Raw genomic sequence first — 144,179 nt, 5'->3', positions numbered from 1 at the left:
TCAGGAGCCCCATGGCTATGGGGGTAGTGGATGAGGGAGCAGGGGGGAAACACCTGGTCTAAAAGCCTTTAATAGCTCAAAGTCAGTCCCTGAAGGGTGCTGTAGGAAAAGAGAGCTGCTCCACTTGGAGACAGTTTACTAGTCTAGTGAGAAAATATTTAAGGCTGAAGGAAAACTAAGTAGAAATTTTATTTTATTATTTTATTTTATTTTATTTTATTTTATTTTATTTTATTTTATTTTATTTTATTTTATTTTATTTTATTTTATTTTATTTTATTTTATTTTTGTCAAATATTTGCATCTGATTCTGCAAAGTTGCCACAATATGCCTAGCAATATCATCTTCAAAACTGCCCTAGAAAAAACTCCACTAAGTCCATTAAGACAGCTACTATTGTCTTTTGAAGATATGCTGTGTTATCAGCATGAACTCAGAGCATGGTTATGGCTAGGTGTATTTTCTAAGGATGACTGAGCAAGTGAAAGAGATCTAATTTTTTTGTTGCTTTTGTTCACATCAGTAAATGCCTCAACAAATGTCACTCCAGTCTTCAAAAAGGTCAAGAAGGAGGACTCGAGCAACTATAGACCAGTCAGCCTCACCTCCATCCCTGATAGTCTGATGGAACATCTTATCCTTGGCATTGTCGCTAGGTATATCAAGGATAAAAGGCTCATTAGGGGCAGTCAACATGGCTTCACCAAGGACAGGGAACTTCTTGAGAGAGTTCAGTGCAGAGCCACGAGGATGATTAAGGAAGTGGAGCATCTCCCTTACAAGAAAAGGCTGAAGGAGCTGGGTCTCTTTCACTTGGAGAAGGGGAGACTGAGGGGTGACCTTATTAATGTTTATAAAAATGTAAAGGGTGAGTGTCAGGAGGATGGAGCCAGGCTCTTCGCAGTGTACCTCCCCTGTAGGCATCACTGGAATATTATTAAATCTGTATTTGGACATGCATATTTCTTGAATATTTGCATAGAGAACTCAAACACTTTATAACGTATCTGACAACGACACAAAATGTTTTCACAGCAAGAGAGGGAACCTAAATTATCTTTCAAGAATAACTTCTGTAAGACATATAAGGATGTGACCTGTAAATAAAGCTTTAGTAGTACCTACAGGATTATCCCCAGAGCCAAGGAAATTAATTATCTTTTATCTTTACTGGAAATTAATGAATTACTTTTTTATCATTCTAATTCCTACCTCCAAGTAAAGTTAAGCCTCTTGCAAAACTAGTACCATTTACTCTGGGCCTTTCTTTTCAAGTTAGTTGTACTTTAATAATAATAGTAATTATAAGAACATTAGAGATTAAAATCTTTCTTCAGAGCAGTTAGGAGCACTTGAAAGGTCTTGAGAATTTGGATCTGAATATACAGTTATTTTTTTGTTTGAAATTTCTATTGCATATATAAGATACATCTACAAAATAACAGGATGTAAGCAAAAATCAGAAAGTAGTTGGAGTCCATCAGGGGTTAAGCACCTGAAGGTGAAGCCTCAAAGTTTCTCAGCTGCCAGAAGAATCCCTAATTATCTAAATCAGGTGGCAGTTTGTGTCAACAAAGGTTTGAGGAACATTACATTCATCTTCTAAGTAACCTTTAAAGTTGGTTGCTCTTGATGGGCATAAACATTACTCAGGGCTGAGGCCTGCAGGAATCCACAAAATGGGCTGTTGGGTGTGAGGAGCTCAGTGGAAAATCACAAGCGTTTTCCATATGTTTGTTATTGCAGCAGGCTCTCAGCCAAGATGCTGTTGGTCTTGTTTTCAAACACTGATCTGAAGAAATTGGTATTGCTGCCCTCTCTATCTGGTAGATCAGTGCATGTGTCCAGGATGTGGAATCTGAGGAGTTGGTACTGACAGAACAGGGGTTCAAATCTGTCTTGCACATAGTTATTGGAACCAACAGTTCACTGAAATGGAGGGACTTTTTGCCCTTGCCACTGTGTTCTCCTGTGCACAAAAGCTTTGAGGCTTTCTGTGTTCCTACTCAGATCACTGAAAGATCCAAGGCTTAATGAACTCTTTCACTCAAAGATTGATTCCTGTAAGGAAACTAGCTTCTGGGCAAAGGAATTGAAGTGTACGTATCTCCCTCCAAGCAAGGCAGTTGTGCTTTCTCTGGCACTGTGTCTCTCCACACTAATGAACCTTGAACTGCTCTGTGGGGCATCTTCATCAGCACAGAAGCCACATGTGGCTGCCAGCAGTGGGAAGTGTGGTTGCTTTCCCTCTGTGGACAGGAAATGATACCTGGGTTTTCCCCTGAAAGAGGAAAGCAATCTTACTCCACTTTGGTTTTAAGGTACACTCCATCTAAGAGAGCAGGACTCAGGCAATGGTACCCAAGTGGAAAGAGACACACTAAGGGAATCCCTGAAGAGGCAAGGTGGAGTGCAAAGGAGTTGTTCCTAGCAGTGTGAGGAGAGCTGAAGGTGTAGGATAACTGGCATAGCTAGTGCGCAATTGGACAGTGGGCAACTACACAGAGCCACAGTGTCCCAAGTGATACCTTTTCGATCTGTGTTGTAAGCAGCTGAGAGGATGTGAATGGGTGGTAACGTATCAATTTCAGAGGAACAGAAGTATGTGAGCCCTGTCCAGATATTTCATGTTCAACATGAAGCTTGGTTGGATGCATTTGGAAATCGCAATCTAAATTTGTACTTTCTGTATGGATTACAATAAAGAAAAAAAAGGTATTCATTAAAGACTGAAATTGAAACAACTTAGCTGGAACTGAATTCAATCCCTCAACTTGTTTTATTAGTATATGTTGTGCACTTCATCTGCATACAGTATGAATGTAATTATGATATCTTTGTTAGTCTAACTCCCGAGAACAAAAAAGCGCTTAGACATTAGCTGGCTATCTTCCTGATTTTTAAAGCCAAATGTCTAATTAGAGCACTTCTGTTTCTTACATTTATTTTAAGTTCTAGAGAGTGAAAGACATGAAATCTCAGCACAGCTGTGGTGGCTCTTCTATAAACCTCAGTTTATTAGAGCTTTTGGGTCAAACTCTTGGGTGGTGTAGCTACATGGACTTATATTTTTGCTGGTATAACTTCAGATATTTATATAATTCTCTGTACATCTGTCCACATGTGTGTTCCTATATATATACCAAACCCTTAGCTGATATAAATCACTGTAGCTCTTTTGGCTTCTGTGGAGCTATACTGATTTCTTACCAGCTGGGTATCCGGTCCACAGCATCTGGTTTTCCTTTTCCCTGTCTTAATAGCACTGATGAATCAGAATTCCTTAAGGAGGATAATACTAAACATAATTAGACAGGATATGCTCAAGAAGAAAATTTAATTTGAAGAGGTTTGAACAGAATTTTTATTGGCCTCAGGTGGGATGCTGGGACTTTATCTTAATGAATCCTTTCTACAGATTCATTTCAAAAACTGCATTATGTTATTATGTGATGGAGTATGCTCTAACAGTGCACTACACATATGTTTATTCATTTGGATTTTAAAGTTCTTCTACAGATTGGTATAATTATTCTGGGCTGCAAAAATGAAACATAAAGACATAAGCTGAAATTTAAAAAATCTACATGCAGAAGTTTATTTAATCTTTGGCATGTATATGTGTTTAGGGAAGTCCTGTTAGTAAATCAAATATGCAACTGTGGATTGGAGCTATTCTCAGAATTGACTTGCTCGTTAAGCCATAAACCTTTTTGTTTGTTTGTTTTTGATTGTGTCCCTCAGTTACTTACAATTAAAATACTAATATTTTATTAAAATACAGCATTTTGTACTTTAAAATTCATATTTCGGTGTTGCCTTTCTATTGTGATTCTGTAAACACAACATATTCTGGAATTATTTAGATAAATCCCATAAGATTTTGAAAAAGTGTTCCAACTACTGAACAGCACTGGGGGTGAATTTTCATCTACTCTTACTGACTTCACATCCATTTGTCTTCTATTGTCAGAAAAGCTTGCTCTTGTTTATTGTTAATAATAATAGGCCACATCTAGCTGTCATTTACCACGGTGTAATTGTATTCTAATTAGGATGCAATGTTTGGGTGTCTCTTTTCAGCAAAAATTCACTTGATGTGTGGTGTGAGCTCTCTGCAAAAGACATTAAGAAGAGCAAAAGGACAGAGGTGGAGAGAGGCAAACTGATAAATGATTCAGACCTCTGTCTGGTGGACTGTTGGTGAGAAATAGGGATGGAGCATTTCTGCTCCCTGCTCTGTCCCTGATCTTGCTTGATGTGGCACAGAGGGAATTGTGCAAAGGGTTTTCAGGGGTTTGTCTTCAATGCCAGCATCAAGGCAGAAAAGGCAAATTACTTCTGAGCACCCAGAAGGGGGAGAAGAATTAGTGGTGCTGCTGGATCTGTTTCTCTTCTACTATAATTGTATTCAAAATGATGGAGCCTTAACAAGGAAGCATTGGAGCTGTCATACAGAAGCGAGCCACAAGCTTCCTCTGTCCTGGCACTACAAAATGAGATTTACAAAGTGATAAAGTCATATGGGAATGTAATGTCTTCAATGACCCTGGTATTTGCTTGCTGACTAATTACTTCTAGTTTAGGGGTTGTCCTTGCTCTTTATTAATATATTATTATTATTATTATAGTATCTATGTTAACAATTCTTGAATAAAATTGCAAATCCACATTCTCTGCTTCATGTGCAGAACACATCCAATCTGGCTGATGATTGAAATCTTGACAAATCTAGCATTACAGTGAAAAATTATTTTGCATCCATTATGTATTCAGAATATGCAATCATACATCAAAGTATAACAATACAAAAAAATTAATGAAGCTTGCAGAGCCCCACTGGACACTGCAAGCTAGCAAAGCACATATCTATACTGCTGTTCCTGGATTTACAGTTTGTAAAATAAATAAGAAATATGTTGTATTTGAGAAATTATTTTTAGTAGGTCTTCTGAGGAAGATTCACAAAAGGATGTGAAGTTCCAGCAGGTGATTGCTGCTAGCCCATCATCAGGCATCAAAGTTCTGACATGGGAATTAGTCACCTTTCTGCAACATGTTTTATAACAGCTTGGAACACATTTTTCCATGCATCAGGTGATGAATGAGCACATCACATACTCTGACTCTGTGTGTTCTCTTTAATATAATTACCAACTCTCTTTCTAGCTCAGGTCCAACTGCAGTGCAATCTGATCATGACAATGGGAGAGGTTCTGTGCCTGTATGGATGGATCTAGTGTTATTAGACAGCAAAATAAATAAATAAATAAATAAATCACCCAGTTGCTTTGTGTTGCAAGGTAAAAATTCTAATGCTGATTTGCATCCTCTTCTAAGTGCTTCTCACCTTTGGTGATATGGAAATGTTCACTTTTTAAAATAAAGGGAGGAATGAAAATCTAAACTTGGTCTCCATTTGAGTGGAAAGAGGAGGAAGAGCATTGCACCTGGAATTAGTGATTAGCTCTTTCTCTCAAGGCCTTTTCCCATCATTATGAGCACTTCCTAAAGTGAGCATATGTCTGGCTTTGGTGAGGGAAAGTCACTGCTAGCCTGGATATCCTACTTTCCTTCTGCTTTTATTATTATTTATTATCCAGGACAGTAATGGAAGGATTTTTATTTTTTTTTTCAGTTAAAAACAAAACTCTTACATGTGCTGCGGCAATAAGAGTAATCCATACTCTTACCATTAGATAACATACTTGCCACACACAGATGACAAAGATACTGACCCTGAAACCAGTTTCAGAGTCCTTAATATGTCAAGCAACAGAAATATCTTGTGTCTGCATTGCATGTCTTACTGAAAAGCATCTACCTAGAAGCTGGAAAGCTTAATGAGTTGTACAAAGGTGTAAGTAAATTCTAGTCAGGAAATTGACTTCTCATGAGGATGAAAAACTTCTGTACATCACTCTCTCTCTCTCTCTCTCTCTCTTTTTTTTTTTTTTTTCCTCTCCTATTAATATACCAAATGGTTATGGTGTTTACTGTTTAGCATGGAGAGCAGGATCTATTGTTTTGGCTGTGACTCCAGACACTATGCTGTGGATATTTGCAGCCTTGAACTGCAGGTATATAATATGAGTTTAAGTGACTGTGTCTTGGGAAAAGTGGTTTCTGGAATAAACAATTTAGGACTGTGACTTTCATGTGATTATATAGGGGAAAGGAGCTAGGATCTTGGGAACAATTTATGTCCCTAAATTCAGTTGTACTCATTTTTATTTATGCTTTTATCTGTCTTGTTCTTTCTGTAAGAAAACAGAAAGTTTAATGTAAATGGCACCTTCTTTTCTTTCTTTTCATCCCCCAATCTATGTTCCTTTTTAATGAACAGATATTTCCCAGTAAAGGAAATCTGTCTTAATTTGCAACCATCTCCAGCAGCAGCTTTTGATGCCAAACTGAGGAAACATACTGTGTTAATCCCTAAGGCTAACTGACCCAGCATTAAAGGAGTTAAACACCATATTTAGGAAATAGATTTGAATCAGAAGTCATGGATTAAAATAGGCTCTATTGTCTGTACAGCTTCTGTCTAAAGTACTCCAGACTTTCTTGGTTTCAGTAAGTCATACTGGCAAGGGGACTGTAAACAAATGTTAGAAACATGAATAAGGTAGCATCGTTCAGAAAGTAGATATGTCTGTAAATTGTTCCTAATTGGAACAGAACTCTTCTGCAAAGGTTTGTTCCCTCCCCACTTTCTAATTAGAGAGTTATATTTGGTTAATGGCACACATTTCACCTCAGTACCATGAGTTGTGTTTAGAAAGCAGATACAAACTCTGCAAAGTCTAGTTAGTCCTAACAGAGGACCAGCGTACTTAACCACACGGCAGGACTAAGATGATTTTGTCTTACTGTATTTGTCATGGCTGCTTAAGATGCATTATTTGTATTTCCCTTTCTTTCAAATTCTTTTTTTTTGTTGTTACAGAATCACAGAATCACAGAATTTCTAGGTTGGAAGAGACCTCAAGATCATCGAGTCCAACCTCTGACCTAACACTAACAGTCCCCACTAAACCATATCCCTAAGCTCTACATCTAAACGTCTTTTAAAGACCTCTAGGGGTGGTGACTCCACCACTTCCCTGGCCAGCCCGTTCCAATGTCTAACAACCCTTTCGGTAAAGAAGTTCTTCCTAACATCCAACCTAAAACACCCCTGGCACAACTTAAGCCCATTCCCCCTTTTCCTGTCACCAGGCACGTGGGAGAACTGGCCAACCCCCACCTTGCTACAGCCTCCTTTAAGGTACCTGTAGAAAGCAATAAGGTCACCCCTGAGCCTCCTCTTCTCCAGGCTGAACAAGCCCAGCTCCCTCAACTGCTCCTCATAAGACTTGTTCTCCAGGCCCCTCACCAACTTCGTCACCCTTCTCTGGACCCGCTCAAGCACCTGCATGTCCTTCTTGTAGCGAGGGGCCCAAAACTGAACACAGTACTCGAGGTGCGGCCTCACCAGAGCTGAGTACAGGGGGACGATCACCTTCCTAGCCCTGCTGGTCACACTGTTTTCTTATGAAAGCCAGGATGCCGTTGGCCTTCTTGGCCACCTGAGCACACTGCTGGCTCATATTCAGCCGACTGTCCACCATCACTCCCAGGTCCTTCTCTGCCTGGCAGCTCTCCAACCACTCATCTCCCAGCCTGTAGCTCTGCTTGGGCTTATTGCGCCCCAGGTGCAGGACCCGGCACTTGGCCTTGTTGAACTTCATGCAGTTGACCTCAGCCCATCGGTGCAGCCTATCCAGATCCTCCTGCAGAGCCTTCCTACCCTTGAGCATATCGACACACGCACCTAGCTTGGTGTCATCTGCAAACTTACTGAGGGTGCACTTGATCCCCTCATCCAGATCATTGATGAAGATATTAAAGAGGACTGGCCCCAGCACCGAGCCCTAGGGAACGCCACTAGTGACTGGCCTCCAACTGGACTTGACAAAGCATAAAGGATTTCTCAGTATGATTCCATTTACTACCCTGAACTACTAAAAACAAACAAACAACACCAAAACACTTTTCCATGCCTCTTAGAAGACACTGGTCTGGTTAGATTATTAAAACAGAAATTGCTTAAAAGAGCTTTTACTAATGTTATTTGTTGTAATTATGTCCTGAAATAGAATTCTAAATGGGACTCATGCATGCTTTGTTTTGTTTTGCTTGCTTGTGTTTTTGATTTCTTGCTTAGGAAGAACATGTCATCTCTCCTAATGCTGTTATTTATAGACACCAGTATGATTTACTTGCATTGGAAAAATATATATATATCTAATAATATACTGTAAACTTAGTTTCATAGGAGATAACTTACTTTTTTGTTTAAGTAATAGGAGACACAAAACTGCAAATGGAATAGGTGGTTATAATGACATTTTCCTTAGAAAATGGCTGTCCACTGTTGAAAAAATCATTGCAATCCACTGGTTTTGGTTAAAATTTTTAAGGCTATATTTTTTTTTAGTTTCTATATCAGAGTAACTTACTACAATAGTGTCCTGAGCTTTCAGCTCAGGTAGCTAAGACTAAAAGAGATGTATTATTTTCAGGCTATGTCTGTCAGACTTGAATTCTTCACAGGGAAAAGCCTTGATCACCAGGGTGACTAGCCATATCTCTGGTGTATGTGATAGAAATATTGAAAAACTTTGATTATACATTTAAACAGAAAAGGCATATTTTTTATGATCAAGTTGCAGGAGGGAGACATTTTCTCTCAAAAGACAATATTTACTGGCCAATCTGAAAAATGATGAAATCTACTCAAATATAGAAAGAACAAAAGGCAGCTTTCATAAGAATAATTATTTGGAATTGATTTGTTGGGTTGCAATGACTCTTTAAAAATCTTGTTTTGCATGGAATCAAGATACGAACATGAAGGAAATATCGCACCAGGAAACTTCTGCACTTAATTAGATGTATTCAGTTTAAAGATGGATCCAGGTAATTCTCCCTTTCATGTGTGATTTTGCAGGGTGTATTGGGGGGCAATTGAGTTATTTCATTTATCTTCCCAAAGTTTGAATTAGCTACTACAGATTGTCAGCTACCAGCAAATGAGCAGATTGTTTAAAATGTTGTTGAGAAGTTGTGTTCAATCCTGTTGCATCTGGTATGCAGATGGGATGCTACTTATTCAAATACATGGAAGAAGCAATTAAGTCCCTTTTTGGAGTAAGATATCTGAAACAATAAGACACACCATCTAAAACACAAGCTCAGTTGGATGCTGAGTAACGTTCATAACAGAGTTTCATAAAAGGTTTAATGCAAACAAAGAGTTTTTTCTTGGTTTTGGAATTACCTGTGTAAGAACGCAGATGTGACTGGAAACAGATGGTGGCAGAGAGGACAGCAAAAAAAATTTTTGCTCACTGTGGAGAGAAAGTAAGAGAACATAAGCTACATTTAAAAGAATCTTGAATAACGTTTTTAAACTGATTCATGTTTCAATCAGAAGAAGGTAGAATTTGGTACATTTTCTTTACAAAAATGGGCCCTATGCCACACGATTTAAAAACACAACAGCAAGAAATGCACTAAAGGATATTATACCCATCTTCTTACTTATCACCTCCAAAATCAATATGGTGTTTATAGCATTTCTCCTCTTAATAGAAGCCACCAGTAAAAGTACAAGCACTTTGTGTGAATGATCAAATGAAACATTTCTCCCTCATATTTACGTGCCATGGGAGTTGAGCACACAAGATGAAGCAAAGGTCCTGAGGGAAGGAGCTCAGAGGGAGCCTTTGCTCAGAAAAGAATAAAGATGTGAGAGCAGGCTTTGCCTTCCTGCCTGGCAGGGTAGTAGCCCCATGGACTGTCATTAGTGCAGAATAATTGTACTAGTGATGTCTTCTGTCTATGAAGAACTAGCTGGCATCCAAAGGTCTGATCTGTGTTTTAATTTGAAGCACCCATTCTCCTCAGACATGCAGAACATGGTATGTTTGTGTCTCCAGTAGTGATTACTACTACTTGTACACTTGCAATTAGTTTCATGGTAGTTCCATGGTAGTTTTTGTTTGTTTGTTTGTTTGTTTGTTTTTAAGTTTCCTAACTGCTGCTGACTATGCTGACTACCTTTGGAAATAGGATGTTAGTCCTAGTAGAATAGACATGTGATGACAGTGCAAGAGGATATGAAATATTTTTTGAAAACAGTTGTTATTAAATGATAAAATGGTTCTCCTCAAGAATGTGTTACTGGCATACAAGGTAACAAACATACTCTTGGAGTTTATGTAATGTGACTTTTTTTTTTTATTATTATTATTTTAAAATAACCTTTTGCATGAGGCCCAGAACTTCTTCCTCAGTAATACAGATGTAATAGTTTTAATCTTTCCTTTTCTTTCTTTTCTCTCCAGAGGCTTCAGATGCCACCACCCATTCTCACCGCCTTCTGCCAATGGAGAAACTCTTGCAAACATGACCTGCCTCCTTTTTTTTTTTTCCTCCTTTCTTTTATTTTTTTTTTTCTAACATGGAAGTAAAGTAAGATTTCTCCCCAAAGGCTCCACCCTCCAGTCTTGAAACAATAGCTCCATCATAGCAAGCCTAGAAGGTTTGGTGGCTGAGATATTAATACCCATCCTCCAAATCTTGAGCACTTGACAATGTCAGTGGAACTAATTAAAGGTCAGGTAGATACAAACAGTGCACCTTGTAATAAAATATTATTATTTTATAATTCTTAGTAGTATTTTTTTAAGAGTGATAAACCATCCTTTTGAAGATGGCAATATTGCAGATTTTCACAAAGTTTCTGCAAAATGTATTAAAATATTTAACACCTACAAATGTTATATACAAATGCAAAGGAATTGGAACAACTAAATCAGCTTCAGCCTACAAATAGTTTGGGGGGAACTTAAGACTGTGTGATGAAAGCAGAAAGTTCTCTCAGCTCTGTTTGGTTTCTTACACTGCCACAGATGTGTCCCTTACCCCAGATCATGAGATATCTTTGGACCTCAGTTTCCCATCTGTAAAATGGAATTAATATTGCTTCTTTAACAAGTAAAAAAATATTATGAGAATAACCACAAGAATAATAACCCCAACCCACAAGAGCTATGGGCAGAAATGATAAATCCCTGGGATCCTAAAGTCTCCAGACATAAAGAAAAAAAAAAGGGGGGGGGAGGAGAGATTTAATAGATTTTTGATCTATTAATGCAGCTTCCCAGGGTATCAGTGCAAAGGGGGATAAGTATATAGAGGGCAAAACAAATATAAATGCAAATTGTTAGAAAAAAGATACCTCAGAACTCTAGTTCTCAAACCCCAAGTCATCTAGTTTTCTGAAGCCTTATCATGTATGACAATTTGTGGTAGTGATCTTATTGCAGTTGGGATTATTAAAAGATATAAAATAAAATATTAGATAAATGATAAAAGTTTTTTATTTATTAGACCAGACGATATAGGTGAAAAGTCCATCAGTCGAATAGGCATATAGTATGCAGTTAAAATACATAAATCTAAATCCTTACTTACACAGGTGGATAAGTAATAGTTGCAGAAAAAAAAAATGGTTTACATCAAACAAAAAAGGAATTTTTGAATGGCTTTGAGTGAAATGAAAAATATAACTTTAGGTCAATTTAAATGCTTCTTGGGTTGAAACAAAATGTTTCCTTCATGTTTTAGTAGCCTTTTGCTTAATCATATTTCTTAAAATGAATTATCATTTTAAAATGAAAAATCAAGGTTTCTACAAATATGTCATGTTGTTGGCATAAAATATTTTGCTTAAAATGTCAAAGATAAATGTAACAGCTTAATAGATCTTACTTTTCTCTTTTTATCCCAGAATTTACACATTTTTAAGTAAGATTTGCTGTCTTCATCAAAACTCCATTTAACAAATTTTCTATTCAACCCACCTCCTCTCAAAGCCACATTCACAGGAGAGTTGAAACTGCTTAGCACTCCAGACTGTTAAAAAACGCATTAAAAAACAAACAAACAAACAAACAAACAAACAAACAAAACACAGAGATAACTGCCATGTCTTTGGGTTTCTCTATTTGCATGTATTGAGTTTGCATCATACTTTTGTATATATGTTGGTGTTCTTCTGTTATTGTTGATCTTATGTTATACTGCTAATATTTTCCTACTTTTGGAAACTGTGCTGAAAATTCCTTTAGGAAAAGTATTTATCATTAACAAACTTAATGAAGTCCATGTTTTGTTCTGATATTTTCCATCCTAAAACCTTGCTGTCATAGGTTTCAAGATGAATAAGAGGAAAAGAGATAAATGGACCAAAGGAAAAAAAAAAAATCATGTTCAGAGTTCAGAGTCAATTCCACTGGTTAATTTTCCACAGCAAAAATGAAGAGGGAATAAGCTGAAGGCAGAGGAAACCTTGAACTTCTTTAATCCAAAAGTTGATGTTTACTTGTGGAAACATCACCTGTTTTAAATATAAACCATAACAAGATGCTATAGCAAGTACTCCCAGTGTCTTATATCTTGTGATAGATTTACTGGGGCCAGTCAAATGCAATATGCTTCTAAATGACTCCCTTTCTTTCTTTTTCTTTTTTTTTTTTTTTTTCAGCAGCAAGTCTGAGATTTGTTTAAAATGGTACTGAAATTCAGAGAACAGAGCAAACTTAGGCTTTAGAGTCAAGTATGAACTTGGTATACTGTACTTTCCATGAACCTGTACACCAACAACTGTTAAATCTTTTGTAAATACCAATAAATAAAGCCTGGGGCTATGAAGACAGACTTCACCCAGCTGCTGGGTGAAGCAGCTCTGACATGTGCTGCTTTCCAGGCTGTTTTGAGGTAAGCCATCTCCTTGGCAACGTGCTTTCACAATATCTTCTGCTCTCTTTTTCTCACCTTGCATATAACATAGCAGCTGAGCATCGCTGTCCTGTTTAACTGTGTTTTTTGGAATGCTTTAACATGCAAGTTTATGAGTAAGAAATTAAAAGAAAATTAATGCCAAATTAAAAGAAAAAAAAAATGAAGTCAATAACTGTACTCAGCTCTTAACACTTTCAATTACCCTATCAAAGGGAATAGAGGAGTATGAAATGAGTATTTCAGAGGAGCATGAGATACTCATATCAGTCATTGATTTTTGTTACTTCTAATGGTGGTTCCCTTTGCCAACACCAGTCACATTCTTATATGCCACATTCCATTGATTTGCATAACAGACCACTAAATTATTCTTGTGTGACATTCATGTCAGAGAAGCATTACCAAAAACCAGTTTGATTATACCATGCTATGACTGCTGTAGGTCTAGCTACAATAGGCCATAAATCCTTGGGATCTCTCTTTCTCTCTCTCTCAGAGTTCCAGATTCTAGAAACAGAAAAACATGTAAATGTTGTCATTTGTAGGCTGGGGAAGTTTGTGCCCCATGTAGGGATGGAAAATGGATTTAGCAGTGTCTGTAAGCTTTTATAACTTTTTTCCCCTGCACTTTATGAAAAAAAAAAAAAATCTAGCAGAAATGTTTGATAAAACCACTAGCTGTGAAATAGTATTTCAGAATACTTGTAGGTTGAGAGCTACATGGCAAGAATCCTTAACTATGGTGGGTCAGTCATACCTTATGACCTTTATGACCTGTCAGAAGAGTCTAAATCTCAGCAACAATTTAAAAGGAAAGTGTAGATGAATGACTTTGAATAACAACTAAATTATTCATAAATGGATTGCAAATAAACATACGTAGGAAATATTCTACGTGATAGTTGCCCTGACTGCTTTTATTCCCCTTTATTTTCGGAGGTAGACTTTCTCCCCTTTCTTTAGCTTGTGGTTTTATTTTGTATTTGTGGCTCTTACACTATAAACTATCACTTAAGTTGTGACAGACCTTAAGTAGTTTTAGAACAAAACTTCAGAATACAGAGGAAATGTAATAAAGGAGGTGCAAAATAACCTGATCTGCTGGGAATATACTGTAAGACTTTAAAAGACAATTTATCTATTGTCAAAGAAAACAACAAGTAAGTTGTCTTGTCTATTCATTGCACTTAAACTATCCCTTGCTATTAGAAGTGAGGGGCACATTCCTAGGAAACCAGTCGTGTTAGGCAGAAAAACTAAACTAGCTGTAGAGAAGGAAAAATTCCCATCCCTCTTGATTTTCTCCATCAGATAGTATGTTACAAAGTAGCTTGACTGTGTCAGCAAACTAACCATTCAACAAAATGTGTGTTGGGTTCCTTAAATTAATACTTTCCATCCAGCAAATGTTTTCTTTTGTTTTAACTCTTATGGAGTCCTAAGTTGTGCTGACTTTATAATTACCTGAAGAGAATTCATGAAAAAGGCAAGCCTTTATCATTGCTTTGTACTTTTTAGCTGTCATCCACTCAAAAACATCATTTAGAACTACTAGGAAGAGGACCAGAGGTTTGGTGCTCTCAGAGGTTTAATGCCTCATCCAAAGCAAGATTAGCTTTGCACTCTCTTTGAATGATATACACTGCTATCAAGTGGGCACACCACAGTGTTACATGAGTGCTGGCTGGATGACACTCTGGTTAAAGATAAGTTTCATTAAGAATTCTAGATCACTCTGTTTTAGTAGCCTTTATTACTTATGAAAAATCCTGGTAGCCACTTACATTATCCCACTTGATGTTATACACAAGAGGTACCTTTTGGGTTAAATAAATAAAAACAAATTAAGAATGCGTGCAAGGAAAAACAGTAACAAACCTGAAAGTAATGAAAAGAGAAAATAAGTAATTGTTCTGTAATACTGTCATAACATAATTCTAGATTATTGGATATCTAGGTTTTCTAGTTCTCAGTTTTGATCTCAGCATTGTTCATCTCTAACTTAAATAAAGACTGATTGTCTAAATTATATCTTATTAGAGAAAGAGGAGACATAAGTTAGAGATGTTTCTGTGGAATGATAAGAGCCATTATGACAAAGATAATGTAGTCATCAAATAAGTGTCTCATGTCAAAATAGAGAAATAGCTCAGCTTTGGAGAACACTTCTTGCCCACTCCCACACTCACATTCCCACACTCCCACACTCACATTCATGCTGTGAAATGAAATGCTTGGACATACTGGTCTTAATACAGAGAAGCAGAAAGAGGTATGATACAAAAAAACTGAACAACCACTGAAGCAAAAAGGGAAGAGATTTGTCCCACTGTGGAAGTACAATGCAGAGGCTGGTTTTCCTCTGCAATGTCTGGAAAAATGGCAGTTTCTTTCCTTCCTTCCTTCCTTCCTTCCTTCCTTCCTTCCTTCCTTCCTTCCTTCCTTCCTTCCTTCCTTCCTTCCTTCCTTCCTTCCTTCCTTCCTTCCTTCCTTCCTTCCTTCCTTCCTTCCTTCCTTCTTTCTTTCTTTCTTTCTTTCTTTCTTTCTTTCTTTCTTTCTTTCTTTCTTTCTTTCTTTCTTTCTTTCTTTCTTTCTTTCTTTCTTTCTTTCTTTCTTTCTTTCTTTCTTTCTTTCTTTCTTTCTTTCTTTCTTTCTTTCTTTCTTTCTTTCTTTCTTTCTTTCTTTCTTTCTTTCTTTCTTTCTTTCTTTCTTTCTTTCTTTCTTTCTTTCTTTCTTTCTTTCTTTCTTTCTTTCTTTCTTTCTTTCTTTCTTTCTTTCTTTCTTTCTTTCTTTCTTTCTTTCTTTCTTTCTTTCTTTCTTTCTTTCTTTCTTTCTTTCTTTCTTTCTTTCTTTCTTTCTTTCTTTCTTTTCTCTTTTAATGTAAAACTAGTAATATGACAAGCAGCCAACTTTTAGTCTAGTCTAGGCTTGTGTTCAGGATAGCATTTTAGTGAATAGGCAATTATCAGTACATATAAAATAAGCTGCTCTTTGCAGTAAGGGCAGATAAACATCTTGATTGAAAAGACTCATAAGTGTATCTTTGTCTTGAACTATTTGTTTAATTCCACTGATATGACCATATACATAAGGTTTCGGTGAGATTGATCCAATTTAAGTATGCCTTGCTGAGTAAGGACAGATTTTCAGGTGAGATTATCATTAATTTCCTTTTAAGGAGTGTACCCTCAAATACTGAATTACAAAAAGAATTCTGGTTGTCTGTTTTTTGAATATGGATTTTTTCCCCTCTTAGCAAAGTAGTAAAACGTTTCCCACAATCACATGTATGCTTCTTTGCAGTACCTTCTAGATGCCATACTTCAGAAAGCAAAGTCATCTTACAGTTCAATATTGAACAAAGTGGCTTTGTTCTGTCCAGGGATAACTCTTAACCTTGACATATATGTGCTGTGTACACTTTAATAATGGGATTCTGTCTAAGAATAAAAGCTTTAAAAAGGTTGTGGTTTTTTTTGTTGTTGTTTTTTTGTGTTTGTTTCTTTGTTGTTGTTGTTGTTTTTCTTTTTTTTTATATGCGTGTTGTTTTTTGTTTGTTTGTTTGGTGTTTTGTTGTTGTTGTTTGCTTGTTTGTTCATTTTGTTTTCCTTTAAATTATTGATCTGAGGTCAACTTGAAATTATCAAATTACCTTATGTGAAATTTGTGGACTTGCAGATAACTACTTGTCAACAAAAATTTATACCTCATTTGGTTTATTTTTGTCACATTGCAATGCTCCCCCTCCTCCCCACATACACTAATTATATGACCAAAGGGCTGAAGAATCATACAATCTGTAACTTCATTCTGCTAACTACAACAGCTGGAAGAGGATACTCCAGTTTTTAAAAGCTCCTATAGATTTATATAGACAAGAATGGAAGAGCCATTGACTGTCTGTTCTGACAGCTGTCAAAACTTATCTAATAGCAGCAGCTTTACAGAAATCATATTTGCATCCAAAATGAAGCAAACATTTAATTTGTTTCAGTGTTTTCACCCAAAGTAAAACTCTTGATATGTAATATATCTATGTAAATGTAGAGATGTTTAAACTGCATGTAGCATAGAAGAGCTGCTTTCTTTCTCAGAAGCTCAAACCAATTAGGAAGCATAAGAGAGGTTTGGGAAGGGTAGGATGGTTTCATGTTTCTAACAGCTTCTCTGTAACTTAAGCACCAGCTATAAGTGACACTGCTGCTCTTTCGACCTTTGCCTCACTCCAAGTGGGCAGATTTGCTAAATGTTGCTGTCTGTTTACTTTTGTCCTCCTTCTAGACAAGGCTGAGGAGCAGCTCCTTACTCTCCAGAATTGCTAAGATGTTGCATTGGATCACAGCAAAGGGGTTTGAATGGAAGTACGCAGCCAATTGTTTCAAAACTCAGGATAACTAATTCTGGCTTTATGAGTTTTCTTCCCATTCAGAAGCAAACCAAAGCATAATGATTTAACCCTCTTCTCTAAACAGTTCTTACAGTAACACAGGAAACTTCTATTGTACTAAGGATCCAGCCCCCAGACTGGCTGCATGGAGGCTTCTACTGTAAGTCACCACTTCCATGAGCTCAACTCTAGGAAATTACTTGGATGTTGGACCAAAACTATGGTGTTTCAAGAGTATTGGTCAGGAGGCACAGCTGAGATCAGCATACAACCACAAGTGTTTAATATCAGCTCCTAAGGCCATTATTTTTGGATCCAGTCAAAGCTGAGTAGTTGATTCAGTATAAGGAAATTCAGAGTGTGTATGCAGATGTGCATTCATGGACAGGGGACATAGTCATGTTCTCTCAGTGAACATGGCTGACACCTTACAGGGCGGGTGATCTGATCACACTGCTAGGCAAATAGAGACCTGTCACTGACCTCTGCGCTTTTTTTACCAGAAACTCTTGGGGTTTCATAGGATGTCAAGAATGTAGACAAAAATCAGCACTGTGGAAAATGGATCATTACTTTCTTTTAAACTGATGCATCTGTGCACTTCATTCCACTTTACACCATTATAAATAAAGACGAAATGTAACTCAAATAATTAGTGCATGTTAGGGCACTTTGGTTCCTCTTCTACTGGCATTTCTTTGAAATAGAGTAATCCAGATAGTGTTCAATCATTGCTTTCTGTTTATGTAAAGGACTTATTCTCCCAAGCAATATCAGCAATTGGGATAGCTAGATTGCTGTCTAGAGCCTTTTCCTTCTTGAAGAGTGACTACAATTTCAAACCACTGTCAAGGAACTGTAAAGCTAGCACCCAACAGCTGACAAAAGTCTTTGAGTAACTAGATCTCAAACACAAACAAAGCAGGATGTTTTTCTTCATGGATACACCACTACTTTGACATTTTCTCCTCAGTTAAAGTGGATAAAAGTTTACATTTCAGCTATCCAAGTGAAAAATAAAAATCAGTCCAAACTAAACTGTTAGGATTAGTCTAAAGTTTAAAACCACAGCCATGCTTTCACTTCAGAAAGGACTCTGCAGATGCTCTGATGCCTGAGTCAAGTGGCAGACCAGAAAGTTGACAGTGGCTAGAGCTGCCCTGGGGACTCAGTCTGCAAGCATGTAGCAGGCCAATGCAGAGAGCAGAGGAGTGAGAAATCTCTTGCAAACCACCCCTGGCTTCTTATGTCTTCACATTCAAAATTCAACTTCAGAAATAGATGCTATGATTTCAGGAAAATTAAGGGTTTCAACACGGTAAGTGGCTCAGCAAGGTGATGATGGAACCAGATGTGATGGTGGAATCAGAAAACCTTTGTTGTTTGGGGTGTAAGCAGGAGAAGATAGTAAAGCAGGGAAGCAGCTTCGGTGAGGAGCTTGAGATGTATATGGGGGGACGCTTTGCTCTTTAACTTAAATGGTTTTAAAAGAGGAAGAGAAACCACAGACCAGATAACATCACGTGGAAATTTTTATTCTACTTGAATAAGGTTTTACAATATTTATTAGATGCTGGAATAAAGGGTTTTATAATGGGAGATGTGGAGAAATATTATTAATGATCAGGGATCCCAGTTTTTTGTTTTGACCAAATTGGTGCCTACTCTCAGATGTTCTCAATCTATGTGTAACATGAAGGCTTTTTTTCACTTCCTGTCCTATTGTCTTTGCCAGACAGATTGATGAGAATTTCAGTTAATTCCTCCCACAGCTCACATCCTAGGAAAGCTGAGTGTATGCCAGGTGTCTTCAAACAGCAGCATGAGGACGACACGCAGTTGTGCAACTGAAAGACACACTCAGGATCTGCAGCCTGGGAAAACTGCTCACTGTGCTGGGCAATGGTCATGCTGTGGACCAAATTGCTCCCAAATCACCAGTATAACCCAGCACTTGCAGCTCTGGAAGTTTTCCTCTCAACAGCATCACCCCCCTGTGCTCTGCACATTTCTAGATTCTTCAGGACATAAACTAGTGAAAAGTTCCTAGATATACTAAGGTCCTTTTCTGAACAACACATCTGGTTGAAAACAGCTATAAGAGAAGAAAAGAATTTTCTTCTTCTTCAGCAAATGAATATCAGAGTGTACTCTGTGAATATATTTATTTACACACTCTATCTCCCACTCCCAATTTCCTCAGGCCAAGTGAGATGATGACTCAGGCTAACGAGTCAGCAGAATCTATTTGCTGTTCCTGCCTGGATTGATTTTGGCTAACCTAGCTGAACGCTTTGGATGAGTGCATGCAATTCCTACATTGCATTACACTGCCTACACTGAGAATGTCTCTGACATCGCTTTTTTCTTCTTCCCTTTCTCTCTCTCTTCTTCTACTTTCTCTCTCCTTCTTCCCCAGACCAGTCTTTAAAAGGGGCAAAGAGCTCCCAGAGCTGTTTCCCCTGGTCCTGAAGAGGGTCATGATTAAAGGTGGCCTTCCTGGACTGTGAAAAGAGAAGTAGGAAACAGATTAAGAGGAAAGGGTGAGCTTAGTGAGTCTTCGGCGAAGGAGACAGGAAAATTCACAGTGTCTGCAGGCTGCTTTGAAAGAAAGAAAAAAAATAATGTATTTTTTTAAAAAGTAGATAATTCTTTACAATGTCAATAGTTTGAGGAAAAAAATAGTTTGCTGGAGTGCCTAGAAAGGTCAAATGAATCAATCCTAAGTTTTCTTACCTGTAAAATACAATGTTGTGGGGTAATAGTACTGTAGTTGTTTTATATTCTGAAGTTTCACAAAGTTTTCATCAAATAGAGTGCATACAGTTCCAGGATTTTTCTGTTTTGGTGTATGTGTGTGTATGTGTGTTCTTTTTATTTGTTTACAAGAAGAAATTTTGTGCCTGAGAAGAATTGTCCATTTTCTACACTGAAAGCAGTCTTGAGTGAGTAAAAAATCATGTTAATTACAGGAGATTTTATAAATTAGCATGTGGTGTTTTGTTGTTGCTTGTTTGTTTTTAAGGTTGTTTTTTTCTTGTGTAGCAACTACACCTAGAAGGAATATCAATAAAACAGGAATATTGTGTAACATAGTAATACTAGCAGGAATTGTTCTGATTTATTTTCTATACACACTTCTGAAAAGTGTCTCTCTTCTCCCCATCTCTCTCTGTCTCTCTCTTTCTCTCTCCAGTCTAATTATGATCTGGATCTTGAATTATTCAATCAATGATCCAAACAACAACAACAACAGTAGTCAGTATAGCCAATATTGATACTATGCCATGTCTGGCAAAAGCCAAAAGTAAACAGCAAGTCATTTATTCCATGGTGGCATGAGGATATAAGGTTCAGATAGATTTAATTTATCAATAGGGTCAGGCTGCAATGAATATAAAATCAAATTATACTGAAACAGATGTTGAAGTCCAAGAAAAGAAGGTGTAGATTGATTGGAGAAAGGCAGACCATCAAAGGGGCCTTTGTCCGGGTTTGACTGGGTGAAGCAGCTGACAAGTGGCCATCAGATGCCGCAGCCAGGCAGCTGCATGATGGGACTTTGACAGCTGACTTCATTAGAGCCCCTAGGACATGCATGGGATGAATTTGTCCTTTAATTGAGCTGGGTGAGGAAATGGCTCCAAGAGGACAGGAGAGAGTGAAAAGGGCTGAAATGAACCTAGATGCCCCACAGGTGAATTTCACTCTTATGTTAATGTATATGTTCTATTTGTATTTATAATATGAGAGCATTTATCACCAATCTTAAAAGCTTTCAAATGTAAACAGCATACATACAAAATAGACAAGTCATCAGGAACAATGTTACCTGAGTATGGCAGAAGGTAAAAATGTGCATCAATCTGGAAGTCCTACAGCCAATGACTCTATGAATTCCCTTCCCCACCATTTTGGGAAGAACTCTTGCTTTTCTGTTTGCATCAACATAATTTCTGGTTAAGTTAACAGATAAAATACAGTCTATAACACAAATTCTGAGGTCTGTGTGCAGTTTTGCTGTTTACAGCCTCATTGATATTTTCTCTTGGTGTAGCACAGCAGAAACCTTTCTCAGAGCATTCACTATAGAATCATAGAATGGCTCAGGTTGGAAGGGACCTTAAAGATCATCTAGTTCCAACCCACCTACTAAATCAGATTGCCCAGGGCCCCATCCAACCTGGCCTTGAACACCTCCAGGGACGGGGCATCCACAGCCTCTCTGGGTAACTTGTGCCAGTGCCTCACCACTCTCTGCATGAAGAATTTCCTCCTAACCTCTAATCTGCATCTTCCCTCTTGTAGTTTAAAAACATTCCCCTTTTTTCTGTCATTATCTGTCTGAGCAAAAAATTGCTCTCCATCTTTTTTTATAAGCCCCCTTTAAGTACTGAAAATCTGTAATATTATATTTTTGTAGATTATCAAGTCAAAGTGCTAATATGAACTCTTAATCTCCCTCACCTGGCTTTACATCTCACATTGCCAAGAGCCTGTAAGGGGCATGGGAAAATCCTTCAGTCCATCCTCAGGTAAAATGCTGACAGAAGGCTGGGCTTCCATGGAAGGAGACAGGAGCTGGTTTGGAATACAGACTGCATATTTGAAGTGTTCATATCAAAGTAACCTTTTGCAATTCTCAAGCTAATTAATATGAAATACAAAAAGGACTATGGTGCAAACCTGTGACTAGTTATCTGAGTCTTCTAGTATCAGTGCCACTTAGATATGCATATCAAATGGAGAATAGACTCCTTTTTTTTCTTTCAAAGCATAAGTATGTGATCAAAGAAATAACATGCAATGACCTTAACCTCATGCTTCTCTCCACCATCACCAGTATTTCCAAAGCACTAAACAAATGTCAAATATAGTTAAAGTGGAACTCATACATGCATTTCATTTGGAGACAGGGTAATTACTGGGAAAAAATGCCAATTTTTAAATGTGCTTGTTCAAAAGTTATCTTGATTTACACATATTTGAGCAATATAATAATGAGTTTTACAAATGATTAGCACTGAACAATGGTTGCCATATTTTAGGTTGTGAGACATTAGTGACCAGTTTTAGTAATACAATGCATAGAAGCATTGACTGTGAGATATCTCAGTCCAGGAAGTCTGTCGAAGTACTGTCTAAACAGCTCTTAACTTGGTTACCAACCCTACAATCTATTACTGTTCATATAATGTATAATAATAGCAAAATGGTTCAAAACCTGCTTTAAGATCAGGTGTTGTTAAAAAGTACATATCTGCTTTGTATAGCACATTTACAGTGTAAAAAATCAATTCATCCACTAATGCTTTTGAGATTGGTCTTGTCACTTCCTGGAGGTTTCTGTCTTCCAGTCAAGCAATTTACTCCTGCTGCCTTGGGTAAGTAAAGTAGTTCCCAAATTCATTACCTTCCCAGCATGCTTCGGCAGTCTTTTCTGCAGGGCTCTACAAGGCTTTCATTCAAAGGAATGAGCCCCCCAAATTAGACCAAGAGATTTTCTTTCCCTTAAGACACAAAAAGGTAGGCATCCAGTGTCCATGGAAACTCTGCAGGAGCTGGATGACTCTAAAGTCTCCCTTTTTATTTTATAAGCTGCTCAAAAAGGAACTGGGGAGGGGAGGAGGAGGCATAGAGAATGCCATAACTTTATGCTTACAGATGTTGTTTTTCTCCCCATGGTGGGGTCTTGACTCCCAGAGAGCTGTTCATGGGTTGAGAGCGTATTTGACAGAGAAAGTGGATGTGATCCTGTATTACTTTTATAGTGTCATTTCTAGCTTTATGCTACAAGAGAAGGCACATAAATATTCTCCATGCCGAAACTCATTGTTATCTGAAGAGCTCTCCCTGGTACGCTGACCATGCATTATACAAATTATTGACTAAATTTTAGCCAGAGACCAGGAGTAACCTTCAGAAACCACAGGCCAGGAAAATTTGTTTCAGTTCTTGTTTCTGTGATGATTAAGTAGAGTTTCCTCCATGAGACTACTGAAGTCCAAACTTTATATAAATTGTTTCATGATCTGGTGCCAGCCATGCTTCCCCATGTGAAGCATGTTTATAGCTCGAATAAAGACCTGGAGGATGAGGAATGAGGAGGGTATACCTACAATCTGTTTTGATGCCTGGAAAACAGGTATATTATGTATAAAGAAAAGTATATCTACTGAGATTTCTCCCATGTTTTTTACTTTCTTTTTCGTCTTATCTACAGACTCATTGAGTCTCAACACAGACCCATCTGAGAAAGATTTGGGGAATATGTCTTCTCTTTGGTTTCTTAAGGCAGGAGACCTCCCTGCCTTGCCTTGTGTATAAAAGAATTGTGAATAAAACTGAAAGGAAACTTCACAGGACAGCTAAAACAGACAACACCTAGGTTTGCCAAGAGTTTTTTAAGCAGGGATAAACATTTCTCCTTAACATACCCATGAGCATTTCCTTAATCTATATCATGGGGGAATTTCAATCAGCCAGTACATCTGTGCCTTTCAGAGCTGCTGTTTTTTGGTATGTGAAGAGGGAGCCCTTGTGGCTATGCCAACATAGTCCCTCTCTTGGTGGGGTCTACTCTTCTGCAGACACAGAACGCTTCATGCACAGCCATCTCCCTCTCACAGGAAATTTTCTGCTATAGGTAGCATGTTAGTGACTTGGATATAATACCAGCAGACACGCAGAAGAGAAGTGGCAATAATCTTTCCCTCTGTTTTCCCAGAGAGAGACACATCTGGTGCAAGCTATATTTGATGGATTATTCTCTCTGTAGTAATTGTTGATATTTCCTTTTTCTTCTATTTTTTTCCCATTCCTTCATGAAGTCTTTTCCTCCTAATCTGTAAATCATGTACCATTAATAATAATAATTATTATTATTATTATAATTTAGCAATATTTGCACTTTTGATTGCTACAGTCTTATGCATGAAACCCAGAGGCAATGAGATAAGGAACACTTTTTTGAAGAAAATAGTTTTATTATGTTTCATATTTTCACTTCTGGCAAACAAATACAAGAACTGACATGAGGTAATGAGCAAAATCCCAGTTCCATCTCCTTCTAGCATTAATGCATTAAATTCATAATACATTAAGAAGAAGTATTTTGCTATGATTCAGCATAGGTTCCACCAAGAAAGCAGTCAGAGCTGATGACTGCTACAACAGGTGGAAAATTATTTGTCTTTATGGACCTACTCAATAATTACTGTCAGAACCCTTTTTGTCCTCCTTTTTGCAAGTAATTTAATAAGATTTTATTATTATTATTATACTTTTTTAGATAGAAATATGATGCACCTTAAAAGAGCTTATATTTAGCTAACCTGTACCCAGGTCTGGTGTGAGTGTCGAGACTGCCAATTCATTGATTAGTAGAGTCACTGTTAAAACCTAATATAATAAATGTTTGCTCAATTTTTTCTGATTTAATAATCCTTTGTAATGGCATACAGAAAGTCAATATTCTCTGAGAAATTACATAAATATACAACAGATTCATAATGTAGATACATGCGGTAAATTTACAGCAAAATCATTTAGTTTGTTGCATTTTGTCTGGTGGAATGTACCAAAAACTACATAAAGAAAATCAAAGATGGTAAACTAATATTACAGATCTCCTGGTCTGAGTTTACACTGCAATGCTAACAAGCAGGTGGTTGTCATTTAAACAACGCAAAACCCCTGAGCCTGAGTCTGCTCTCCCTTTGGCTAGTGTGCCAATGACAGGAAATAGTTACTTTTTTGTTAGCCCAGTATCTTTAAGAAGAAACTCAAGCTGCCTATCTCCAAAATAAAAGATTGAGGAAATTGGATTCTAATTGCATTTTGAAAGTAGATATAGGATCCAGCAAATGATATCAGTGAGGCAAATTAATTCCTAGTGTAATTACATTGACGTCAGTGGAGTTAATCCAGGGATAAATTTGGCCCAATGTCTTCAAGCATTGTTTGCACAGGAGAATTTGGAAAAAAACAACAAAGCCCCTGCACTGAATCAAAAACCACTGTGTGCGCTGGAGTTCCTTCTGTTCTAATGGACAAAAATAATAGAGGAGATGGGCCAGATTATCATGATTTTTGTATTTGAGAGTGAAAGTATGGACTTAACACATTCTTTTGTTTACTGAACTGTTACATTCAAACATATTTATCTTCTTTCTTTCTTTCTTCATTCCTTTCTTCTTTCTTTCTTTCTTTCTTTCTTTCTTTCTTTCTTTCTTTCTTTCTTTCTTTCTTTCTTTCTTTCTTTCTTTCTTTCTTTCTTTCTTTTCTTTCTTCCTTTCTTCCTTTCTTCCTTTCTTCCTTTCTTCCTTTCTTCCTTTCTTCCTTTCTTTTCTTTCTTTCTTTTTCTCTTTCTCTCTCTTTCTCTCTCTCTTTCTCTCTTTCTCTTTCTCTCCTTCTCTCCCTCTCTCTCTCCTTCTTTCTCTCTCTCCTTCTCCCTTCCTTCCTTCCTTCCTTCCTTCCTTCCTTCCTTCCTTCCTTCCTTCCTTCCTTCCTTCCTTCCTTCCTTCCTTCCTTCCTTCATTTCCTTCCTTCCTTCCTTCTCTCCTTCTTTCCTTCCCTCCTTCCTTCCTTCCTTCCTTCCTTCCTTCCTTCCTTCCTTCCTTCCTTCCTTCCTTCCTTCCTTCCTTCCTTCCTTCCTTCCTTCCTTCCTTCCTTCCTTCCTTCCTCTCATGCTCTCTTGCTTGCTCTCTTGCTCTGTTGCTCTCTTTCTTTCTTGCTCTTTTCTTGCTCTCGCTCTCTCTTTCCTCTCTTTCTTTCTCTCTTTCCTTTTTTAATACATAGCTCATAAAAGCCTGTGATAAAGGTCAATTTTGTTGTTTTGGGGGAAATCCTGTAAGTTTTACTCAATAAAACCAGTGACAGAGTTGGATGCAGAAGGCAGAAATTGCCATGCCCTTAGTCCAGATTTCTACTTTCCTCTCGTGGAATAATTGATGGAGTAGACTTATTGAGACTAAAGTTATGTCCACATCTTAAGAGAAGGTTCAGCATTCGGGAAACTTCCTGGGTGAGATGTGGCAGATATGAGAGGAATCTGTTCCATGATAGTCCTCTTGGCAACATAACTTGCAACCTTAGATATTGGCAACACCAGGGGAGCTTGGTGTGATGACTCTAAGAGAAATAGCATGGACAGTGGAGCAGAGTGAAGACACTGTGGTCAGGCTCTGTGCGATCTATCTCTGCAGGGATGGGGAACTTGATGGTACTATGGAGCTGATAGAATACATGGCCAGCCCTGAGACAAGCTGGTAACAAAATCATGTCACTCTGCTCATTATAATCTCATTATAATGCCAAAACACACCTCTGTCCCAAAGGCTACCTGCCTCCAAGGTGTGACCATGCCTTGCTGAGCATGCACTCTGAATTTCTTTAAGCCTATACCTTTAAAGCAAAAGTGAGAAAATTTTATACTAACGATAACAAAGGAACATTTGATTAGAGTTACTCAAACTCCACCTAAAAATAAGAAAATAGTATAAAAATGGCTCAAGAGAGGAAGCATGTAATGGAAGACACCACTGAGGACAAGTCAGGCTGACTTCTGGGATCAGTTGAAAGGCTGAACCTCTCTTCCCCCCCATACAGACACCTACTGGATGAGATTCACACTCGGTTATACCGACTGCTTTCCCGGGAAAGAAACCTAACATTCTCTATAGAGTTGTTTAATAAGTTAGCACATGTGTAGTTGGTTGTGTTTGTCATAATCCTGGTATCTGCACGTGCTTTGCAGACAGTGTATTTATCACCAGCAATCCAAAAGAACCAGTACTTCTGTTGCTCCAATAAACTACACCAGTCATTAATCTACTAGACTGAAGGTGTATTGTGCTATTTGTACATCCATGATTGTGGTAATTCAATATATTGAATGTGACCAGACTTATAGTGCTGAACTGGGCAGCACTCAGAACCTAAGGCAGGATGCCCCCAGCCCCTCTGATATCTGAGGACAAACTGGAACACAAGGGAGTTTAGGTCCTGCCAAATTTCTTTACCCTTTAACGTAACACCTCTCTGCATTAACTATTTGAATAATATACTGCCTAAAAAGACTAATCAGAGAGTTTCAAAAAGTGGCTGACAGGTCTCAGTGGTTACACTTGTGTTATATATCAAGCATGAGCTTGGACCATATTGAACCAATATCACCAACCACACTGATATGAAGGCAATTTTTGGAGCAAGCCAGTGGTGAAAAACTGCCCCTACCCTTCACTTTAGAGAAGTCCCAGTTGCCTTCATCTGTTTGTCCAGCTGCTTCCATGTTTTCCCACTGCCTTTTCAGTAAAGCCCTGTGGCTTTTGTTGAGTGGACCATGTGTCATGAAGGCTTTCCTTGTTCCTGTTTGCAAAGGCAGTATGAGTTTGCGAGGCCGTGCAGATATATTAGAGGCAATTTAGAAGCTCAAGGACTGTACCAAGCTTTAAACTTCTCAGCCTGGCCAGTTCAGGTACACAGAGAAATGATTTACATTTGAAAGTTTAACTTTGTCAAGACTGTGTGCTTTAGTACAGTTTACAAAGGTACTGCATATTCTAGCTGGCTCTTAGGTAGTAATTTCAGGAAAAAAAAAAAAAAAGAGCTTCCTTGAATGGAGCAAATCTTTAGTTACTCACTACAGTTTTATTACCCATATATAATTACTGTGATAATATAAGCCTGCTGTGTAAACAGCATGCCACCTCTACGTGTAGCCAGTGATTTATATGTCTCATCATCCACTGAAGATAAAGCAGGGAATAGTTCAGCCAAAAAGATAGCCAGCTGACCTATTAGCTAGTAAAACACATCTTTTATTTGGTTGATGTGCTGTTTGGCTCAAAAAGAAGAATAGATATACTGATAAAAAAGTCTATCACATAAATTTCTTCAAGTTGCTATAAGTGAATGCAATACCAGAGCTGGCAATTCCTAAATTAAGTTCACCTTTCAATGATAGAGTCAGTAGATTAGTGGCTAGACTTTCAACTTCTGAATTCTAAATTAAGCAATTGTAGTCATACAAAAAGAGGTTTGGAAGGCTTGCTTTTCACTTGATAATTTATCCTTGTGAAGTATAAGGAGTTTCTTTTTTTTTTTTTTTTTTTTTTTTTTCCATTGAGGTATGTGTCCTAATGTGCTAAACATTTATTAGGGAGTATAATTTTTATATCAAATTTGGAAGGCAGATGGTTAAAGTAAAAACCTTGCAGGCTTTCCATGCTAATATATCAACAATGGGATCTTTATGTTTTGCCTGTTAAAAATTTCTTAAAAGTTTTCTTCAGCAAAGTGCAGCACCTGCAGTAACCAGAGGCAGCTCTCTTGCTCACTTTCCTCTTCTATAGCCAAGGTTCTTAAGGTGCTGAATGCCCTGTTGCCATCGCCTTCACTTGGTTTCTAGGCTCTCTGCTCTCAAATAAATTAACAGGTGTTTGTCAGGCACACTGACATAACAGAATATATGTCCTGTGTGTAAAATCAGGATAATGAAAACAAGTGTGTGCTTTAGCCTTACTGAAATATAAATGTCAGCTGAGCTTTGGAGGGCAAAGGGCTTTTTGGTGCCGAACTCTTTTTGAGATACAGTGTGTTGCAATCTCTCAATAGATTTATAATTTATAAACCAATTTTATAATATATGGGAAGAATATATTACTATGTAATAAACTCACAGGCATAGGACAATGTAAGCGGGTAAAATGTTGTGCATAGATCACAGACTGAGCATGTTAACACATAGTTAACAGTCACCCATGTCTATTTAACTTGAATGGCAAAATGATGCAAGTGAGGCAGTAAAGTATGGAGTATCCATGTAAGTACAGAGTCACAGGGACTGCCTCTTTTAGCCGACTCCTGCTTGAGTATATGAAAAGCAATTAGCTTGTTAAGATGCTGCTCCTACTGCTACCATAGAACACACAAAATATTTCTATTCATGTAAACTTGCTAATCAGCTTTTTGTTATGGGAAGGGAAGGGAAGGGAAGGGAAGGGAAGGGAAGGGAAGGGAAGGGAAGGGAAGGGAAGGGAAGGGAAGGGAAGGGAAGGGAAGGGAAGGGAAGGGAAGGGAAGGGAAGGGAAGGGAAGGGAAGGGAAGGGAAGGGAAGGGAAGGGAAGGGAAGGGAAGGGAAGGGAAGGGAAGGGAAGGGAAGGGAAGGGAAGGGAAGGGAAGGGAAGGGAAGGGAAAAAGGCAGCTAAGTCTTGCCATAGGTATCTACAGGGGAGGGGAGGTCTCAGTAAAAGACTCATCAGTTTCAGCTTCATTCGGTAGACATCTGTGCAGCAGAGGACCTCGTGATGATCTTGGCAGCAGCTCTTTTCATTTGGGTTTGGCTTTTTATGATGAATGCTTTTTATACTGAGACCCTGTACAAGCCTGTCTCAGCACTTTCTGAGCCAGAGCTTTTTCTTTTTGTAAGCTCAAGAAGCTCAAGTGTGTTTTTTTGTTTGTTTGTTTTTTGTTTGTTTGTTTGTTTTGGTTTGGTTTTGTTTGTTTGTTTGTTTGTTTGTTTTACAGGCCACTGGGTCTGACTGGAGCTGTACTCAGAACTACAGAAACCAGCAACCACCTGTCACCAAGACATTGTGTATGGAAGGGGGGGAGGGAGGGTTGGCTGAGGGATTGGAGCATGGGGAGATGGAGGGAGCCAGTTGATTTTAGGGGGATTTCTGAGAAGCAGGACTCTTGTCTTTTCCATTTGTAAACATGGAAAATGATAACAGTGGTTGGAAGCTTTGGAGCGATGGGGAGAAAGGAAATAGAGAAACTGTAAAGGATAGAATTAGGAAAGAGGGATCCTTTATTTGCATAAATATCTGAAAATACATCTTTTCAGATTTCTGTACCACTGGAGGATTTTTTCTGCATGTGATCCTCTTTTAGCTCAGATAGAATCTACGTGCAATAGAGTGTTTCTTGTATTAGTATAATTTGGCAACAAATGAAGAACTGTCTCTTCTCATTCAGTCAAGACTGTATTGCCTACTCTAGTACTAAGATGAGTATTAGGGAAAATATATATATATCTATCATGTAGCCACATACATCTCCTTATTCAGTCACATCAATTGCACTTTGGGCTTTATGGTGATACATATTCAGATGTCTCCTCATACAGAGGACTTAGGGTTACTTTCTGACTTGTGGCAGCCCCTCCGTTCTCACTTTGTTCCCTCAGACAGTATTTACAACAGCTGCTCAGTCTATCTGAAATACTACGTTGAATGGTGCAAGCTATCTTAACGAACCAGAGCTTACCAAAAAATTCAAAACATTTCTTTGGAGACTAACTGTTTCCCAGTTATTGATGCCTCATCCCTGTGAGTGTTTAAGGCCAGGCTGGATGGGGCTTTGAGCAACCCGGTCTAGTGGTAGGTGTCCTTGCCCATGGCAGGGGGTTTGGAGCTAGATCATCTTTAAAGTCCTTTTCAACCCAAGCCATTCTATGATTCCATGAAATGTATTTCTTCTGAGGAAAAAAAAATAAAAATGTATCAAGGATAAAAATTGTATCATCCCCAAGGTCTTATTGGGTAGAATAATGTTCTTTCTATAAAGTAAAAAGAGGGCAAATTGCCCTCTGGAGAAGATGATTGTTTCTTTCAGGTGTGCTGAGTTCTCTAAAAATGAGATCAAGATAGGTGTTTGACTTTGATTATTGAAGCTAAGGTGAATCCCAACCCCAAACCACTGCTTTTGCCCCAGTGATATTAAAAGAAAGGTGTGTCAGAATATTGGACTGACATTTACTGTGTAATATCATTTAACCTTATTCTCTGTATCATGTAAAACTTGATGTACTTTTCACACAGTGCTATAATGCTGAGGCTTTCTCAGAAGTTATTTCAAAGGGGCCACTGCCAGACTCAATGAGTAGAGCAGAAGGTAGGAGGCTTAGCCAGAGCAACTCCGTTACTTGCCAAAGGTATGTGTTCTAACAGTTGTCATCTTGGTCTCACTCCGGATAAATTCAGTGAGAAAGCTGAGACTTTTTGACCTTAAAATGGAGGCATTAGCAAGAATATAAAATGTAATGTGATTAATTTGCTTCTCTGAAACTCAATAATCGTGGAAGGGATAAAAATGAAAGGGTATTCTCTGCTTAGCAAAAAGTTCTCTTGCTCTCTGGGTTTTCCTCCTTCAGCTTTCTTTGTTTCAGTCTCCATCTCAATACAAGACCTTAAGAGTGTGAGGCAATATGTTACAGAAATGAATTCAGACTATGAAGTATGAGTGTGGTGGAGAGTGCTCCTAAATCAAGATAGTAGCAAATCTTTCAGCTACTTACAAGGATACAGACTGATACTAATGAAGAATTGGACTAGTCCACACTTATTTCTTGTGAAAACATGTATGGTATATATAATTAATGTACACCCTTATTACTCTTTCATGAAAGTATAAAAAGTATAATCCATTTTTAATATAGAGGGTTACATGTGTCTTCACTGGTGACTTTCAGATGCAAATGACTAGTTCTTTCTTTCACCAATTAGATGCAACTGCTGTAGTTATTTTAAGGCTGAAATATTATTTTAGTTTTTCTTCTAGCTGTATCTCCAGTAACAATATGCTCTGGTCTTGTCAGTGACCTGTCTCTGCTTTTAAATTACAGTTTTTAATTTACTACAGGTGTAACTGTGCCATAAACTACAGATACATACATGTGCTACCCAGTTCTGTTGAACTACATTTTTCTGATGGTTTTGGAAACTTGATTGACAACCCAGGAGGGATCAGGAATTTAGTTCATTCCCTGCAGAAACAAGAAGTTAACTTTGCAAGATGTAACATAACAAAAGGAGCACATTATTAACATTTTGGAAAAATGAATACACCACTTAAAACTTACTTAATTTAGAACAACTTTGTTTTTGAGAGGTGATCTTATCCATACCCCCAGTCTTCTTCCAATAGATTCTTAATGCCAGTGAAAGGCATTAATATGGGCTGTACTAGGCTACACGCTTACTATTGGTTACCTTTGGTTTCCATTAAAATACAGGGGAAGCATTATTCAAGGTGCAAGAAAGAATTTTACTAAATTCATCTGAAATGCCCCACCGATTTTACTTAACCATTGAAGTGTATCTTCCTGGCCATTAAATTCTTAACAGATAATGAAATCCTTCAAACTATCCCTAAAACAAGGAGGTGTTCACTTACTCAGAAATCTTAGTCACTGATGAGTTAGAACAAGGGGAAAGGGGAGATGTAAATAGCTGATACTGGAAGCTCCTATTCATTGCTGGCATGTGGCAGTGACTAACTTATAGAGACACTGGAGGAAAGAGACTTCACCTTTCTTAAGATATTCTTTAAAGTATTTGTTTCTGTTTAAAAAACAACTGGAATGATTGGAATACCTAAAGTTCCATAAATAAATTCACTGAATGATAGCAATTTCATTTGGATTATTTGCGGGTAATTACTTTTTAAAATTGTCCTCAAACTGTATGAAGAAGTGATATGACAGTCATGTAAAAATTACCTCCTGAATGACCTTGATAGTATGAAGGTTTCAAACTATATTTTGAGGCTCTACTCACTTCTCAGATATTCTGAAAAACCTTTTTCATGTTCCCCCTTCCCCTTTATACTTGTGTTACACCTGCCCATTTTTCAAGAATAGCTAAAAATTATTTCAGCATCTTAGGGAAATATAAAATATTTGATGTGAAGAGTAACTATTAAAATTTAAAAAGATTATCTTCCCGCCATTAAAGATCTAGCTAGGGTAACCTATCAAATGAAGATCTTTGAACCTCTCTGAGATTCTCTTGGTCATTCTTTACTGTTAAGACTGTTAGCGTGATGTAACTTTGTGAGATATGCCTCTTCTCTGACATACTGTTAGGCTCCTATGTGCCATGGTTTCCTTACAGGGCAGTATTCCAATTTTTAATTTTTTTGAGTTTCTCCCTGCAGTAGGAGAAGGTTTGGATAGTCCTTCAAAGACAGGTTAAAAAGTAGAATACAATCAGAAGACCATAGAGATGTGTCAAAAGACCTTAAAACACATGTGAACCAGGCTTCATGCCACTGCATTTTTGGTACAGAGTGTAACAGTTCTATGAGTAGTCTGGCTCAGGGGAATTTATGAGCAGGGCACGGTATTTTAGCTGCACGCTATTGCAGGACTCTTCTTGCAGCAGCATTTGTTTGCCTGTTTCTACTTCTGTGAACAGTAACCAAGTGCACAATGCATGTGCATAACATAAAACTTGGTATGGGAAACTGTGCTCTCTTTATTTTATTTTATTTTATTTTATTTTATTTTATTTTATTTTATTTTATTTTATTTTATTTTATTTTATTTTATTTTATTTTATTTTATTATTTTTTCTCTATTGATTTGGTAAATGTACGCCTAGAGAATTCCTCTGTAGCTGAAGACATGGTTCTAGTCAAGTCAATGCAGGCTTTGAAGTAGCTGAGGTTATGGACTGTAGAAATAGAGGTCTTGGCTGACATACTGAATTGTCAACATTTCTTCAAAGCTGTTCCCATTTCACGCATGAAGACTTTGCATCCTTAGAGCTCTTGTAAAGTAATGTTTATGGACACATAGTTAAATGCATAATCAAATGGCTCTTAAGAAACCTAGGAAAGAATTATTCTCACTGCTTCTTTCTGCTTCCTATTCCCATCAACTTAGATTCATCTCCCTCCCACTTTCACCCTCCCTGGGGAAGCAAGCTGTAAGGTGGCTGTGCAATGTTCTCTGCATTTCAGCTGCAGCAGCACAGCGTGCTGGTTAGCCCTCAGGCCACTGAGGTTACTTGCTCCTGGCCCCCTGGTAGCTCCAGACCTTGTTGTCCACCCAGCTAGGCATTTACTGATCTTCTGCAGTGCCACATTGGTCCTGCTCCTGTGGCACATGCGGAGACTCCTTCATGCTCTTGTTTCATCTTCTGCTGTTGAATGTAAATTCTACCCGGGGGGAGGTGGGGAGGGCATTATCCAAGACTTCATAACAAAAACACAAGAGAAAAAAAAGAGTCTCCATTGAAGTTAATAGTCAGCAGGGTCCAAATTACCTCTTATTAGCATCTATTTTACAAAAGAGGCAGGGTGTAATTTCATGATAGATTCAGATTTGGAGGGGGACTATAATCAGCCTCCTGAAGAGCTCCGCCTGAAGTACAGGGCTGCTTATTTCTTTTCCAAATTGCACCGCTCTCCCCCCTCCCTTCTCCCTCCGCCCCCCTCAGCCTCTTTCTTGATCTCTCTGAATAATGCAATCGCTTTGAATGGCCCAGACAGGCCTGCAGATTAGGGAGCCTGTTTGTGGTGCGGGGGGCCAGCTGAATAGGCACAGGAGGCCCGCTCCCCAGGAGAACAAGGCTCCGGGAACTAGGCCAACTGTGAAGAGCATGTGCTGGGAGGGACTGAATAGGCGAGCAGCCGGCCAGCCCATATGTCAGGCTGTGCCACAAAGACTCCTCTGCACATCTACCATGACAAACAGGATTACTGAAGACAATTAATCTGGCACGCTTTATCAAAATCAAGCACTGACCCCCAACCTTTCCCCCCAGCGTGCAGCAGATGCCACGCTCCAATTCAATGGAGCTCAAGTGTTCCCTTTTTCACTGCTGAAAGGCATCCAAAGCCTGAATAAGGCCCAGCGTGGACTAATTGCAAACACTGTCTGATGGTGACAGTCCTAATCAAATGAGATGAGCTCACCTTTTCTGTAACTTCTAATAGGAAGGCTGGCAGCAGCCCACTGTCAGCTGCTTGAAAGAAAGAGAAGCGCATGGGTTTGGGTGGCCACCACCCCTTGCTCCCCCTGCTCGATGGATGAAGGAAGGGTCAGCCACACGCAGACATAACTGGAGTCCCTGGGGGATGGAGGAGGGACAGCATCTGTGTATAGCTGAGCTTGCAGCCCCCTCTATGAAGGTGCAGGTTGCTGCTTGGCAGCTGCAAAAGAGGCGACGAAAGCTGAGTGCTGACGCTTGTTGCCATGCTGGGGAGCCACGCTGAATAAATACCTGGGGCTGAGTCCCCAGCTGATGTCTGTGGAGGTGCAAACACCCCCTTGGCATCTGACCCAGCCTATGGGAAGGGCCTGTCAGCTCTGCAGTGAAGGTCAGAAACTTACACTCATTAGGACCAGTCATTTCTTCTTGTCTCCCTCCTGCTTGCTTGATTTTCTTTACATTTCAACATGCAGGAGTTTCAAAAAACCTACCCAGTTGACATTGATAGAAAATGAAAAGTACAGTTCAATAAGAGATTGAGGGAAAGCAGGGGAAAGCTAACAGTATTTTATCTTATTGCTTTTGTATTTACCTTGCTGCTGTTCAAACAAGTACTCAGGTACTTGCTGCTCAACCCAGTAGGCATGGGCCTTCAAGTTACAGCTTGCAGCAACATGCATGAGTTTCTGTATTTGCATCCTCTTGTCATTTAGAACGGATGGAGTGAAGCATTGCAAGGCATAGATGAATGCTTGAGTAGATGTAGTTTATTTGTTTGTTTTGAGTTTTCAAGCAAAAGTTTTATTCAGTTGAGTACCAATTTTGGAAGAATCTCCTCCATTTTATTAAATTGAGAAGTATAATAAAAGTATATTAAAATTGAGACATATAATAAAAATACATTATAAAATATAATAAAATTAATAATAAAAATAGTGAGCTTTATACCATAGACCACATCCTGTAGGATATTATCTTATTTTGTAAAATTTGCACAAATTAAATTATTAAAAGATTTTATTTGGGAAATACTGAAAGAGCTTCTCATAATGTTTTAATATGATTAAATTTTGCAATCAGAGAAAGAAAAAAAAAAAACAAAAACAAACAAACAAAAAAACTCTTTATTCCTACCATAGACATATAAAACAAAAAATGAAGTTTAAAATATTCTGTATAATTTCATTTTCCTTAACTTCTTTTCTGTCCAAATGGACAGCATTTTGTGCTGAGTAGCATTTGCTGTTCATTGTCTTGTTTCCTCATAGAAAATTCATGTCTATCTATTATCTCTCTACCTACATCCATGGTTTTCAACTGTATAACAATTTGAATAACTATATCTTTCTTCTTAATGTAAGGGAAGCAAGGGACTGATACACCGTCTGTAGAAAAGGCACTGAAAGACAAGGGGTTAATAACTATGCTGATGTCTGAAAACAACTTGTTAGGGCTAGGAGTTGCCTGGGTCACAATCTGATGCTCTGCCCACAAAATCTCTGTCCCTCTGCACGTGCAATGTGCAAAGGGACCTCCAGGAAAGGTTCACACATGCGTACTCATAGCTCAGCTCAATGTTAAGCCATTGCAACTACTTGTTGTGAAGCCACAGTGACTTAGATTTACATTTTCCCTGAGAAGCAATTCTCATCACAGTGTGTGCTAATTAAAAAAGACCAGACTTGAAATTATAACTTTGTGGGCTGACACCTACAAAAGCCATCAGTGTAAGAAGGGAACTTTCAATGAGGGAGCACTCTCCTGCCTCTAGCTGGAATGGGCAAGAGGTTCTTATTAGCAGAGTATTGCTAATGATGCCCCTCAAATCTGTTAATGTTTCTTCTTCCTGTGTATCAAGAATGGGATGTTTAAATGCTAGTTACAGATGGAGGAGCAGCTGATTTTGATATTACAACATTTACTCTCCAGCAACATGTTCCAGCATCTGAGAAATGCACTACTAAAAGTGGATCCAAGTGGGAAATCATAAAACAGAGCTAATATTGCTCAAGATACCCTGCAAAACCAGCTGCAGATCATGTAGCAGCTCATTGCTGTGATTCTTTGACATCCCATAGTCCAACACCTTCCAGAAATCAAAGGCCAGGTTGTGTTTTTATTCAGAGCACTAAGGTTGATATCTAAGAAGTCTCTTGTAATGAAGTGATATACAGAGTTAGGAGAGCTAAACTGTAGCTAATGGCTGCTGTGTCAGCAAGAAAAACCTCATGCAAGAAAGGTGACGGAATGAGCTACAAATCCTACTTTAAGAAAAAAAAAAAAAAAAAGAGAGACAGAGAGAGAGAAGCAGCACAACAAATAACAGAGAAAACACAATTCACTGCAGGATAAAGCAGCAGCAGCAGAATGAAGTGACAAGATATCGATCCGAACTACCTGGGAAACAGGGAAGGTGTTTGCATCTCCACGCTGTGAGGGAGGAGCTGCCCACCAAAGGTTTTGATGCTGCCATCCAAATGTGAGCCCCTCTGCACACGCTTTTGGTGTGGCAGGGGGGAGGCATCTCCACAGCAGCCAGGGGCTGGGATCTGCACTCAGAGTGAATGAAAAGCCTTGGTGACACCTCTTGCTACAACTTAACCTGATCACCGGTAAGGCAAAGAGTGATTTATACCATGATTAGATTAGGAAAGAGAAAGGTTGTGATTCTTTTGACTGCAGCTAATTAAAATGTTTCTCTAAAAGCCAGGGGATCTTCTTACATGATTTTTGCACTGTTTTTTTTTTTTGGAGCAGTGCAGTATGGCTCAATAACATACCCCATTGCTAGAAGTACCAAGACAGAAAAAGTTTAGAAAGTGGAGCTGATACAATAACTCTGACTGGCAAACCTCATTCTTAGTGACATTGGTCTGAATTTCTTCCGCTCATTAGCAGAAGAAGGAACGTGCTCTTAACAGAAAGATTTGCGTCAAACAACATGTTTAAAATTTCATCTGGTTGGAGGTTGAGTATCTATTGGTCCCTCTAAAACGCACTATATGTGTAATTAAAGTGTAACGCAAAAATGACTGAGTCAGATTTCTAGCCTGTGCTTATAGGTATTGACAAAAGAAAGGGTGTCCTCTTCTTCACTGGCCCCCAAGTCAGTGTATCATTGGATCAGAGTAACAGAAGCCCCTACCTTTCCCACTCCTCATACCAGGACCTTTTTGAAGGTTAAGTAAATATGCCTCACTTCTTTTTTGAGTTCTCTGGAGCTGCTGTCATGTCTCCTGCCTGGTTCATACTGAATGTTTTCTTCTAGGCCTGAATATGGAGTCTAATTCAGATGCCTCATATACAGGAATATCATTCTGTGATGTAGTGCCATAAAACCTTGTGTTTCAGTCGCTGCAGTATGCTTCCAGTGTGGCTCACAGCAGTACCACCAATACACCAATACCAAAACAACATGAAATCTTTTTATATCTCACTTTTGATGTTGTTAATACCTTGCTATATAGGAAAATAAAACCAAAGTGAACTGAACAAAGTATAAGCTTTGCAAAAGCATAAGCGGTGCAAAAGTGAAAATAATTACAACGTCACAGAATAATGTTTATGGTAGAGAAAAGAAAGTATTCAGTTGCTGGAGGAATTAAATGTGCATGTATGAATGTGTAAAGAAACTCTGGTAGAGTTCAGAGCAATGGGCTTTGTTTCACTCACACAAAATATTTTTCTTCCACAAGAAGCACTTTTCAACATGAAATGAGGCTGGACTTTTGGCTTAAATATCAAAGTGACTGGCATCTACCTAAACAAAACAGATAGCTCAGGCCAGCAATCTCCAACTTCTTTTGATTTAATGACTCATAAATATAGAGGTGTAGATCCTGTCTGAGTAATTTAAGCCAACTGACATGAGGTTTGCTTTCTTATTTGGATTTTACAAACCCCTCAGAAGTGGTTTATAGAACACTACACGTCCACAGACCAGTTTTTGGTTTAGACCATTGTCCCCAGCACATGGCTTTCAGGCAGCGTGCTGTTTGTGGCACCTCTTAACGTTATTCTTGGCTGTGGCATACCAACCAGAGAGAACACAGCTCAGTATTGCTAGTATCATATTACTTGCTCAAGTGTTCTTTTTTTTTTTTTTTTTTCCCCTCTAAGCTACTAATCACTAGTATCCCCTGATTAAGGTACTTTTCAGTGCTCAGTAGGGAACAACAGAGTGTTTTTGGTTCAGCTGGAGTTTCAGAAAATAGAAATAGCATCGGGGTTTAATGCTGAGTTCAGTTTAACATAAAAGGCAACATTTTTTTTCTGAGGTTCTAACAATATTTTATAACCAAGGTTGCAGCAAATAATTGTGGAGCTGCAAATCAAAACACTAGGTTTAGAATATGTCAAAAATACACTGATGATTTACTGGTTGTTTTAATTCCTTTTTGTGCAGCCAAAATGATTTGCTGAAATTTACAGGAGTTTGCAAAATGTCTTAGTTGACTCAAGTCCTTATCTCTTTAATGAATACATTTCAGCCAGAAAAGTTTACTTAACTGCAAACACTTGATTACACAACTAAGAAGAAGGATCTTCCTGTCAGCAAGGCTTAAGACTCATACTGGAGAATGATCTCAGGAGGGTCTTGGTGTTGCACCCAGAGATGACTTTTGGCCTACAGGAGTAGAGTGGTGAAAATTGTATTGTGCACCACTGAGCATTAGACTGCAACAACGAGAATGATCCTTTTTTGAGAGGTAGCCGCATGAGCCCTATTACTGCAGCAGTCACAAAGCTATTGATTTCGTATATCTTCTGAAGTGACTCAGTGAGCAGGACACAGGTCTTCCAGAGACGAGCATGGGATTTTCAGTACAGCTTTTACTCAGTGGCATGGTTCTGAAGTGCCTGCCTCGAAGAGGGTATACAAAACATTTCTGACAATAATGCAGCCCATAACTGTATTTCTGAAGCCCTAAGATCTCAACAATAATTGATGAAAACAGAATGCAATCTACACCTATGTTAATTATCTGCCTGTCAGTGTACTCTGAAATGCCTTTGGGAGTAAATACAGAACCATTTTAAAATTCACAATAAAACTCATTCTGCAGTTTGAACTTTCTGCAGTTTGAACAATAGGAGCTTTTTTTTTTTTTTTTTTTTTTTTTTTTTTTTTTTTTTCCCCTACCTTTTGAATCCTTAAATTGCTACAACACCAAGTGAACATTGAGATAAACTGCTGTTCAGATAATTCACTGTCAAAAATATTGAGCATACTTTAGTCGGATGGCAGTAGTAATGGTCTTTTCAAGTGCCACTGCACGAAAGCTGAGCCTATCAAGATTTTTTGGCAGGCACTGCGTTTAACTTGTCATGTTATATATTGCAGCAATGCAGTTGAGGATCAGTATAAATCAACTTACAAGTCTGAAGGAAATGGGGGAATGTGCTTCTGCAGTCCATTAGCAGCACAAGTGTCTAACAGAAGGTGGCACCATTTAAACATCTTTCAGTCTGCCTAAAAGGAAATGAACTGAATCTGCATGTCCAGAAAGCTTCAGGCTGGAATTCATTGCAGCCTTGAATTTATAGGTTTGATGAATATATGTGGTTATGGAGAGGTAGAAAGGTGAAGTTTTGATAATTCTTCTGTTTTGAAAAAGAGAATGTGGGAAACAGGAGGAGTAGGTACTAGAGGGAAGGAAAGTAAAAAAATAAATTTGAAAATTTTTCAGTCCAAAGGATCAGAAACAGCCCTCCCCCAGCTAGACAGGAGTTTTATGGCAGCTTCATTATAAATAGCGAGGAAGAAAATATTCAATCCCTAGTGAATGATTGGGATTTGATTTCATACCAATTTCACAGGGATAACTCTCTTGCTTCCAGGCCCATCACACCTTTTATTGCCAGCTCTCATGATCTCATCACAAGCTTTTTGGCATTTATTGCTTTTTCTTAAAATCCCCAGCTTTTGAAACTGAGAAACTGCCTAAGAACCCCACTTCGCCTCTACCACCACCAAAAAATAGTAAGTTTTAAATCCTTGTTTTTACTGGGAAAAATCAAAAAACAGGACCAATATGCTCTCACAATGTTCAAAAACCTAAAGGCAGAGTGGGGAGAATAACAGAATTTATTTGTAAAAACAAACAAACAAAAAAACAACAACAACAGCAAAATCTCATAAGGTTAAACTGAAGTCATATATTGGAGTGGCCTGATTGATAAAATGGTATATTGCTGATAGGAAGCCTGAATGCAATACTGAGACACTGAGAACCAAGGCAAGTCACGCTGTAGTCTGACAGGGGTGTAATTAAGTACCTGGCTTAGTGCATAACCATGAGCACAAAACAGTGTTGTTCACTTCGGTGAGGTTACTTGCTGATTTACAGCTTGAGTTGTTTGCCAGACTGAGCTCCTAATTTGTTTAAGAAATAATCCAATGCCTATTGCAGTTTGATAGTAAGATTCCCAAAATCAGGACAACTGTGTTCTTGAACAGTATTTTTTTATTATTATTATTAAAAGAAAACCAATGCTGTTTCAACTACCACTTGATTCACCTTTTAAGGTAGATATGGGCAGCATTAAAGAATGCAATACTAACAGCCACCACAGGGATTCCACATCCTGACAGTAATTAACACCATAATGTACCCAAAAAAAAGATTTTATTTTTTTTTTCCCAATCTTTCCATTCCAATAGATTTGTCTCTGACATCATTTAAAAATTGGTATATGTCTCTGTGTGCTTTCAAAATGGAGTAGATCTAATTTCCACATTTGTGTATGGAAAAGTAATGCTAATTTTTTGAGACTTCCCACTGTATTCACCTTAGAAGCTTGACTGCAGTGCAATTGAAGAAGTAGGAAGATTACTAGATGGTAAGCAACCATGGACAGAGTTGATCTAGAAGAGATATGAAACCTCACAGCAACTGAGATTTTGAGGGTTTAGCATAGCTAACTCTGGGCACAGACAGACAGTCACACAGTCAAAAATGGCATTCAGTAAGCTGATCCCCAGAAAGATTAAATGTCTATTTGGGAGTTCTGGCAAGCTGACAAAAGAAGTGAGAATATAGGATCACGACACCTTTTGTTCTTGGATACAGCAAGAATACTGTCAGACCACAATTTTAAATTTCATGCTGAACATTGAGTTACTGTGTTTAGTAGACAGCCAAGTACACACTAGGCAGGAATATAGCTGATTTAATTTTGTTTGGCTTCTCAATGTATCTTCCTGGAGTTCCTATATGATGCATTGTGGGTTAAACAGGAAATCATCTCAGAGAGCCAGCTGACCACTTCAACCTTGTGGAAGCATTTGTCCTTGCCTACTTCCCAGAACAATTCAAAGAATGCCTTGTTTCTGGCACACAAAACAGAAGTGAAAATATGTGGAGGATAATTTGTGGATAGAATGATTTGGTAGGGTGACATCAATTGCTTGAATGAAAGACCTTTGAGTAAGAATCAATACAGATATTGGCACAACTGAAGACAGAAAGTTCTGATTAATTTGTACATTCTCCTGTAGACAGCCCTCTGACTGACTGCCTGAATTTGTTACATGAATCTATTAGCTAATCATCTGTTAGAATGATTCTCTCAAAATTAATGTAGCCTAAGTTTGACATAAGTGATCTAGAATGACAACAATTATAGAAATCACTTCAAAAAGAATGACCTTTAACAGAAAAAAAAAAAGGCAAATTTAAGCTAAATTGATTCCAATGACACACAGACAATCAAGAAGGGATTTCTTTCTTTCTTTCTTCTTGTTATTGTAATAAAATGTCTGCAATGCCATAGTTCTGTCAGGCTTACAAATGCCACATTTCATATTTTTGTCAAGGTTTTTTTATTACTTTTGCTGTTACTCCATGCATAAGGAATAAAACTTCATGCATGACTTCTAATATCATCATTAAGATCTTTATTAAAGTTCATTCTATCATAGCAGATGCATTTTAATTGCCACTTCTTTTAGCTCAGCTCTGCAGCAGTTTATATTGCTTTAGATTCAACTACCTCTTACTAATGGCAAGCTCTGTCAGTCCACTAAAACATAGCATATGAAAAGTATCATTAAGGTCTGTGAATTAGATGGAAACAAAAATGGAACTCAATGGAAGCAAATATATTTCATCAGGCTTTGGAAAGATGGTGGATTTTATGCCATCTGTGTGAGGCAAGGCTAATCACCCTGAGGTTAAGATATCTAGTGATCTCAGGATAAACATTTTCCCGAAGAAACACTGCATTAACACCTTCAGGATTTTGTCCAACATGAAAAGTAGTTACCTCAATATATGACTGACATTTCTCTCCAAATGTAGATATTTGGGACCTGGCCTGTGTTGGGATCAATTCTCACTTCAGTTGGTTGTGGGCAGCAATTGCTCTAGCTATCAACACGTACTAGTTCATGGAGCAGGAAGACAAGCTGCAATTTGCATTGAATGTGACAACTCTGGTTTCAAGCAGAAGTTATGTCCATGGTTAGCATGGTCTTCTCTGCTTTCTGATGGGTTTGCACAATTTTTGCCAGGTATCTATAAAGCCAAGGAAAATTCCTGTAGGATAAAATGCTTCAGATAATGCCCACTCAGGTGTCTAGAGTGAGTCTTTATTTTTATTTTAATTTTCCAAATACTTTGAACTTTCCTTGGGATCGCTGAGAACTTCACTTATTTTCCTAACTTTACCACTTCTCTTGGGCAGGTTATTTGATTTTCATGGTCCAGCTCATTTTAAATGAGGTGTGACTTGGGTAGGCCTTCCTGACAGAATACACAGACAACCATTTCTCAGTCACTAAAGGAAGAGCAATAAGAATTCATCCTTATCTTTGAGCATAGGTGTTTTAGCTCCCACATACTCTGTTGACATAAAATAGGAAGACTGTTGCATGCTACTTGCATTATAATATGATTTATTTAGCTTCAGTTCAAAAAAAAAAAAATTTAAACATTATAGGTTCATGTCAAAAAATGGAGCTCCTAAGACTTGCATAGTAAGTTAAATCTTGTTTTTTATAACCTGGAGGAGGCAAAAGCAAAGGCAGCACCTTAGTGTGAACACAGCCATCCATGTGCTAATCAAATTCATGCTCAGTGTATGAATAATGTTGCAGCAAGGACAAATACTTGGGAGAAATTTAGTATATGTCTGAAAAAATACAGAGAAAATATAGTTCTGTATCAGGAGGTACAGAATAGAAAATACCCCTAGGTATTTTCTAGCACTCCCCTAGGAGTGCTTCTCAAACGTGCATGATTTCTGTTTGTTTCTCTTTTAATGTATGCATGTAATGCCTACAGATTTATAAGAGGATGAATGGTCTTGGATTTAAATATATAGTGGTTGTTAGAGGACCTGTGCAAAAGTGGCAGCACACGGTCTACTTAATGAGCACAGTAATATACCAGATAGGTATATTTAGTTTAGGTATAATATATATATATAGGTATATAATATATATATAGGTATATAAGTTTCGCCCTGAAGTCAAAACTTGTCATTCCGAAGGCAGTATCAAAACAGTTTGGAGAATGTGGAAAGCAGCACTTGAAAGCAAACACTAAACTGCTGCTTTGTCTTTTATCTTTCATGGTGTATTAAGGTGAAATGAATTGGTTTTGGCTTCCAGCGTTCCTAGGTTTGGCCTATCACATGAGAAGAGATCTCGAGAGGGGCAAAAGGGTTGTAGAGCTGTTCCTTCTCAAGCTGTGCCACAGAACTTCAGAAGAGATTGTTTAAAAGCTCTTTTTGAATATCATTATAGGTGGTAACTTTAAAAAAGCCCATTCAAAGCAATGTGTTTGACAGAGACTTTCATTGCCCTTCATCTGCGGATAGAAATGTGACTGATGTCCACCAGGACAGCTTATCACCTAAACCCTCTTCTTTCCAATAAATACTCTCCAAGTATTTATTGGAAAATCTAATTTTGAAGATATTTTTTGCATGCCTAATCTTGTAAGTCTATTAATATTCAGCCTAATGTGTTCTGTAAGCAAACAAATCCATTTTTCAAAAGGGCATGAGTAAATCTGTAAACTTAAGATGACTTTCTAATGTGGGCAGTAAGACTATTTAAGTTTTCCCAAAAGTTTCTCTGCTACTTTGCCTGGTTTTCACACAAATTAAACTATTTTGGGAGAGCTATGATAGTAATTAGTGAGGATAAGTGAAGTACAGTCAACACATGCCATATTCCTCTATGGAATCAACAAGCAGTGGGAAAAGGTTTAGAGGGAAAGTAGAAAGTTTAACTTTCTTAGATTACATGGCTTAGTATATAAAGTACAAGTACCTTCATTGTACATTCAACTTCGTCATGTCATGTCATGTCTACATGTTGGTCCTTGCCTGGTCATGTCAAATATTTGTGCCTTAGTTCTACCTCTGTAGGTAATATAAGAATAAGCCTCTTGATTTCCATAGCAAAGTACTGCTAAATTATAAAGTTAATTTAAACAAGATGAGTTTCCCACATTGTAGCCCCATCTGCATTGCAAATGTGAAATAAGACATCAGGCAGGTTTCAGGTACAAGTATGTTTTTGGTAGCTTGGGGTGTTATCTGAGTGAAAATTACTAGATATGGCTGTTGGCAAATTTGCAAAGCTGTTTGCCCACTGTGCCAATAGAACTCAAGGGACATGGCCATTCTCAGCCAAACAGCAGCCCCCTGTGAAGAGCACTGTAAGCTTGAGTACATTGTTTCGTTTGAATACATTGAGACAACTGGCAGCTGTGCTATGGTATAGGAGGCATCAGTGCAAGCTGGGAGAAAGATGATGAAATATGGAGGACTAAGAAGCCAGCAGTTTCTTTACAGAAGTTGGAGTCTGTCTGTAATAATACTGGTGGGATTTGCTCAATTTTATTTTTAGAAGCTCATGCTCAATTATTTCAGTATTTTCCACAAGGATAATATAGAACTGCATAAATCTGATTTTTTTTCCTGTCTTTTGACAATGCATCCATACACTCATTATGATTTTGTAGGCGTAGCTTTTATTTCCCACATAGATGAGTGGGCTACTCACTGTTCTTTTCCCAATTCTGTTTGCTATGTGTTTTTTTTTTGTTTGTTTTGTTTTTGTTTTTTATTTTTTTCCATTATGTACTGAGAGATTATTAGCAATAACTGGGTGAAGTGGGCAGCATACTTGTGGTTAAATACACAGATATTTCCCTTTCTTACCACCAAAAAAAAAAAAAAAAAAAGAGCCAAGAAAAAGAGCCAAAGAGCCAAGTGTCTGTTACAAGTAAATTGTAAGGAAACACGATATATGCACATAGTATGAATATACACTCTCTATATATACACTCTAGTACTCTATGCTATCTATCTATATACATATACATATGTCTATATTAATTCAGGCAGCTGAGCAGAGCAAGGACCCTAGAGCAGTTTCTGGCTTGGAAGCTGCCAGCTGAAATGAAAAATAAATGCAAAGCACAGTGCGTCACAAAAATACCCAGGTGGGATCAAGCAGACCTCATCTAAACTCTTTTCTATATATACTTTGTGAATGATCCTGTGAAACTCTAAGCAGCTGTACAAAAGTACCTGGTGAGACACTTGGTTAGCTGGTAAGAGACAGTGAGGCTCTTAATTCTGCCTTAGCAAAGGCACATGCAGAATGGTTCAGGATCATGTTCCAAGTTTGTCTGGATGTTATTTGAGAAGGGACATGGTGGGGATGAATGCAACTGGTAGTATAGAGACTAGAGCCTCCTGAAAAGGGAGAAAAAGGAGATTTAGTGTTGTTTAAGTAGCAGTGTTTGGGGGATGCCTGGGGACTCCTGGAGGATAGGCTTTGTGCCAAGCTTGAAAGAACCTTACAGAGGTAAATTGAGAATCCATAGATCCTGAAAACAGTGACTGAAGATAGTCTTGAAAACAGAAAGCAGTGGGTAAATTGCTATTACCAAATTATAACTGGAAAAACAACTGGGGCCAATATTCAGGTTAGGCACTTTGGTCAAGAAGCGTGATATGTCAGTTATTTCCTGCTTGAAAGAAGTCAGAAAAGCTGGAAAAGTGGGATAAATATTGGGAAGTTGTGGTCTTTTTGAGACAGAGATGCAAAGTACAATCTGCCACTGCTGCTTCTGGGCTCTGGTTCTGTCTCATCTGAGTCACTTGCAGGGCTGTATATATTTCTTCTAAGTTGTCTTTGTCCTTAATTTCTCAGAAGTATATTTTTATAATCTGGAAAGACTCAGTGCAAGATTTCTGGATGACAGCTCCCTCACAAAAATTATGCTTTATTTACAAACAGACTGGAAATGTTTTTAAACAGACCACCTATCCCACAGCAGTTGTGTTGCTCAGTACTTTTTAATAGCAGCAAATCAAAATCTCAAGAATGGACATTCAAGGGGTTCTTTGTGGACAAAATTAGCAGCTGTCAGAAAGCAGTTTATCCTTCTGAAAGATATGATGCAGTTTAAAATTCTGTTGCAGATATTCAGAAGAGATTTGCTGAGGAAAGACCCAAATCATCACATGAAATATCTTACTAAACAAGAGCCTGGACTTTTAAGGACTTTGCAAGCTTTTCTTTTTCTTTGAGATCTTTTTCTTTTTATCAACTTTGAGAACACCTTCAGTTCCTTTCACACATGTAGACTAGTCTGAGGGAAAGGGCTGCAGGCACACCGGCCAACATCTTTCATTATGTCCTCCAGCTGAGAAAGAAAGAGTGCAACTTTAATACTATGTGTTAAGGTTTTCATTTGCATGTTCCTTCTTCATTTTGTTAACATAACGTGAAGTGCTGTAACACCAGGGTGTCTAAAGCACAGTACACATAAATGGATTAGATGTTAAGGTGCTTCATATCAACAACATTCATAGAATGAAAACCTGCGTCTACAAGTATGAAAGCTGTTAATATTGAGGTTTTCCTATCTGGACTTAGGAAATAAGTTCTTATTAGTGTTTTGTATCTGAATGGGCTAGATTTTAGGAGCTAGAAATACTAACAAAAATATTAGAAATAGTGTTTCATTTTACTGGTTTCTCCAGAAGTGATGCCTTAGGGCTCCCTTAGTGCCCCTATGTCTTCCTGTACCTTCACAGTACTTTCCTGTACTTTTCAAAGACATGTACCACTTGTTGTGCCTTTGCATACTGAGCAGTGATGCTGATCTGATGGCATGACTAGCTTTGTGGTTCTGCTGTGTTCATTCCTATCCATGTGGTCTTTCTGTGCCAGACGGTATTCTTCATGGTAGTATCCAACCCACCAAGTCAGCTGATATTGCGCAGCTCTGATTTCAGCAGAACAGGCTAAATGAGATTTTTTTCTTCTTCTTCTGCTGTCTCCTTCTTCATCAACAGCAACAGTAGGCAATTCTTCTCTGTGTTTTGTTGTTGCATACCTGACAGTTTCTCTCCCCTTTATTAATTGGAGCAAAAGTCTCAAGTTACTATGGAATAAACAGTTACCATTTGTCAGCTGAGCTCTTGTAATAGGCTCTATACATACTTTACAATGACTTGAGCTAATGTATTTTACCTTGCAACATGGCAGATGAACAGCATGGGCTGGACAATTTTGTCAGGTCTGTTGACAGGCCAAAGCTTGTTAAGCTGTTATAACTGAGTTATAACTCAGTCATGTGGCAGAGTGCTAAATTCCAGCGTGAGTGTCCAGAGATATGCGGTTAGCAGTGAGTAACTGCTCAAAGAAAGGCTCTCTTTGCCTGTGTTTGGTGATGCTATAGTTCTGGCAGAGGCCTCAGAGTCTCTGATGGACACCTTGAAGCAGCAGTTCCATTTTTTTTTTCAGCCCAACCTATGTGCTGCATTAGCTGCTAAAGTAAAGCCGTGATGTTCCAATTATTCCCATAAAGTTAGCAAAATAAGGGTCTTGAATTATTTTATTGTTGTTATTTTTAACCAGGTTGGGGAGGGGATGAAGGCTGACAGTAAGGAAGGAAGGTAACAAAAGTAGAAGCAGTAATCAAAGATCTGCTCAGAATTAAATAGGTGCTAGTCATGTACATACATCTGAGTTCTATTTAATGACTTGAAATACTACATAATTATACACCTGCCAATTCTTTTCTTTCTTGTTAAAGACTTACACACTTTTTTTGTCTGCGAAAAGTTCATTTAAAGCTGTCTCTCCTGTGCAATAGGAAAAATAACAGTTCATTCAACAGTATAATAAAAATCCTAGAATGTTTTCAAATTTCCCTCTTTTGTGTGCTTTGAGATTGACAACTATATAATTAAGGATAACAAAGAGAGAAAGGATTTAACAAGATTTAGCACAACTTGCACAACTTGGAGTAGCGGGGGGAAAGAAAGTCAAGGGCAGATGCTAAATGAATCCATGGAATTACTCATCAGAGGTGTGGAGACTTGGTTTGAAGCAGTATTTTAATAATGGAAACAATCACACAGCTGCCTGCATGAAGTATGCTAAGGCCTGCAGACCTGTGTTGCTTGCTGAGGTCAAAAAAGTGACAGAAGAATCACTCAGAATTCTGAACCCTCATTTGTAGAGCAGATATGAACAGAAATACCTCTCAGAATTCCAGCAGAAAGCTCCAAAGCATTTCCACTTCCAGGGGTATTTCAACAGTATCTTCTCTGGCTCTGCTTTTCCCTATCCACAGCATGTGGATAGAACATGCATGACAGAACCTTACTCTACCATATTCAAGTATAGTGTGTTGTACACCATGCTTGACATCCTTTCAAAGTTAAAGTTATAGATAAACCCAGTGGAAACCTTATCCTGTGAACTTTGCTTTAGAGAAGTAAGGTAAAATAAAGACAAGTTCTGCTTTTTCAAATAAGTTGTTAGTCTTCCCGAGACTATCCATTCTCCTCCAAATCTATTCTTCAATTTGTATAATTTTCTCCCTCTCTCTGTGCTTTATATAAAGTTTCTCAGATTTTTTCATGTACACAAATCTAATTTTTCTTCATAATTTTATCAAAACTTTTAGATGTATGCAACTCTTCCAATCACACTGTGCATATTTCATATAAATACATCTATCGTTATCATTGTTAAAGAGAGCTTGAAAAGCCCTCCTGAGAAAGATATTAAACCTTTCACATTGGTGAAGAACAAGATAGGAAGTTTTCTGTGACCTAGAACAAGATTCTCACATATTACAAGCTTAGCTTGGATACTTTGAAAAGCTATACAGTATCCAAGCAGTCAATCAAACAATTCAGAGCTGTTTTCAAAAGTTCATCCAATTGTCTGAAAATAGTTTTTTTTTATTATTATTTTTTTTTTTGTTTGTTTCTGGCAAAGAATATAAATATGTAGACATAAGTAAAAATTTAAATTCCATATCAAAATTTCCTTCACAAGGAGGGAGGAAAAAACAAAACAAAAAAAAAACAAAACATGTTTTCTGACCAACCTTAGTATTCACTTGCAAAGATATTCTGACTATTGTGTGCTTATTGAAATGAAAAATGGTGAAGTTCAACAAAAATACCCTTTCTGCTTCTTTGTGGGAGCTCGGAAAGTGCTGCTTCACTATCTGAAAGTCCCATTGAGTAAATCCATTTAGTCAAGCCCTGTCTAGACATATTTCCATTGCTTTAAATACCACTTGAGCATAACTCAGTTTCTAATGAAGTCGAAATACAATAGAAAAACACAGATGAAAACACATGGTATATCAACATCACTGTTGAAATGTCTGAAGATCTAAAAGAAAGTGGAAATGCTGAGTCTCTAGTTGCATATCCATGAATATCACACAGAATAAGCAATTTTTATTTCTTATTTCATTTTCATTGTCAGACACTGACTCCTAAAATAATTTCTTTTAAACTTAGGGGCAAAGAAGACCTACAGAGCTGCATGGTATTTTCCTTATTTCTTTCCATCCCTTAGCACTGCTGCCCTGCTAACTTTATACTATTATACCTTGCAAAGTCCTTTCTATGTACATCAGAGTTGAACACCTATTTAATCCTATTTACAACTGCTGCTTTAAAAATTCCTCCACATATAACAGACACGTGTGCTGCCAGGAAGAAAGGGCTATAGACACAGAATTGTTATCCCACCTCGTCTATGAGAGTCCCGATGTGGTATGACAGCATAGCTTCTTGCCAATGCCTAGCCAATGTTATAAAGTGTGTTGCTCTCTCTCTTATCTATAGGATATTTTACTCTTGCCACTTTTGCCATCCTTCCCAGGACTTACACAATTATGGGACAGATCTGCTCCCTGGTGATTCCCCCAGCTCTGAAGCCACAGCTGTTTTGGTCTCATCAAAGCAGATGTACCCATGGTACAGCTCTATTCCTCACCTATCAAAGACACTGTACTGAGGTGGTTGGAGGAGTAGCTGGCTCCATTGGCTTTGCACCAGAAACGTTTAATCCAAGCAGCAGTAAATGGATTTGGGTTTTGCTTTTTCCACAATGATCCTGTTGCTGTGCTTGTTACATATGACTAATGTAGGCAGACATCTCCCAGGAGGAGCTGGCTTTATCATTTAAACAATTTGGCTTCTTGACGATGACCTTCTAAAATTAGCAGTATTCAACCATGCTTTGTTATTTCATTATCCTGTAGCATCCCAGAAGAAAAATAAAAATAACTTTAAAAGTGAACTAATGAATTCCTTAGCATAATTAATTTTTCAGTTGAGCCTAGCCAAAAAATATTTCTAATGCCTAAAATTTCCATGTATCAAAAAATATAAAATAAAATACAAAGGCAAACCAATCCATGCAGCCATAGCTGCCAAGCATAGAGCAAATCAATTCTGCCTATAAGGACAGCTTCACGACATTCTTTGGCCTTGGTTTATGAAGAAATAGATATGTGAAAAATATAAGGAATTGCCTGCAGGAAGTTCTCACGTGTGGTGAATAAGTATCAGCCCCACTGCTTTTTCACCAAGACTTGGGCTGCAAAGTCTCTTAGGAACATTTGATAAAGTTGTTATGACGGACTCTTCAACACCCTGGAAATGCTTCCTTTAGGAGAAAAAGAATTGGTGCTAGAACAAGATGTCTGCTACTTCTCTAAAGTTAAGGTGTTTGTGTACTTTGAAATGCCAAATTTCCTCTAAATTAAACGCATATTACTTTATTCAGTTCCGGCTTTGAATTGTAGTCCTGCTTCTTGTGCAATCCAAAATATCATTACTTTATGCACAGTTATATTGTTGCAAAGGAATGTGTGGTTGCTGCCAGGTCTGACTGCTAGTGGTTATAACCGAGATGGCAGACCTGAGCCTCAGTTGTAACTGATCATTGATCTCATATTGGGTTCCTTAATCAAACAGCATGTCTAGACAAAATTCTCATTGACTCTTCCCATCAAAAATCTGCAGGATTCACTTCAGATCTGAACAGTTCTCTGTATCAGTCATTATAATTACAGCTTTATTATCTTTGTGGAGAAGTGGGTAACTAGCGTTTCTTGGCAGAGCAAAGGAAATATAATCTGTAGCTTTACAGGCTATGAGTGCACGTATTCTCCAAGGAAAGCTCTAGATACCAAGAGGGACTCATGAAGAATACCAGGACAAACCTAATTATCACAGAAAAAACAAACAAACAAAAAAAAAAAAGAGAGAGAGAGAGACCTCAGTCTCAGTACCTCAGAGCATGTTCCTGAATGTCAGTGAAACTGTCTGTTTCCTGCTGTATTTGAGCCCCTGAACAAAAATTGTGGCCCCATAAGGAAGCAGTGGCATATTCTTAGTGATTCTGCAGGGGCCAGGACAGCGTCCCATAGGCTGAATTACAGTGAGCTTTGCAACAAGATTGAATTCTGAAGACCTTTTAATCACACTACTGTCATGCCAATAGTACTGTGATATGTAACAATAAGGAGCATGAGGTAAAACAAGTCGAGCAAAGTGTGAAAAAGGACTGCAAAAAAAAAAACTCACCATACTCACAAACACACAATAATCATTGTCAAAGCTGGTAAACCAAACACTCTACATGGCAAAACAGTCATTTTTTTTGTAACTAACTTTGTCAAATTTACACTTTGTGGGCTGAAATTGTCTATGTTCAGTGTCTCCAAAAGGTTATTATTATCACTTCTTGTTATTATTATTGTTCTAAAAACAATAAGTTCACGCATTTCCCAGAACAGGCTAGGGTAAAATCTATTGTGTTGCCTGTTTTGCCCATGAGACTATTAGCAACTGTTCCCTTAACAATTATTATAGTATGGAGCAGGGTTTTGAGCTCATCTGCCTTTTCATGCCTCCATGTAAAGCCATCCTACATCTCCCAATGTCTTTAGAAATTATATAAATTGGAAATTGGATAAATTTTGTCAGTGTATAAAATCAAAACAACCTTTTCTGAATACTTACTGCAAAATAAATCTTCAGAATTTTCCAACCACACTAATTATAGTCCAAGGGCAGTTGAGGGTGGCTGGGATTATTCTTGTGACTGTAATGCTGGATACTGGAGTAGACAGAAGCTGGGAAGCAGAAGTGGGTGAAGGAAAGGTCCAGCAAGGAAGAACATCTAGGATTTGGATCTGTGGGATGTACGTCTTCTGGGACAAGAGATGGGAACTGAAGCCATTGGCTAAGGAACAAGTAACTGACAGAAGATGCAGAAGATCTGAGAGAGTCTTGGACTATGAAGTAGGAAAAGTACACAAAGAGACAAAGGAGAGTGTAGAAAACACCATAAAGTTTTGGAGGGAGAAGAGTAGAGCTAGGAATGAAAATTATATAGTCTGAAAGGCGTTGGGAAATAGTGCTGGAAATGAGAGGGGAAAGGAAGGAAAATCAACCTGATGAGCAAGGACCATGGGACTGAGATGCAGACGGGGGTCCTGGCCAAGTGTCAGAGGACTAGAGCAGGGATGAGAAGGCAGGGATTGGGAAAACCATTACTAAGACAAAGACAGAGAAGGAGAGAGAGTGTGTGGGAGGGACAGACTCTACCAGCTGTGTGGGAATGGGTGGGAGCCAGAAGAGGGAAGGGCTGGTTGGAAGGGTCAGTGATTCTATTCTGTAACATGCTTCCCTCCACAGCCCTTGGGAGAAGCAAATGCAGCATTTTTCATTCAAGATGTAACTTTTTTTTTTTTTTAATAAAAATAATACGTATATATACACATATATTTGCCTCCCAGAGAACAGAATTTCTGAAGTGTTATCATCATCTGGTGCTTCACTTGCCCACCTGGCAGGAAAGCTTACATCTGGCATTTTCAAAATTCACTTGAACCTGTCATTTACCAAATTTTGCAACCTGATATTTTTTAAATATTGCTTTTATACATGTATATATGTGTGTGTGCATGCTCTCAGTTATTAACACATATACATGTCAGAGCACATATCAGTTCCATAGTGTTGTGCATCAGCAAAAACATACTGCTTTGTATCTATATCTTATTTGCACATAGATTTAATTTAGAACAAAGTAAGATCCAGAAAATTTTCTGTTGGAGATAATTTACAGGACATGGGATTTTTCTGTAAGGAGTAGTAAGTGTATTAATTATGATACAGACAGAGAATTTAGTTGCTTATATTGTCATTTGTTAATCACTAGTCTCCAAATACATTGAGCTATCTTGACTTGGCAATCATCAGATCTGTTATTAGACTGTGAAAATATTCTTGCAGCTTGGGAAGTTAATGTAGTTATTATTTTGTAAACTTGGAGATGGATTTCTATATTTATACACTTTTGAGAAATCAATATTTTAGCAGAAACTGGTGGTCTTTTAAAATATATGCTTATGCTACAGATAGTTCTTAAAAAAAAAAAAAAAAAAAAAGCTTTCTTTAGCCATTGTGGTAAACAGATTGAAAGTGATTGTGGGAAGGGTTAGTTTTATTACTGTTTGCACATCCAAAATCCTGATTGGAATTATCATCTAGGTTATTGCTTTCTGGATATTCCCATAGTTCTTTTACCAGGATCTTGGCCAACATAGTAGATCAGACATTAGTCGTTCATTTTCCAGTACCATTGGCTTCAGCAAGATTTATTTTAACAGGGGCTTTGCTACCATTTTCTTTCCAGCCATGGAAATATCCCTCTCCTAGTGACAACTTATCCACACTGAGCAGTGAAAAGCTGAGATTCCAAAAGGAAATTAGTTGGGCAAGAATCCATGAGACAGGTGGTGGGATGAAGCTGGGTAATGAATTTGGACATTGCTAAACCTAAAACTGAATTGGATGATCCCGCCTCAGGAAGAGGGATGTATTTATGACATCACAACCTGGCAGTAGCCTCTATGAACAACATGCGTATTTGAAGGAGGTGTATTGCCAGTATGTGAGAACACTGTTACCAATGTTCCTTTCCTTCCCAAGCCATACTAAACACTCATGATTTTTCAGCAGGGTGTTATTTTACAGTTGACTGAAATGGGGGAGTAAATGTTTAAGTAAGATTTGTTGCCTCTATGTGGCTTCTGGCTATATTTCCAGGAATTTCAGATTGTGTTTGCAGTGGTGTTTTTTTTTGTTTGTTTGTTTTGTTTGTTTGTTTGTTTGTTTTTAGACTATGTCTGTAGGAGCTGAGCTGAACTCTTTCCACATACACTAATAAATAGCCATTAGGCACTACATATTAGAATCACAGAATTGTAGTGGTTAGAAGGGACCTCTAGAAATCTTTGGGTGTGACATCCCTGCCAAAGCAGGTTTCCTAGAGCAGGTGGGTGTCCAGATAGACCTTAAATGTCTCCAGAGAAGGAGACTCCACAACCTTCCTGGGCAACCTGTTCCAGTGCTTCATCACCCACACCATGAGGAAGTTATTTTGCATGTTGGTGCAGAACTTCCTGTGATCCATTTCATTGGCCCTCGTCCTGTCCCACAAACCACTGAAAAGAGGTTGGCCAAATCCCTCTGTCTCCCACACTTCAGGTATTTATAAATATTAAATATTATCCCTCTTAGTCTTCTTTTCTCAAGGCTGAACAGACACAGGTCTCTCAGCTTTTCCCCATATGGAAGATGCTCCAGGCCCCGTATCATCTTTGTGGCCCTCCACTGAACTCTTTCCAGGAGATCCCTGTCTTTTTGTACCTGGGAGCCCAGAACTGGACACAGTACTCCAGGTGAGGCCTGACCCAGGGCAGAGTAGAGGGGAAGGAAATAATTAGGAATGATCTTTGAATAAAGCATATTAAAAGAAATAACTTAAAATATAATATAATGTGTGGATAGAAGTAGTGCCTCAGCTGTGTTTTGCATCTTTTTCTTATTACTAATAGTTTGTGAAAATATCAGTGTTCTTACATTTATCTGAAATTATTTACAATTGAAACAGATATCTGTGAATTGAATCATATTCTTTTTCTGAATATCTGAGCTTAAAATTCTAATTCCCTAGCTTAGTGATGACTTGATGTACAAGCTAGTTCCTGGACAGAATAAATGCCATTCCTAGATTCAAAGCATATGGTACAAATTCTCATGTGAACAAATACAGAACTGGATTTCTTTGACCAGTTGCCAATATTTGTTTAAAAAGAATAATCTTCATGGAGTTTCTTGCCACAAAGCACATTCACTTCAACAGGGGTGTATGGACTGGGACCGATCCATCCTTCCCCTTTATGGCATCAGACTTTCTATAATATGAAAATATGAAGCAGACTGGGAGTCACTGTACTACAATATTGGTGGAAAATAAACACAAGCTAAGTGAATTCATTAGAAACATTAAACAAACATTTGCACAAAATCTTCTGCAGTATTTGCCTACCTCTTATTCAAACCACTGACATAGAAGGAAATGCTCCAAGCCAAATTGGTTTTGAATCCATTTACACCATTGTTCTTGTACTAATAACATTGTGGATTTATTACTTTCTGAGCATTTTATTGTTGTTTGTTCACTACCTGGGGCTTTTTGAATTCATTATGGTTGGCATTCTATATTCCTATCTGAGAAATGCTCATCTTCTTTTCTGGTAATCTTGCCATGTTTCCCATAATATTTCCCTGTATCCTGTATTCCATACTTTGTATCAGAAATGAGTGATATAATAATAAACGGTAAACCTTATTGTCATTCGTGTGAATAACGACTATTCTGCATTTGGAAGTGCACAAAAGATGCTAATAACCACTTGTAAAAATCAGACATTGGGTGCAGTTAGTCTTCTTTGTCAAAGAAGATATCCTCATTTGCATTTGTATCTTCCTTCTTTGCTGCCTGCACAAAGGCAAGTGCAGATGCTTTGAATACTGCAACTTGCAGCCCTAAGGGAGGGTTGAAGGGTTTTGGCAGTGCAGATTTCATTGCACAGTGGGAACATTTCTTCTGTCAGACTCCAATGTAAGTAATGGTTTCTAAAGCAAGGAGGGCACCCTGAGCTTATCAAGAGTGGACGGTTGTTGATTAGGACAGCATTCTTCAGCTTTGTGTGGTTTTCTAGACCATGGTGCCACCCCTTGGCCTTACTTGAGCCTGATGCCAGTAGCTTGCAGAGCAACACGGCTGAAGGAGAGGCATTGCTCTAGAAAATGCTGGAATAAGCTGAAGCCAACCTGAAAGCATTATGGGGCCAGGTACAGGCTCCCCTGTTGATGCAGTCTGGCTGACAGACCCCCAGTAGGATGCTTTGGGCCAGATCATCCATCTGTGGGACCAGAGAAGGAATAAAGAGATGTGTTTCCCTGATTCCTTTATCTAAGTGTCCAGGCACCCATAACTAAAATATTAATAAGACACCACTTTTGAGGAACAGGGATTTTACTGAGAATATTCATTTCTCTGTCCCAGTTCACCCATCTTCTTTGCCAAATCACAAAACATAAATAAAATAAAATAAAATAAAATTAAAATAAAATAAAATATAAAATAAAATAAAAAAAAATAAAAAAATAAATAAAATAAAATAAAATAAAATAAAATAAAATAATAAAATAAAATAAAATAAAATAATAAAATAAAATAAAATAAAATAAAATAAAATAAAATAAAATAAAATAAAATAAAATAAAATAAAATAAAATAAAATAAAATGTAGCAGCAATTTCTCTGGAGAAATAACCTGCGGCACTGTGCTGAGAGCAGAACTGAAGGCATAGGAAAGGAACAAAGAGAGAGAACATCCTTTGTTTTATCAGGGTCTTATGCAGAGTTTCAGCTGAGATGATATAGACATGGATTTTTATTTTATTTTATTTTATTTTATTTTATTTTATTTTATTTTATTTTATTTTATTTTATTTTATTCCCTCCAAAGAAAGTATTGAGGCATTTCTGAGACCTAGCATTTATTTTGTTTCTAGAGAACACCAGTTCAGGAGCCACTTATTTTCTACACGCTTGCATAAAGCTTTCCATAATGGGTAGAAGTGGATATGTACCTTGGGACACATTAGACACTCGTTCATTTGGACTCATTTTGTGAATAAGAAAGGAATGGTATTTGCAGGAGGGAGAATTAGAAAGAGAATGTCTTTTACATCAGAAGGAAATTACTCTTCAGACAGGTTTAGTCTTGGACATCCTGCCTCTGGCCTGCAACTGGAAAAGTCTGAAACTGTGTCTTTTTACTTAGTACAGGTTCAGTAACATCAATGGATGTAAAATATGCATTGAAGGACAGTTTGTAATGATAGCCTAGGTATTATGTATCTCTGTAACATCCAAGTACAAGACACTTTCTTTGACTACCACTTCAAGTGCTTATATGGAAAGGTTATAAAAGAAAAAAAAGAAAAAAAAAAGTGCACTTATGAAGTTTTATCTGTAGTCTAAGTGTCTAGTGCACAGACAAGTCAGCTTAGCATAGCTGTCCTTGACACATTACAGAATGGCTGAGAAAGGAAGAGAGCTCTGGAGATCACTTGGTCTGACCCTGATGCACACAGGTTGCTCAGGACTGTGTCCAGCTGAGCTTTGAATCTCCAAGGACTGAGACTCCACATGTCTGAGAGACCTCTTCCAGTGTTCGACCATCTTCACAATAAAAAAAAAAAAAAGCCTTTTTCATATATTTAATTTTAACATTTAATGCAATTGTGGTTAGTGGAATATTGCCTCTTGTCCTGTCACTGGAAACACCATCTTCTTTAGTCTACCTTTTCCCTTAGGTATTTATACATTTTAATAAAATTCCCTTTTGAACCTTCTCTTCTACAGGCTGAACAGTTTCGGCTCCCTCAGCCTATCATCTATGTCAGATGTCTGATGCTCCAGTTCCTTCATTATCTTCAGTTTGTTGTTGTTGTTGGATCTACTCCAGTATGTCCATGTCTCTCTTGTACTGAGAGACATGGGCTCATGTCTCTTGTACTTGAGCCCAGAACAAGACCTAGTACTTCAGGTGTGTCTCACCAGGGCTGAGCAGAGGTAAAGGATGACCTCCCTCAACCTGCTGGTGATGCGATACCTAATGCAGGCTAGGATGCTTTTGATGGTGTGCATCTAAAAGCTGAAGGGAGTAATATGTAAACTCCTTATATTAATGCTATCTGATAGCATTTGGGGCACATCTCTGGACTATGCTAAATTGCTTCTACACAGGGCACTTCTGTTATCTAGTGCAGTTCCCATGAGAATTGTTGCTACTTTGGGCCTTAGAATCAGAAAAGATTAAGTTTCTGTTCCAGGGGAATATGTGTATAAGAACCTTATAGGCAGGACTGTTTGTTTTTATCAGGAAAAGCTCTGCAGAATGTGGTTTTGGGGAATGCCAGAGCAACTAGGGAGCTAAGGTGTTCATGAGGTACTCTGTGGTGGACACTATAGAATATGTTACAGCAGCAGGTACCTGGTGGCATCATTCACAGCAAGAGAAATCTCTGCTCATGAGTCTGCACATGGGAGTAGGATGGGTAAGGCACTACTCCAGAGGGGAATTCTCCAGAAGGTTATTTTTCCAGTCACCTCTAATGAGTTTTCATCAGTGTGTGTACTAAATGATGTTGTCTGGCAAAACCTAAGCTCTCATCAGCTGTCTCCATGATTTCAGGCCTGCATGTAGCCTGCGTGACCTCCTTAGCAAGGCACCCTGCTGCTTGTCAGGGCAAAACCCTCTGCCAAAATTCCTTCCACCAAGTCTCATACCCTATATCTGCCTCTTTTTTTTTTTTTTTTCCTTGTGCTCCCTATCCCAAAATCTGACTTGCATTAACAGCTGGAAGAGTTCATCTTCCAGAGTAGGATCTATGTCTTTCTGTCTTTCTACCAGAAGTTTAATTTACTATGCTGGCAAGCTGAGAGCACGTGCACACAAGGGCTTAGGAAGAGCAAGCAAATTCTCCCACAGTCTGCCACAAATTAATTGATAGAGCAGTCCATAGAGTAATGCAGCATGATGAACCAGCAGTCAACCTGCTGAAACCCATTCTATTATAAGACTAATCCAGCAGTAGGACTTTGTACTAGGCCTTCTTTACATGGCCCAGATAAATCCTCAGTGAAAGTCTACTTACAGGTAATGCTCTTCATTTGATTTTGGTGACTGATGTCTGGTCTGAGCACCTGGGTTGCCTGTAGCCAAATATGAGCCTTTCCTCAGCATAATTCAACCTGTTCCTGCATGCTCCCTATTCTATTTTGCCTTTGTGCGTCAGGGAGGACGTTCAGGGAGGATGTCATGAGTCTGTTCTGGGTTGTTCTGCCATCATTTCCAGCAGAGCAGTCCCTTCATTGATGGGGACAGTGATGGTCAGTCATCAACTAAGTATTTCTGCCAGCCTCCTCATTACCAGATGGACAGCTTTCAACCTGAGCTAGTGTACAAGGTTAGCCTTTGACATATGCTGCTATTCTTGCAAGCAAGTAAAGAATTATGCCTGTGCTTGCAGTGTTGCAATAAAATTTTGATAAAGGGAATGGTCTGGCTTGCTCAGTGCATCTTGCTCCAAATAGTTTCTGTGTATTGATTAGCCGGGGTTGACTCAGACAACCTGGATGGATTTTAAAAGCCTCTTGACAGCATATGGTCCATAAAGGAAGGGCAAAGAAATAGTGAAAGACCAACGAACTGCCTCTTTAAGCAGCTTGGAGCTAGCAAGTCTTGACAATCTTCTTAAATCCATTTTTTATTTTTTTTTTTATTTTTTATTTTTTCCCTAGAAGGACAACCCTGGAGTCTGGGTTCATTGAAAGGTAGAAGCCACTCTAACCACAAACCTCTGAGCTGCTCTAGCCTGTGCTAGACTGACAGACCCCACCTGCCCTCCCTACTTTGTCCCCTTCCTACCCATCTGGGTGGTGGGGAACAGGTGAGATAGAATAAAATTCCATTCAGGGGGGATTTTCAACTGTGACTTTAAGCACACCAGCACTATCAAGGATGAGGTGCTGTCCCAGCATGTTTTACCTCCTGGGTCAGCTGAGTAGAACGCAGTTTACAGGATGTGGCTTGTTTAGTGATTTAAAATTGGACATCCTGTTTTCTTTGCATGGATTTCAGCCTGTGGTAACACTTAAAAGACAAAATTTCTCAAGGGTCCTTGGCCAAACTGTCTTCTTTCCCCTGTGCCCATGCACTTCATTGCTTTTGGTGGGACTGTGCCAAGTTACATCGGTTGAGAATCAGGCACAGTCTTTCCAGAGAGGAAAAGAGAACTGAAAATGGCAGTCCTATTCAAATTAAGTTAAATTCAGTCTCTCTCTCTCTCTCTCTTTCTCTCTCTTTCTCACTTTCTCTCTCACCCCCTGAAATTGCATACAAGAAGTTCCTTTCATGCCATCTGGTAGGGAATAAAAAACGCCCAAACCCATTCATTGACTCTGCTGTGAGATTTCCCTCCTCAGGTAAGTACAACATGCATGTTCGCCCTTCTGCCACCTATGTGATGACTGTGCCTGGCAAACAAAACGTCTGTGGTAGTCATCTTCTGTCACTGTTTTGTACCAGTGTCTTCATATTGTTCTTTGTTTTTGCGTGTCAGATGCTGCAGGTGGTTATCAGGTAACTTCTGAATGGCAGAAATGCTGAAAAAGCCTGGGAACACTTGGTTTACATTATCTGCCAATAACAACCTTACCACATAAGGACAAAGATCTTCAAAAAGCCAGTAAGGCTGTCAAAAAAAAAAAAAAAAAAAAAAACAACAAAACAAAACAAAACAAAAAAAAAAAAAAAACACAAACAAAACAAAACAAACAAACAAAAAAAAAAAAAAAAAAACAAGAAGCCATTTGGGAGAGAGTCTTATATCCTGAAAATCTGCATTTGAGAAAGCATGGAGAGACTATCTTTGTCTAGAAAACTGTTGAGCAGAATGAAAACCTCATTTGTATGCTTGAGAGGTATGGTATCATTGGATGGTATTCTGTGTGAACAAGCTGGTAGCTCATACCACCACTGACTGTTCATACTAGTTTGTCAATGTGATCTATGTCTCATACAATAAAAGATAATTTAATGGGCTTGATAAAAATCCATTGCTAAATGAAGTATTTAACATACTAGAAGTCACATTATGTCTGCTTTCAGTCCTGGATAAAGGTACTCACAAACTGTAATGTAACTTTGCAGGGCTAACTCCCAGTAATATAATATATAAAATACATGCCATCTATTTAATTCTTACAGAAAAGTTTTGAAAACCCAGGTCACAGAACTAGTGGTTGTTTCTTTCTTTTCAGCTCCCACTCACCCCTTTCCCTTCTTTTTCCCTTTTACCCTTCCCCTTCCCCTTCCCCTTCCCCTTCCCCTTTTCTTTTCTTCCCCTTTTCTTTCCCTTTCTATTTATTTTTCTTTTCTTATTTTCTTCCTTTATATTTTTTCTTACTGCTTTTGCTTTCCCACTCTAACCACATCTTCATGTTTTACTGTCTTGTGCAGAGAAGTTTCTCTTTAGCCTCTGCACAGAGCTGGCAGTGGGACGGCCTAATGCAACGAGCTGTCTGGGGTAGAAAATGTCCAACTGCAAGGATCAAAGTTCTTCTTCAAAGAGACAGAAAGTCAATGTTGTGTAATGTCTGAGTTCCTCATGACCTCCACAGCAGAGAAATGGCAAGAAAGATGAGCTCGTGACTAGTCTGTGGATCTGGTGACTGGTTTCAAATCTCTGCTGCAAACTACCTCTGTGAGAGTCAGCAAGTCCCTTAAAGCTTGCTGGATTTTTAGACATCTATGCAGATGTGGGACTTTTCACATGGGTTTTAAGAATTCTGAAAACCTGACAAGGAATTATCTGCCTTCTATAGAACCAAAATACTCTTCAAGAGTTGGATGTTTTCTTCTCCCACTGCCTCCATGTCTAATGGTAAAATAGGATTGATAGTGGTTTCTTGCCTTGTAGATGAGACAAAGACTCTGTTGGTGGTGGAGCTGTACAGACAGCGCTGCACTATATGGGTGCCATAAGGAGAGAAAATGTGCTATATTTGGACGTAGGGCATGGAGACACTCATGAGCAGCTTATTTAAAGCCCATTCTCATGAGCCCCCTCTGAAATAAATGAATGGCCCTTGTATATGAAAATTAGTGTTATGTATATTTGTTTTAAATGAGCAAATTCATTTTTGGTGATGAGAAAAGAATGTATATTAAAATACCCAGGCACAAACACATTTTAATATTTTTCTTGGCACCAGTGGGCTCTTTTTCAGTTGATTTTGTCAGCCACATTTCCTTTCTGAACAGAGGTTACACACAACAATTGGATGAACAATTGTAGAAAACTCTCAGGGGGGCATTCTTGAAGCCAAGCCTGCATGAGATCATGTTATAAGTGTGGCTTGGCTATGCTTTTATTCAGTAGGTGATCTCATTCATTTAAAGTACTAATCATTTTAACAGTGAGTAACTGCAGCTATCCAAAAGTATAGCAAAAAGTGATCTTGCAAGATTTCCTGTGAGTTTTGCACAGAAACATCCATTTCTGTGCTAGCTGTTTGGACACAAACTGTGTACTGCTGGTGAGACAAAGGAATAAAGTAAGCTTAATACAATCAAAGCAGATTATTGATTACAGCAATCGTTTTACCAAGTTCAGTGTTTTTTTATTTAAATGTGTATTTATAGGCTGTTTATAGATTGTTTGCTTTTGGGAAATAGGCCATGTAAACATCTTCATTTCTACAGTTTCTGTCTCACTGGCGTTCTTGCTGGGGCCCCTCAATACTATCATGATATAAATAATAAATACAATTTATCAGATTAAATATCCTGGGACAGGTTAGCCCATGATTACCCCTGAAATGCCTACAGAGCACTTCCTCCAGTATTCCTCAATTATGAAAAAATCCCTGGCTGGACCAATTATTTGCAAGTTCAAGAGGCAGTACAGGCTCCTGGCTAGAAACTTACTTGGGCACAATCAGCTGAAAACTTTGATCTGTCTCTCAGAACAAAAAAAAAACAAAAATGTTTACAGCCAGAAATAACAAGGCTGGGAAGTTAAATTAGAAGCAGGGACCAAAAAAGGCTTTGCCTAATTCTGTTTTCAATCAGTGACTGCAGCAGTCATCAGGAGCAGGCACTGCTGTGGGTTTGAGAATAATGCCTTTATTTTTAGTAGACAGAAGTTGTTGGCTTGACCCAATTGCTGACAACCAGTCTCCCCTAAACACCCCACATAGAGCCAGATCCTGAAGTCCTTCTGTGGTTTTTATCCAAGACCATACTCTCTGCAATCAAAACTTGAGCAGACACAGCCTCACTTCTTGGCCTACACCTATTGCAGACTCTTTTGGTCTCATAAAACGACCATAGAAAAATAAATCTCTGTGCCCAGGTTTCATTTTCAAGTGTCAAACTCCTCTGCACTGTTGGCCTGATTTTTCTGTGGTGTGTTGGGAGTGGGATATAAATTAGAAGCCTCTCCACTGTTAGCTTCTTGCATCTCTTGGGCTCAAGTTTCAATGAAGTAAGAGACTGCCAGCCTTGAACTTGTACAGCAGAGACAACATATTGTATATGAGCTTGATCCTGCCAGAGGTTGAGCAGCTTGGGAATATACAAGGTTCCTTTTAGTGAAACTAGATGTTACTCAGGTCCTTGGAAGAAGAGACCATGTTACCTTCCTTTGGGCAGCCTTGCCAGTCTGGCTTTTCTGGTTCTCAGGACCAAGGTCTCCAGAAAACCACTGCAATGTAAATGTTTAAATATACAATTTTAAAAAACAACAGGCAAGTTAACAACTGAAAGGCAAAGCAGCCTCAGAGGAGAGAGGCTACCAACTGCATGCACACTTCAATTTTAGTACAGTAGACAGAAAACTAGCAGAAGAAGAGTTGAAATTGCTGCTCTCCATCAAGCAGAGAGAATCAAGAAAAATGGTAATGGCTTTTAGGGTCATTCAGAAAACACATTATTTACATAGGGCTGAAACACCAGGAAAAGTAGAGGGTCATTTAAATTTAGTCCAACAAAAGTGACAAACCTAACAATTGGGGGGGGGGGGGGGGGAATATTGCCTATATTTTTTAATTTTTTTTTACAGGTGATGTTTTTAACATACAAAATTTGTAAATACCACGTGTTTTCATTACATTCTTTTCCAGCAAGCTGTTTATTCCAGGAAAACCATTTTTTTTTAATTATTATTATTATTTTTTTTTTTTATCTGAAGAGGATGCATAAGATGTCACTGCTATTCTTTTCTTGCAGAACCATCACTCATGCTCAGCCCAAGGTCCTGAAGGAAGATTTGATAGTTTAATATCTGTCCCTAGTAGGATAAAGACTTCATTAAGAGAGAAAGACCAACAAACAAAGGCTGAACTTGTCTGGAACAGAAACTAAATTACTGATAACTGAAAGTACAGTCCTCTCCCTACAATGGAAGGCAGATATCTGAACAAGAAAGCATAGTTAGGAAGAAACATACTATAGTGACAAAACAATGTAAGTAGTTTCTACTGCCTTCATACTCCCTGAGTGGGATACTGATAAGCAATTCAGAACATAATTATCTGTTTTCCATTGTGTACTTGTCCAGAAGGTAGAGGGGGAAGAAGAGTTTGAATGAAGCCGGACACATACAGCTCAGCGAGTATTTCAGCTGATACTCTTTAAGAGGGAAGGGGTTGTCCTTAATTCAAAGCCTTCCTCCTCTGTGGCTAGCAGAGAACCAGTGTTATAGTCCAGTAATATATGGGTATTCCTAACATATATCTAACATGTCCTGTGCTGTCATAGGCAGAAATGTCAGCTCAAAGAAGAGAATGGACAATTCAACTTGTGAGTCACAGAAGCGTAGACTCTCTTCATCAGCTGTATATTTGATGCTGTTTTTGTCTGTGAGTCTTGCCTCCCCACCCCATGGGCTGGGAGACTACATCAAATGCTGATTCTACTGGGGGATCTCTGTCCAAATAGAAGTGTCAGGATTCAGCCCCTGAGTATAGCCACAGCATTGAGAACAGGTGATCTTGTGATTTAGGGCACCAGACTGGAATTTGGAAAGCTTCTGTTTCCCAACCTTTTGTTTTTGGTGGTGGTGGTGGTTTGTTTTTTGTTTGTTTTCCTATGTTATGTCATGTCATCTTGGTGTGCCTCAGGTTCCCCTTTGCTTAGATGTATCCATACTGAGGCTATTTCTTAGTAGGGAGACTGGCACTCTCTGGTGTCAGTGAATAATGTGTGTCATGTGAATAATCTCTGCCATGCGGTGCTTAATGTCTCCAAGTAATTTAGTGGAAATATTTTGGTTTTGTGTTTTTGTTTTTGTTTTTTGGTTGTTTTTCTTAAATTGTGACTTTTTATCAAACACAGAATGAATCAGAATTTCAAATTTTTGCTAATTGCTGTATATTCTTTCAATAATTTTCATCTAAGCTTCATTAAGTGACTCAGTGATATCTATCCTGAACAACAGTCAGGAAAACCTGAGGTTTGTAAAAAAAAGTAGAATTTTCAGGCCAACTTTAACCTGAAACAATTTAGTTACTCTTTCTATTGGATTGAATTAATTGATTTCAAGAGTGTTATGCTCATCTTTATCTTAGTGATATCCTTCCTTGCTGATCTGAGTGATCTTCTGCAATAACTATATATCTGTTTCTCTAGATACAACGAAAGACTTTGTGCATTCTCAGAAACAGATTTCAATATCTAACATGCTTTTCCCGAGTACCCCACAGGTTACGTTCATGATATTTTGAATCACATCTGTATTTCTCTGACATACTTCAATGGATTTAGGAGCCTGAGTGTAATGGAACTATACTGGGCTGTAGCTAAAGGAGTTTAATAGTTGGAATAAGTATTAGGGAACCTTTTAAAGGGACAGGTATTGCTGCTGGCATTATTGCAACCAATTCCAGCATGAGTTTCTATGCATGTGTCTTTTCAAATAAAAGACTAATCATCAAACACTGGTTTTGTTTTTCTGAACTCCCCATTAATTTCTCGTGCTAATTGCAAATATCAAACAGCAACTTTATCTGCTTGCCAGAGTAGTAGCCAGAAGAGCTTTTATTTCACTGCCACCCTCAGTAGGAATCTGACTTGCACCTATGTCTGGTGGAAGGATTTTGGCCCCATTCAACTTTTAAAATCCTAGGCAGCACATGAATATGCCATTAAATGCAGGCTCCACTGAGACAACCTCCCCCTGGATCCCAGAACTGCTGTCTGCTTTGGAGTCCAGAACTGGCACCTTTGCTTCCTTCTTCAACCCCGGACCAGAAGTCCTCTGAAGAAAGAGCTAACATTTGAGGTCAGGGCTGCACTCACAGGCAAAGGGCTCCTGTTTGGCAGCTGCTTTGGGCAGACATGCTGCTGCTCCAGTAATGTGCACATTGCATGTGCTGTGCCTCAAAAAACTTCCCAAATAGAAGTGTGCACCATTGGACCAGGGGAGATGGAGAGGTAATGGAGATCTGCCACGTTGAAGTTTTGCTTTGGAAACGTGACCCTGACTAAGTTCTGTCACTGCCAGCTCCAGAGGATAATGCACAATCTTTACATCTTCTATAGTGCAAAATGAATGACATTGTTAGCATTTGGAAATTGCATTTAGAATGAGTCGGTGAATCAAGGGAAATAGACAGATACAACAGAGGTATGCATGCTCTGAGTACTGCACAGTATGCTCACATAATTCCTCTAAATGCCTTCTAAAATATTAGCACTAAGGAAAGAAGAATAATTAAGTAAGTTATTAATAACTCAGGGAGACTCCTTGTCTCAAATGTATTTTTATCTTATAAATGTAAGGTCAAAGCTTAAGAGAGAAAAGACTTATTAAAAATGAATGCTACAGAGAACCCCTGTCCCTTGCCACTATTCTAGTTGTGTTTGAAAAGTACTACTTATTTGCTTTAATAACAGACATTAAAAAGGAACATAATTAAATAAAAAGCTATGGAAATACATAGAATATTAGGGCTTAACTTGAACAATTGCCATCACTTTCAGTGAGCTTTCCATCATGAAAAAGGTGATTCTCATAAAACACAAACATTTGCTTATTTATTTATTTATTTATTTATTTTTAAGATAAAATTCTGATTCTATTACTAGTAGCTTCAATTATCCAACCAATACAGAAAAAAAAAATATTTTTTTAATAACCATGTGTCCTCTGAAGGATGTCACACAAAGCAGGGAAGCAAGGAAACAAGAACTGAATTCCTCAGACACCCTTATTTTAAATGTTTTAGCTTAAATGAATGCTATTGACGATTTTTTCAGCCTTTTAAATTTTGAATTTTATTTATTGCTCTCTGTGGCTTTGAACTGACCTTTAGTGTCTAGAAAGTAAAAATTGATTTGTTTTCTTTTACTTTGCATTCACTAGTCCCTTTTTAATCTCCCTGCTAAGACAAAACACACCTAACTCCAGGCACTTAGTTAAGGTACCAAGTTCAGAATATAGTCAGTCTACTTGCCTTCTACTGCCCTATTTGACCCATATAGGCACTTTCTGAGGATGAATTCAAACCACTTCATACTTCAGTGCCCTCTGAAAGTGTCCTGTGTCTCTGTCTTGACAACACAGGCTACCTAGGGTGAAATTGTGCCTAGGCTGCACGCCTCATTTATATGCCTAAAATTAGAAAGAATTAGTCTAGACCTAAGAGTCTTTATAGTTTAATTTGCTATTCCACCGTGTATTGGTTGTTGGCAAGGAAATATTTTTTTTTTTTAATTTTTTTTTTAGAGAAGGGAATGTATGAAATGTGCATTTCTGTTTAATCTGTTTATATATAATATAACCAAAGGAGATTTCTGTGCAGAAATAGAATAGAAATAGAAAGGGCAAATGTCCCCCTGAGCCTGCCACAGCATAGCAGAATGACTAGAGGGTCTGCTGAGATCCCCCTTGATAGGCCAGCATACTGTCTACTTCCTTCAATAACATCTTTTTGCCCTATAGCATCCTCTCACCTTCATTCGTTTCTTCTTTGTAAAGGGTAAAGCACTTGCCAGTTACCCAAGGTAATAAAAAGCATTATTTTTTATTATATATATATATACATATATTTATTTCTCTAATAACAAAATTACCAAAAATCCTGTGAAAATCAAAGATTGGAGAAACATTTTTACTTATTTATTTATTTATTTTAAGTAGCTTAAATTCCTGAAAGCGTTCGTCTGCCGAACTTCATGCTGTGGTCTGAAATCACTTATTTAGAAAAAGTAAATTTATTTACTAATCTGTGTTCACTTAAAATATGGATCATCTAAACAATTCTGCCTCTGCACTTTTAGTGATATTGACAGAGTTTCTTAGCAGATATTGCTATTAAGGAATCTTAGCTCTAGAAAGATTGCATCCCCTGTGGCCCTTGCTTCAGGAGAATATGACGGAAAAATTATATCCCATTGCCTTCCACTTCCAAAGAGGAAGGTTTAATCTAGGCTGAGAGGTTAGTGTACTGTGAATGCTTGAGGTCCTGCCCCTTGGTTGTCAACACAGGGGATCTGGTAGGGAACCCATGAACCCTCCTCACAGATTACCTCCTGCAGTAGCCTAGTCATGGGGTGCTGATGCAAACCCTGGATTCATTTTGATATCAGAACAGGCTATGGTTGCACTGAATGTCTAAACACAGAAGCTACTGAGTCTACTAGATGTAATCAGAGAGAAGGTGAATTATGATAATATTAGTTATTATAGCAAAACTGCACACTTAAACAGCAATAAGAACGGGCTTGTAAACTAAGCAGCCCATTTATCCTGAAATTTGCAGAGAAACAGCAAGTTTCTCTGTAGTTTCCCTGTAGTTTCTAGTCCTTCTGTATGGAAATTCTTGGAGAACATCACAATAGTTTAACAGTCAGAACTCTCTTGGCACCTGGATTACGGTTTTAAGACATCTTAGATATGTTGTACTTCTGTATAGCAAATACAAAACTTCTGAATATAGATCCAATTTTCTTGGCTACTGTCAGAACCCTGTGAGGTAGACACTCCAAAGAAAATCTATTTGCGTATGTACATTGAAAGATAAATTCTTTGAACGTTTACTTAACTCTTAACCCTTTCAATGTGTTCTAATATATTATTAGAATGATGAGAACAGACTAGAAATACAGATAGATTAAATTAGATAGCTAAGCACTTGTTCAAAATAACTATTTGTTTTATTTGTTAATGAGTAGTTAATAATTACTTCATACTGAACATAATTTCAAATGTGATTATATAGCAGAGATTTCTAAATCACTTATTTAGAGATGACTTGGCAATTAGCAACCTAAATATAGTTTAAATGTGATAGCACTTGTTTCCTTCATGTCTGTTCACTTTGCAAGCTGAATGCTCTGTATGCTTATTCCAGCTTGGATTATTGTACTCTATTTAAATCAGAGTGGGCCAACATTAAAATTTCAGATCCCAAAGATCTCAAAGGCTGGAAATTTTCATGCTCTGAAATGCAATCAACTATGCAGTTGAGATTCCTTTTTCGCTATGATATGTGTACTCCAGGGTGGGGTTTTTGTATATGCTTAAGTGTTGGCCTTGCTCTGTTCCTGCCGGAGCACTCTAATTTCTTTGAGATTTTTTCAGAAATCTCAACCTCAATTTACCTTAAAGTCCATCCAATGTGTAGGGGAAGTCTTCTTCTGAAATTATATAAACATTGTTCAGATTCTGTATGGGTTGAAAAATGTGGAGGTGTTCTCAAAAAACATATATTACATTCTGTCTGGTACTTTTGTGAAGGGGAACTCTGATATAATATGTAACAGTTAATAGCAGGGTATATTCACATCTAGACAATTTTAACAGCAATAGTTGTTAAGGTTTAAGTTGTTTGGACTATGTTCTTTTATGCTTATTATTCTCTTCTTGAGAGCAGCTCACAACATATTAGCCTCCTATATTTACGGAAAAGTTAAACCACCAGCTTGACTAGAGTACATCTGATGGGCTGGATTAGTGGGCTAAGAAAATCCCCAGTGTATTTTTTCTGCTTTCTTTGGAGCAACATAAAATGGAATTTAACCCACTGAGACATTTTTCCTGCATTTGCAGTAGCAATATTATCCTTTTAGTGAATCAATAATGAAAATATATGCTACTCATGCATGAGTTACTTCCATAGAGGCATTTGCTACATAAATCTTTACATTAAGATGTCTTCGAAATGTAGTCTGTATCAATAATTTATTCTTCCCTATATGAACCAGACCATCAAGTCATTTTATTTCAACACACTATCACATTATCAACATATTCCACAAAAGTTGTCTTTGTTGACAAGTGAGACTGTTCCCTGGCCTCCTTGTTGTATCATTACTTATCATTGTGGCATTGATGAGAGGTGTTGTTTGATCCTAGAGCAAAACAACCTTTAATTTCAGACAGAAGTACTCAGAAGGAACACTTAACGTGATGTTTCACGACATTCACTACTTTTTTCTTTATATTAAGAATACCAGCTAAAAAAAATTACCTTTTGCATGTGTGTGTGTGATTCTGTTACAATAAGAGATAACATCTCAGCATCTTGTTGTAATTTATTTCTGTGTTTTTAGTTTTTTTCATCTGAAATAGTGAAGGGGTGTGAGGGTGGGGAGCATTCAACATGCCATAACCCATGTGTTCTTCAAAAGTTGTGTGAACCATTAGCATTACCATGCCCTTGTGGTTTAAGTTAATGGCTCAAAATGGTCAACTGAATAGAAATGCACCCATGTTTGCAATGTTACTAGGTCTGATTCTCAGAGATCTCTTGATACTTTCCCATGTTATGTGGCAGCATCTAAAAAATGCTATTTCCACTTCTCTCATGGTCCCCAGGCAAAAATTCTTTATTCAATTTCTAAGCATCAGGACTTAAATTCTCTGCAGTTTTCCAAGGAGTTGCATTGCATGACCTACATGATGATGTCTATTACTAAGCCTTGAGGTGTTAGGAACCACTGTCACTACATCTGCTTTAACACTGAAAATGGGATGTTTTACAATGCTATGAACAAGTCCACTGCCATTAAAGAACGTCTTTTAGCAGATATGCATGTCTTGTGGTATTGATAGATATAAAAATTGATACGGTATTGATATTGACAGGTGATGCCAATAGATACAGAACTCAGTATTGAAACCCATACGTATAGATACCTAAAAATGCCTATTGATATGGATAGGTAACAATACCTATTGATACCATTACCAACTGAAGTGAAAATCTATAGGAAGTGTTAACTATTGATGGCTATCAACATAAAAAAGTATCAATATCAGACATTGATCCTTATTTTTATCAAAAATGATATCAAAACTGATAGGTATTAGACACCTACTGATGCTTATAGATATAGATAGCTATCAATATCAATAAGTATTGCTCCCTTTTGATATTGATAAATATCAGTGTATGCTGATAGGTATTGATGAAAATAGGTGTCAGTGAAAGATGTATATGCCTATTAATGCATATTGATATTCAAAGTATTGGTATCAGAATTCATACTGATATCAATATGTTTGTTTGCACACTGATAACAATAGGTCTTGATATAAATAGATGTCAATATCCCTATCAATAGTTGTCAATAAGTATACATACTGATTGATAGCAATGTCTGTCAATAATGATAGATAAAAAGCCCGTTGATGCCTATTGGTAATGACAAGGTATCCCTGCATATTGATATTGATATTAATTGATATTGAAAAGCTTTGATGCATAACGATAATTTTTGAAATGAATTGGTTAATTGATAATTTTTGAAATGGATGCCTATCCAAATCAAATGATATTGATTATGGTCATGGCAGTATTGATTATAAGCTAGTATAAATTCCTATTGATATTAATTGGTATCAGGATTAACAAGTATTGATGCCTTCATTATCAAAAAGTATTGAAACCAGTAAGTATTGTAAGGCCTATTCATATCAATCAATATACATACCTGTCAAGAGGTCTGTTAAACATCACAGAATCATAGAACATTTTGGGCTGGAATGGACCTTAAAGATCATCCAGTTCCAATACCCCTGCCATGTGCAAGGATGCCACCTACTAGATCAGGTTGCTCAGGGCATCATCCAACCTGGTCTTGAACACGCCCAGGGATGGGGCATCCACAACCTCTCTGGGCAACCTGTGCCAGTGCCTCACCACTCTCTGAGTGAAGAATTTCCTCCTAACCTAATCTAAACCTTCCCTCTTTTCGTTTAAAACCATTCCCGCTTCTCCTATCATTATCTGCCAAAGCAAAAAGTTTTTCTCCATCTTTTTTTATGAGTCCTCTGTAAGTATTGAAAATCTGCAATGAGGTCTCTCTGGAGCCTTCTCTTCTGCAGGCTGAACAGCCCCAGTTCTCTCAGCCTTTCTTTATAGGAAAAGTGCTCTAGCCCTCTGACCATCTCTGGGGCCCTCATCTGGACCCACTCTAACAACTCCACTTTTTCCTTGTGCTGGGAGCTCCAGATCTGGATATAGTACTCCAAGTGGAGCCTCACAAGGGCAGAGCAGAGAGGGACAATCACCTCCCTCAGCCTCCTGCCTTCTCCTCTGCCCATGCAGCCCAGGATGAAGTTGGCCTTCTGGGCTGCAAGTGTGCACTGCTGGCTCATGTTGAGCTTTTCATCCACCAGAACCCCCAAGTCCTTCTCTCCTACTCTCACTGAGTTCTTCTCTCAGTCTGTTCTCGTGTCTGGAATTGCCCCAACCCAAGTGCAGCATCTTGCACTTTGACTTGTTGAACATCATGATTCATGTGGGCCCACTTCTCAAGCTTATCCAGGTCCCTTTGGATGACATGCCTTCCTCATTGTCAAAAGTTTTTAACAGATGTTGACACCAGCTCTTGTCAGTAACATCAATACCTATCAATAGGTACCAATATTCATAGGTAATACTAGATATCAAGTCAGTAGGTGTTGATGCCAGTTGATATTGATATGCAGATCAATAAGATCAATGCTTATCAATATCTATATAAATAAATCTGCATCTTTTCAATAAATATCTGTATCAATAAATACTGATGTCTATCAATACTGACTGATACTGATACCAATTTCAAGATAAGACTATACAGATATCAACATATCTACACATCTATATTGATATGAACATATGTCTAAGTATCTTTAAATGTTACTTTGATCTCACTCTAGATATAAATACTGATATAGTTACATATCAGTGCATATCAATGTTGATATGGATATCTATATTGATATATAGATATATATAAGCCAGCACATATAGTACTTCCTTTCAACTCTTTTAGTTAGAGTTGACACAGGGGACAGAATGAAGCAATTCTTCTTTCCAATTACCAACATATGAGTTGCATAAAAAGCAGTGTGTGACCTCCAAGCAAGTATAAAAGATATTACTTTGCATCAGCCTTTGTGGTATTTGAATTCATGATGGTATGTCTTGTCCTTTATGAGTGTGGGAAAAATCATAAACATTTATGTTTCTGAAAGCCATCTTGGTTGTGGGAAGGAAAGATAAAATCAATCACAAAAAAGACCAAGCTTTCTTTTTTTTTTTTTTTTTCCTGTCTTCAAGAGTCCTCAATACAAGGGAGACTCCATTGCCAAGTCATGTATTGCTCTATATGAATGCACATGGACTTAGACAAGATCTTTTATAATATCTTGTTTGTTGCAAGTGGTTTATTTTCATAGTTTCAGGACAGAACAGGTTGTTCAAATATTTAAAAGTGAGTGATTTCTAATTTTACAAAATGGCCCCAATATCTTATGGAAATCAAATAGATCTGTAAGCATATAAGCACGTGACACTGTCCCAAATATGAACTTGAAAGTAGACTTAAGGGACTTGCTGTTTTGACCTGAGTCTGGGAAAAAAAAGAAAAAAAAAAAAAGAAGAAAAAAAAAAAAAAGAAAAAAAAAGAGGGAGAATAAGGAAAAGAGTCATTTAGATTATTGTGTACATACAAAAGGCTTAATCCTTAGAATCCTTAGGCCATGAACCAGGCACACACCCAATGATGCCAATGTGTTTGTCTTACAGGGGAAACAAAGCAACATTTTATTACATGCTAAGTGAGATTTTTTGCTTGCCCAGAATGAAGGAAAAGTGCAAACAGGTGCTGGCTCAGCAGGAATGGAAACTCAAGAATAGTAGCAGCTTTTTCTTAGGTTCATACACATCGTGGAAGACTAACTTTCTGCCACTACCTTAATAAAGAATTATCTACTACTCACTCCACCTATGGCTGAATTAGAAGCTATCTTCAAAAGTTTTTTGACTGTGAAGCTGCCTAACATCATCACTCCATTTCTGCTTTTCTGCTGTGCACAAGAAGTCAAGAAGGCAACCCCCTTGGTCAAGGAAGCAAGGCCCCACTCTCCTCTGGCTCATGGGGGAAGAAAAGAGTCATTATTGACACATGCAAGTGATTTGAGAAGAGACCGTCTACACTGATAGAATAAGACTTAGTTGTCTTGTGAACCAGGAAATGTCAGATTTTCTGAAAGGTTAATGGGAGGCTTTAGAAACACATTAAATCTAATCTTACAGTGTGAATGCTGATGACTTTATGTCAAGATCCTAGAAATAAGAAAGGGCAAGAAAGAATACTTAGGGGAAAGTAAGTTTTGACTTTGGAGACAGGAGAGTGTTTCACTGTAACATATTGCTGAATTTCTCCTTCCATATAAAGCTGGCGATCTGCCTGGTACCATATGCTAAAATAAGACATTTGACATTTGAACTGAAAGCAACGCTCAGGTTTTTTATACTTACTGAAGTTTAATTAAGTGAATGACCTGGTCCACTCTGGAAGTGAACAAAACTAATTTATTTCAGGGTTATCTACTCTAAATGGGCTGCATAAAACTCCAGTCACTGCAGGGACTGGCAGGGAACTGTATAATGTTGTTAATATAACCTTTCCACTTCAGTCAGAATCATCCATGCCTCTTCTGCTTTAGCTGGAGAATCATTAAAAAGGGAATTCATAAATAAACACACTTTACATGCAGCCTTTCCCCCTGCTATTTTATAATCTTATAAGCATTAAGAGATGCAGAAGAATAGGACATATGGGAACAAGCTATACGAGTTTTGTTAATCAGGTTTAGGTGAATAATTTACACAGTTTTCTGCCATAGCTTTTTAAGCAGTATCTTCTGATGTATATTCAGGTTTGGATTTTCCTTTTAAGTCATTAGTCTTTCATTTGTGACTTTCTTTCATTGCCTTGTTGCTTTGAGGAGATTTGCCTTTGCTAGTTAGCAGGTTTTTACAATTTGGGCAAAATTGGTTAATCCTATAATAGAAACCTGCTGTGTGGAGAGTGCTATTTTTACTGTACATACTGTATCTCGTAGCATAAGCCAGTTTTAGAATGAGATACAGCTGCCATTAAATCTATACCTCTCAAGGAGGCCTGTGAATAGCTGCTCCTTAGGTATGGACGTGTCCTGCAGTTCTATTATCCTGGCACAGGCTCTAAGTAATTCCAATCTTTAGCAAATCGATATCCTTAGCTCTTCTTTTTCCTTCTTTTTCTTCACTCACTTGATTTGCTCTTCCTGAAAAGAAACAGAGTCTGCGTCTATATTGACCTATGGGTGTGGATTAGCATCACAGAATCATATTCTAAGAATATTCTAAATTTTAAGGGACCCACAAGGATCATCAAGTCCAAATCCAGGCTCCACAAAGGACCGCCCCAAAAAATCAGACCATGCGTCTTGAGGGTATCATCCAAATGTTTCTTGAACTCCATCAGGCTCGGTGCTGTGACCACTGACCTGGGCAGCCTGTCCCAGTGCCTGACCACCCTCTCAGTGAAGAACCTTTTCCTAACTCCTAGCCTGACCCTCCCCTGTCCCAGATCCATGCAGTTCCATCAGGTCCTATCATGTCCCCAGAGAGCAGATCTCAGCACCTGCCCCTCTTCTCCCCCTTGTGAGGAAGCTGCAAGCTGCCATGAGGCCTCCCCTCAGCCTCCTCTCCAGCCTGAACAAATCAAGTGACCCTCAGCTGTTCCTCATATGTCTTGCCCTTTAGACCATTCACCATCTTTGTAGCTCTCCTTTGGACACCCTCCAAGAGTTTCATGTCCTTCCTGTACTGTGGCACCCAAGCCTATAAGCAGTATTTGAGGTGAGGCCACATCCCTGCTGTGTAGAGCGGGACAATCCCTTCCCTCTACCAGCTAGAAATACTATGCCTGGTGCAGCCCAGGATATGGTCGGCCATTTTGGCTGCCAGGGCACACTGCAGGCTAATATTCAGCTTGCTGTTGACCAGAACACACAGATCCCTTTCTATGGGGCTACTCTCCAGCCTCTCCAAGATGTGCCAAACCAAGATGTTGTCTGGGACAGACCTTAACCTGCACATCCTTCCAGGGAAACTAGAATGCAAAGGGAGAGATAAGGTGCAGGACAGAGTGGCCCATCCTGCTACTCTCCAGAGGAGTTTGGGTTAAAATTAGACAATGTGACTGAAAACAATGTATTAGGGTTTTTACCGATGCCTGTGCCACAGTCTACCCCTACACAACCCTTAGATGTGTCCTGATTCTCGCATGTTCCTTTTCAGCAGCTCCTGGCCTGAGGGATACACTAGGAACATGCTGTGTGCATGCAAGGACATGAAAAAAGTGGGTGGGGATGAGGGAGCAAGTGCTAATCAGGGGTGCTTGTTTGGAGTAAAATGCACCAGCAGAGCTTTGCCAAATGAGAAGGCTTCTACTTTGCATTTTCAGAGCCTCTCAGATCTTAGCCCTTCCTCCCAGGTGGTAAGGAATCATTCCTACTATTCTTCTCCCAAAACAATATAATTGCAATCAGATTAAACCAAACATAAGAAAATGTGCTTATGTACTAGATTTATAAATGTCTGGTCTGTTCCCACATCGCTTAAGGAACGTTAGGCTTTAGTCCATATGTTACTTTTAAGATTAAAGAGGGGAAAAAAATACAACAGTGGTCTTGAGCAAGAGCTACATTTGTTAATATATCCTGAAAAATGCACATTTTTTACAGACTGGACATTTATATCAAAGCATAATCTCTCAGCAGCAAGAATCCAAGTAGCATTCATCTAAAAAAAAAAAAAACAAAAAAAAACTAAACTAGCACATCTGTGCATTTGTCAAGTCATAAAGAGATCCTTAAGGGGGCTGTCAAAATTTCCATGAATCATCCCAACCTGCATGCACCTCAACCTGAACCCTCTGGGAGAAGGCTAAGGTGACTGCCGCTGATTTACTGAGGCAAGCAGCTCAGAGTCTCTGACAGGTCATAAGTAAATCATGGTGTCTGTGTGAGAAAAAGTATAAAGCACAGTTGTTTTCAAATGCTTGTTCATGCACCCCTTCTAAGAGGTCTGCAAAAAGTAATGAATAGGGATGTAGTCATTCCTATTGGAAACATCTTCCAGTGTTTTCAAGTGTAGAAAGATTGAAAACCCATTCAGCTGTGGCAGACACAGGGGGATGTACTCAGACCATCTGTCATCAGTTCCCCAAAAGGTTCCTACACATACTCACAAAGAGGTCACATTTTATTTGAATTAAAAACTAAAAACCTGGGCAATTCAAATGGAGCAAACCAGCAAACCCAAAGCAAGTGTCAAGGGCTGAAACCTGACTACATCTTCTAAGACTTGTCCCTGATGTTCTCCTAAAGTACTGTTCTGCATCTTTTTATTGCTGCCTCCAGGCTTATTTGGAGGTAAGCCACCCTGCTAGCTGTGGCAAAAGTTGGCCAGCCCCTGCCCCAAGGCTGATTCAATTTGCTCGATTTGATTGCCTCAATATAGGCCCACATGTTGTTGTAGATCATGTTTTGGTGTGCATTAACATAAGGGATGTGCATTGCTGAGCCCATGGTCATCTTGCAATGCTTTGCCTGGCTGTGAGTAAAATGGGTTTTGTTGCTGCTTGCTTTTGCCAAAATGAGCATGGCATTACACTGAAAGGTACACAAGGGTTTGGAGGCCTGAGCTTGTTCCTCAGTTTTGCAATGTCTTCATTAACACAACAGGTATGGGGGGAGCAAGAGCTTAAACAGGCAAGCACAAGAGCTGTAAGCAAAAGCAAAAAAGCCCAGCCAAGTAGACTGTAGGAAAACAAGGATACTAATCACTCATACTTAGAGCTGTGCTTAAGCCATGAAGCTCACATATCCAGCCTTCCTATAATTCAAAAGCTATTTGGAACTATGTATGTATCTTGATTTCAAGAACAATGTGCATATCTATGTCTCATAGATACATAAAAACATATGTGTTTAATATAAAAATAAACAAAATTATCATCCAGCAGTAGACACTGAAACCTCTAGATGCTCTGTGCTTCATTTCTTACTTATTCAGTACTTCATAGTTGCATGGTATATCTCGATGCATTTTGTACTATAGTACATTCTCTGCATTAACAAAAATATTTCTTCTTTTTACTTGGGGTCATGGAGTCATATTCAAATCTGTCTATAGAAAAGACTATAATTAAATTCAGAGATGTAATTGAATCAAATACATCCAACAGTTAACAGCTACCCCCCAATGAGTATATATGTTTATGTATATTTATGTATGTCTTGTATGTCTCTCCAGATATATGTATGCATATGTTTGTGTATGTATGGCAATCACTATATATGTACCAAAAATTCTCCAACATTTGCAAGTCAGAATACAACATAACATCTATGATCTTAAAAGTGTATGCAGTAGATAAAGTAATAAAAACCTTTTAATAGTGACAGCTTTCCAAAGATATAGCAGATGTCTGAGACATTAGAAATATAGATGATAGTGAACATCAAAATTCTTAGTTATACTGAGCACTCCATAAGCCTAATTTAAAACCGATTATTTTACCATAAAATCATATTTTTGGCAAGGGGTCTTTTAAAATCTTATTCTTTAAAAACAATAATTATGCAATAAAAACTGAGGAGGCTTTCAACACTAGAATTATGTCTGCATTTTTTATTTTGATGTATGTGGGGGTTTTCCCAAAAAGAAATGTGTTTGCCAGCTGACATCTCTCAAATCTCTCCATGTGTAATCTGTGGCCATGGAATATTTTTTCAAGCAGTTGGAGGATAATGAATATAATTACTTAAAAATTTAAAAGAAGTCAGTTAGCAAGCTGACCTGGATCTGTTCTTGTAATCTGAGCTAAGCCGCTCTCACTATGCTTTCTTCTCCATTCTTTTTGTATCCTGTTTCTGAACACCTTCTATCATTTTGAGTCATTATTTCCATGTTAAAGACTGTTTTAGACAGTATCCCTACTCAGAGAATTATTAACTGCTGTAAAGGGAAATAAGGTGACACTATTTCACAGTAGCTTAAATTGGCTTTCTGATATCATTGATTTCATTGATACATTTTGGTTCAGCCCCCTTTCCACTCCCCACCTCCACCCTCCCACCCCCATTTTAACAAAGGATTTTATCTTTTGTTTTTGGAGAAGGGGTAGGGGGGGGAATGCGAAAACACTAAGGGGGAGGTGAGGGGGAGTAAACACATTCTCTCTCCCTGATTTCTTCCATTATTACTCTCTAGTATCTCCTTTCTGTACAATATTCCTTGAAAGCAAACACTTTACTCAAAGCAGCTGTCTAAGGAAGTTACTTTTACTTTTCGTTGCAGGGTGGCCTATTGAAAATGATTAACTTGACTGTGATGGAAAAGAAAAACAATCTGGAAACATCTGGCAAATTGCAAAGCATTGCCTAACATTTTCTTCCCTGTAGGATTTAGTTCAGAAACATTATACTTAATGGGTACCCATTTACTTAAAGCACTAAAGGTTTTGATGTAGGTTTTTTTTTTTTTGCTTTTTTTTTTTTTTTATTTCCCTTAAGTTGTACCTTTTTAACAGTTTAGCCTATACTCCTTTCCATCCATATGAAAAGATGCATACATTCAAGGTGGCCATGGTGCTGTGTTGAAAAGGTGTTTAATGTTCCTGGTTGGTTTGTTGTGTCTTGTCTGCATATATATGAGGCCTGAAATATGTGGAAATGTCTTCCAAGTGGCTAACATGACAGCTGAAAAGTAACTTAGGGATACAAATAGAAGTTGTCAAAATAATTTTAAAAAGGTAAAGAAACTTTAATACAATTTTTGAGAGAATTTCATTTGGTTTGTGAGCTAAGGAATTAAAACATTTTTGTGAAGTTCTGTGTGTGAAAAGCCATTCTTACTTTCTACTGTTTTAAAATAAAAGGGAAAAACATGGCATTCCCTTACAAGTGCATTTTTTATTTAGGTGTTTTGGCAAGTAATCTGTGGAGACACTACATTCTGAAAAAAAAAAAAAATACACATTTCATATTCACTATTTATTTTGTAGCATTTCTCAAGTAAGTGACATGAAACTATCATTGTGCTGAAAGAAAAAAGAGAAAAAAGAAGCAATATATTAAGAAAAAATAACTGTAAGCAAACTTACTTTCTCTTATAGTTAAATATCAGTTTTGCCTCCTTTATGGAGACTTCTGAAAATCCATACAAAACCATATAAAAAGTTTTGTATGAACAACTGTTTCTGTACATCTATAATTCTGTGAAAAAATAAAAATAAAAAATCTGCAATGAGGTCTCCACAGAGACTTCTTCAGGCTGAACATCCCCAGCTCTCTCAGCCTTTCTTCAACAGAGAGTTGCTCCAGCCCTCTGAGCATCTTTGTGGCCATCTTCTGGATCCACTCTAACAGCTCCACTTTTTTCTTGTGCTGGGGGAACCACACCTGAATGCAGTACTACAAGTGGGGCCTCACAAGGGCAGAGCAGAGAGGGACAACCACCTCCCTCACCCTGTTGGCCACTTCTCTGTTCATGTAGCCTAGGATGCAGTTTGCCTTCTGGGCTGCAAGCATGCACTGCTGGCTCGTGTTGAGCTTTTCATCCACCAGAACCCCCAAGTCCTTCTCTGCAGGGTTGCTCCCAGTGAGTTCTTCTCCCAGTTTGTTCTCGTGTCTGGAATTGCCCTAACCCAGGTGCAGAAACTTGCACTTGGGCTTACTGAACCTCATGTGGTTCATGTGGGCCCACTTGTCCAGGTCCCTTTGGATGACATCCCTTCTTTCTGTTGTATCAGCTGTACTGCTCAGGTTAGTGTCATCTGCAAACTTGCTGAGGGCGCACTTGATCCCACTGTCTACGGCATTTAGAGTAATACTGAATAGTACTGGTCCCAACACAGACCCCCGAGGGACATCACTTATCACTGGCCTCCATCTGGACATATTGCTGTTGACCACAGCTATCTGGGTGCAGCCTTCCAGCCAATTCCTGATCCACTGAATGGTCTACCCATTAAATCCCTCTCTCTCAAGCAACCTCTTTTTTGCTTTTTGACCTCATTGTGCATCTTGATTGAAATAACAAGTAGACCTTCCCAGATCAAGGATCCTAGTTGTAACATTCTTTCCCTGAGAATATCTGTAAGACCATTATTATGGTTGCATTGCATGAAGAGTTCTTTCCATCCATATGGTAACTTCTCTCTTTAACCCATTCTTATAGGCTCTTTTCTTAGTTTTAGCACTTTTGTTTGCTAATATCACAATTTCATCAGTTTTTTTTTTTTTAATCTCTGTTGTAGATCTTTTTTCCTATCTGTTTCTCTTTTCTTCTCTTCATTGTCTTTTTCTTTTCTATTTTCTTTTCTCTTCCTCTTTTATTTTTCTTTCCTTCCTCTTTTTTCTTTTCGTTATTTTTTTTCTTTTCTTTTCTTTTCTTTTCTTTTCTTTTCTTTTCTTTTCTTTTCTTTTCTTTTCTTTTCTTTTCTTTTCTTTTCTTTTCTTTTCTTTTCTTTTCTTTTCTTTTCTTTTCTTTTCTTTTCTTTTCTTTTCCTTTCCTTTCCTTTCCTTTCCTTTCCTTTCCTTTCCTTTCCTTTCCTTTCCTTTCCTTTCCTTTCCTTTCCTTTCCTTTCCTTTCCTTTCCTTTCCTTTCCTTTCCTTTCCTTTCCTTTCCTTTCCTTTCCTTTCCTTTCCTTTCCTTTCCTTTCCTTTCCTTTCCTTTCCTTTCCTTTCCTTTCCTTTCCTTTCCTTTCCTTTCCTTTCCTTTCCTCCTTTTTTTTTTTCTTTTTAGAAGCAGTCTTAAGGCATGGTGTTGACTGCTTCTTCCTACATAGGCCGGCCTTCCACTACACCCTCACCTTCCTCTCCTTCAAGATCCAGGGCCTTAAACCTATTATGGGGGGACACCTGGGGAAGCAAGGTAGGGAGGGAGGGGGTTGCCTTTGATGCCGAAGTGGGACTCACTTCCAACCCTCCTCATCTTTTTGGTCGCCTCCCTCTGCCCGACAGCGATAGGCCTGGGACTCCACCACCCTCTAGGGTGCATCATCCTGGTACCCTGGCACAACAGGGATTTATTCCACCAGGCAATCTTCTGCTCACAAGCCATGATGCTTCTCAGTCTCTCCACCTCCTTGAGCTCAGCCACCACGGCGAGCAGACCACCACCCTGAGAACAGGCGGTCTCCCCACCGCCCTCCCCCGGCAGTGGCACCTCTGGGCAGACCCTGCATCTGGGTCGCCACAGTCATTTTGGAGTGAGCTCTCTGCTAGTGGACCCCACGGTATGCGGGTGACCTCGTAGACTGCCAGCCCTTGGAGCACAGCCCCATGCCCTCTCACACCAGCTGCACACTGGTTGGCGCCCGTAGCTGACCCTCCCTGCCCTCCCGGGGGCTGTTTCTAGGCAGAGGGCAGGGGCGCAGCCGCAAGAGCCAGCGGGTGTGGCCTGGTCGGGCCGCACATGGCGAGGCCAGGGCCCGAGGTCCCCGTGTAACTTGTGGTCGGGCGCCGCGGCTGTGGCTGCACTGGCTTGTTGTGTTTATATAAACATCACCAAGTTGAAGAAATACGCGTTTTACTGAACTTTGCCCTTCAGGTCTCTGTATTTTACTTGTTATTCAAACTGTAACCTGCTTTTCACCCTCTTATGGGTCATAGCATGGTCCTTCCTATGTTTATCTTATTTGTGCCCAGCCTCATGGTTACAGGTAACTAGGCAAAAAAAGCACGGAATACGTGAATCACGGAATATGTGAATTAAAATAGACCCTATGAAGAATTTATGACAGGATATATTAGAGAGCAGTCCATTTCAAAGTATTCAGGTCAAGTGACTGATGAGTACTAGGGATGTAGCTGGAAGGAAAGCATTTTAAGCCATCATTTCTCCTTTATTTAAGTGCTGACATCTTGCTTGGTGCTGCAATGAAGGTCCTTGCTTCAAGCAACTGATATCCTTGGATTATCCCAACAGGTTCCTCATACTTCATATCAAATTACTAAAACTCTCTCAAAGTATAGTTCATAAAGTACTTTTTTTATACAGATAGCTGTTTTTATGTTTACGTAACATGAGAAAATAGAGACCCCAGCTAGAAGCCAACAGTGGCCATTCGAATACAGATATGGTAAAGATGCATGTGAACTAGTACATCTGAACTGGCTAAATTTCATTCCCCATTTACGGATGGGTCCAATACCCATGTCAATATGGCACGAGGAGTGTAGATCATGTTGTGTGGCATCATTGCTACAGAATCAGATTTTAGTAGCATTTTTTAGATTTCTGGAAGCATGACCCAACCACAGGACTAGTCCTTTGCCTTTGTGTTCTTGGAATGTAACAACATCAGATTTCAGTTTTTCTTTCATGAACTGGATATGTAGTATGAGGTATACTCAATTTTAATCTAGAAATACATAAACCAATATAAAAGAATTTTTCTTTGGGTAAACCACAGCTGTTTTAAGAACAAAATGAAACCTTCACAGCACTGACTTGATAGTCTTTTTAAACCCTGTGCTTATTTGTAATCTATACTGGTGTGCAAAGGGTAAGCAACATTTCTTTTCCAATGTTTTCCCTGTCTCAAATGGCACTGCAATTTAGACAATAACATGCAGAGCACATGATTAATGAAGCTGTGCACTGAGGACAGGACAGCTGTGGGATCACAAAGAGCTGCTTTGTGTGCATGTTACTGCATGTTCAAGAAAGTCCACAAATTGATAATTTGTTAAATTAATTGACTTTCTCTGTGTAATGTTAATGTAACCTTCAGTTAGAAAAGTGCACAGATTTTTACCAAAGCAAAAAGGCAAGTAGTCAATTCCCCAGAGGGTAACTTAGGTCTGCAGCTTACCACTTTGTCCTCTACTAAAGATATTAATATTAAAACATAACTCATCTTGAGAAAAAAAAAAAAGAGAGAAAGAGAGAAAGAGAGAAAGAGAGAAAGAGAGAAAGAGAGAAAGAGAGAAAGAGAGAGAAAGAGAGAGAGAGAGAGAGAGAGAGAGAGAGAGAGAGAGAGAGAGAGAAAGAGAGAAAGAGAGAAAGAGAGAAAGAGAGAAAGAGAGAAAGAGAGAAAGAGAGAAAGAGAGAAAGAGAGAAAGGAAGGAAGGAAGGAAGGAAGGAAGGAAGGAAGGAAGGAAGGAAGGAAGGAAGGAAGGAAGGAAGGAAGGAAGGAAGGAAGGAAGGAAGGAAGGAAGGAAGGAAGGAAGGAAAGGAAGGAAGGAAGGAAAGGAAGGAAGGAAGGAAGGAAGAAAAAGTGTCCTTTCAATTCTTAGGCCATTTACAATACAGTAGAATACAGTAAAAATGTGCAACGTAAGGGTAACAGCAATAGTGATATCTGTTTTGTAGGGACATACACATAAATCACAAATTATCCAGACAAGACTGTTTTCTCTAATTCAGTCCATTGGGAGGCAAGCCCCATTCCTTGCACCTTCTTAAAAAAATAAAAATAATTAAAAAATAGAATCAATGTTAATTCTGTGAATTATTGTAGAAAATTTGAATTGGGCCTTTAACTTTGGTAGTATCTCTATGCCACTGAACTAAGAATAGATAACCCATCATAGGCTTGAGCATAACTGACTAGATTTTAACCCTTAGCACTAACCACATACAAGTGGAGAACCTGTCCTTCAATAAAGGCAGAGAACTTTCCCCACAAAAGATATGGGCAAGTAATGTAAAGTTGATAAAATGCCACAGCTGCAGGGATGCCAACTTTTTCATGCCAGCAGGAAAGACATTAACTTTAGACTGAGAAGAGAAAGAAATGAATCTCTCTAATGGGGCAAAACAGAGAAAATATTCCAAAGTGAGCCAGGAGATAAGGTAGTGCAACCTGTTTTAGTCTTTCATGTTCCTCTCTTCCTAAACACTCCACGGTCAGAGCTCTTATCTTGTTGGCACAATGGGAGCTTGAAGTGAATGCATATACACTGACCTAAAGCCACATGAAATGGGCAAATATGCTTTTGTATTTGAACGAGAGAATGAAACTATGTCTTTCAGCTCTTCTAGTGACTGCTCATCTTTGGTAACTGAGACCCTTGTGACATATATATGTTGTTAAATTCAACCAGAAGTGCATTTTTAATAAAGTAATGAAAAGAATAAAGTAACAAAGAGTAGTGGTTTAATGCATACTGCACTAGCTTTCAGAATTTCTTTGCTTGAGGATTGTGGATGGAGTCAGAAATATTGCACTTGGTCTCATAAATAGAGTCATTAGTCTCTGAGCACCTTAGAGCACTTCTGTTATCACAGACTGACAGTTACCTAACTCTCTTTTTTGCACATTTGCTCAGGGAGTTACACATCTGCACTTTAATGTTTTATTTATCATAGTTAATTAATGTAACAGCAGAATTTAGGAGAACAGGGATTGGTATCATTTGCTTTTAAAAGATGATACAAACATGCTTTTAAAAGATGATACATCCCCCATGCTAGTTGCTTGCTGGGGGAAGAATCAATGAAAAGTAATTTTCCTTCCAGTAGACACATTCCTTTTCTTCAATGCAGTGAATAACATGTTTTAGGAAGGAAAATATTGCAATGGTGAGTTGTAAAAACTTCAGAGATTAGCCCCTGCTCCAGTCCAGCAATGCCATGGGCACATCATTAGATCTGCCTGTATGGGTGCCATGGTATTAGGCTAGTCCTGCATAAAATGGTGAGGTGCAAATATGCTGACATGTTGCAGGCCCTGTAAATGGCACAGCTAAGAAGATAGACAGTGAGTCCTAAAATTCCCAATGGATAGAGTCTGTTAATTGTATGTCAGTCTATTAGATAGAATAAGATAAAAAGTGTAGCAGCTTGGGTTTTACAGCCTTGGCCAGGCTCCATTTGAGAGAGATTTCTTTAGCAGATAACCTAGTCTGAGTTTGATGGATGTCATCAGCACACTTGATCTTTTCAAAGGCAGTAGATGCATAAAAATGTTAGGAGTCTTGAGGAATTGATAAAAAGCATTCAGCTGACCAAGACTCATTCCATTTTAGTAAGGCATAACTTCAGGGCATATAATTAGTATCATGCCTGACTGTGACACCATGTCTTAGCAACCATTGAAGGCCCATAGTTCAAGATCCTACACACAACCATATGAGGTCATCATAAAATACATCTGGTTTCCATAAGGATCTCAATATTTAGTAAGCTCTTTACACTGTGTACTGAAGCATATGTATGATATAATAAAATCTGGAAACTGCTAAGAGTGGAAAAATCATAAGGCAAAACTGATACACTGTACATTGAAAAAAAAAAAAAAGTACATTACCTAATGAAAACATACACTTCACATTAAAAGTAGCAGAACATACTGGATTACTTATATAGGTGCCACATATTTGGTGTATTGTATTCTTCAAGCTACCGTGTACCCGATTATGAAATGTCTGTCAAATCATTCAATATACAAGTAACACAGAGGCAAATAAAAATGCAACATAGCTGGCTTGCTTTATTGTTTAACAAAGCTTGTATGTAGTGGAGTGGTAGCATTTAATGGTCAATTGTCATTCTACCTCTACCTTCTTTTTCTCTTCCAGTGAAAGATATTGCAGGCTGACAACCTTTCAGAGTCTTGCTGTTTTTCATCTCAGAGTATTGGTAATACTTTAAGAACTAAAAATTGCCATAAATAAGAACAAATTGGAGGTAATTATTTGTTACTGTTGCACAAAAAACTTACCAAGACATTTCCTTCACAACTGAAATTAATTTAAATGATTTCAGGGTGCCCAAGAAAAGACAAGGCCTTTTCGTTCATTCTATAAACAGAGCCAAGCAGATGAAACTAAAGAAATAAAAATACTGGAAAGTCAGCAGTTTTAAAAATAACTGAGATAATTAGACGACTAAACTAAGTTACAAAAAGGACTGTTGGTTAGACTGTATCCAAATTAGGTCCTACTAAATTGCCTCCTGATGAGTAGCTAGGGTCAATAACCACTTCTGGACATCTTGATCAAACATTTTGTGGGCAAATAGAAAACGCCAGGACAAAACTGTAATTGTCCATGACTCAACTAACATAATGAGAAGTAACTGAATGGAATACATTTTACTGATGTTGAAACAGGATCCTGAATTGTTTTGGAAAGAGTAAAACAATTATTTAATAACAAAAAAAAAAAAAAAAAAAAGAACTTCCTTGAAAAATAAGCACTCATTGAAAACCTATCATGGAATAAACTCATAGAGACCTAGTTCATAACAAAGAAAAAAAAAAATCAAATGAAATATGTATGTTCAGATACCATATAATAGAACTGTATGGTTCCTGCCTCATTTTTATTTATTTCTCCCATATTAAATCACCTACTTGTATAATGATTTTTAGATATGTAAGATTTATCTCTTTTCTCAATAAACAAAGACTTTATATAATGGTGTTTTCACATACAAAAGAGCTACTTCTCTTTTTATTCAATAATGACTTTTTTGCATAAATTAGAAATAGGATTATTGTTATTTAAACATAATGGGGTGGCTAAGAGGGCGAAGAGCTATTTGAACATTTTATCTTGGTTTGATATGCTTTCATTGTTGACTAATACAATATGTTTTTGGTTTGTTTGTTTGTTTGTTTGTTTTGTGTGTGTTTTGTTAACTGGATGGAAAAGAAAAGAAAAATCTTCATTGCCTGTCAGAAGACAGCAAACATTATTGTTAGAAGTAAAAGTACTTCTGGCAAGATATGTGCATGTATGTTGGGAAAAGTAGTTTTCAGAGACAGAATCAGGATGAACTGTATTTCAGAGCTTTTTGTTAGAGATCAACACATATGTTTGGGCAACTGGAGAAGGTGCAGAATACCTGGGATGGGCTGAAATCAGAATGACAGACAATGGACGGCATGAGTAAGCTGAATGAAACAACGCATTTTGGTGAGAGCTGGTAAAGCTCAAGATGTAAAGATTGTATTTAAATATGTCATATCCTGCAGAATACAATGTAGAAAGTTCAGGGAAATGTTATTAATATTTCAGTGCACATCTTTTTATATGAAATATACATTTTGTGTATGCAAAGTACATTTTCAGGAGCTGACTGAATTCTGAGGCTGAGATATAAGTATCTCAGCATTGAGCCTGAATATTTCATTACATCATAAATATCATATGTTTCAGTATATAATGGAAGACAGATAACTAAATATTTGATTTTATGCCAGCCATAATGAACCCTCATATAAAGAAGTGTTTTCATCATCATGACCCAATTACAAGTGTGCTGAAAAATTTGACAATAATTTCAGGATCCAGTAAAACATGTGGCTATATTACTGCTGGATGTTATAGCTATGTGGCAATAGTTCTATTACAATGAATGCCCAGCTATTATTATCATCTAAAATGCCCTGCTGTTTCCAAAGTAACAGACTGGTTCTCTGAAAGCTTTCCAGGTTGAAGTTTACTTAGCATGTATAGATCTCCTTCCACCTCAGATTACTGAACTGGATATTCTGAGACCTGCTAGCTTCCAAATTGATTCATTTCCTATCTTTACATACAAAAGAAATATTTTATCTTCTGCCAGCAATCAGCTTTGTAAGTCACCAAATATCTTGAGACACCATGGTGTTCATGGGCTATTGCTCATTTCTACTCAAAACATAGCTAGTTTTGTATTTATGGCACTTTAGCAAATGAAATCTTTGTAAGTCCAAGTAGTTTTGGACCATTAAGTTCACATGGCTATTCATATTTTGTTAATGTGTAGAGGTATTTATGCCCAGAGCATTAGTCTGGCTATAGTAGAAATAATGACAATGATTTAGATTTGTTTGGTTTACATGTATTTATCCTGTCTGATACAGTGATCTCATCAGTGCAGTATTAAGTGAATCTTTGGTTACAGTGCAGGGTTAGACAAGTGAAACTACTATTTCATGCATTTTATCTGTGTTATAGCTGGTTTGGTGTTTGCTACAAGGCTCAGGACAACGGTACTGTAGGAGAAGTGAGAGACAAAATACTTCTACCTAAATCACTGGGGAACACCTAATGATGCTCTGATGATGCAAAAACTTAAGAGTCACAACCATGTCCTGGAGTGCATTGGGTGCAACATTGCTAGCTGGTCAAGGGAAGGGATTGTCTCTCTCTAATTTGTGCTGAGGTAGCCTCACCTTGAGTACTGCATACAGTTGTGGGTGCAACAGTATAGGAAGGGCATAAAACTAAACTGTTGGAGGGTGTCCAAAGGAGAGCTACAAAGATGGTGAAGGGTCTAGAGAGAAAGATGTATGTAGATGTGAAAGGTCTGGAGGAGCAGCTGAAGTCCCTTTGTTCAGTCTAGAGAAAAGGAGACTGAGGAGAGATCTCATGACGGCCTCCAGATTCCTCCCAAGTTGGCGTGGAGTGGCAGGTGTGTAACTCTTCTCTCCAGTGACAGTGACAGGACCTGAGGGGGCAGCATGGAGCTGAACAGGGGAGGTTAAGGTTGGATATTAGGAAAAGCTTCTTCACTGAGAGTGTGGATGGGCACTGGAACAGGCTGCCCAGGGCAGCACTCGTGGCACCAAGCCTGCCAAAATTCAAGAGGCATTTGGACAACAATCTCAGAAGTATGGTGTGATTTTTGTGTGGTCCTGTGTGGAGCCAGGATTTGGACTCAGTGGTCCTTGTGGGTCCCTTTGAAATCAGTATGATTCTATGATTCTGTGATTCTATTGTCTTTCTTCAGTAACTTGGGCCAAAGAGATACTGTTCTTGTTATGTCCTTATGTCCCAATTGCAAACCAGCTGAGCTTCAGTATTTGCAGTATCCATGCCTGTCTCTCTGGTTCCCTTTCTCCCTTTTCTTCCCCTTTTCTGCTTCTTTATTCCTTCCTTCCTCCTTGATGGCACACATATTCCCCTGATTGCTGTATATATCTGTGATCCTAGTCTTGTTAAGCTCATTTCTTTTCTGTCCCCTTACAACTCCAAAGTGAGGAATAACACCCTGATTTGGCAAGACACTAGAGCAGCCCTAACACTTGAGAGGAGGAACTCCCATTTTGCAGACTGATACATGCTTCAGCACAGGCCTTGCTAAAGTATGTCCCATGGGAAAGTCCTATCCAGCAGTTGGAAAATCCTACACTGGAGTTTAATTTCTCAGTTGGTTGGGAAGAGTTGCAAATTCTTTCTGAAATTTGATATTAGGCAAAAATGTTGAACTGTTAGATCATACGAAATGGGTACAGCTAAGAGCAAATAGCAACAAAACCACTGAATTCCTGAATGTGTGCTTCATGCAAGTCCAGAAGATGGCTGGATAGGACAAATTCTCATCTCAATAGCACAAGGTTATTACAAACCCAGGCTCATAAATTAAGCTGCATTAATTGTCTTTTTAACTAGAAGTGCTGTATTAAAAGAGCTTCTGTGGGTCAGGATTTCCTCTTGTGCATTACTTTCCATATCTGTAAGGGTCAAAGATGTGTTTAAATCTGAGAGGAGTTTTCAGCATCCTTCCTGAATGAGAGAAGCTTTCCTGAATAGGCAGGCACAGGCAGGGAAATTAATGTCTGTATACCTACTTGTTGTGAGTCTGATTTGATGAGTGTTTATGGAGTGCAGTTACACTTCCTTCACATAAGTGCAAAGCAAAATTGTTCGTGGTATGCTTTTAGAGGCATGAAGTTTAATCCTCTCAGGAAAGTTAGTAAATTTAGTAGTTTTTCTGGAGAAAATACTACAGTATAAGTCCATGTCCGCCAAAGTTACACTACAGGCGATATCATGCTCTGTGCACGCTTCAGTAAGGGCATATTTCATCTGTGCTGCCTCACCGTCCTCCATGAATATTTTTAAATGGGTAAACTTAGAGATAAGCTTAGGTAGATCCAAATATTTTTGTCTAGCTTCATTAATTGGCACTTTAGAGCTGAAAAACATGAGCCAGTAAATAGAATGACACAAAACACAAGAAAACTTGTGCAAAAGAACTTGTGCAAAGTTCTTCTATGGAACAGCGCGCACCCTCAGCAAGTCTGCTGACGACACAAAGCTGGGAGTAGCTGATACCCCAGAGGGCTGTGCTGCCATTCAGAGGGACCTCAGCAGACTGGAGAGTTGGGCCAAGAGGAACCTGTTGAAGTTCAACACGGGCAAGTGCTGGGTCCTGCACATACGGAGGGATAACCCCAAGCACCAGTACCATCTGGGGGCTGACCTGCTGCAGAGCAGCTCTGCAGAGAGAGACCTGGGAGTTCTGGTGTACAACAGGCTGACCATGAGTCAGCAATGTGCCCTCATGGCCAAGAAGGCCAACAGTATCCTGGGGTGTATTCAGAAAAGTGTTGCCAGCAGGTTAAGGGAGGTGATCCTCCCCCTCTACTCAGCCCTGGTGAGGCCACACCTGGAGTACTGTGTCCAGGTCTGGGCTCCCCAGTACAAGAGAGATATGGAGCTACTGGAGGGAGTCCAGAGGAGGGCTACGAAGTTGATGAGAGGACTGGAGCACCTGTTGTATGAAAACAGGCTGAAATAACTGGGCCTGTTTAGACTGGAAAAGAGAAGTCTGAGGGAAGACCTCATCAATGTGTATGAATAGCTGAGGGGAGGGTGTCGAAAGGATGGAGCCAGTCTCTTTTCAGTTGTGCCCAGTGACAGGACAAGAGGCAGTGGGCACAAACTGAAGCACGGGAGGTTCTATCTGAATATGAGGGGGCACTTCTTTACTGTGAGAGTGACAGGACACTGGAACAGGTTGCCCAGAGATGTTGTGGAGTCTCCTTCTCTGGAGATATTCAAAACACACCTGGATGCCGTCCTGCACAGTGTGCTCTAGGTGACCCTGCTCATCAGGGGGGTTGGACTAGACGATCTTCAGAGGTCCCTTCCAACTTCCATTCTGTGATTCTGTGATACAGGAAGGATAAAGAATAATTGAAACATTGGTCCAAAAAGGAGAAAGAGGCCACAGTAAATACAGTCCTGACTTAAGGGGACAGAAATATATTATGAGGAGACACAAGCACTTGTGTAATCTGCTACTGTGCATGGGGATGAAAGGAAGGCAAAAGACTGTCAGCTGCGGGTAATCCCACACTTAGAGGGAGGTAATATGCAGTATTGACTGTACCTTGTGTCTTATTTAACAATAAAATAAAATAAAATAAAATAAAATAAAATAAAATAAAATAAAATAAAATAAAATAAATAAAAAAGAGGGGACACTGCAGCCAAATAACTTTTAAAAATTATTTGTGTTCTGTTCACAAAGGCTTGAAAGCAGAGCCATGTCCCTTGACTGGAATCAGCAGAACATAATTTGTTAAATGGTTATGCTTGAGCTAGACTTGCTGTTACTTTGGTCTTTCAGTGCAAAGCTACATATGCTGATTACAAAACTCACTGTAGATCCCAACAATGTGTTTTCATGTAGACAATTAAAATGCTAAGCAGAAATTTGTGGTTTTGTAATTTTCCTGTGGAAGCTGCTGTTAAAGGAAATGTAACCAGACACTAGTTCAACATCATGGCTAACCAGACTATTTAACCTTTCTCTGTGAATAGATCCACAGACCTTAGCCTGGTCTGGCCCTTCACTTCTTCACAGACAAGGAGAAAGATAGACCCTGGTACCTGGGACATAGGTACATAGGTTGAAATTGTCACACGGAAGGATGAGCATAAGCTTCTGTCTCATCTACATTTGGGCAGCTGACTATGGCCTTAAAAGATGAGGTCAGGTTAAAAATAAATACACAACTTTAAAAAAAAAAAAAAAAAAAAAAAAAAGGAAGACAGAGCCAGCAGAGGCTTAGCACAATTTCCCAAAGTACCGTATATTTATTTGTGTCTGAGTATGAATACACAAGGCTAACTTCAGTTCCTGTTTTTCGAGACATTTGCCCTAATCTACATAGACCATCATTTATTCCCCACCCTGCCCTGCCCTGCCCCCTCCACTCCCTCCTCTTTTTTAACAGATGGAAATATCATTTTCCACAGCTAATTTTTTCCAGGTGGAATGTCTCCAGACTATAAAAGTGAATTTCTCACAATCATCTGTGGACAGAATTAAAACCAGAACTTTAAATGACTTGGAATTTACTGTCAGAAAATTCCATTTAGGTGAGTAGCAGGCAATAGCAAACCTGCAATGGAGAGCCTTTGGGTTTTCATTTTTCACTTCTGTTTTTGTTAGAAAGCGCAGTGAGAAACTGTAGAAACAGTGGCCCCACTCCAGCCTTACCCCTTTTGTATATGAAATTAGGCAGTGATTATAGCACAGGGAAGAGGCTACAGTCCCCAAAGTTCAGCTATCAATTCAAAATCATTTTCAAATTTCAATCATGTTCAGTAGCAATGTTGCTTAAGCACAGCCTTGCAATTCGTTCTGCCAGCTACAGACACCTGCAGAGTCACCAGAAGATTACTGCTAATACAAATAATCCATCCCATGGCATGGAGTACATCACAGAGATTTAGTTACCACCGTTGGTGGGGAAACTAGAGATCTGCGGCCAGAAATGTCACACAGATGGGCCTGTTTGAAAATCCGCTGCATCCTGGGCTTTCAAACCTTAAAAACAGATGAAGTGATTCCAGCTTGACCCCTGCTGTGATATAATGGATCCTGTCTGTGCATGCAGTGTTTGTCATGATTTACCTCTTGCAATTCCTGGCTTGTGTAACAGACGGCAATTCTGAAAATGAATTACTATTGATTAGACATCCTGCACTATTGAGTTCAAGGCAATTTTATGAATTTATTTATTTGAATAAAAGCTTTTAATGACCCCACTAATTCTAAATGGCCCTAGCAAAACAGTAATTCTTCCTTCTTTTCCTCCTGTTTGCGGATGGCAGATACATACTTCTCAGCCCTATTGACGCCAGTTCAGGCTTGTCATCGCCCTTACATATGCAGTACTCCCCGTTCAAAAATTAAAAAACGAGTGTCGGGAGGTGCCGCAGAGGTGGGGACGGGCGGCATGGCAGCGTGCAGGGGGAGCTCTTGCTTTTCTCTGCATTCCAGCAGCGGCGGCAGGTGGAAGGGAGCCAGGGGCCTATGGAGCCAGCTCTCCCTCGGCGGAGCGCAGCAGCAGTGGGCTGCAAACACGGCGCTGCCGGCCATACAGCCGGGCAGGAACCGCAGCCTGGCCCCTGGATTACCCCGACCGCCCCGCTGCCAAAACCAACATTCTGCGGAGAGAGGAAAGCACGAAGCGCTGTTCGGCCAGAGATGGCACCATGTGGGAATGAGCAAGGGGCCTAACAGGCAGCCTGAGGTTTGGGGCGGCCTGCGTTTTAAGGTTTAAATCTCACCAGTGTCTCGCTAGGCATATCTGTTTACTGTGAAATAAACAATGAGGCAAGATGTAACCTGGCGCTGAGCCGCGCTCTGACGGAAACTCATGACAAAATGCTCGTTGGACTCAAGCTCTCCCTGCTCTCCTTAAAAGCCTAGGAGAATTCTGCGGAGGTGTTTCCAGTGCATGTATATTAATGGTATTTCAACAGGAATTTTCACTGAATACCCTAATGCGTGAGAATAGTATGCACATCTGAAAAATCAACAGCCCACTTCCCCCCTTCAGAGGAAATGGATTAAGCAGCATTTTCTGTAGTACAATGGAGCTGAATGAAGGAATAACATGGTTTTTGATATATGATAGTTGTAGGAGAGTGACACAAAAATAGGCCAAAGAAAGTCCTCAAAGGTGCCTATATAGAACATTTTCAAGGCCTGGAAATAGCTTGTATACAGAACATCCTCTTTTCATTCAGCCAAAAAAAAAAAAAAAAAAAGTGCTTACACTGCATAAGGGACAAGGGGTAGGAATTATGAGTTGCTTCCTGCTATTATTTCCAACCATAATCAATGCAGTGCTAAGGTACTAAGGTATCAGTTCTGCAAATATCCTTTGACTGTGCTAGCTATGGCATAATAAAATTTTAAAAGAAAGAGTGAGAAAGGAAAAAAAGAAGGGGCTAGGGGGAAGGGAAGAAGGAGCTCAAGAGGGACTGCTCTATTATGAGCAGAAAAACAGGTTCCTAAAAGATGGATCTGGGCTCAGGCAGGCACTTAAAGCCTTTGAACAAGCTCTGCAGGGAATTAAATTCTCTACCTTGCTGTAAAAACATGTAGCAATAAAATGGGCTGTTTATGACACAGACTATCTATGGTTTTAATTGAAATTTGTCAGAAACATGTACCTCCATGAATGGATGCTGAATTTAAGTGCTGCAAGTGAAAAAAGCAAGCAAGAGAGAACAACATTCAGTCTTCCAATAGTCTATGAAAATGTAGGCATTTTCATTTAATTATTAGGTGGGTATTCCATATCCTAGAGACAGATTGTTTCCACAAGAATTGGAGTAAGTTTTGACTCTGAGAATGGCCTTGCATATGGGCTTCTGCGATGGCATGCTTAATTCCTGAATAAGCATAAACAAGGCAAGCGACAAACCAGTGGCTGCTCTGGTACCATAACAAGCTGTTTTTCTCTTTGTGATAGTGGGTGCTGTCACCACCACAAGGTGATGGTCCAGTCCCTTCTGCTTCCTTCCCCTAATGCCCCTTCCCATTCCCTCCCTTTTTCCCAGCATTCAGTTTGGCATTCAAATCAAAGGTTTGCTTTGAAGTTATAACCTAAAATGGGAAGTTGATAACTATTTTCCTCTCAGTGCTTTAGTGATGATGAATTGCTGATCATGTGATCATAGAAAGGAAATGACTTTTTTTTCTTTTTTTTTTTTTTTTTCATTTACATGCAAGCAGTAAAAGTCAAGGCTCCACACTGCAAATATGTGCAAATTCATCCACTGTCTGTGTGCTACAGCAAATCCTATGGAGATAAGGAGCTAAAGCAGCAGGGGTGCAGCAACATAAGCTCCAAAGCTAGACATGCAATTTAATAGGCAGCAAACTTAACAAAGGGCAAGGGGATATTTAACAGGGAGGTGAAATATTCCAACTACTAAGAAACAGTAAATTGCTGTGATGGTCAGAGGTTTAGTGCTGCATTTTGAAATATGGAATAGCTCCATATTGAAATATGGAATATATATGTGGGAAGAAATAGATATTTGCCCAAGAATTGGTTTAGCTATATATATATATATGTATTTATATATATATATATGTATATGTAGCAATAATACATATATTAAAGCACAGGGATATTCTGAGAGATGGAGATTGTTGCTGTTGTTTCAAATGGAATTAAGAAAAAGAATACTGGGGGCATGTGTGTGTGTGTGTATTTGTAATTGGTGCTGAATGTGCAAGGTAATCATCCTGTTCTTCATAAATGATGGTGTTTAACCATAAGCAAATTAGACCATGTCAATCTTTTAGAAGGCAATTAAAGCAATAGATTTTCCGTGGCCTGCTTTCCCACTCATGGGGACTGATTCAACTCACTTATACCTCTCTTGGGCGCAAGCATATCTCCTGCTTTCAGCACAGCTGAAGATGACTTTTACCACTGTTGGTGGTAAGTGGGTCAAGCCCACAATACAGGGCAGAAATGTTCTTCAAAAGGAAAAAAAAAAAAATCAGTTCTAAACAGTTATCAGTCCTTATTAAACTAATAGTAGTTCCAATAAATAACTGATTGAGTAAGATTCATAACATCTAATGATGCAGAGACAGGAAGGTATTTAAGTTTGTTGAGTGTTTGCAGTAATAGCAGTTGATTGGCCTTTTTTTCCCTGGATCTTCAGTTAGACAAATTGAGACTGCACCTACATTGCAAACTGGCCATTTTCTTTCTTTTTCTGCAGTTCATTTGTATCCAATCAGGCTGCATCAGGATTCATTGCATTTAATGGGAAATGCACTCTTCTGGATCAGATACCTGTTTTCAATTTGGAGAGTATCTGATTCCAATGGCAGAGGTGACAGGAATAAAGAGGAGAGGAGAAGCTAGTGCCTATAGTATAGATTTCTGCAACGCTAACAGATCTTCCTGTTTCTGAATCATTAGGATCTTCCAGGACTCTCCAGGTTAGAATTTAGTTATATTTTTCAAATTATGATAATGAAAGAAGAAATGAAAAAATAACTATGTATTTGGGCTTATTTGAAAAAAAAAAAAAAAAAATCTATTTTCTTTCTCTAAGAATAATGGATTTTCCATATAAAAGTGCCCTTGCCATAGTGTCTCCCCAGAGTCATAGAGTCCTTCTAAGGAGCCCATTACTTCACAATGACCGTCTGCAGAAGCATTTCTGACATACAGCTTATGTCAGCATCAGGCTCAGTGCTGGTTAGAGTGGGATCAAGTTCAGGCTCATTATCACCTACTGAATCCTTCAAGCACCAGCTTGTGTTCGACTTGGGGACAAACAATGGACAAGTTTGTCGTGTGGGCTTCTTTTAATTAAAAAAGCACTGCCTCTGAAAACATTTCTTTTTTCAAAATCATGCCATTGAGACAGCACATTTTCCGTACAAGGCTTTGATGGAATTCATATTAGGAAGAACACCTGCACAGATTTATCTGTGGCAGAAGTGCTGGCATTCCATTTTCCTAGCAAGCAGAAAGAAAGTTTGATATCACAGCATTAATACTGCAGACCTCTGCTTCAGTTCAGACAAAAGCAGTCTGCCTAGATTTATTTGACCTATTTGAATTGTGGAATAAATTAGACCTATGCATGTTACCATTTTTGACTTGCTTACAGGCATTTGGAAAACATCAGCTCCTGTATAGAAATAAAACAGTAAGGAAAATTTAGGGTCACCTTTGTCTCCTGTGTATCTTGGCATTGGGCACATCTGCCATGCTTACCTTGAAGGGCTGTCAGAATTCACATTTCACAAAGAGAACCAGGAGGGCAGGAAGGAAAGTATTATCTTGGATGTGACAGAATAAGCCTAGACATCCTAGAGAGACTCCTCGTCAGCCTCTAATGAAATTTTGAATACTTTCCCAGTTTGCAGTACACCCTGAGAAAATAGCTTATCAGACTTGGATGACCCTGGCTTGTAATCAAGCTTAATGCTAGACAAACCAAAAGGACAGTTCTACTTTGCCAAAGGAGATCATGCATATTCAGGGGTCTTTCCAAATGTTGTAAACCTTCTCCTTCTCACTGACAAGGGGAGCTACCAATAAACAGCCCACCTATATTCCCTGAATCCAGTACTTTAGTTCGTCTCATCAGGAGATGTGGAAGTAACAGACACCCTCAAAGCGCTGCAACCTGAACCCTGAGAAGTGGCCTCTGCCCTTCCTCAGCCTGTGAAAGAAAATGCTCAACAGCTGGTGCCACTCCTGACTGCAGCTGCCAATGTGATATGTGAACAGAGGGCCCTCCTCTCTCTGGCCATCTGTTAGTTCAGTGATGAGGAAATCTACCTTGTAGACCTCATTTCTGTCCAGCTGGCACCCAGTCTTGTAGCTCTGAGTTTACAAAGAAGATAGGAAAAGCCAGCTTCAGGGCTGCTTAAGCTGGCTTCATAGAAGGGGTCCTGTCAAGACAATTTAAAAATAAAGTTATATTTAATTAGAAAGCACTCTTTAACTGAACATGAGATGTTCCATGAAAAGAAACAAGTTTGACCAAACTTTGCTTGAATGGTCAGTGGGCTTGTAAGAAACTACACCTGGTGGGTTGCTGAAGAGTCTGGATTCTCAGCCCTACCTAAATATGTTTTCTGGACTTTTGTCACCTAAAAACAAAGGAGCCACCTGGGGCCAGTGGATCCTGGATTTCCTGGTGAGCCTGTAAATCCTACAAGGCTATGGCTGCTGCTGAGGTTCATGCACCTGCAGACATTCTGCCATCAAGTCTTCCAAGGAGTGTTTGTCAGGAGCCCTAGGGCACACCTCCCCATCAGGCCCACCCTGTGCCCAGTGCAGTGCCAGACACCCCATGTCCTGCCTCAGTGATGGCAGTACCTCTGCTCCTGACACACGGGAAGTGACCAGTGTACTTGTCAGCTTTTCCACTGCTCTGCAGACACCCATTCCTGTCAGTAATATTTTCTTTCATCTCAGCTTGACTGGGAGAGCCTGCCATCTGGCAGGTGGTGACCTACCCTCAGTCGTTTATGTCTTCCTTGTTTCTTGGCTGGGCAGCAGCAATGTGATTCACCTTGGAAACAACAACCAGCAGCAAAAGCTACAGCGTGTCTCCTTAGCAGCACAGGTGACCTCAAGCATATCAGGCCTTCACCTCAGCTCTTTGCCCTGGCTGCTTTGGGGATTTTAAATCCTACCCAGGGACCTGGCCGGATGGTCCCTAGCACAGGCCCTCAGTAGTCTGCTGGCATCTCGGTGCTGAAGGCAGTGGGCGATGACTTCTCTTCTTTCTCCAAGGAGCTGTCTCCAGTGGCAAGGAAGCTTGCCACTGTGATACTGTGATACAGGGATACCATGAGGCCAGGCAGAGGCTGGAGCCAGTGTGGCTGGGAGGAGAGCAAACCTGGCCTTTGCCTAGGACGGCAGGTTTCTATTGGCAGCAAAGAGACTGTGGCCACACTGCTTATTCCCCCCTGTGCCAGACCCATGGGAAACTGGAGTTACTGCCAGAGGGGTGAGGCCAAAACCAGCAGTAGTAGTTCTTTCCTTGCCCTCGCCTGGCAGCGGCAGGGCAAGCCATGCCAGCCCTCTGTGGCCTGCCTTGGTCAGCTTCCCATCTCTGCTTCTCTTGCCTTCCCTTCCCGTAGCAGGAGTAGCCTGGCTCTGACACCACTTCCCCAGCAGAGCAAAATTAGATGTTACGTGTACTCTGTGAAGGCTTGAGTCAGCCCTGCCTGGAACAAACCCTCTGGGAAACCGCAGGCCTTCGCTAACCTCATGGCCACAGCAGGCAGTGCAGGATGTGCTTTCACCTTTGCCTGTCTCCTCTAATGCAAATACCTGGCAAAACGTGCATTTGCAAAGATCATACAAAAACAACAGTCCTTGTCTGGAGGGAAAGTGAAGATACAAATGGCCAGTGACAAATGTGAGCTGTGTTGCTAGGGGCTTTTCTGGATGGCACTGGCAAATGGGGGAGGATTGTCATGGTACAAAAACCTATGTAAAAGAGAAGGATTAATCACTTCACCGGAAAGTGCATAAAGAAAGTAGGAAGTAAACAGTTACAGTCTCAAAAACATCCAGTTCAGCAGCATTTGTGAGCTGACATAGCTAAGAGAAGTGAAGAAGAAGGGCTTTTTTGTTAAGACACGGGGATCAGAGACTAAGGAGATCTTGATCTGAAGCACAGCTCCAGTGGGCCTTCCTGACTCTGCCTCAAGTTTCGTACATTTCCTTAGGCAAAACATTTAATCTCTCTGTACTTGAATTCCTCATTTGTAAAATGAGGGTAATACTTCCTTCCTCTGTCTTGTGTAATTAGTCAACCAGAGCCACAGCCATAAAAGAACTTAGCTACCTAAAGTGAAATTTAAGTGACTGAATTAAAATACGGATCCTCAGCTTGTTCTCTCAGCTGCTGCTTACAACAAGAGACATCTGAATTTTGTATGTATACATTGTGTATACATTAAGAAATCCCATACACCTCTATGTTCTGAATGATCAGGAACATACTTATCCTGTTTGATAGCACCACCCCCAATGTGTCATTAAAGATATTGATGATTATATAGCTGTAACTAAAGTGTTGTGCTTAAATAGCTAACTTTGGGAAGAGACATCAGATTATTAGCACAGACTAAAGTTAAATTATCTATTTTATATCTAGTTTTGCAACCTGGACATAGGAGTAAAGGCTGGTTCCTTGCTTAAAAGAGGAGTTACTATGTCTAATAATCAAAGCACGGCTGGTCATCAAGAGCATAAAAACTTAACAGGATTTGCAAGATTATGTCACATTCAAATCAATGTTGATAATTTGGGTGGCATTTATAAAAGGCAAAGCCATTCATATTTACACAGTCTATTGCCAGATATGAGGATATGAGATGATGAACCCACCATCTAGAAAGACGTTTGCCAAAGCAGAGTTTTGTTAGAATTCATTTACTTTTGTGACTTTTTTTTTTTTCAAAAAATCAGGATAATCTGGTATTAATCACATGCTTTTTCTTGTAATGCTTACAATATCAGCACTGTCCCTGTGCATGAATGCAGGGGTGGACTTTGTTAGACTAGTACAAGAAAAAACAACAACAACAACAACAACAAAAAACAGCAACAACAAACATTTTCTATGAAGTAAGATAGGAAAAGTCTATGAAAACACAATTCTCAACAAGTCTTCAAATTCTGATGACAATATACCTCAGCAAATTAAGAAAATTACGTAATAATGCTACTACATAAAGGACAACTACTTTTGGAAGAGTATAGGATGAGAGAAGGTAAAAAAATCTTTAATGGAAAGCTAAACATAACATTTACATTTAAAAAATCAAAGATATTTCCAAATACTTTTCATCTGTTAAAATAAATAAATAAATAAATGAATGAATAAATAAATAAAAGGGGAAGGGAAGGGAAGCAGAGTGGAGGGGAGGGGAGGAAAACAGAAAAATCAGTTTTACTAGAGAAGCTTTATTTCTTTCTTTGAATAGATATGAATTTGTTTTAATGCTCTATAATGCATCTCCTGAAATATTTTTCTAAAACATAACTGAGATATTCTTAAGCAGAAAATGCAATCTATATCAGAAATTACAAAAGACAATAGGTAAAAAACAATGACAAATAATTAAGCAGTGAATTGTTAATATCCTGCACAACACTGCTGGATGTAGAGAAAGCCACTATCCATGAAAAATATTTGGTACTATTGCAATTTACAAATCTGAAGGAGAATTAAAGACAGAAAAAATAGTATACATTATGATCCTTTAGAAACCTGAAATTATAATATTAGACTGAATTATGAAATATGTTATCTGATGAACAGTAGGAAATATAATTCCAAACAGCAGTAGAAGGGCTGGGGCATGGTGCTAATGGCAGAGACTCGCTGGTGAGCATGAACGCTGAAATTACTAGTCCATTTCACATTCAAGCTGACATGTGATAAACAAAATCACCCCCAACAGTCTGTTGCAGAGGCAAGGGAAATACTGTATGCATCAAGGTTGTGTAAGAACTATCATCTGGAATATTGCATCACTGCAGCAGATATACTGTGTACAGGAAAGGTGCCCACAGGGGATCAATGTAATTCAGGAAGGGCCATGAGCTTAAAAAAAGTTACCATAAAACTCTGTCTAAATAATGACAAAGACAGGATATTGTAACATTCTACTAACATATGGGAAATAGAGATTAATTTTTAGTGTAACTAATAGTCATTTAGCATATCATAATACATATAAGTCTGGGTAAATGAAATGCAGTTAGGAATAAAATTTTAAGAGGAATTACAAGAAAAAAACTTGACAGTGAAATATATTTGACTGTGGAGTAGTCTCCCTTGGGAAATAATGAAAGCACTGTCACTTGGGACTTTTAAAATTACACTGAATAAAATAAAAGACCACAACAGAGTATCTAGAAGAGAGAGCAGTCCTGGAACTGGCCTCAGGGAGTCAAACTGAATGACTTAAATGGTCTTCTGAATCTCTAATTTCTGTAGGACAGACCATGCCCTATGTGTTTTCTACACAAGAGAAAAGTAGGCTCAGTCAGTCAGTCTGTATTTGGGATATTTAGTTTCCAGCTGTTGATGCTGAGGTGGGAAGAGGGCTGAGCTCCCCAGCCAGGCCCTAGTTGCTCCATTTTCCCGTGCACCCCCTCATCCTCTCCCTCACTTTCCCTGTCACATCATCATAGCTTGCTGAGCAGCAGCAGTGTGGCCCAGATTAATTTATTTCCACGTGTTTCAGTCTCTCATCTAGGGGCACTGTTGTCAGGAAAAAAATGTCTTTCCAAGAGCCACTTCTGCTCCATGTTCTTAAAGAATTATCCTGTATGCAAACATTTTATATGAAAAAAATAATAAGTGGCCATGAGCCTTGGGTTCTACCTTCCCATCTAATTGATCAGATGCTCCTTCTTTTTGTCTGAGCCCAACAGCTGATTTTCTTTTTGCTGTCTCTTGGTGTGACATTTCTTATTCTTTGATCATTCAGAGAAAAGTTCATCTCATCTTTCACATTTCTACATTCCTTTTTATTTTTTCTCAAACAAAACCAAACAAAACCAAAAAACAGCAAAACCAAAAAAGGAAATAAGAAAAACAGTCACTTAAGCCAATAAAGCTGTAACCGTGGAAAAGTTTTTGTAGTGTAAAACCAGTAACCTCAATTCTCTCGTATAACATGACAGATTTCTATGATGTACCAGTATGGTAAGGGAAATGTGATTAGAGACTTAATGTAGAAGAAAAGAAAGTGCAACTGGAACAAAAAATACTGTTGATACTATGTGTCTATATAAGGCTTTGTTAAATTCAGTCAATCTTAATGTAGTCATAAAATCAAGCAATCTTAAGCTGTGCTGAATTTGTACTAGGGCCATAGACAGGGAAGTGGGATGACAGCCAGATGCAACTTTTGTCTCAGTTCATTTTGTATGCAACTGTGATTCAGCAACCTAATAACAGATAGCAAATTTTAACCATGTGAACATCCCTATCAAAACCATTCTGCCTCAATAAGTGTTTAATTAGTCTTCATTTACAGGAGTGAGACCAGCAGATCAACATAATCTGTCCATGATGAAAAGTGATAGCAGTTCTTGTAAATGAGAAAGGATGTCCACTACTCAGGTGAATTTGTTTTTGTTTTGTTTTTCTTTCTGACTGGGGGCCATCAGATGAAACCAGCTATCGGATGCACAGTGACCATGGCTCTGTGCTGTCTGCCTGACCTCTCCTGTTTCACACAACAGGAGCTGACCCTTCTAACCAGTCTCTCCAACTGGAAGTCACACTCTCATCCTGTTCAGTGTTCTTCCTGCTCTTTTTGATATCTTTTTTAGGTTTCTTTTTGCTCAGCTCTTTCAGGTCTTATTTTGAGTCATCCCAGTTCCTTTTACTAAATGTACTGCTGAAGTGCTTAACACCTACCAGGAGCAAGGTACTGAGGTGCTGGAGGACCAACTGTTAAGCTCTTAGATCTAACTTGAGGATCTACTACCAATAAGGGCACGGACTTATTTGCCTCAGCCTGCCCCTGGTTTGGAAATGCTTCTGATTTTGTGCATCTCATATCAGGCATTTATCTATTATATACCAGTGACTGGTTATCTTGGTGGAACAGGCTCTACTGGTGTTGTCTAATAGTTGAAGTCAATGGGTGTCCTTTCCTCAGTTTCAATGGTGTTCTGCTGAAGTCCCATGTTATCAAACCTACTATAAATTCTGGAATTGATGCTTGCAGTCAGGAAACCTGGTTCAAAATTCTCTTTATTTACTTCAAATATGTTTTTAATGGTTTGTTTACATTCAGTTTACTTTTTTCCCTTTCTGACCCACCTCTGAAGTCCTTGAACTTACTGATGAGCTATGGATAGTAATGTTACCCAGCTTACTTATTTTATTATTATTATTATTATTATTATTATTATTATTATTATTATTATTATTATTATTATTATTATTATTATTATTATTATTGTTAGTTTATTTTAAGGTGTATAATGCTGTGAAAAGGAGGCAATTCCTGCTCACCCTATTTTAAGGGTGGGGGGGGAGGGGGGAAGTGTGGTACTTGCACCTTGGAATGACTGAGCTGGGAAGAGAGAAGAAGGCCATGGCATTTATATTGTATCACCAGTGACTTCAGGCTTATTCATGTGCTTAGAGCTACATAAAAGCTTTATCACTTCCCTTGATCAGAAACAATCTCCCTTTCTCCTTCACTCTCTCCTAAACTCCAAACCAGAAATCCTCCCCCCAGATCATTTGCTGACGCTAGGCTGAAAAAAAAAATAAGTTCATAGAGGCATAAATGAACACGTGAAAGGTTCCGTGGAGTATGAGCAGAGCCTTTATGTACTATGATAATGGCTTCTCCAGTTTGGGGTGGAGAGAGGCCCACATGCAAAGAAGAGTCTTGAGCTTCATGTTTCATTAAAGAAAGGTTTCAGCCTTTTTCCTTACAAAAAACAGCTTTGAAAATGGAAAACAACACAAACTGATCATTATGGTTGAAAGCACCATCATTAAAAAATCTTTCCTCATTCACAGGCTCCTGACAGCTGGTCGCTGGTTTCTGAATAAACACAGCCAGCACCACGTTGATTTTGGGGAAGACACGTTTCTCTAGCCTCTGGGGCCACTGTAGGCCCCCCAGGCTACCTACCAGCTGGCCACCTCTAAGAGAAGCAGCCCCTGGCCCCCACCGTCAGCATAACCTCTGCCCAGGGACAATATCCCATTGATGGGTATAGGATACTGTGAATACCCACCAGCCAGCTTTGTCCCTTTCCGCTTCTCTGCCCCACTCTCCCCTCTCTGCCCTCTCCCAACCTCTCCCTTTTCTCTAACAGAATACTTCCCAGTCTGAGAGTCTTTTGCCACAGTGGGTCCTCTTGTCCTACCATCACGCTTCACTGAGCCTGCTGTCTTGGGAGCAACCTTGCCTCATAAAGTCTGAGCAGGGAGATGCTGAACTTTATTTAGTGCAACACAAAATAATACTAGCAGCTTCCCAGACACACAGGCAATAGCAGCACCCCTACGGTTATTAGGCTTAAAACCAGAAAGGAGGCCCATCTCCTGTAACCCACCTGTTTCTGGGTTAGATTTCTGGACACCTACGTTTCCTTTCAGTGTGTCATTGGCTTGTATCCAAAGCAATTTTTAATTCTTCCATCAGCTGTGTAACCCTCTATATTCCCTGCTGAGCCAGACTATGTGTCACTGTTATTCCAAGGCTTCTGCAGATGCTCCAATTGACAACAAAGTAAATATTGCAAACACTTCACAGAGAAAAAGTGAAAGGGAAAGAGAAAGAGGAGAGAGAGTGAAACTGGAAAGAAAATCAGTGTTGGACTGATTACATATTGCTTGCTAATAAGCACAGAGGCTGGAAGTCAGGAAGGGGAGGGAGAGAGGGAGGAAAACAAGGAAAACAAGAAGCAGGAGGGAAGCCAGTCCTACAGGCAACACCAAATGGAGCTCATAAGCAAACATCTGCTTTGAGATGTCTAAAGAGAGAGCAAGGCTTTGTGTAGTTTGAAAAGAAAAGAGGCTGTCATATGTATTTAATGTTTTAGACACACTGGGTCTATGAAAAGTTACTGAGCATTTATTCCTTTATTGAAATAGAGCTCAAGACAGAAGTTCAAACTGCTGAGGTTTTACTTCCATTAACAAAAACAAAAACAAAAAACAAAAAACAAACAAAAAAAAAGTGTCAAAGGCTATAGTTTCTCCATAGTTTGTTTGTTTGTTTTTAAAAAGGATTCACAATCATTCAGGAGTAAAAGCATATCTCTAGGGTGTAAAATATATTTCCTGGAAATATCTATGTAGCAAGAGTCACTATCTTGTGGGTTTACTGCTATTGTGAAACAACTGTCAAGGTGAAATACCAATGACATTAATATCACACCATTAGCACGCAGAACAAAAAACAGAGAGGCAGGTTTATACTGTAAGGTTACAACAATTCATACCTTACATTAAAGGACTGAGGAATACTGCAAGAAATGCAGAAATCCTACACTGGGTGCTACAAGCTGCTGTGCAAATTCTGCTCTCATGCTGCTTTTGTGCCTTACAAAATTACTCTCTTAAATGATTCCTCTTTTTTTTTATTCTTCTTTTTTTTTTTTTTTTTTTTCTTCCATAATAACCGTATAGACATTGGTGATTTAGAGTTGTTCTGGTTAGTATTCATATTACAAAATTAAATCAGACTTCCTCACAGCACATTCTTCATTCTAAAAGTTCCTTCCCTTCTAGAATTTCTTTAGATATGAGATGAACTGTGATTAAAATGAAATATTGCATTATTTATCTGGCATTTTATAATGGCAGGAGCATGATAGCTGTTCTCAATGTCACCCCAAATTTCTTTCATCATAGTAGGCTATGAGCAAACTCATTGTACTTGGCAATCTTTGGCCTAGGTGGAAGGATGGAAGAAAGGAGACAGAGCCCAAAAGAAGTGGAAGACTATGCCCAAAGGCATAAGATCATACCCAGTTACCAGCCATGCTGAGATGAGAATCCGGAGATGAAGTCTTGGGTTCTTGAAACAGACAAAATTGTGCTGATGGCATCAGTGAAGCTTGTTTTGGGGCTGCTATCTCCTATGCCCAAATCAGCTAATATCTGATCCATGCAAGTGCACTCCTCTTCAGATCAAAGTGCTTCTTAAAAGAGCCTTCATTCTGAAATGGGAAAGAAGTCCTTTATTTGTTTGTTTATTTATTTATTTATATATTTATAACATTTAAATAGTGATTTATTTTCAAGCACTTACACTGTTTACTTATTATCTACATTTCTCATAGCTTGGGAAGAACACTTTCAGTCTTTATACTGGTTCTCTACGTCTTGTTATTTTTCCAGTTCTCTTTTGCCAGTAGGTTGGGAGGATAACCCTATATGGAACTGTTTGTATTTAAAAATAAATGCACACTTCTAATGGAAAAAATAAACTGCAGAGAAATATTTTGATTGTTTTTAGATTCTGCAGAAACATCCTCAAAAAATCAACTTGCAGGCTAAGTCTGACTCAATAAAACCTGTTTACAATAGTGTAAGACTCAAGTTTGAAAAATTGAACCACAATTAAATTTAAACAATCACTTCTAAAAATAAATGTTGGCTATTGGATTGAATTTTTTTGTTAAATTTATGCATGACAGTTCTGAGCAATAGGCTTAGGGATTACCCCAACATATAACTTGTGATAATGTTAAGTTGTATTTTCCTGAAAACTCAGTGTTTTTTACCTCTCAGGACTTGCTCACACTGCAGTTTCATGTAAGTAACTCTAACTGGTGGCATGTAAAGTTGTTGTGTAACTTGAATTTTCAAGTAAGTAATGTACACAAAGATGAGGCAAATCCTCTCTTTCTGTCCACAGGCAATGGGCAGTTTTCCCCTGCAAAATGAGGCCAATATGTTACTACGTATAATGAGGATGGGATTTTTAGTTACCTGTCTACAGATAACTAGAAAGATGTATGCTTTCTCTCATAACATCTTCTCTGATGAATTTCCCAGTTTTTGTGGAAATCACTAAGACACTCAAACTCTTTCCTGAGTCTGTGTTAAGTCCTCCATATCCATTGGTACTTACAAACAAGCAAGGTAGGGCACAATGTTTGAGAGGGCCTGTTGAAACCAACTACAGGCCACTGGCTGAGCTGACAGCACACAAATACCTTAAAAAAACTTAGGCTCTCCTTCTGTAGTGGAAAGCTTTTCCCTAAAAATGCAGGATTTTTAACTGTTGAAAGTTTTCACGGCTTTTAATCATTCACAGCTGTTTTTTCCCTGATCCCAAAGCATCACTCATGTGAAGCACTGCTGATTTTCACCAGTTCTTCATTGCTGACACTCATCCCACTGCCTCATGGGGAAAACAGACTTCTGCTGCAGGCATACAACTGCGACTCATCAGCTTCCATGAGCCCAGTTTCTTTCCACATTGGATTTCATCCTAGGTGCAGCACACATTGTACATCCAGTTTAAAAATTGGGGGGTGGGGGTAGGGGTGCACTCCACCACATCACTCAGGCAGAAGGAGGAAAGGGAAATGAGAACTTCTTCTGAACTGCTGGCTCCTGTATGCTGCTCTGTTGCTCCCTGCCAATAAAAGCCCTGCATTTACAGACACTTACAGCTGGGGAGGGTGTTTGGCAGGGCCCCCACAACACTGGTCTTCCAGCCGCCAGCGACTCAAAGGAAGCAGAATCATTTCTCAAAGACTGCTCCTGCAGCTTGACCTCTGATAAAGCACTTACTGCCTGGCAAGTATATCATACTACGAAAGTGTCACTACTGGAGGCTTTCTGCAAGGAAAGGAGCCCAGGGTTTTGCTTTCTTTAGCCATTGGGCAGAAGTTTGCTGATGCAACCATCTCAGCCGGGGGACAGGGACAACTGCAGCCACAGTCAGACCTATGCTCACATTGGACTCAGCTACTCCAGCTGGCACATTTCAGAGTTTAAAGGGGAGATTATCCAAGGTGCAGCGTTCACCAAGAGGAGACATGAGCCTTGAAAGACTTAAAAATAAAACAAATTTCCTGGCTGCCTTGGGAATCCAATGGCACCTCACAAATGAAAGGAAAATATTCCTGTAATCATTTCAGCTGGTCTTCAGGAAGACAAACAAACAAACAAAAGCCAACAACAAGAAGAGAAAAAAATAATGTCTCAGTGGCAAACAGCCAAATTGGGACCACAGAAAAGTTGCTAATTCTGGACTTGCTTCTCTTTGCTGCCATTGTACAACAGTTACTTATACAGGTCTGAGGCTTGTCCTAGCTTATGAGACATCTGTGTTTAATTATACCTAAGGAAGAGACTTTGGTTAATTTGGTAGACACAAAGTATTTTTTTTATTTCAGTTCTGTAGGCTTGTGAGAACATGCAAGAGTAATGGATGGCAGGGGGAGTACATAAACGCAGATTGTGGCTGTTTGGAGATGGGGCTCTGGAAGTTGTCTCTTTCTGCCAGGGTTTCCATCCTGCCTAATTCTATAACTCTGAGCAAGTGCAGCACAGGGGAAGGCTCTGCAGCAGATAAAGTAGCAAAAGCACTGCTTGCCGTACCTCAAGCATCTGCATGCCAGCCAGCCAGGTGGGAATGGTGACAGCTCTTGAACAGCAGGACTTGTATCACAGTGGAGCCATCCAGACCTGCTTAGTACATCATTCTGAAGGCAGAGTAGTGAAAAATACCAACCAGTTACTCTCACTGTGCAGCCAATACCATGTCACCCTTTGTTAGTGCCAGGACTGAAGCTGAACGGAAGAGTTTTATCTTCTGCAATTGTAAAAAGGAGGTGATGTTAGAAGTATCATGAAGTTTAATGAATGTTTGTAAAGCACTTCCTATCTTTAAGAGCAAAATCCTGTGTAAAATTCAGTTGTCAAATGTCAGGCTGCCTGTGTCAGTCAAGCATGCACCACCTTCCTTCTGCTACTCTGCAGCATTACATCCTCCTGTGTATTAGCTGACAGTGGCATGAAATTTTTCTGACTTCATGTATTGCCTGCTGTATAGGTATCTCAGGGGAAGAAGAAGCCCTGATGCTGGATGGCATATGACCTGGATGACCTGGCACACCTTGGGATGTATCCATCACAAAAAAACCTGTTTTCCCCCATTACAATTCCCTATTGTACTCCCTTGCACACTGGTTAACTGAGAGGTTGCTGAACACCAGCACAACTGCCTTGCCATCCATGTAGAAGGCACAGTAGAGCTTCAAATCCTTACAGAAGATAGTACAGAGACAGGGGGAGGTCATCTTCTACAACACTGACTCTTACTGAAACAGTGGAGGATCCACTCAACTGTCTCTGCATGGAAGTAGCCCCTGAAACAACTTCCAAATGCCAGTAGCAGGTACCAGAGGTGAAGGCATCATTGCTTCAGGCATTCCTTGCCAGTAGCATGGTCACCTGGCACAAACCTCTTTCATACAAGCCATGCATGTTTTCAACAGAAGTAATTTGGATGGTGCACTATGTGTATGGGTTGCAAGTGACCAGCGACTACATCAGTAATACTTGCTAGAGAATTTTGTAGCATCCTAGGCCATCTAGTACATCACAGTCCTAAGGAAGGGCTGAAAAATCTGTTTTATTCTTGATCAGTGTTTGTCTGATATGTCCTTAAAGTTCTCCAGTGCTGGCAACTTTGCAATTGCCCCTGAGGGCAAAATAGCCCAGTGGCTCTACAGCTAGGTAATATTTTAACTTCTTTCCTGAGTTTTCTTGCTGTAATTTAATCTTGCTTCTTGTACTCCTGCCTTTCCCACTCTGTAGCAGCCTTTTACCTGTTTAGAGGCTGATTTCATGCTATTCCTACAATTTTCACACTGCATAATTCCAACTCACTCAACTTTTTTTTCACACATCATGTTTTCTAGACTACCACTTAATTTGCGTTCTGCTCAGTTGACCCACACCTTTCCTAAAGAAGCACAGCTCTCAGCCGAGGGTGTTGCAGAGCTGAGAGTAAGAAGGACTGTTTCATGTGTTCTGTACGCAAGACTTCACTGCTTGCCTTAAGATTATTTTTTCTTTTTTTCACAACATCTCAGCACAATCTGGTTAGAGACATGACAAACCCAGATGCCTTGTTCAGAACAACTACACAGTCAGCTGCTCCTCACCCTGTATTTGAATATCTGGCTATTCCTGTCTGAGGGTGGGATCCTCAACACAGGAAATCATGGCCCAGGACACTTGCCAAAGCAAAGCTGGATGCACGCTATACTCATTTGTATATCATTTTCTAGAATGGGTTGTTTCAAAGACACATTTAATTCTGAGCTCTGGGAATGTTCCAAAGGCTTGGCTGGGTTTGGCTACTGTGTCAAAGTGATCTTTTTCATCTTATTTTCTAGCAGGAACTACCCTGGGTGGTGTTTTTGAGGGGGCTGGTTCTCTATGATGTAATATTGAAACACAGGGACTTCTTTTGTACTCGGTTCTGTTAATGAAACTGCTTAGATTTTACCAGTAGGATCAAAGAAAATAAAACTATCTGTTGAATTACAGATTGCTGCTCCTTCTGAGTAGGCACAGCTCCCTTTCTACAGCATCTTCTAGTTGCTAATATTTGTGGACTTGGTGACCAAAGGAAGAGATAAAAAAATATTTTGTGGAAGTAACATTGCAATAGTTTCATTCACCATTTGTATATTTTGCTTTTAATAAGAAAAGATTGCCTTGGGAGAATAGAAAAGATGCTGGTATAAAGGTTACTACAGCAGAAAAATGGAAATTAAAAGAATGAAATGGCTCTACTGTTTTTTCACTTTTTGTTGCCTGTAGCTGCTCTGTTTTATTAGTAGGAAGAAAAGAAAAAAAAAAAAAAGAAAAAAAAAAAGAAGGTACCAGTAGCTTTTCAGTGAGACATTTTCTTACCATGGCTTTGATAACACAAGAACAAGATAATGGGAAACTCTGACCTTTTGACAGAGAGCAGGGTTGTCATAAAAGCATGAAAAAATAATATTCATATGACATATTGACTCAACCTTCCAGCTCTGAGACAGATTCTCTCTTCTCTCTCTGGTCCAAAGCCTATTTCCCAGAGCATTAAATATATCATAAAAGGCAGTAATGACTCCTCTGATTCAGGGGAAAGAAGACCAAGTTGATGCTGGCCATAATGAAGCACTTCGTGGAACACCATTCTCTGTTTTATATTAGGGTGGTCAAAGAGCATTAAGATTGTTTGGGGAGGGGGGATCTGGGGCCAATCACATGCCAATTGTTCTTTCTGAAAGTGGTAAAAAGAGGTAGCTTTCTCCTTGCTGTCAGGATTTTTCTCTCCAGCAGACATTTCCCTTGACAGCTGCAATAGGATTTTCACTCACTCTACAAGTAGTGAGCACGTTTTTCTACAAGAAGTCCTTTTCTTCTTCACAGACAGTGGAGGTGGAAAGAAAAAGAGCATTACATCCTTGGTGTTCTTCCTTTGTGGATTCTTCTTTTTTTTTTTTTTTTCCAAGGGCTGTACTAAATCTGTAGTTATTTCCCACGCGAGTAATACCTGGATAAGTTATGGCTTACATAGGCTCAACACTTGAAATGAAAAGCAGATTGCCTTGCAGATTTGAATTATCCTCCAATATTTCATGATATATATTCCGTCTTCATGGGTTACTATTGTTATATATTTCATAGTTATGATTTCCATAGTATCAAACTTCTCGTTATCTGCCAGTGCTATCCAGATATAAATGCCAAAGCACTGCAGCAGCCAGTCTGTCCTTTTCCAGACTTATAGTTCTGTTTTCTGTGGATATTCAGCACTTAATGGTGCTGAATAAAACTGAACTGCCATAATGCTCTCTAAGAAACCCCAGCTAGACTATTGACAGTGTAACTTTCATTTAATTCCTTGATTCAACAGACATTTCTAGATGTTTCCTGAGCAATGCAATAAACACAAAATGCAGAGCTCAAATTGAATATTTAAAAGTCAATCAGGCTTGAAATTTAATTTTATCTAATTGGTTTGCTACATTCACACACAGCTGAGTGACATTTCGAAAAACCCAACTATCATATATAATTTCATGTTTACTCCAATCACAAGATGGATTTTTGTTAACTTCTTTTAATCTCATTTTAATGCTTTAGTTAACTAACTACCCACTCTGCCACAGGTTTAGCATAGTGTTTTGGAAATCATCTATTTTCTACTGATATACGGTGCCATCAAAGCAATCCCATGTCTTATATTCCAATGCTGGACACTTAAAAAAAAATCATATATACTTTTGTGGATCACATTGTTCCAGCATTTGTATTTTGCGGGTGGGACAAGGGGTTAATAATTCTCTGGCACTTATGGATAAGAGTTGAGTAAGGAATTATATACAAGGCAGCGTTAAATTCCATTTCTCCTACGGAAAACCAAGGTCTGGTTCATCATATTCTTTAATTCTCTTTATAGTTTCCTTGTTAATTAATTAATTAAATATACACACTGGGAGATGTGTCAGTCCCATTTATAGCTCTCTGTCAAGCTGGTGGGTAACATTATTGTAAATTTCCAGTATTCTCTTCTGAAAAAGGAATTATGCCATAATGTAAGTCAGTGATGCAGCCTTGTGCAAAATAATGGTGCAGTGCTTGTCACTTCAATTCAAAACGAAACAAAGCAAAACTAGAAAGGTTTCCGAAAAGCACAAAGGGTGGCAGAGATCATACAGGGTAAGTTTGCAAAGAAACTTCTCTTGACCGTAAGAAAGTGATGACTATAATATACAAGTTGAAATATAAATGTAGTATTGAATGATATAGATGAGCAACTCACAATACAACTCTCACAACAAAAAATTCCCGAGGACCTTCAGGGTTAGAAACCTGAAATTCCTGGAATATGCAGTGGAACCTATTTCTACAGGAACCCTACCTACAAGGTACACAGCAGAGTCACAGCAGGGCAGCTTCAGATGAGCACACCACTCCAGCAAACAGTGCAGAGACTGGGTTTTCTTGATCCCCCATTCCTTCATACGAACAGCTAAACAAAAGAGATGAATTCCCATTGAAAACATACCCAAATCACAATCCCTGCTGAACATAAATATTATATTTTTGCACATAACATCAGAGCAGATATTTAGTTTGTCCTTAAATGTAGTGTGAGATATAATCTCACCTTGATGTGTGAAACTTTATACATTTAATTCTCAATATAATAAGCCACAAGTACAACTTGTAAGCTGCATAACAATTGTATTTCATATACTTTTCTATACTTCATATAAGATGAAGATGGACAGTAACTATTTCTAAAAGAAAAAATGTATGGATTGCAGAGTGATTGCATAAGAATACAGCTAAGATAGTTAGAGATTACCAGAAAATACAGTATGTTCATAAAATATCGATAGTATTTACACTCAGAACTTTAAAATTTTGGTATTGACTAAAACATGCCTGGCCAATGTGTGCTGACCAGGACACAGCAATTGTCTTTAATCTAGTGTTGATGCTTATAATAAAGATTAGAGATATCAAATAAACATGGCATCATCTTTTACATTTCCTGAAAGACCAACCTATGTGTTTTTCTAATGCATTTACATCTCAAATATTGCCACGTCTAGATTAAATTCAAAGCTTTCTCTTCTACACACTCTCCCACCAGCACCACTCCTTGTCAAAAGAAAGAAACAAACAAAACACCCACCCTAAGTCTGCTGGAGGATTGCAGAAGTACCATCACCCTTTCAAATTCATGCTGGGGCAGTAGTTGCAGTTTGAGTTCAGCAGGTGCAGGCTGTGCCTCCCCCTTTGGGGACAGATCCAGCCCACCCAGGATGGGGCTTAGGGACTGGAGAGGCTGTGGTTAAGCAAAGGAAGAGGAATTATGTGACCCTAAACACAGATGGCTCTTGTCTGGGTGCTTTGCGTGATTATCTTAAGTAGTGTAGAGGAAAAGCCCAGCCAGACCCCCTATGTAGCAATGTCCAGAAGGCACTTCCTCCACCTCCCATTGCTGCTGTAATGCAGCTCTAGCTATTTGCTGCATGGTATGTATCAAATATCCAGTCAAGGTACAGCAGCATTTGATGTACTTTGAAATGCAGTCCAGAGTCAGTCTTTTAGAAACCTGATATGCTTTTAAACTCCTCAGGTCTCCCATTAGTAAACTCAAGAGATATAAGTAATGACTTCCCTTAATCAATTAACTTGTCTGGTGAATGTTTAAGTCTACACCTGCGCTGTGTGTTGAACCACCGATCCACTAGCTTGTTTTAAATTGTCTTTTAGTTGTTTAAAAAAAAAAAAAAAAAAAAAAAGTAGTTTTTGGTGTGTTTGGGTGCCAGATCCTGGGGGCAAAATAGTTTTCTTGACACTGCTTCTGTGTTACCTCACATTTGCATATCTGGCTCTCTAACACCTAATAAAGTAAAAACTTTGCTTCTAATGTATAATTCCAAATGTCAGCTGATTATGTTTCTGACTGTTTGAACATCTGCACTTGGGTGGATATTGCTCTTTGGTTTATTGACTTCATACCATGAGACTAGCCTGAAAGAATAGAAGCACAGTTTCCAGACAGAGACATTTTATACTACCTCTAAGAAATAAGGACCCACATTTAATCTGGACATGGATAATTTAGAAGTAAAGGTAATCCTGAGAAAATATAACAGCAGCTTAGCTTTTTAGTGAAACAGTATTGGGGCATGCCGGCCGTTCGTTTATGCCTTTTTTTTTTTCTTTTTTTTTTTTTTCACTAATACTTGTCAGTAAAAAGTCCTGATTCTGAAGTAATTGCCATGAGAGGAATCAGTAAGAATATGTTCATTATAACTGGAGTTTCTTCTATGACTTTTGGGGGCACTATTTGTAGGTCCGGTGTGCATTTTCCCAGAGAGAGTGAACTGTACAGCCTTCCATGGAAGGACCTTGTCTTTTTGCCTTTTGAAAGAGCTGTGATCTGCAGACAGACTCAGCTAACCTGACAAAATTAGAGCTATTTGGTGGCAGAAGTCTTCACTGTGCTCTTAATCTGGAAAGGGTGTTCAAAAGGCAGCACAAATGGGGATGCTTTCACTGAAAGCAAGGAACCTGCTGAAGGGAAGCAATGCCCTGCCCAGATGCTGTCAACAAAATGCAGGACCACATGCAGCTACTTCTTTTGGAAAGAGCAATGTCAAAAGCATCCTGACCATTCTGCAGTGTGGTAAGAGATGCCACATGGACTGCAAACTCTAGCTAAGCTCTCAGCCTATGGCTTGAGAAAATTACGTACAAAACTTGCACATGCTAAGAAATGTAGCAAGAGCTTAAAATGTTTATTCATTTTTCTTCTGTGTTACAAGGACAACAACCTTTCTTCCTTATTTCTTTAATTTACACAACAAGTTCAAGTGCACGGTGTGCTGCACCTGGATCGGGGCAATCCCAGACATGAGTACAGAGTGGGAAAAGAAATCATTGAGAGCAGCCCTGCTTGGGTCTGCTCTTGGGGTGTATTGAGGACTTGAGGGTTCTGGTGGATGAAAAGCTCGACACAGGAAAGACAGGGAAGAGGAATGACACTTAGTAGTGGGAATCAACTTCATTTTCATTGGATTGGATTAATTTTGTTTAAAAGAATGTCTAGATAAAGCAGGATTGATTTAATCATCAGGCAATTCATTCAGCCTAGAAGAGAGGGATCTGGGGGTCGTGGTAGACAGCAAGTTGAATATGAGCCGGCAGTGTGCCCTGGCAGCCAGGAGGGCCAACCGTGTCCTGGGGTGCATCAAGCACAGCATCGCTAGTCGGTTGAGGGAGGTGATTGTCCCGCTCTACTCTGCGCTGGTGCGGCCCCACCTCGAGTACTGTGTGCAGTTCTGGGCACCACAGTATAAAAAGGACATGAAACTGTTGGAGAGTGTCCAGAGGAGGGCTACGAAGATGGTGAAAGGCCTGGAGGGGAAGACGTACGAGGAACGGCTGAGGGCACTGGGCCTGTTCAGCCTGGAGAAGAGGAGGCTGAGGGGAGACCTCATCGCGGTCTACAACTTCCTCGTAAGGGGGTGTCGAGAGGCAGGAGACCTTTTCTCCATTAACACCAGTGACAGGACCCGCAGGAACGGGGTTAAGCTGAGGCAGGGGAAATTTAGGCTTGACATAAGGAGGGGGTTCTTCACAGAGAGGGTGGTTGCACACTGGAACAGGCTCCTCAGGGAAGTGGTCACTGCACCGAGCCTGTCTGAATTTAAGAAGAGATTGGACTGTGCACTTAGTCACATGGTCTGAACTTTTGGGTAGACCTGTGCGGTGTCAAGAGTTGGACTTGATGATCCTTAAGGGTCCCTTCCAACTCAGGATATTCTATGATTCTATGATTCAATGACTGAGTAAAATACTAAGTAACTAAGGACACACGGAAGGTTCTATGAGCCCTGAAATTGCTATACATTTTCTTAAATGAGTCAAAAAAAAAAATATATATGTATTTGCTTAAGTGATTGAATCTGGCTAGGTCTAGGATGAGAATAGCCACTTAGATCCTATGAGCTTTTCCATCCTATAGATAAAAATGCCCTTCTTCAGAGAGATCAATGAACTATAGTGACGACTGCAGTGTTGGAGAGTCTTCTCCATTAACTAGACTTCCCTTTACACTTCAACCTGAATAAAGTGAAAGCACAATTACTCCTCCAATAGACAGCCTCTTAATTGGGCTTATGTCGTGGTTCCGCTCGAGTGGGCAGCCGAGCTCCACCACAGCTGCTCTCTCACTCCCCCTCCTCAAAGAAGAATGGGGAGAAAATATGATGAAAAGGGCTCAAAGGTTGAGATGAGGACGAGAAGATCACGCAGTAATTATTGTAATGGGCAAAACAGACTCGGCATAGGGAGATAGTAAGATTTATTGCTTATTATTAACAAGCTAGAGAAGTGAGAAACAAAGGAAAGAAACCAAAAGCACCTTTCCCCCCCTGTCCACCCTCTTCCACCTCCTCCCCCCAAGCAGCGCAGGGGAACGGGGAAATGGGGGTTATGGTCAGTCTACAGTGCTTCTTCTCTGCTGCTCCTTCTCGGTGACTCTTGTCCCCTGTGCTGTGGGGTCCCACAGGCAGCAGCTCTTCCAGAGCTGCTCCAGATATGGGTCCGTACCACGGGGTCCATCCCTCAGGAGAAAACTGCTCCAACTTGGCTCCCCCATGGGAGGGAGTCACCTGCTCCACCATGGTACTCCATGGGCTGCAGGGGGACATCCTGCTTCACCATGGTCCTCACCACAGGCCGCAGGGGACTTCTGCTCCGGCGCCTGGAGAACCTCTCCCCCTTCCTTCTTCACTGACCTTGGCGCCTGCAAGGCTGTTCCTCACTCCTCTCACTCTCCCAGCTGCTGTGTGGTGCAGCGTTTTTTTTCCCTGTCTTAAATATGCTCTCACAGAGGCACAAAACAACATCGCTTATTGGCTCGCCTCTAGTCAGCAGTGGGGCCCTTACCAAACATGGGGCAGCTTCTAGATCCTTCTCACAGAAACCACCCCTATGGCCCTCTGCTACCAAAACCTTGCCATGTAAACCCACTCTATAAATACTAATTACTCAAAGATTTATTTTCAATTATGACCTCAGGTTACAATCAGCAAAGTATTTGCTATACACATATTGCCCAACTTACTCTTCTAGATAAAATCCATAAAAAATACACAGGATAGGTTTATTCCACTAAGCCACAGCATGGTTCATTAGCTTTGAATGCTAAAATATCCTTAGGCAAGAAATCTTCGAGGTATTGTATTTTACTTCCAAAATTAATATCAAGTTCCTTCACAGAATGTTAAAACCATTCATGACACAGCTATCACTCAGCTATTTGATGGGTTATAGATCTGAGAAGCTAACGTAATGCTTTGCAACTGATTCCTCAAAGTCTAATGTATTTCTTTTTCTTCCTTAAAATAAAATAAAAAAATAAAAATAAAAGGGGAAAAAATGACATTCAGATCCATTTAATTTTGATACACAAAAAAATCAAGGGAAAATTTAAGGAAAAACCTGGGCAGAAAAAAGCACATAAAAAAAAAAAAAAAAAAAAAAAAGAAAAGAAAAAGAAAAGAAAATCATATATCTGAGTTCAAAATGATGGAAGCTTTCAAAGACCAAAGTATTAGATTTTTTTATTTTTTTTCATGCTGAAAACAAGAAGCAAAAAGAGTCAAAACATTTGAAACCCATCAAAACCAAAGTACCATTTTGTTACAAAAAGAAAGGAAATCCATCCCCATACCAATTGTTGGTATACCATCTCAGGTATCTTTAGGGCAATTTGGAATAACATGGATATTTCAGGAGCACACAAGATTTATGGTGAGCTCTAGGGTGCACTCTTGATGACCTACATTGTGCATTACTCCCATTTAACATGTCCCAAGAATGCCAACATATTTCTCACAATATAGTAAGGCCCTTGCTGCTATCCTTCCAACACATGCGTGATGGAATGAAGATTTTCTTGTCATGAAGTCTTGTGATCTACACAGTGAATTCTGAATGGATCAACAATAGCAAAGGTGAACGTGCTGTGCATCCTGAATGCTGCTCTGGTATGCCTAAAGATTAACTACAGTAAGGTCCTCACCAAGAAAGCAGTGAGCTTGTGCAGTCTGCTTAGCAATCTCCCTGTGGGTTTCTGGCATGAAAACTTTCTGAGGTCTGATGGATTTGTAAGGTATAACTAACTACACAGTTGATATTTGAGAACAGAGAGTTTTCAGCAAATATTTGAGAGAAACAATCTAAAAGGGGTGAGATAAGCTTTTGGGTCTGGAACAAGATGGACATTTACAGTTGAAGCAGGCCTGCTCTCTGGAACTTTCCAACGGTTAGGATCTTCCTGTGGCATAGCATAAGTGTGTTCTTGCTGTTACTCCACAAGAAAATGACATTTTAGGGTTACAGAATGAGAAAGAAAGTCAAAAAACAAGGAGCACTTTAAGAAACCAGTTTATCCAGATGCCTGCTGAGTTTCTTCCTTTGTTGTGCTCTGCTCTTCCAGCTTTGAGTGATGTCTGGAGGAAGTGGGGAGTGGTGAGGGATAAAGGGGAGACATGAGAAGTAGTTTAAAGGTGATGATTGATGAGAGCAAAAGTAAAAGGGGATACCAGAAAGTTTAGATATGGCTTGAATAACGTTGTGTAATATATAACTCCACCCTTTTGAATTTTGAGTTTATTATACTGGAGCAGTGAATTATTTCTTTCATGCTGTACTGAAATCACAGAATCACAGAATTGTTTAGGTTGGAAGAGACCTCAAGATCATTGAGTCCAAACTCTGACCTAACACTAATATCCTAGCATGTTTTTCTGTTATCCAATCCTTCTCTTCTGGCTCCACTTTCACCCTCATATATAATCTGCTAGCTGAACTACCATTCACATAAATCTGTGAAGCATACAGTGACTGGGGATTCCTTAATAAATTACAAGAGATCTGCTTTACTCTAATTCTAGTCCAAGCAGCCGGTGGTTAACAACACATAAGAGCTTCACAGCTTCTAGCCAGTCTTTACATGGTGGAAGCCCAACCCCTACTGACTCAATCCTCTACAGTATAATATATGTAGTGCAACAGAGTACTGATAATTATGGATGATAATAACAACCTCCTGGGCTGAATAACTTAAACTAACAACTTTACTGCAATTCCATTTTGTCTCAAGTAAATCTGAGTGCATTAAGAGTAGGTGGTCCTTACCGGTCCAAAATAAAATTAATCAGGTGATGCAACTATCTGCTATCTGTGGGAATGATTCAAACAGTAGATTGTCACATCTCCAGGACAAGTTCCATAACATTTCCACCACCTACGCATAGGCCTTCAGTTTCTTCATTGCATTGCATGCTTTCAGAGGCAGTGCACGCATAGGGGTGGTTAAAAATTGAAACAGAACCTACATGCAGTGCCAGCCAACTAGAGGTAAAACAGCATCCACAACTGCAACATGAACCTATGTCTGAAAGGAAATGCTTGTTCCATTTTCCCTGTATCTGCAATAATCCAGGATAATAATGTAGGAAATAAGTTTCAGTATTTGATAAGAAGACACACATGATGTTAGCGGTGGGTATTATGGCTCAGTAGTTTGTGTTATCCCCAGTCCACTCCTCTATGAAGACATTACTCCTAATTAGGTCAGGTACAGATTCATTCCTTGGATTAAGCTATAATTCAAAGCACACTTGTACTCTCAGACACTTAGTTTGTATGATCAATGACTTTTTTGCATGTCTGATGTAGTCCCATTGATTAATATTTTGGCTCACATGCATATTGTATCACACTGAGTCCTAATATTTTGCAGTAAATAATGGTGGAAAGCAACATAACAGATGTAATACAATTCAATAACCAAAGCAAGAGGATTTCTGATCAATAAGCTAATCCATTTGGTGAGATAGAAGGGATCAGTTTGCAGGCTTGATTTATTTTTTCTTAGGCAATGCATGAATGCCTTCACAATTATGAATCTCGTGTGTCTGACTTACCAGAAATCTCTGGTGTAAGCATGTACATGTAGGTCATGTAGTACAGTTGACTGATGCTTGATGCTTGATGCTTTTCCATGATGCTCACTGTAGGAAAGCTCTGCAAGATGTAAGGAGCCTGTACATCTTTTCTCTCTCTCTCTTTTTTTTTTTTTTTTTTTTTTTTGTCTGCAAAGACTCCACAGTGGACCACAAATACAGGGAAAATGGAACAAGTACTTCCTTTCAGACATAGGTTCATGCTGCAATGATGGAACAGGCCCAGTCAGCATGATGCTGCCAATCAGTCTGTGTTTGGGGAGACCTAGGCTGCAAGATAGAGACAACACATCAGATATTGTTTACTAACACAACTATCAGTTTCTTCTGACCAAAGGTAAAATAAATCTGAAAAGTCCAGCATGCAGGTAGTAGTCAGATCTACTCAACTAAAATCTAGTGGTTCCAAGCAAAATATCAGGCTGAAAAGGGTCAAAAAGAGGTTTACTCACCTTAATACCTTTTTTTGTTCCACAGATCCCTTTCAAAAGCATCATGCTTAGCCTTGTCTCTCAGAGACATTCACCTGCATAGCCAAAGGTCTTCACTCTTGCCCAGAGTACAAGCTGCTTCTCTGCACAATAACAGGAAAAGTCCCTGGCTGCCCTGGTAATATCTCCAGTCCTGTTCTTCCAGGGTACTCCTGTCCTTGAGAACTAGGGGAAGGTGAGTAGTTTTTAATATACCTGAGGAACTGCAGCTCACTCCGTGTGTCAATGGTGCTTATTATGCTTACTTTCTATGAGGGAAGTGGTGTGTATAGCAAGAGAAAGTCAGAGTACCTCCTGTCATTCACAACAAAGATTTGAGAAATTCACAATGTCAAAAGGGGGGTGGGGTCCTATAATGTGTTTTTAATGAGCTTCTGAGATTATACCTGATGGCAGAACTGATCAACATCAGAGACAGAATTCACTCCAAGTTTTCACTCATGTTTGTTGGCCAAGTATAATGAGGAGCCCTGAGGATCTCCTGTTAGCACATCACTAGCTTTATGGCTGTCAGGTGGGAATCTCAGTCTGATTGTTTGTCTGAGAGCATTTCAGTTCCTTATTTCAAATTTCAAAAGGATAGGCAGCAATTTGTCTCAGCACCTTTGTTCTTTCTTCTTCACAACCACATGCTAAAACCAGGATGTTTTACTGTCAGCTGTTAGTACTTGGCATAACATTCTTCAACCCACCTTTTCCTCTTCCGCTGTCTTTTGCTTTGTCTGAGACTGCAATCTGACATAAACCAAGATAGCTGAGAGCCTCAAAGAAAAGTCAGAAGTCACAAAAATGCCATATAGAGGAGAAACTGTTATTTCCTTATTAGAAGACTAAATTTAAAAAAAAAATAATAATAATGCTAAATTTATGAGTCAAAGGCCTTAAAAAAAGCCTGTCATGAGACACAGCTTGACTGCATATTATCAAATACTCAAGCAGTTTACAAATCTCCTAAATCTGATCCTCTTTATATTTTCTGATGTTTTAACAAGTCAAAATTTAAAAACCTATCACAAAAATCTGGTAATGACTTTTCAAATGGGTTGGATTGCCTTTAGGATCCTAGGCACAAACTTTCATCTCTTCTGTCCTGTAAGTTTCAGCAACCCTTCCTGATACCCATATGTTCCCTCTCAAATACCTTTCTTCTCCAGCTCATCACTTTCTGATACATTCACCTTTCAGGAGGCCAGGAGGCTTTTTTTTTTTTTTAGTCTTGATCTCTGCATGTGGCTGAATTTTTTTTCTCTACCTGGTTTAAAAAAAATAAATTAATTAAAAAATGTAGTTAAGAAAAATGTATTTTCCCTATTAAGAACAAAAATACAGGTTACATTTTAATAATTACAGAATCCTAACGAATAAGAAATATTCGATGTGGAAACAACTCAGAGGAAAAGGTACTTTTGCATCTCCCTCAAAGAGTCACAGTGTGACTCACATACATACATGCTTTTGCCCCAGGCTGCCAGCCATTGTCCTCTTTTGCAGCCCGTAATTGCTTTTTATGCTTCCAGATGCCTCCTTGCTCATTGGGCTTGTACAGTTTCACTTTCCTCCAAGTCCTCCACAACTGAAAGTTCTTTCCACTGCTGTTCTCTTCAGAGAGATACATAGTTATCCCTGCCTCTCAGAATACAAATAAACTCAAGTTAGAAAATTCAATCACTATTTCAGAGGTGCCTCATCTAAAGGGGAAAAATGCCATATAGAGGAGAAACTGTTATTTCCCTTATTAGAAGACTAAATTTAAATATATATATATATGTTAAATTTATGAGTCAAAGGCCTTAAATCTTAGAGAGTTAAAAAACTTTATTTTAATATTTCCCCTTCTCTTGCACAGTAACATTGCACTTTAATGTTTGACATATTCCTATTTACAAATAATTCTGTATCATACACTTTTTTAAAAAAAGCTCATTTTGATAATATCACAGATAGGTGTTAGACAGACAGATGGACACATATGTAATATACAAACAGCAAGATTTAGATCTTCTTCTGGCAGGACATGTTGCTAATTCAAAACAAAGAACACTGCTGGGTTGCTTTCTATGTCTGGCCTGGTCTATTCATGCTTCAGGCTAAGTTTTATGATATGGTAAACCCTGACCATTAGAAATCTTTTCTTTAAAATGTGCAGGGTTGGGGACACCCCTAAAAACATCCAAAGAGATGGAGAGGGCAAAGGCAGCACTGTCCAACTTTGGCACCAGGTCATCTGGCAAATGTAGCCTCATCTCAATACTAGACCTAGAGAAAACTTTTTAGTTAATTAAGTAATTGCTTTCTACAATTTCCTGAGGAAAGGAAATGAAGAAGGATGTGCTGATCCCTTCTTTCTGGTTATCAGAGATAATACATGAGGGAATGACACAAAACTGTACCAGGGACGGTTCAGACTAAATATTAGGAAAAATGTCTTTATCACGTGGGTTGTCAAACACTAGAATAGGTCTTCTAGAGAGATGATTGGTGTCCCTTATTTGTCAGTGTTCAAAAGGCATTTGGATAATGCTCTTTATAATATGCTTTAACTTTTGCTTAGCCCTGAAATGGTCAGGCAGCTAGACCTGATGATCATTGTAGGTCTCTTCCGACAGAACTATTCTATTCTATTCTATTCTATTCTATTCTATTCTATTCTATTCTATTCTATTCTATTCTATTCTATTCTGTTCTGTTCTGTTCTGTTCTGTTCTGTTCTGTTCTGTTTAAACTTAATGTGGCAGCATTAAAGTGGAAGTTTAGGACTGGTGAATGCTATCATCAGTTGCACAGTCTGTTTTCCCAGAGGAAACATCTTCCCACAGAAAAGACTCATAATAAAGACAATGGGTGATGGCAATAAAAAATTTACAGATACAACAGAAGAAAATAATTACATGTGGCATTGTTATATACTTAGAAAAAAAAAGAGTTAATGATAGCTTTGGATGCTTTTGCTATTGATTCTACAATTTCTGCTGTGGCAATAATATATCATAACAATAATAAAATCATAGAACTGTTGAATTGACTTCATATGGGCACTAATGAAACTAATCAATCCTTCTGTTCATAATATGTAATTGTACATAACCATATAACTAATCTTGCAACAAGGCTCCTTAGAGAGAAATATGTGCAGGACAGGTACAGTTTTCAGTTCCAAATTCTGAGTTCCAAATTCAATACTCAGCATTGTGGTTATTTGGGTTCCACATTAAATAGTAATCACTGGATTGAGCATGTTGAGCTAGAACTGCTTGTTAGTCTATGTGGGGAAGTCAATTTTGGTAGCAGCCATTAGGAAGGAAGGAAGGAAGGAAGGAAGGAAGGAAGGAAGGAAGGAAGGAAGGAAAGCCAACACAAAATGTGGCAAACTTTTCATGTTGTGGTTCTCACAGGTGTATTTGCACAGGAGACAGAAGCATCAAGAGCTATGTGCAATTTTTCATTACATACCTCTCCATTGTCTTCCTCTTTGAAGAACTTATCACTATTTTTACTGGGGTTTTTAACAAGGTGCTGTTAATAGTAAAACAGCTCCTGTGGCTTTGTATCCTTTGTGGGAAACCACAATGGCATAACCAAGGAGCTTGTTGTGGCTGTGACCTAGCTATGGCCAGAAATCCCTTGCAATCCATAACCTCCACTTTTCAGTTTTCAACTGACATCAGACGTTGGTTAGAGCCATTGATTATCTGGCTTACCATCTACCATCTACCTTTTCACCTGTTTTTATAAGAATGGCTCGGGAAATAGCTCAGTTCCCACAAGAATTTTAATGGAAACATACCAAATCACTAAACTTCTTTTATTTCTTCAGGTGGTCCTGGTTGTTTCCCTCCCTTCCCCCAGCATCAGCAAGTGGAAGAGAGCTAATGTGTTTTCTTGACAAAGGCCACAAGTATGGGTACTTCAGACTGTTTGCAGGACTGAAGCCTGTAAAAACAAGCATATTTTGTTTTAAGGAGACAGAACTCTTCTTTGATGAGATGTGTTCTGCACCTCCCTGTATGGCCAAGTGCTACACATTACCTGCTTAGGACAGACCCCTTTATAAAAGCATGATAGAAGTATATGAAGCATACAAGGATAATGAATATAGTAGTCCTACAGCAATGATGGAATCATAACAAGTCCATCTTGGCATACCTGTTCTTTAGCTATTTACAGAGAACGAATATATAAAAAGTACACCATACTGATTTCCCTTTTGCTGAAGAGGTGTAAGCCACAATCCCCTTGTCTGTGGAGTAAGAAACCTTCCAGGGCCATAAAACACTGTATTCAGGCTTGAGAGTTATGCTGCAAGCCCTGCTGAAGTGGAGGATGAAATTGCTGTTCAAAGCAAGTGTCATTTGGAGGCCAGGAAAGATCCATGGAGAAATGAAAAAGAAGGAAGAAAATGCAGCCATAGTATTGAGGTTTCAGTATGGAAACCACTAGATAGATCACACTGAAGGGAACCGAATGCTGGAGGGAAGACATGGATGGGAATATTCATTTGGTGACCCAGTCTGACCATTTGGAGCAGATACACAGGTGCAGTCAAAATGGTATGGAATGAAATAGAGAGCAGAAATCCTTTTCATAGAGGAGGTTTGCAGCCTTGCCCCCTTCCTCTTCCTGTTTTTTACTGTGGGTAAGTGCATATTAAGTGACAGTGAAGCAGCTCAGTCCAATTTTAAATGGATGCTGTAAAGTGGGCTTTTGACAACTTATTAAAAATTTAAGTATAATTCCAAACCCTTCAGTTACTTGATTTTATAGCAAACATTTCTCTGTGTGAATAGCAATACATGATGTCTGTCAGCAAGCCAGATACAATAGCCCCAGGCTGATTTTCCAAAAATAAAATAGCAGTCTATATCTGTCAGGACTGTGCCGGTGCCATGTTGTACATGGGCACTTCTTTAACTTCATAATTCACACAGCTGAAACGTGTCTAAGAGTTGGCTCATGTGATCTTACAATCTGAAAGAAATTCTGTTCTCTTCCTCAGTGTGGCATAAACAGAGTAGTTACTGGTAATGGGCTTTCAAAACACAGGTTATGTCAGAAGAGTGTAATTAACCAATGTTAAAGAAGTAGATTAAAAAGAAGAAGGAGGAGCAGGAGGAGGAGGAGGAAAAGGAGGAGGAGGAGGAGGAGGAGGAGGTCCATTTATTTTAAACTGAAAATACAGTTATGAAATTTTGTTGTTGTTATAAGGGAAGCAGCATAAAAGAAATAATGTGGTTCAACAGATCACAGACTTGATTGTAAAAAAGACCTAAAGTTGACTGAGCTCATGAATGAGTTGGTATTTGACAGCTGGCACAAATATAGCCCTCCTGGGTTTTCTTTTCTCCATTTATAAAACAGGCAATAATGTGCATCCCACACCTGCGATTTGGTTTGCAACCACAGTTTTGTGTCTGCAAGCACCTATACAAAATCTGATTAAAGTGCAAATATGTTTACTGAAAAAGAGGTTAATTATTTAGTTTTGTTTTAATATAGACTAACATCAATTGCACTGGAATGTTTTAGCAAAAAAAAGACATACTACTCTGGAGAATCTAACAGATTAGGAGGCTAACAAGACAACTGTATGCAAGCCCTTAAATTGACTGACTTGCAATGACAACTCATGTTTTCTCCTTCCACAAAGGGATAGGTAGCCAAACTCTCTTTGGAGACAATAGCTTTTACAAAGCAGGATAACATTATCAGTTAAGGCAGATGGAACAAGACTTCAGATAAATATGGGATTAGCGTGGGAACCAGGTGGCAATGTTCTTGACTGTTCTGCAGTACTGGCATGTGCACTACTTTTCTCAGTAATAAATGAGTAGTGACCATGAGAAGCATTTGCAAAATCAGCTTTCCTGACACTATGTTGTTATTTGTGTAAGCCTTTATATTCTACCCCTCCCCCCCCACCCCCCAATCAATAAATAGATCTTGTTGAATTCATACATATGTATGCAGTGTTTGAATAGTTAATAATGTGAATATCTCTCTGTGCTTGTTTCAACACAAACATTTGTGCATATCTATATATATGCACTTGACTTCCAGTTCTGGTAAGGCTGATAGCTGGACTGAGGGAACTTCTTTGAAAAAGAGAAAGAGCAGAACTAAGTAGTGCTTACTTTGCAAGTGTTTTCTGTTTTGTCAATTTGGAGGCCTATATTCAAGAGTCATAATCTGTCATATAAGATATCTCTAGTACTTATAATTGTGAGTATTAAAAGAACATTACAGGGAGCATTGAATTTATACTTTCTTTTCGCTATTGCAAAGTTAATGAATTGTGACAAATTTACAGAACTATTGTATTTCAAACATGGGAAATGATATTGTATAGTCCCATTTAACTGAAAAACTGATTCTTTAATACTCTGTTTTTCCTTACAGAATAGAGATACATGAGGATACCACTGTCTCCATTTCAGTTAAGAGGACATGAAAAAATAAAAGATATGGCCATGGAATGCAGTCACTTTTTAGAGATGGTAAAGTAACAGTTCAATTTGTCATTGCGTTAATGCAGCTGACCACTAAGGAAAATGGATCCTCTGTTTACTGTGGTCACATTCTGAAATGAATCCTCTCATTGTGCCACACTATTAATAAGATTGATACATTCTGTGAAAAGCAAGACAATTGTATCATATGATCTCATGCATAAACTGATCAAATTTAAAGCAATACAATTTACAAGTTTTGTCTGTATTTGGGGTAATATTTTGGTCTGTAGGTTCATTTTTTTATATATTTTTTCCCTTATATATATATATATATATTTTCCCGTTTCAACTCTGAATTCATTTATAGACACTGTGTATTTACTTATTTTTGTGCCACTGCCACTTCCTCAGCTCTTATTATGCTAGTCCAAAACATCCAAACAGGTTAGGCTTTCTATCAGTTTCTACAATTCTTTCAGCTCTTTTCTGCATCTATTCCTCTTCTATTTCAGTACATCTTTCCTCATTATGTAGAATCAAAATTGTACACTGCCTCATATGGAATCTTCTTATACTGTCTAAAAGGACATCAAAAGAACTCTGGGAAATACTTATAGTTGAATAGCACTTGCTTTTTTATGAAAAGTGGCTTTTGGTCTCCACAGACCCTTACATCATTGATCCTAAGCTCCTGGGTCTTTGTTACTTGTACTTTAAGTTATGTCTGAAAGTCAGCAAGACTATATAAATGATATATATTTATATAATAACATGCATATATATTATAGTAACACACATATATATTATAATAACACACATATATATCAATAATATAACAATATAGATTACTATAATTGCAAATATATTTATTGGATGAAAAGGAAGTACAAACTGTCTAAAACGTAAGACAGAAGAAAAAAAATACATGAAAATGGGCAAGAAATGTTACTTTCATTTGTTAGAGGAGTGCTGTGTATTGTTAGGGGAATACTTACTGCTACATCACATAGAAATTATATAATATATTGCACTGTTTATGAGAGTAATTATCATATCTATTGTGTCCATTACCTATCCTTCTCTCCATCAGAAGGGGTGTTTTTAGCTTCAGTCCCATCTTATGTAGGTTGTATTTGCTTTACTAAGGAGGACTGTATTGCTTCTCAGTGATGTATGTTGGAGACACTTTGCAAACACCTTCAAAAGGTATTAAAGACATGGCAGCAAAGAAAAATAATTTAGTTACATGGAACGGGCAGAAAACAGTTTTTTCTCCCTTTTCTTCTCTCTTGCTACTGATTTAAACAATAGAGTTTGTCATTATGTCATTGGCTCCATCATGGAAGAGTCGTGATTCATCAATATGCTTAAGTCAGTTTAAGCACAAGCATAGTAACCTGTACTGAGAAAAAATAATTCCCACTCCTATCTTGTGCTGTTTTCTTGAAAATATGTGCTGAGCAGCAAGGGATATGTGTATTATGGAAATGGAATGGAAGAAATACATTAATGGATACAGTTCTTCATTGTTTTTACCCCTCTTTGTCCCAGTCTTAAATAATATGAATGACACAAGAATAAAGGACTAGGAGGAATCTCCTGGTCACAAACTTAAATGTCAAAATACCTCAGTACCACTGCAAAACCTCTTTCATCAACACTTCACAAACAAGCTTCTTCAGACAGAATTCCTGTTTTACATATTGGCTGAGTTACTCTGCCCTCGCTGCAGTTGTGCTTTGCAGAATCACACCATTACTGATATGAAAATACCATGTACAATACAAAATACCATACAGCATAATAATGACATGAAAGAACCAAGATTTTGTTTTCTCTAGTATAAAATACTCATTCTCTGAAGATTGACTAACTGCTCTTACTTTTACTTTTTACTTTCTAGTAAAAATTTCCCTAGAGACTCTAGACTTCAAGTGAAGATTTTATACAAGGACATATCTATAGATCAGGACTATATTTGTGTGGTTTAAAATACATCTGTTTCTTCTCTTCAATAAGGTTCTGTCATTTGACTTAAGCTACTTCATTTAAAATATTTTTTTTTCTGCCTCAAAAATGTAGGCAGAATTATTATGATGATTATTATGATTATTATTATTACTGTTACTATTACTATTACTATTATTACTCTTGTTCTTCTTCTTCTTCTTATTATTATTATATGTTTATAGACATTTCTATTGAGTATATCACCAGGCTACTTAATGAAGTTGGAACAGATGTTCAAGAATGGTACAAAGACAGAAACCTTGTTTACAAGTGAATGTCTTTAATAATTGCTCTTTGGGAGAAAAAAAAAAACAAAAACAAAAAAAAAAAACATCTTTTGTAATGTATACCTTTTCATGTATGTACAAAAGTGCAAGTTTGTGTTGTTTCCAAAGACCTTAGACTGGAATTAAGAGAGAGAGTTCTTCATCTGTGTTCAGAGGGATGCAACATGTTCTCCATGGCCTTGAAGTACAAGAAAATCTGACACTGTGTTGCAAGGCTGTCAGGCATTTGTTGGTGATAGTTCATATGATGAGATAAAATTCAGAAGTAGGTACATGTATGATACCAATCCTTTTCTCAGCCAAATAAGGAAAGAAAAAAGAGAAACAATGGTGTCTGTAAAGCAAACCTTAGTGGAATCATATCAGGAATTTACCCTGAGACTGTACTGAACTGCCAAGATGACCAGTCATATTTTTGGGCATAGCTGGGAGAGTCTGGTAGAGGAAGCAGAGAGAAAAGCCAAGGATTTGGAAAAGAAAAAGGAGGAAAACAGAAGTTGTTAAAATACTAAGACTGAAAGCTCCGCTGGTATTTCGTCTGCATATTTCCCTGCCCCCTTTAAGCTGATAATTAGCCAGAATGACATGGAAACCTCTAAAACCACGGCATTGATTCCATTCAATGGGAAAAATGTATTGTAATATTGTTTCCAAGGAGAAAGTACCCTATAATACAGTCATATACATGTATATATATGACGCATACACGTGTCTTATGTGCCCAAAATATCCACTGAAAATATTACAAGAGGGGCAAATGAGAACTAACTGATTTCTGGTCTACAGTTGACAGTCTGAAGCTGAACATTGTCCAGTACATCTAAGGCAAATTTTCTATCCAGGACTGGAGTGAGGATGTTTCAAAGCTGGTTAGCATATCCAGTCAACAGCATCCAACTCTACTGGGTTCTGTCTGGTAACTGGAATACAGGAATCAAAATACTCTAATTATGCTTATACTTGACACTGTGGGCTCCTTGGCAATGTCCTTTTAATTAGAAAATTTGGGAAAAGATCTAAAGAACTAGGTTAAATTAAAGTGCAAAAATGTGATGTGCTGATACAGACAGGTTAAGGGTTAGATGAAACATAACCTTCATCCACAACAAATGCTTTCAGTCTTTCAAAGGTTGTGCAAGGGATATGTAAGTTCATTTCCACTTCCCTGTATTTAGTTATTTCACCTACCTGCTGTTATTCTCAAAGCAAGGATAAGCATTAGTGTGACAACACAGGACACTTCCACACTGACACTCAAATGTTTCAGAGGCTTTCACTATTTTTCTGGAGATGGTAGAAATACATATTTACCTCTGGACTGTTGTATTGGCAGAGCAACCTTCATATTCAACACTTGAGAATGTTCTGTGACTACAGGGTAACTCAGTCAACTAAGTTTGAGATGCAGATAGCCAAAGAAGCTTAAGTCAAGGAATGAAATCCTGGCTTCACTGGGGTTGGTGCAGACTCAGGCATTGATCTTAATGTGAATTTAACAATAATTTTTAGAAATGTCAGGCATGGCTCCTGAGCCTAATTGATGGAAACATTTTTATGAATGTCAAATTTTAAAATGTCATTTTTACCTCAAGCACATGACTTGCTTATATATGGATTCTTTTTTACAACACAATAAAGGACACACAGCACTTTGATTTTTATACACACCATGCTGAAAATGGGATCGTTGATACCTGGGATTGCTGCTAGGATGTGGAACAACATTGAGGACCTCCAGCTTTGTGTCTGAACAGCTATATCATTGACAATACTGAGCTATGTAACAGCAATTTCAAATAATTAGCTGGGTGTTAATTATAGCATATGTACCAGTGCCCACAGTACACCTTCATACTATTCACTGAGCTAGAGGTGATACTTCTCATTCTAGGGGAAAAAAAAAAAAAAAGAAAAAAAAAAAAAAGAAAAAAAAAAAAGCTTTTCTATGACAAATTAAGTACGCAGTATTTCTGCAGTGCATACACAGCAGCTTAAGGAAACCAAACTAAAATAATCTCAACTGCATCTACAATACCTTCCATTATTCCCACAGAGCTCCCACAGGAACAGCTGCAAGTCAAGGACTTGGAATGCGAAGCAATATAAATTCTTCATTCTTCCTCTAGCCTCCATCAGGTGCTTTGCTATCAAACAATGAAAAAGTCAGAATGTAAATGATGCTAGAAAACATATATATAAAATGTACATACATACATATACACAGACACACTGTATGCATTAGTCCAGGTGCTTATAGCAGTACTGAACTGCAGCTCTCTATATACACTTCACAGAAACAGAGACCCTGTTATGAGCTACTGCCTCTATTTCTTTTTCCATACACTCAGGCTATTGTAACATCTTCTCTCCCAGCAGTGCTTCCTTTTTCTTGACCTTTTACCCTCTCTGCTTCAGCTTTTCTATGAATGGCAATGAAACAAAAGTCGAGAAAAAATAAGAGAAAAGTAATTAACAAGAAGGAGATTGTTGCAGCTCCTCAGAGGTATCCTTAGAGAGTGACTGTCTGAGATCATTAGTGCAACAGAGGATATCAGAGTCAGGGATAAACAGGAATGGGAGGAACTGGAAGGAAAAAAAAAAAAAAAAACAACAAAAAAAAAACAAAACACACACACACACAAACAAACAAACAAACAAAAAGATAAGGTAGATATTCGTTATTTCTGAGCCTCATTTTGTTAGAAGAAATAGACTCGTAGAATCATAGATTTGTCTGGGTTGGAAGCAACCTTAAAGATGTCTAATTCCAACCTCTCTGCTGTGGGCAGGGATACCTCAGAGCCACATCCAACCTGTCATCCACAGTTTCTCTGGGCACCGTGTTCCAGAGCCTCACCACCCTCTGAGCAGATAATTTCTTCCTTAATTATGAAGTTTAGGCTGGTGCTATGCTTTTAAACTATAGTTGTAGACTGTATGGTTATAACCATACTTCATCTCCTTGAAATTTTAATTTGTGACTGTTTGGACAGTATCTAAGAGTATTATTGGTAGGATAATCTGTTAATGCTCGGTTATTCAATACTACATTGACAAATTAAATGGAGAGATGTTGTAGATATTTAGACCCTTGATTGTTAAACTGCTATCAAGCCTTACCTACTTCATCTAGCTGTACCTTGAGTAATATAAAAGGTAATACAGATCAAGGAATTTCAAATGTATGCCCCAAGCCTTCACATATATTACAACAGTAAAACCCAATAATGAACTTGTTCCTTAGGCATTATTAATAGGATTTGGATAATCACAGCAAAAGCCCTTAGTGCTGAAATTATATTCTTTTTGTTGACAACACATTACCTAATGAGACTATGTGAATCTGAAAAGAAGATACACTGATTGACGTGAATATTATAGTATTAAAAAAATAACTTCAGTGAGGCACCCCTGTAAGTTAATAATTTGTTTTAATTTATTCCCCCCTCAGTTGTCTCAAGGAATATTTTCAAATGAAAGTCAGATGCTCATGCCTTCTAACTGGAGTGAGGTACTAAGATAGCAGGTTTTAAAACGTCCATTGTGGGGATTAAAATACTTCCTACCAGGAAGCCACGTCTGGTGCACATTTCATAAGGGGGCCACAACAAGGTTCTACTCTGAGACTGCTTATTCTCACTTATTCTCTTCATCACAAAATCCATCAATGACATTTTGCATGTCATTTGCCTCTGGAAGCTGTCCTACCTCAGCCTATGGCCAGGAGGTGAAATTATATATTCCATAAAATTACTGAATATTACATTCCTACTTCCATCATCTATTAATATGACTGCTCCTGAGGAAAGACAGACCAACTTAGGTAAAAAGAGAGTGCTGCAGCCAGAAGGGAACAGTTAATTATTAACTAGGAAGTTTGAAAGAGGAATGTTTCGCAGAAGAGTCTGTCCCTTGGCAGTTTAACATTCCTTGGCTGTCCAACATGCACTTTTCCCTGCCCTCCTTGGGCTTTTCCTTATGTGCAACCTGAGCCATTCTTCCACGCAATGAGATGGAAGGAAAAACATATTCTGCTTTTTCCCCTTGTTCCTGGTTTCTGTATTCTGCCAATTAACACACAGTCCTAGGAAAGGATGAGAGTAAAGCAGACCTGGGTGGAAGTCACTTTCAGGGAACAGTTTTACTGGTGCTGGACTACAGTGTCTTGAGCAGTTATTGGCAACACACTACAAGTTTTTATTTCCCTGCTTGCTGCCCCCATTGGGGGTACCAACCCCCCTTGCCAGCCACATAAGGCAGATGCCAACTGCTGGTAGGTAATCAAAGAAAAACAGAAGTTGCAAGATTCCTTGGGTCATTATATGACTATTTTCCTAACCTTTGCTGGAGCTCTGTACCCCCTGTTACATGGTGGGAATAGAGGCAGGGGGGCTGGTTCCTTACTTCTATAATTTGTAAAAAGGTAAATGTTTATATCAGGTTTGTCACTGAGAGGAAGAGAAAAAAGGGTTTTAAAGGCACTTTGCATGTAAGTACTCATGAAACAATACTGTTATTCTCACACAGCGGGTAGTAAGCAACAGACACAGACAAAATGACTTAGCAATGCAAAATAAGCTCCAGGCATCTGGTAATTGTACACTTTTCTTTTAAAACCCCTCACAACACTGAATTGCACTGGGTCAATCTGACCTGTTCTTAACTGTGTTTGTAGTGGTAGGAAATCTTTGTGACTCACAGTTTCAATTAGAACAACATTTTTGACTGTTCAGGTATGGAGCGGGGGGGTGGAGGTGGGGTTGAGGAGGGAAGAAAAAAGAAAATTAAAAAAAAAAGAAGAAAAGACAAAAAAAAAACCTTAAGCCTAATCAAAAGAACAATAACAACAAAACTCCTTATTTGCACACACTTTGTACTCCAAAGGCTCCCATTTTCATGAAATGAACTGAAGTTAGAGTGTTTTCAAAGTATTTATACAAAGGTATGTTTTCGTTATACAGCCCATTTTATTTATCACCTATCTTTCTACCTTTCTTTGTAAGACATACGTAATTATGGGTCTGTAGAAACACATGATTCAGAGAAACACAAAATATCAGATTGGAAAGGACCTCAGGAGGTCATCCCGTCCAACCCCCCTGCCCAGGCAGGGTCACCTAGAGCAGGTTGCACAGGACAGCTTCTGAGTACCTCCAGGGAGGCAAACTCCACCAACTCTCTAGGAAATTTGTGCTAGTATTGTCATCTTCAATACAATTAAACAATATAACATGTCAAAATTTTTGAAATAAATATACTGGCAGTTTCACATCAGGATAACCAGAACTCTATAATGAAAGTGATGCTTCAGAATGAAGTAGATGGCTCTGACTCAGGTTCCCAGAATTTTTGTCAAGTGATTCTTCATATGACATCTTAAAATCTGTGCTCTGTACCTGGAACACCTGTAGAAAGGGCGGAGAGAGCCAGGCACTTCTGAATCAAAAAAACAAGCATGCAATCAATAGGAATAGGCATACTTCCTGGCTCTAGCAGAGGCCTGTAGAGCTAGGCACCCCTAGAAATGAACTACACATCTGCCACTAGGAAGGCAAAAGGTGACATTGGCCTCCAGGTATTGCTCTCCTCTACCAAAACTGGATACCAGGGTAGTGTGACAAGGAGGCCCTGTAGAGGTCCTGAGCATGCCTAATGCCTAGATATCGGAATTTGCCAAGAGGCTTTGTGTTAGCACAGCCCCTTCGCTGGTGAAATGATGTATGGAATAATAGAATCATAGAATATTCTGAGTTGGAAGGGACCCGTAAGGATCATTGAGTCCAATTCCTGCCACCACAAAGGTCTACCCAAAAATTCAGACCATATAACTAAGAGCATAGTCCAAGTGCTTTTTAAACTCTGACAGGCTTAGTGTTGTGACTACATCCCTGCGGAGCCTGTTCTAGTGTGTGACAGCCTTCTCAGTGAAGAACCTCTTCCCGTTATCCAGCCTGAAATGTATGTAGCAGTCATGGGAGCTACCTTGCAAAGGGCTTAAGACACAGGCAGCTGAAGTCACAGGTTGATCATTCCTGTCTGATGATTAATATCAGCATCACTGTGCCAAAATGAGCACATCCTGGATGAGGCTTATTAGCCATGCTTTAAATTTAGCATGGCTTCAAGGTCAAACATGTACTGTGACCACCAGCTCGGAGTACCAACAAAGCATGATGGTTCCACCATCGAGTCTGCTCTCATCATCTGTCATCTTTGGAAACATTCTGTATGTAATGATTTGGTCAAAATCAAGGATCCGAATCTTGCACCCTTCCTCAGGCTGAGTAATATGTATTCTTTGTTCTTATGACTTAAGTGTGCAGTCCCATGCAAATGCTTTAGGATTCATCTGAAAGAGTTTTGTTGAGAAGTGTATGTAAAATAACTGATGCCTATAGACAAATTTTGTCTATCTATAAAACTTCTTGTAGTTAACAATACAAACAACAACAACAAAAACAGCTTACCTCCCCACACTAGTTCTACTGCTTGCAGTTAAGTGTAATCCATAAATACCAAGGGATTGTCCAAATGTATTATGTTTCAATTGTTAGAACAAGAAAAAAGTATTACTTTTCTACCACACATTGTATTTCATAGTAGTTTACAGCTGGAAAGAATACTGAAAAAAAATATATATTTCTTTGGCTTATCAGAGGGAGAGAGCTAATACCTGCCAGCAAATCCCATTATGATTATTATATACTACTTTAGATTGGATTCATTCATATATTGCACAGATATTACTAATAAGACTTCAGGCAACCATATGTGAGTTTTTGCAAATTGTGATCAACCTCAATGCAGTGGCCACCAGGTAATGGATTAAGAAGATGATGATATTAAATTAATTCATTTCTCCTTATCTGCTGCTGCTCCTGATGTAACCTTTCTGGATTTCAATAACGCTTTTGATACTGTCTCTCACAGTATCCTTCTGGAAAAAAATGACCAGAATACAGTTAGATAAAAGCATAATAAGATTGGTGAACAACTGGCTGATGGGTCAGGCCAGAGGGTTCTTGTAAATGGGGTTACATTGGGCTGGTGACCTGTTACTAGTGGGGTTCCCCAGGGCTCCATTTTAGGACTAGTCCTCTTCAGTGTTTTCATAAAGAATGTGGATGAAGGACTTGAAGGCTTTTTGAGTAAGTTCACAGACGATATCAAATTGGGTGGAGATATTGACTCTGTTGAGGGTGGTGAGGCCTTACAGAGAGATCTGGAAAAATTAGAGAACTGGGCAATCACCAACAATATATATGAAGTTTAACAAGAGCAATTGCCAGATTCTGCACCTGGGAACGGGCAACCCTGGCTATATGTACAAAAAGGGGAAGAGATGCTGGAGAGAAGCCCCATGGAAAGGGATCTGGGGGTTTTGATCAACAACAAGCTGAACATAAGTCAGCAGTATGCTTTGACAGCTGACCGTATCCTGAGGAGCATCAAGCACAGCAGTGCTAACCAGTCAAGGGAAGTGATTGTCCCACTCTGTTGCTGGTGCTTCCTCACCTTGACTACTGTGTGCAGTTTGGGTGCCGCAGTAGAAGAAAGATATAAAGCTGTTAGAGAGCATCCAAAGGAGGGCAACAAAAATAGTGAAGGATCTAGAGGGGAAGATGTATGAAGAGCAGCTAAAGTCACTTGGATTGTTCAGCCTGGGGAAGAGGAGGCTGAGGGGAGGCCTCATTGCGCAGTACAACTTCCTTATGAGGGGGAACGGAGGGGCAGGCACTGATCTCTTCTCTCTGGTGACCAGTGATAGGACCTGAGGGAATGGCTTGAAGATGTGACAAGGGAGGTTCAGGCTGGATATCAGGAAAAGGTTCTTCACCAAGAGAGTGGTTGTGTACTGGAACAGGCTCCCCAGGGAAGTGGTCACAGCACCAAGCCTGTCAGAGTTCAACAAGCATTTGGACAGACACGTGATCTGATTTTTTATTTTAATTTATTTATTTATTTATTTATTTATTATGGTCCTTTGGGGTCTCAGGAGTTGGACTCGATCCTTGTGGGTCCTTTCCAAGTTGGATATTCTATGATTCTATGACTTACAGAGCAGTTCTGACTCTACCATTCTGCACACACAGTTCTGAAAGACTCAGACTTTCACAGAAAAATGGAAGGAGCACCAGCATGCTCTTTCACCTCTGGCACCTAGGCAAACTAAATCAGCTGGTGCTATTGACCCCACACATTTTGTGCAGGTTGCCGTGGAATTATGATAAATTTACTGAAATAGGATAGATTTGCTGTAAATTGAAATTAAGTGAGGCCTTGAAATAAAAGCCTTCAAAGGATTAAAAATGTGTGCATTTGTTCAAAGCAAGCAAACTGATTCACTCAACTCTGTTCTGCAGATATATACTATATATATATATATACGTATTTATACTATATATTGGTTTCAATGCAATTCTAAGTGTGTCAGCACAAACTTATCCAAAGTTAAGCCAGTCCTGGCAGCACTTGTCCAATAAACAGTGTAAATTCAGTTACAATTAAAATATCTGAATTAATTTGACTGTTTTTTAAAAACAACCAACTAAACAGGTAAATTTTAAAATGCTGGAAAGGTTATTTAAAAGTAAGTTATTTAAAAATAAGAGGGATAACCCCTAGTCTAGTCAAGATTATTATTTTTTATTCTCTTTTTAGTGTACTATAGCCAATAAAATCTTTGGCTTGGAAAAACAAGAAAGGGTGGGAAAGAATTCCATTCTGACCTTTAACTGAACAGATCATCTGATTGAATCTCCATACCCTGAAAAAATGAAGGTAAGAGTGCGTGTTAACAAGAGAGCTTCCTTTCACTAGGCAGGGCCTCAGTAGAGATACATTTCCTATCATCTCCCTCTTGTTTATACAGTGTGTTTATAAAACTACTGCAATTCCCCACTTATTATTGGGGTCTTCCCATTACCAGCTAAAAGGGTACTGAGGACTCACTTAGGGGAGTAGTGATCACTAAACAATGTGAAATCTCCATCTGTTCAGAACCAGCAGCAGCTTTTCTTTAAGTAAAGATAAAGAGTAGTATCACAACATCTGCTAAATGGGAAATGCTTTCCATCTTGTCTTACTATGAAGACAAGTGTTGTCAAGGAATGCTTTCACCAAGAAATTGAATTACAGTTATCATGGTATGAAGTCATGCTACTGTCAGTGAGATCACTGATGGCACAATATAATGCAGCACACAATGAAAATTTGAAAATGAGGGTAGATCTGCCATTATAGGAAGATTTGTCTTATCTGGATAGTTTTTCTTCTATCAGTTTTTATAAGAATACTTCAAAACAAACAAACAAACAGAAAGACAAACAACAAACAAACAGAAACAGGGAAAAAAGAAAAAAAAAAAAAGATAAAGAAATTCTTAAAGAAGCCCACAATAAAAACCATCCTGAAAATGCTATCTTTTGTGGGGGAATTGAAGGTATGAATTAGAACGGGCATCTCCAAAAGAGACAGCAGCCAAATCCTTTCTAAAGGAAATCCATTTCTGAGCCTTTGAAATGCACAAAAGACATCTCTATTTTGATTTCTGAAGCCACTTTGAATAGTACTTAGCAAGAATTCAGACACACTGTACTTAAGCAGTGTGACACCTAGAAAGCAGGTATAATGTAAAACTGTTTCATTAAAAATCTTGTCGCATCAGGATCCAAACAGAAAGTAGTTTCTCTGGAATGAACAAAAATTAATGTACATGATCTGTTTTTCCATTGTCTTCCCTAAAGGATGTAACCCAACTGGACCATAAAATTGGGCACCAAAAGGATATTTGAACACACGCTTTGCTCAGGTCACTGTGAAGTTAGCTATTCCTAATTTTCAAGAAACAACACTTCAGAGAACTCCACCTTTACAGTTTTTTGAATGGAAATAATTTCTTCCTTTATGCCTCCCTTTGGATGATGTACTCAGATGGATCATTACTTTACTGCATTTATATGTAATTGAAATTATATGTATGTTCAAATGGTATTAAAATCAGAAAGAACAGATACTGTTTTCAGAAAGTTATTTACACTAGACATTAAAACCATTTTCATCTTTTAGGCATACACACTTCCTGTCTTCCTACAAGTATTTAAATTATGTTTTCATAGGACAAATCACCCAATTGTGCTTCCAGTGAAACAGAAACACATTTCTCTTTCAAATACATAAAAAAAAATAATCGAAATGGCATACACACAAATAATTGTTTCTTTTTGCTTTTTTACATCTCTTCTTCCTCATTATTCCATCATGTTAATGTTTTCCATTTGAAAGTTTGATGAAGTTGAAAAAAGAAACTGAGTTTAGCCTGTCTTTACCTGACTTGTGACCCATTGTTCCATTGTTTATAATCCTTTATTTATTAATAAATAATTATAGATATATGAAAAAAAAAAAAAGTTTTCCCATTGCTTTTATTTGACTTCTATGGGCAGCCATGACCTCTGTCCCCTGCTTCTAAAATAAATGTTTGTTCCAAAAATATGCTAACCATCTAGTATTTTGTTTGCACTCTATTCAGGAGCTTGCATAAATATTCAAGATATACAGAGAAAGAAGGGAGCAACATGCCTGATATTCTACTTTACGTTACTGGGATTCCTTGCGGGACTGAAACAACCTCTTAGCCATGGTTGTTTCACACGCTTTTACAGACCACTACTGGCAAGCCATGTGAATTCTGGAAGCTGAGTCTTTTCTCCTTTCATCTGCCCTCCTTCATTACATGGATTTCCCTTATTGTATGCCACCTACCTACACAGTGCTCTGCCTGTCAGGACTGCTGTGTGCCAGCCCGCTTTCCTTCTGGTTACTTTTTCTCACTGTTCATTTGCCTGTCTCCAGCATCTACCTGCTCCCCTTACTCTGTATACTAGCTCTTTTCTAATATTGGCCTGCTTATTGCAACTCCCCAACTAACTGCTCTTTCCCAGTCCTTATATATGAAAGGGTAATATATGTAAAAATCTTTCAACTTGCTAGCTCAGCACTGTTATGCCTGAGAACATGCCTGCCTCTTATGCAGTGAGAATACCTATTCCATTGCTTATCAGATTAATGAGCATTTAGATAAATAAGACTTTCTCCAGGAGGCCAGCTTCAGTGTGTGCAGGAATGCTAATGACAAGGTGGGGAGATAACAACTCAGTACTTCAAGCAACCGAGCAGGTACTGAAGACGGAAGCCTACCCACTTGAGACAACTGCCTTCACATCTCAGTGCTGCTGGGGGCCCACAAGTCACAGCATGTAAGAAAGTAATTACCTGCAAAGAAACAAAGCCTACACAGTCACACTCTCTGTTTCCCTCATAAGCATCTAACTCTTACCTTGGCGTTGGTTTTTAATGATGGATTATCCCTTTTCACATGCTATCAGCTATCAGCCAGGACTCAAGTTGACAATTCTTCAAAGTGGGGATAACATAGTTTTAAATCCACATCATATAATGTATTCTCAGGCACTATGAGTACAGAAACAGAAGAGTTTTTTGTTTGTTTGTTTATTTGTTTGTTTTTGACAGGAAAGAGCCCACTCAAGTTTGCAGGAAACTCTTTGTTATTTCTAAAAGCCTTGCACATCAGGCCTGTCAGATCTTCCACCATAAGTCTCTCTCTGTTCTCCCATTTGCAATGCATTCTAGGTCAAAAGAGTACCAAAGACAAAATCTGCAAAGGATACAAAGGGATTTAGGAATATAAATGCACCTGAAAGTTGATTGCACTATCCTAATGCTCTCAAACTACTTCTCAAATTCTCTGTTCAGCTGCTAACTGCTCCCTA

At 38.7% G+C, this 144,179-nt stretch overlaps 1 long non-coding RNA gene across 1 annotated transcript; it reads left to right on the top strand.

The window, feature by feature from the left end:
- The first annotated feature begins 37,286 nt into the window (after positions 1–37,286).
- LOC140001747 (uncharacterized) lies at positions 37,287–132,065 on the top strand. Its single transcript, XR_011807272.1, has 3 exons — positions 37,287–37,575; positions 123,631–123,819; positions 130,038–132,065. It is a non-coding gene; the product is annotated as an uncharacterized lncRNA (long non-coding RNA).
- Positions 132,066–144,179: the final 12,114 nt, after the last annotated feature.

Source organism: Anas platyrhynchos, chromosome 2 (assembly GCF_047663525.1).
Source record: "Anas platyrhynchos isolate ZD024472 breed Pekin duck chromosome 2, IASCAAS_PekinDuck_T2T, whole genome shotgun sequence".
Lineage (NCBI taxonomy): Eukaryota > Metazoa > Chordata > Aves > Anseriformes > Anatidae > Anas > Anas platyrhynchos.
This window is presented reverse-complemented; position numbering and strand designations above follow the sequence as displayed.